The sequence below is a fragment of the Podarcis melisellensis genome, assembly GCF_964234715.1.
Source record: "Podarcis melisellensis genome assembly, chromosome: 11".
NCBI lineage: Eukaryota > Metazoa > Chordata > Lepidosauria > Squamata > Lacertidae > Podarcis > Podarcis melisellensis.
In genome coordinates, this window is record NC_138543.1 from 2,555,042 (window position 1) to 2,699,220 (window position 144,179).

At 42.8% G+C, this 144,179-nt stretch overlaps 3 protein-coding genes across 4 annotated transcripts; 2 read left to right on the forward strand and 1 right to left on the reverse strand.

Annotated features, from left to right (window-relative positions):
• The first annotated feature begins 1,744 nt into the window (after nt 1-1,744).
• LOC309380795 (cytochrome P450 1A1-like) lies at nt 1,745-31,200 on the forward strand. Its single transcript, XM_081930884.1, has 7 exons — nt 1,745-2,109; nt 21,361-22,197; nt 24,323-24,446; nt 25,481-25,570; nt 25,662-25,782; nt 27,403-27,489; nt 28,772-31,200. The coding sequence occupies exons 1-7, from the start codon at nt 2,062-2,064 to the stop codon at nt 29,052-29,054; spliced, it is 1,590 nt and encodes a 529-aa protein (XP_081787010.1). The 5' UTR covers nt 1,745-2,061; the 3' UTR covers nt 29,055-31,200.
• Nucleotides 31,201-34,916: 3,716 nt separating this feature from the next.
• LOC309380447 (uncharacterized protein) lies at nt 34,917-70,211 on the reverse strand. 2 transcript variants are annotated; one of them, XM_081930318.1, is made up of 12 exons: nt 70,167-70,211; nt 61,979-62,086; nt 56,831-57,031; nt 53,025-53,135; nt 51,617-51,723; nt 46,030-46,110; nt 40,784-40,906; nt 39,740-39,832; nt 38,693-38,753; nt 38,063-38,175; nt 37,524-37,631; nt 34,917-35,549 (listed from the first exon to the last, which is right to left on the reverse strand). In XM_081930318.1, exons 1-12 carry the CDS (start codon nt 70,174-70,176, stop codon nt 35,361-35,363), a joined length of 1,305 nt encoding a protein of 434 aa, XP_081786444.1. In that variant the 5' UTR covers nt 70,177-70,211; the 3' UTR covers nt 34,917-35,360. The 2 variants fall into 2 exon arrangements, with proteins under 2 accessions (XP_081786444.1, XP_081786445.1); XM_081930319.1 differs by lacking the exon at nt 70,167-70,211 and having other exon boundaries at nt 56,831-57,091; nt 61,979-62,067.
• An 8,946-nt stretch (nt 70,212-79,157) lies between these two features.
• On the forward strand, nt 79,158-93,519 carry ANXA1 (annexin A1). The gene is made up of 13 exons (XM_081930326.1): nt 79,158-79,317; nt 82,688-82,767; nt 83,852-83,945; nt 85,093-85,187; nt 85,823-85,936; nt 87,571-87,661; nt 88,681-88,760; nt 88,869-88,925; nt 89,970-90,063; nt 90,366-90,461; nt 90,878-90,936; nt 91,873-91,995; nt 93,129-93,519. Exons 2-13 carry the CDS (start codon nt 82,702-82,704, stop codon nt 93,186-93,188), a joined length of 1,029 nt encoding a protein of 342 aa, XP_081786452.1. The 5' UTR covers nt 79,158-79,317; nt 82,688-82,701; the 3' UTR covers nt 93,189-93,519.
• The last annotated feature ends 50,660 nt before the right edge of the window (nt 93,520-144,179 follow it).

Here is a 144,179-nt window from a genome sequence, read left to right on the forward strand (position 1 = left end):
ACTGTAGTCTGATGGATCTCTAACTGATTTCTTAGTGGCATTACCAAACAATTGCATGTCAAGGTCCCCAAGCCACCCCCTAAATAAATCACAATTCACACAGAATTTTTGTTTAAGGTTTCTGGCATAATTTTGGCCACAACTTTATTAAAATACATAAATGTGAGTGGTTGCTTAGGCATTGGTTCTGGCTATCCCTGTCTCTGTCCAGGGATAGAACTGACTTCCAGATTCCAACCAAAGCCAGTAAGGGAAAACAATATTGGGGAGAAAATGGAGCTGAGCCCCAGGCCCTCATCGCCCTGCATGCTCCCTGGGGCTTGCCGGCCCTAGCCCATTCCAGGCATTTGGACGAAATCATGGCAAGCCCCTGGGTTCCTTTAACAGAATTCCCTTGCAGCAGCAGCATTGGAGGGGCAGGCACTGCCAACCACATCCCATTTACCAACCAACAATTAACCTTACAATGCCTAACCGCAACCTTACAAGTTGCGACAATTTGCTACGCAGTAGGCAAAACCAAATGGCACCAGCCAATCTGCCAAATGGACAGAATTCCTACCAGGCCCCTGCTCCAAAAGCAGATAACCCCATGACAGGCATAGCAATGTCAAACGCAACAGACCTAAATTAGGGAGGGTGGGCGGGCGATCCGATGCACGCAGCGAAAGAGACTGAAAAAAGCTGCATGCCAAGAATATATAACCTTCGGGCCAACCCTCTAAAAGGTAACATCAAAATCTCCCCAACAACCCAAATTGGCCCAGTCACAGTTATGCCCAGTAACCAAGAGAGGGTGTCCTGTTAGACCCCACTGCAACACGTGCTCTCCATGAAGGAGAACACGCTTTCCCTGAATTCTTCAGGGGAAACCTGGGGCCTCCTCTCTGCTATCCCCTGTGCAAAACCTGCCCCAGAGGGTTGGGGAACCCTTTGGAGCAGATTTATGGGGTGGGGGTGGGGAATTGCAGAGAGAGGAAAGGGAAGTTCTTTGGGGCAAGTGGGATGCCATTAGTGTTGTGTTGAATACAACCCTACAACAGTTAAACTGGTATAATGAAGATACAAGTTTAAAAAACTGACAAGGACATAGAGCTTTCAGACATTTCTGTTTTCTGATCAATGTATATAACTTAATTATATTTATATTAATTGTAGCGGGTTTTTTGGTTCACTGGCTCATACCACCTTGAATCAATATAGCCCACTTTCAAATGTGAAACTTAAATTATGCCTCACATGACATTAAGATAAACCCACATAAATTTCTTGAAGCGAAGCACATTCTGTTTACATGGCAGCATGGCTGATCCTTGCTTTGAAAGAAAATGGCTGACTAACGCAGCCTATCATCTGTTCAGATGACCTGTATTCTAAAACAGATTGTGATTTTGTTCCTGCCAGCCCCCCGCTAAAGAAAATGAATGGTTGATTTAAAAAGCGGGTGAAGAGAGAGATGCAACTGAATTAACCATTACAAACTGTAGAAGATATTTGGGCTTTGTTTAGGAAACCAATTTATGGATCATTCAAGTACTTTAATAATTCCTGAATAAATTTAAGACTGTGTGACACAATATATTGTTGGCTGTTTCTGCTGTGCAAAGTGAATCTGTGGCTTTTCAGGAGAGATTTATTTAGGATAGGCTAAATGTGTTGCCAAGCAACCATCTCTGGTGCTAAGGCTTATAATCACCGGGGGGGGGGGGCTTTAAAAGTTTGCCTTCCCCAAACAAAAGGGAACTGGTGAGTCATTTTCAGATGCTGGTAAATAGGAATTTCCCAGAAAATTGTTCTCTCTGTTTCTGAACTCCCATTTAGGATGTTTGGCACATCCACATCATCTCCTAATGCTGGATTTAATCAGATTTGCAGTCAAGATCATGAATCCTGTCAGGCTAAAGGCATCCAGGGTGACGCTATGGGAAGCTACCCTCCTTCAAGGCAGCAAGATGAGTGGAGTGAAAGTGCTGACTTTGCAATGGTTTTCCCAACCGAAGATCCAGAAAACAGTGATGACGAGAGCCAGGACAAAGTCTTCATGTGCGCTTGTACTTGGAGATGTTCTATTTAATATTTAGAGCCTCGAGATCCAGCAATTTAAAGCAGGTAACAGAAGCAGGAAGCTGGAGGTTGGATAAGACTTTTGTGAATATTCAGCAAAATGTGGCTGAAATGAAATTGCTAGCTAGGCTTGGATTGTGAGTGGCCATTTCCCATTAAGATACATTCTCTAATCATGGGAATAATGCTGTTCTAGTTTTATTAAAAGTGGGTTTTGTGGAAGCTGAAATAGTACCTCAGCAAACAGATGTACTCTCTGCAGAGGGCCTTGCGTATTGCCTGAAAAAGACTTTTAACATTGAACATTTGCAAAACAATTGATTACTATTAATTGGTATTTATTTTATTTGGGGTCACTTTTGATTTAGGACTGTTCTTGAGACAGTTAGGCAATTGCTGTACTAAATTGGAATGCTGTGTTGAAGTCTAATCAGTCAGCAACTTTAAGCATGGAAAGGAATGCAGAACAGAAACCTTTTTCTTTTTCAGCCAGGGCATATTAATTGAATGCTTTGATATATTTGATTATTGAGTAGGTAGTGTGTAATACAGATGGGTGTTATTTTACCAATAATCTATAATTTGCTTCAGCTGTCTTATACATTCATTAAGTGGAATTCGTATTATATAGTACGCTATTTATTTTTATTTTTCTGCCAGATAGCACTTCTGTCTCAATCACATTGATCTCCGTGGAACCTTTCTTCTTGAGCTTGAAGTTGATTGCATCATGTACTGATTTTGTATAAATGGATAAAAATCTGGCTCTGACCTCCAGAAACTGGAATATTATTAAAAGAGTTTCAGGTTATTTATGCTATATAGATGAAATTTGTATGCTTCTTTCTGAGCTATTCAGCCTGTTATTTGTGCTGGACTTTCTTGGGCACAGTGGCATCAAAATAAGGGAAATGGATTGTGGGGGGGGGGCTATATATAAAAATATAAGTGGGCTGGTATTCAACCCCATAAAAATCCAGAGTGTTTCCACAGACTGCAAAATCTGTATGTATAAGAATGAGATTGGTCACTTGACTCTTCCAGCACTGGCAGAATCCCATGCAATGCAATTAAGTTTAGGGCAGAGCAGTGAAAAACAGTCTGAAAATGAAGTGATGTTTGTTCATAAAAGTTTTGCAGATTCAAAATGCTTCTTTGGTATTGTTTCAAAGCCGTTCTATTCTGGGTTTGCTTTCAAATGAGAACCTTGTAGTTGTCTCTCTTAAAAATGATAAAGCAGACACAAATCTCTTTTACTTAATCAAGCTGTGTACTAATGTCTGCTCACCAGTTGCAGTTTTGTGTCCTGTGGAGTCGTCTTTCTTCTTAGGTGCAGGACTTAACGCTGAAGAACACTTGTCATTGGGCATACAGTGACATGCATATGTGTGCACACCATCAAGATGCAAGAAAAAATTGATTCAGTTTGCATTTAAAGGCAAGAATATGTCATTCACATTTTCCAAAACAACACACGAACCAAAACACAGCCATCCTTCAAAATTCACACACCTCTCATTTTTTTAAGGCAGTTTGCCACCCAAGTAATGACTAAAAAATGTGTATACTATGGTGAAGTGTGCATATATTAGTGAAAATTACATACATGATGAATTTATATGGAGATTTTAGAAAAATCACAAACTGATGTGGAGAATGTTAGGCAAGCCCCAAACAGTTTGGGTTTAAGTGCACATAACTTAACCTTTGATTTTGGTACCCAAAAGCAGATAAATACAATTTAGGAACATGTTAAATCTCCCTCTCCCCTCAGACTAGAATAAAATGGCTTTTACACAAATGAAACTCCTCAACATTATCCTCAATCTTCCCAAGGGGTGGTTGATTTAAAAAGTTGTTATTCTCTCATAGTACTCAGAACTGCAAAATAATTTTATAGCGCTACATGATACTGATTTAGAATTGTAGAATCATAGAACTGTAGAGTTGGGAAGGACCATAGACATCATATAGATTTGTTTCTTTTAGGAAATGAAAATGCATGATAACTAGTAACGACAAGGAAAAAATGCTGTAACAACTTAGCAACCCATAAAACTAATTCTCATCGTGACTAAAAGGAAAAAGTGTCCTTAAGGAAAAATCCTTCTGGTTAACTCAAATTCATAACCATAATCATTTTCATTGACAGAGCAAGTAGGCCAATCTACTCAAAGTAAATGCCAGCGATTTTAATGTGTTTTGCTTACTCCTTGGTAAGTGAGTGTTTCCTAGATGCCGTGTGTTAGAAGTTATCAATGATAGCAAAATGACTATCCAATGTATATGTGACTAGGAATGTAGGCTTACAGCACAATTACGTATTTATGCCTTTTAGGAAAGAAGTCTCATTAACTTCCAGGAATGTACAGATTTGCAGCTTTAATCTGTGCTAACTGCCCATGTTAACCAATTCAGATTTGTGCACCAAATGCATGTATTAAATTCCTTGAATTATGAAACAATGGACCCCCCTCTCCCCGCCAAAAACACCAGTTCTTACATTTTAGTATTACATGCTGTAGGAATGTGGAAAAGGGGGAAATAAATGATTACAAGTGCCATGGCAAGCAATCAGCGTCAGATTTACACACAATTTATGTAAACTACAACTTAGGGTTTCAGATTATGAGTTGCCTCCTCATACAAAAAAGATGAAGTTTCAAGTTTTACATTATAGTTGTATAGTTGGAAGGGAACGCAAGGGTCATCTAGTCCAACCCCTGCAGGGCAGGAATCTTTTGCCAACATGCGGTTCGAACCCACAATCCTGAGATTAAAAGTCTCATGTTTTTCCTACTGAGCACACTAGTTTTTAGGTGCACCCTTGACTGTGTATGCAAATATTTCTATTTCTCTTTTTTGTCATTTCAGTAAGAATAATATACATTTTTGGTAATACTATGGGGCTTCTTAAACTTGGGATAGCTTAGGGCCACATCATGTCTTCATCCAGCTCTGAGAGCTGTGCGCTGTATCCTGAGCACTCCTCCGTATGCTGGGCTCTCCTTCCAAAATGTTGTATATGATGCTGGAGGAGAGATGCCAGTTATATTAGCAAACATTTGAGGAACATCAAAAGATTCACCACCTTGGTGTGTTCACTGTGCGATGTGAACTTTTGGGTTGATCAAAACTCCTGTTTTGATGCCCCTGAAAAAATATGAAATGAAAAGCTGTTTGATTATATTTTGAATCACTTCTCTCCCCCGCTCTACACGATAACAGCTGTTATTGGAAGTGAACAAACTAGAAGATACAAAGCAAAGTAATAATGTGATATTTACCGTACTCCTACAGAGACCAACATTTTATATTTACAAGGGAATGATTTGTTAACTACGAAAAATGGCTGCTAGGCTCATGTGAGGGAGATTTCCATGGGAAGCCAGAACCTTCCCTTGACACAATAACTCACAACACCCAAGAAACAAGCTGCTGTTTAAATGCAAGATCAGCCTGTTTTTTCTGCAGTGGAAACAGGTGTGACAGAAATAGCAAACATAGGGTTGCCAAATGTCTGGGAAATCCCAGACATATCCTCTTTTGGGGGGCCTACATGCCCTTCCAGGGGGATTTTACAATTGTAAGCAATTGTCGAGGTTTTTTGGGGGGGGGGTGTTAAAAAGTGTGTGTACGTGGGCAGCTCAGGCTCTGGTGCGGACGGCTCTTGGTGGTAACAGCAGCCAGTTGGGGGGGGGGGCAAGTGGGTGATCACTGAAAAAAGCTCAACAACTTTGTTTGTCCAGATCCCCCCCCCCAAAAAAAAAAATAGGTAAAAAGGGTAAAGGACCCTGGACAGTTAAGTCCAGTCAAAGGTGACACTGGGGTTGCGGCGCTCATCTCTTCTTTCAGGCCGAAGGAGCCGGCGTTTGTCCACAGACAGCTTTCCGAGTCATGCGGCCACCTTCTGGATATGGAGCCCTAAGCAAACACCTATCACTTCTTTGGCTGTGGTCTAAATTTACCAGGTCATAAATTTGATTCATTACCTGTTATACATTGATGATAAAAATGCTTTTATAGTCCTTGGTTCATCCAAATAAGAGCTACATTTTGCGGATGCGGGTGGTGCTGTAGTTTAAACCACTGAGCCTCTTGGGCTTGCTGAACAGTAGGTCGGCAGTTCAAATCCACACACCAGGGTGAATTTTCGTTGCTCGGTTCCTGCTCCTGCCAACCTAGCAGTTCAAAAGCACGCCAGTGCAAGTAGATAAACAGGTACCGCTGTGACAGGAAGGTAAACAGTGTTTCTGTGCATTCTCGCTTCCGTCATCATGTTCAGTTGCACCAGAAGCGGTGTAGTCCTGCTGGCCACATGACCCAGAAAGCTGTCTGTGGACAAGTGCTGCTCCCTCGGCCTGAAAGTGAGATGAGCGCTGCAACCCCATAGTTGCCTTTGACTGGACTTAACTGTCCAGGGGTCCTTTACATTTTACCTTTACCTTACATTTATATTAACAGTGAGAATATGATTACATGCATTTTTAAAAAATTTAACCAGAGTCCCGGTCTAGTGATATACAACTGTTCCATTGCACATGTGAAGAGCTTCATTCATTCCAATATACCATGGCTGTCCATAAATGGCGAAGCTCTTTTTGGGGAACATGCTTCTAAAAATTACTGGACCACAGTCTAGATTTTAATGATCTTGTTATTTGGGTTTGGATAATCAGTAAAATATATTTAAGCGACTATGTACTGCATTTCCCCCCTTTATCTTTGGTACAAGCACAATATCTGCAGTTTATTTAACTTTTTGGAGATCATTCACTGCAGCATTTTCTTGAAGGAAACCTCATTGTATTTTGTAAATAATGAAAATCTATGTCTGAAACTCCTGAGAATTTTATTCCATTTCTTTTGAGTAAACCAAATTATGTTTTTCAAATTAATCTCATTCCTCTGTGTTTTGACTCCCTTGCTTTAATATTGCTGTATTTATATTTTGAATTTTTTTTTACTATAACTTCCTTCTGTTTGCATCAGTCTTCTATTTAATTACATTTCTAAATGCAGAAGTGTTATAGAATGGTTTGCAGTTAAGAAGCATTTTCTTTTCTACCATAGATGCCGAAGTTACTTAATCTGATAAATCTCCTAAATTTTTCTCACTTTTGTTACAAATTGGGGGTCTTTCTTCCTTCTTGTTGACCATTGGGTGGCATGTCTTTGATACTGCGCACCAGAAGCGGATTGTGGGGTGAAACTGGTATGCTTGCTTTCTGGCCAGCGCGTTGCTGTTGCTTAGAAGGAGTTCAGCATGGCTCAAACTGGCTCTACTAGTGACTTTTCACCATCCTGACCTCCTCACCACCTTTCCCTTTCTGTCTCACAGTAAACAATAGCCATCCACTTGCTGGGAAGGCAAATGAGAAGCTCTGACCCACCTTCAACCGAACACAATTTATCAATCAATCAATCAATCAATCACCTTTATTGGCATACAGAAGATACAAAAGTATATAAATCAAAACATTAAATTGGCATCTGTTCCTAAAAGGAGTTACTTTAAGATAAAGCTAATACAGACATAATAATGTTTAAAAATGCCTCTCAAGTCATATTGGCGACATAGTTTCATGGCATCTCTCATAAATTTTGCTTCATTCTCCGACTGTTGAGTAGAAAGGAAACCCTGCAGAGGTCAGGACAATTTAACCTTTTTTCAGCATGGAGTTTAAATGTTTATCATGGATTTTTGTGTAAAATGGGCAGCTAAATAGAACATGTGCAATAGTTTTGACCTGTTTTATGCATTTCTAAGTATGAATTTTTTTGAGAATCTTCCTTGCAGAATTGCTGATGGCAAGATGTTAGGATTTATCTAGATGGCAGGACTTTACAAGCAGTTCTGCAAGGTAAAATATAATTTACTGAGTTCAATGATGTGCCAAAGAGAGTGATCTGCTTTGCGTGCAGAGAATCCCAGCTTCAATCCTCAATATCTGCAGGTAGAGTTGGGAATGTTCATCAGAAACCCTGGAGAGGGATTGTCAGCCAGTGTAGCTAATAGTGACCTGAATGGGCTGTTGTTTGATTCAGTGTAAGGCTGTCCTCAACTATTTACTCATTCAATTTTCTTTTTCAGAAATTTGATCTGATTTGTGTGTGTGTCTTTCAGAGATTATGAGCAGTGGTAGATGGCGCTGAGTGCATCCTTTTTAAAAATGTGCTTACTTTACTTTTGAGGTGCAAGAGGGGTTTTTGTGAATATCCATTATTATATACTACAAACCATCTCATTAGTGGTCTGCAATTTTCAGCCTCCCTAGCTTCAACCAAAACTCATGACGCATTTCCAGATCAGTAAGTGTGGGCAACCAGGGAGGCTGCTGAGTGCTGGACAATTGTTAACTGGAAAGAAAAACACCTTTTGCCCTTGACCACTTTGCAATGACAGGCAAGACAGACAGGTGGAATGTATCAAGGAATGCACTGTGCAGTTCCTTATCTTGGATAACCAAGGTAATGTGTGCAGGTAGCACATATTAGCAATATTGGTCAAATGTAATATATCACCTTAACCTGGAACAAATATATAATGCCAGTACTTTTTCGGGGGGTGGGGTACAGAGGTACGCATACCCCTAAACATTTTGTGAATCTAAGTTTGGCCTCATTGAGGGACAGTATTTCAATAAGAGTAGGAAAATGAGAGTACCTCTAAACATTTTTTTTTTATAGAAAAAAAGCACTGTATAATGCCATATTACATTGGACATTGGTGTGTGTGTGTGTGTGTGTGTGTGTGTGTGTGTGTAATTGATGAACGCTTAACTGGAATATGTTTTTCTATAATGGCTACAGATTTTCTAGTTGAAGCTTCAAATGCAGGGCCATCTTTACCTGGGGGTGCAAGGGGTTGCCGAATTCAGGGGGGTGCCAAATGCATTCCTACTGTATACTGTTCCCTCTCAATTGGCAGCAGTGAAAAGCAATGGAGCAAAAGTCCCGACCCCCGCCATCATTCTGTTACTCCATAGCGTCAATATTCCCGACGAGTCAGGAAACAAAAGCAGGGTTTTTTCTGCTGCGTTGTTGTTACAGGTTTTAAACCTTGCATTTTTTCCCTTTCCTTTTCCTTTCCTCATTGCTAATATGACCGTAGTTTAATCTCATTTCCTCTGAAGTGTCATGACGGACACCATTTATTTGCAGGTGGCCTTGTGTTGTGTGATTTGTATACTGTATTAAAAAGTGGGGGGATTGAAGTGCTGAGAAACCTGAGGGGAAAAAGAGCTGCCGAAAGGAGGACCACTCAGACTGAGCAACAAGGCCACCAATGCCACTTCGATCCCTGGGTCTGGGTGAGCGAGAGGTGGGTCCTCCTTCACCGCCCCCAAAGGGGCCGCAGGGCGGGTGGGTTAATAACTACCAGGACCCGGCGGTGCTTGGGCACAGGAGAAGGGCCAGCCGAGCCGTTTCTGTGAGGTGGTGCTGAGGCAAAAGCGGGCGCTGGGGCTGCCTCCTCCCTGGCCTGTTCCTGCCACGTGAGGATGGAGGAGGCGAGGCCCATCCGCCTGCCAAGCCCAACTATGGGATGGGACTTCAGCACCCAGCAGGTACCTGTGGCAAAAAAGGAGCCTCGCCCTCCGCCCTCCCTCCTGTCTCTGCCGTGGCTTCCCCCCTCCTCCAAAAAGCTCAAAAAAAAGTTAATTGGGGGGCAGCTAAACTAAATTTGGGGGCGCTGGGTGAATCTTTGCACCCCGGTGCCACATATGCTAAAGACAGCCCTGTTCAAATGCATCTCTTTTTAGAATATATGTAATTCCCATTCTTTGGACTTAGGAGTCCGAGCTTTCCTCTCATCTTCCCTCTCCTCTCTGCCTGCTTCCTATCAGAATGCTGGAAGAATATGATGAGAAAGTTATTTAATTGTTGCGTCCAAATTCTACCCCTGATTTCAAAGTAACATATTTCCTGATATGATTTTTGGAACACAGCTATAATTGTCCTAAATCCAAAGGAATTATATTTTTCTATACTTTCTAGAATATAAATCACATTTCTATATTTTTGCAGGGAAGTATTTGTAGAAAGGAACCAAGCTAAATGCTTTAAAATATTTCAATTGCACAGATTGACACTTTTAATTTATATTTTACTTCATGAAATTACAAATATACCATTCTAATAATAATAATAATAACAATAACAATAATAATAATAATAATAATTTTTTTTAAAAAAAAAACATGGCTTGAATCCCAGATGCATTCTAAGTGTAGAGGGATACCTTTGGATCCAAACCTACATATTTCTATAAGTTTTAAAAAGTAGGAAGGTGGTGTATTTTTCAAAAAGATTTATTGTTTTCCTCCCACTGTTAAACATATACTTAAAATTTAAAAAATTATACAAATGCCATGACTAACAATCCAAAATGAAGATTTCTTACTATTCATCCCAGGCTACTTTAAGCTGTCACTCAATCTTTAAATAAAATAAAATAATCTGAATTGGCAATTGGGATGAGCAGACTTGTGTTTCAGTGCCTGTGGGCTCTGCTGTGCCCCTGATCTAGTGGGACGAGGTCTGCAATTTCCAAACCATCCCAGACTTGGGAGGGAGAAACGCCAGGAAAATGTGGCAGGATGGGTAAGTAATAATCATCATCATAATTTTATTATTTGTAGTCCGCCCATCTGACTAGGTTGCCCCAGCCACTCTGGGCGACTTCCAACATATATAAAAACATAATAAAACATTGAACATAAAAAAGTTCCCTATACAAAGCTGCCTTCAGATGCATTCTAAAAGCTGTATAGTTCTTTATCTGCTTGTCATCTGATGGGAGGGCGTTCCACATGGAGGGAGCCATCACTGAGAAGGCCCTCTGCCTGGTTCCCTGGTTCACTTCTCACAGTGAGAGAAGCTCCATAAGGTCCTTAGAGCTGGACCAGAACGATGGGGGTGGAGACGTTATTTCAGGTAGAAGTCGCACTAGAGTCAATGGTGGTGGTGGTGCAGTACTTGTGCCAGCTCCTGCCTTGGTGTATATTTCTGTTGTTTGCAGGCATGTTTGCACAACAAGAGGGGGTTAGGAACCAGCATAGGTGTGTTTCTCCCCTGTGCACCACACCAGACTCTGCCTGTGAATCCAACCCATTTTTAGGTGGAGCATGACCAGCAGAGAGGCTGAGCTGTTTGAGCCATCCTGCAGCGCTCACAGACATTTTCTTGGGTATGTTGCTGGTGGCTCTTCACTTCTGCTGATGCCAAGAGCCTCCCACCTCATTCTAATGCCCCTCAGCTGATGACCTGGTGTAATATAGGACTGCACCTATACTCCAGGAAAATAGTTCTAAGGGGGTTGGAACCATATGTTGCTTTTTCATTATCATGCATATAATGGAGAAGGTACTGTATATACCTCCCTTGTATACCACATTGATTCCTGTGCTGTGCAGTTGAGGACCTCCCATAGACAACGTCCTTTCAGGAGGTTTGTTCTGTATAATATAGGAATCGGGCCTTTAGTGTTATGGCAACAACCTTTTGGTATACTCTCTCATGACATAGCAGGTACCGTTTTTGTTGTCTTTTTGACAAATACAGAAGATCATCCTCCTTCAACAAGCCTCTTAAAGGAAGATCTTTATCCCATTTTGATTCTGTAGTGGAACTATTTTGAACTGTTTTTATATATTGAATTGTTTTTAATTTTTGTATTATTTTATATATGGAACTGTTTTTAATTTGTCTTGTTTTATGGTGGCAACTGCTTCATTTGTTTTATAATCTCATATAGATGATAGATAGATAGATATGGTGTAACCTACCGGTAAAGGGCAGAAATCTCATAAATAAACGACACCCCTCTTATTTATTTATTTCATAAACTTTATACACTGCTTGATTGTAAAAAAAAACTACAAAAAGATGAAACAAGAAAATCTAGAAAAAAATTCCAAATATATCTTGAGGATATAGAAGTTAAAATACTAAAGCATATTAAAATTACCTCAACTTTCTAAGCATTTGGGTAGACATTCTTCAGTCTGAGAAATACCTTGGAAATACCCTGTCTATGCAAATTTAGAAACAAACACTTGCATTTTTTGTTTTTGAAAAATCATTAACTCCTAAGTACTACTGCATTACTCAAGTCTTTTGACAGATTAGTCTTTGAAAGGAGAAAATAAATAAGAAACTTCAGATACAGCAGCACACTTGGAAGACAACAGAAACTGAAGTCCCTGAAACAGAAACCTTTTAATAAGGAGTGGTGTAGAGTTCAGAGTTATCCATTTCAAAAAAAATATTTGAGCATTCACTCTGTTTAAACTTCTGTTGTACAAACTTGGGCTTTTTTCTGAATTATTTGAAGAAGTTAATTGGGGGAAGTAGATATCGTGCCTTTAAAAAACAATCTACCATCCCAATGTGAATGCAATACTGCTCCCCACAATGCAAAACTTTTGTCTGATCTTCTAGAATTACAGTGACTATTTCTTTGATTTCTTCATTGAATTACTACCAGCTAAAAAAAATTAAGAAAATAGGCTCACTCAGTCTTTCCCAACCTGGTACCCTGTAGCTGTTGTTAGACTGGAACTCCCATTAGCCCCCACTAGCATGGCTGGTCATCAAGGATGCTGGAGCTCCCAGGATTGTGAGCACCAGATTGTTGTACTTCTACTTCTCTTAGGCCTCCTTTCTGCACTGGCGGGAGATGCTTGCTTTGTTCTGCAGTCCCTCCTCATCTTGGTTTTGCTTTTCATGTTCACAAAAGACAGAAACATTGAATGCTTCATTATGGCACATTCCTTAGTGGGTGGTGCATAGTGGTGTGTAATGGTGCTCTTCTGATAGTGGTACCTCTGTCTCCTCAATGGGCTGCTGGCTAGCTTGGTACCCACACACAGTCACTCCAAGTCACTTATGTCTACTTTGTATTTTTGTAGAATACAAAAGTGGCTTGTGGTGAGAGGGTGGGGAGGAGGGGCTCTAGTCTGAGTTAGTGTACAGTCATACCTCATGTTGTGTCCGCTTCAGGTTACGTGTTTTTGTGTTGCATCCCGTGGCAACCCGGAAGTACCAGAACAGGTTACTTTCGGGTTTCGCTGTGGCACTTCGGCTTGCATCAGTTCCGTGTTATGGACAGGCCTCCGGAATGGATCCCGTCCGTAACACAAGGTTCTACTGTATACTGATCCTGGAGATACTGCGACGGGTTGACATCTTTCCTGCAAGCAGGTTTTGGTGGCGGCGGCTGATGATCAGTAGTTCTTGACAGTGGTGGCCTTCACAGCATTGGCACCTGTCCCTATAATGTGATTCCCTGAGTGGGAAAAGGAGTGTATCAGAGAAAGGCATCATCCTGCATTCTATTTCCAAGCATTTGTTGTGGTCGAAGATCTCCGGCGGGCTAGGGGCAGAGGTGAAAGCTGTTTCCTGCTCCTGTTGGATCTCTCAGTGGCTTTTGATACTATTGACCCTTCTGGACAGTCTAGAGCTGGGGGCACTGTTATGCTGTTTATGTTTCTACCACCCAGTTGCTGTACTGGGATGTGGGTGGCGCTGTGGTCTAAACCACTGAGCCTCTTGGGCTTGCTGATCGGAAGGCCGGCAGTTCGAATTCCTGTGATGGGGTGAGCTCCCGTTGCTCGGTCCCTGCTCCTGCCAACCTAGCAGTTCGAAAGCATGTAAAAGTGCAAGTAGATAAATAGGTACCCATCCGGCGGGAAGGTAAACGGTGTTTCCATGTGCTGCTCTGGTTTCACCAGAAGCGGCTTAGTCACGCTGGCCACTTGACCTGGAAGCTATCTGCAGACAAATGCCGGCTCCCTTGGCCAGTAAAGCGATATTTGCGCCACAACCCCAGTTGTTCGTGACTGGACTTAACGGTCAGGGTTCCCTTTACCTTTACCTTTAAGTTGTTCTAATGAGTTACATCATAGTAATTTTGAGAATCACTGTCTCCTGATCATTTTACATTGCTGCGGTAACATTCATCCTTTTATATATGTTAGCTGCGTGGACTGGTCTGTGATCTCTTGACATTTTCTTCTACTCACAGTGCAGCAGCTGCAAAGCAAGACTTGCAGTGGGATGTAAAATGGTCAGGAGACAGTGATTCTCAAAAGGTAAAAAGGGACCCCTCCTATGGACATTCTACAGTGTGCCCCCCAAAAAACAATATGCATAACTAAATTACATGTCTGAGAAGGCTTGTTGAAATAAAGGTGTTTTCAGCAGGCACCTAAAACAGGAAGAAAATGCCTGCCTAATGCTAAGAGGCAGGGAGTTGCCAAGTGCAGGGACTGTGTAAGATGGCTCTGTGAACAAGGAACGCTCCCTTCCCCAGGCACAAAGTGATAAAGCTTCCCTGGCTTTACTCTCATTATATCAGATCACCACAGGGACTGCTGAGACACAAGCTTTTCTTCATGTAGTGCAATGACTACAGGAGGGAAGATTGATTTGAGACGGGGATATTTGGGCCTCCCCACTGTGGCAGAGGACCCTCTGGTCCTATCCATGGTGGAAGAGGGCCTTGTCAGGCCTCACAGCCTCCTTCCGACACACATGACATCATGCACATTTGACGAGCCCTCCTAATTCTGTGTGGAACTCGGCACCTCTGCTCAGCACCAATCAATTGGCCCTCAAGGAGTGGGAGAGGTAAGGATCAGTCTCACCAGCTCCAGTTCCCCAGCCCTGCTCCATAAATGGTATGCCCATTTAGCCCCTGGATATGGATACAGACTGTGAGGCAGGAAAAGGAGTTTGGCAAAATTAGAGGCTGGAAAGAGGAAAATGAGGAAAATGAGGGGAAACTGTGTCTCCCTCAAAACAGGCAATACTGTTAACTTACAGAAGATGCAAAGAAGGACTGATTTAAAACTAGTTTCTTTTTTAAAAAAAGAAAACACGTGGAGCAAGTGCGTCTGAGCAAATGAGGTAAAATGGCTATTCTAAGCAAGGATGTGTTGCAGGAAAAAAGTATCAATTGCACCTCCTGGTGGCAACCCAAAAAGTTTTCTTTAAGAGAAGTCAGGATCTTTTCTGCACAGGGAGGGTGTGTTTGTGCATATATATGTTGAAAATAAGCTTTCAAAAACACTATTGAAATCTCAAATTTGGCAAGGTGTATTTTCTTTTAAAATATTTTATTTAAACAAGAACATACACTTCAATAACACACAAGAACAAAAAGAAAAACCAGAGAGTTCACGTAGGGAAGGGTGCCCTCTCTTGCAGCTGGGTTTCTCTTCCGCAGGCCGTCCTGGGCCCGGGGGGCTGAGAGGGGAGGACCAGAATTGCACAGGGTTCCCGATCGTGTGGACATGGAGCACATGAAGGTTAAGAGCGGAGGGCTCGGGGAAGGCACGTTCACACCCACAACCTCTACTCACATTATTTCAAAGTCCCAAGAGGGATATTTTAACAATATGTTGACACACTGCAGAGTGTCCATAGGAGGGCAACCTAGAAAAGGAGTCCTTTGAGGAATGGTTGAAAGAGTTGGGAATGTTGCCTCACAGGGCAGACCTAGAAGGAGTGGGTAGAAATGCCTCCTGTGCAGAGCGGGGGGGGGGGGGACTTGGTGGCCTTTAAGATGCCGCTCTGTGAATGAATACAATGAGTTCCCCACTTCCAGCTGCCTTCAGCTCCTGCTTTTTCTTATTATTCCAAACCATGTAAAGCAACTGGTAAAGCACATTGTGCCCAGGTCACATCAGTCAAGAAATTAAGATGTATATGACAGCTATAAAATAATAATAAAAGATTAATGTTCAACTTTTGTGCCTACTGCACCTGGGATATTGCCATTCAATATTTTAAAATGCTAAATATGTGTTACTATCATACCAACTCTAACCTGCATAATTAGGAGATAAGGGTCCTTATCTGATCTCTATGGGTAAAGTTCTTTTCCAAGTTCTCCAGCTCCCATGCTGGGGCATGTTTGCTGGATATGTGCCAAGGCAAATCTCTTTCCTGAAAAGTATTTGGTGGGTTATATAACCTGCGGAGAGAAGAATACACAGAATCAAGACAGTATACCAGTGGTGACGGTGGCAACCTTTGTAACTCAGGCAATGTGTTATGTAATTGCCAGTCCCTTACTGTTTGAAGAGTAAATATCAGGAGGCACCACGGATGTTCCAAGCAACGTTAGTGCAGTCAGAGGAATGAAAAACGCAGTCATATAACCAAAGTTTATAGGCAAAGTCTCATCTGCAAAGGAAAAAGAGCCAGCAGGAGAAGTGCATTTTTCAAAAAGCCCCCAAAGTGGAGCCTAGCTGAAATCAGTGGGCCTAGACCATGCGTAGGCAAACTAAGGCCTGGGGGCCGGATCCGGCCCAGTCGCCTTCTAAATCCGGCCCACGGACAGTCTGGGAATCAGCGTGTTTTTCCATGAGTAGAATGTGTCCTTTTATTTAAAATGCATCTCTGGGTTATTTGTGGGGCATAGGAATTCATTCATCCCCCCCTAAATACAGTCTGGCCCCCCACAAGGTCTGAGGGACAGTGGACCGGCCCCTGCTGACAAGGTTTGCTGACCTTTGGCCTAGACATACAGCACAATAAGAAATCCTCCTGAACTGAGTGGGTCTTACTCCCAGGTGCGTTGAGTCAGGATTGCAGCCTAAATCTAGATCTAGCCCAACATGTTCAAAATTATGTGACTACATACAGACTGCCATAAGGTTACCAAATGCCCTCTTTCCCGGGGACAGTCCCTGGAGTTACAGCTTCCTCAGCATTCACATGTATGTAGCGAACAATAAGTGTCCCCAGTCACTGACATTTTTTTGGTAACCTTAGACTACCCCCAGCCTGGTAAATATTTCTTGTAGGTAAAGGGTGGAGAACTTCTGGCTCCCGTTTTCCTGGACTCCAGGTCCCCTCAGCCCAGCCAGGCTGGCCAGTGGGGGGAGAGGAGCCCTTCCTTCCTTTCTGCACCAGTTAAATTTAGAAACTTGGATTGCCGGACTTTGAGGCACTGTGCTTTCTTTTTTCAGAAACAGATTTAATTCTGTCCGCGTCGAATGGGTCTTTCTATGTTTCCAGCAGCTCTTCTCTTGATATGTAGGTCGCCTTGAGTCCCGTCAGAGGGAAAGGCGGGGTAGAAATGTATGATAAGGAGGGGAATGGGAAGGATGGGCCAGAGGTTCCCGCGGCACACAGCGCCCTCTCGTGGCCCACGGGCAGCAGCGCCCCCCGTTTCAAACGCGGCGGGGCCAGAGGCTGGCGGGCGGCGCTGGCGCCCTCTGCTGGAAGCAGCTGGCCTTGCTGGGCGCGCGCCGAGGCGGCTCCGCCGAGCGGGAGAGAGGGAGGCGCGCGAAGGGCCGGTGAGCCGCGGTAAAGGGGTCGGGGGGGGGGCGGAGCAAAAGGGAAATGAAGAAGAAGAAAAGCCTCGGTTGGCTGTTGAGAAATAGGAAGGCGAAGGGCCGTGCCTTGGAGCATGTGCAGAGTCGCTCGCTCTCCCCTTTGAGCCGCGTCTTGCAGGGCGAAGGGAGTCGAGGCCAAGGGACCCGGCGAGTCCGGCGCGGCTTCTCGTCCCTTGGGGCTCCCCTTGCGGGGTTGGGAAGGCGGCCTGGAGGGAGCGGGGTGGACTCGGCGTGGCTCGGGGCTGGGGGCGGGCGGGGGCTGTCCTGGATCTATGTGCCAAATGCCTTTCCTCAACACGGAGAGGCCGCGATGAGTCTTTGTAGCCTCCATTTGTAGCCCCGTTGGAGTGTCAGACAAAGCCAAAAGAAAGAGCTCAGAGGACAAATGTCTTCACAAGTCATCTCCAGAAAAGCTACCTTTGACACGATCTCCCGTTTTCTCTTTTACTGAGGTGTCTGTGGAGGGGGTATATTGAATGAAAATGCATTGTATTGTAACTTTTGAATAAATGGGGGGGGGGGATGTGGAAATGGTCAAATACATTTCTGTCTCTTTCAACCCTGATATTTCTCTATTGGAAAACGTTGTGATAGATGCAAAACCCCAACATGTCTTGCTTTAGCTCTTTAGAGGAAAGCTTATGTGTAGCTAGGAGAGGGGAGATTTAAACTACTTGTTTATATTTTGAAAAGCAATGAGTTATCCAGAAATACTGTCCTTAAATTAACTTTAGTTTCTTCACACGCCTCTTCATGATTCAGTTTATGGGAGAGAAGCTGAGACTGATTCCAGGAATTCTACATTGGAGAAGGGACAGTTTGCAGTAAACAATCCTTGCTTTAGAGGCTTACAAGTGGGGGAGCCAGAACTTGGTTCAAAGCGCACACTGTTGCAACACTACCATAAATATTTATAGAGTTGCAATTCAGCTGAACCATTGCCAAAGTGCAGACTTCTCCATCCATAAATTAAATAACGACATGTTCTGGTTTTTGGATTTTTAAAAAAGAAAATAGTTTGGGATGAATTTGCCACTTACTATGTTTTCCCCAAAACAATTACATCTCATTCCATTTATTAAATAGCCAGCCTTCTGTTTTGCCTGCACACATTCTTTTTTTAATAAATATTTATTAAAGATTTTCTTAATACAATAAAAAAACAAACAAAATAACATATACTTTTACAATGACCATATTTTCTTCGCTTCTTTGCACTTCCTCACATCTCTCGTTCCTGCGTTCCAAATTTTCAAGCTTTACCCAGCAATTTATCACCTTGTTTCAATTCTTATATTATAATTTTCCAATATTGTATCCCTAATTTTTGATAATTTAACCCAAACCTTAAAGGCTTAGTTTTAACATAATATTTATCCAAAATTTATCTTTTCTTGTCTTTTCATTTATCTTCATATTCCTTTTAACTAGCTTGTTGGTGCCACATTGTTAATAATCTTACATCTTTCTTAACATTCATACAATTTACAATATTTTTGTAAATAGTCCTTAAATTTCTTCCAGTCCTCCTCCACAGCCTCGTCTCCCAGGTCTCGGATTCTGCCAGTCATTTCTGCTAGCTCCATATAGTCTATCAGTTGCATCTGCCATTCTTCCAGTGTGGGCAAATCTTGGGTTTTCCAGTGCTTGGCGACAAGTATCCTTGCTGCTGTTGTTGCATACATAAAAAATGTTCGGTCCTTCTTTAACACCGTCTGGCCGACGATGCCCAGAAGAAAGGCCTCTGGTTTCTTAGGGAAGGTATACTTAAATACCTTTTCAACTCGTTATATATCATTTCCCAGAAAGCCTTAACTCTAGGGCAGGTCCACCAGAGGTGAAAGAATGTTCCTTCAGTTTCCTTACATTTCCAACATTTATTATCAGACAAATGGTATATTTTTGCAAGCTTGATTGGGGTCATGTACCACCTATATATCATTTTCATAATATTTTCCTTCAAGGCATTACATGCCGTGAATTTCAAACCGGTGGTCCATAACCTTTCCCAGTCAGCAAACATGATATTATACCCAATGTCCTGTGCCCATTTTATCATAGCTGATTTGACCGTTTCATCTTGTGTATTCCATTTTAGCAGCAAATTATACATTCTTGAAAGTACCTTAGTCTTAGGTTCTAATAATTCCGTTTCTAACTTTGATTTTTCCAACTGGAATCCTATCTTTTTATCCAACTTGAAAACTTCTTTGATCTGAGCATAATGTAACCCATCTCGCACTTTATCTTTTAATTTCTCCAAACTCTGCAACCTCCAATTATCTCCATCTTTTTCTATTATTTCCCAATATTTCGGCCATTTGGCCTCCATATTGAGTCTTTTCCGGGCCTTAGCTTCCATTGGTGATAACCACCTTGGGGTCTTATTTTCCAATAAGTCTTTATATTTTATCCAAACATTGAACACTGCTTTCCTAACAATATGGTTCTTAAAGGCCTTATGACTTTTAACCTTGTCGTACCACAAATATGCATGCCATCCATAAGCATTGTTAAAACCTTCCAGATCCAAAACATCAGTGTTTTCAAGAAGCAGCCAGTCTTTTAACCAGCAGAAAGCTGCTGATTCATAGTACAACTTTAAGTCTGGCAGGGCAAAGCCCCCTCTTTCTTTAGCATCAGTTAGTATTTTAAACTTAATTCTGGGCTTTTTGCCCTGCCAGACAAATTTGGAAATATCTCTTTGCCACCTCCCAAAACACTCCATTTTATCCACAATCTGTAAAGTCTGGAACAAAAACAGCATTTTTGGCAATACATTCATCTTTGTAGCAGCAATTCGTCCTGACAAGGAAAGTTTCAATCTTGACCAAACTTCTAAATCCCTTTTAATTTCAGACCAGCATTTTTCATAATTATCCTTAAATAGACTCATGTTCTTCGCTGTTATGTTTACCCCTAGGTATTTTACTTTTTTAACCATTGCCTGCACACATTCTCAAAGGAATCATCCCATGGTGATCCCATGTTGTTTGTTCTGATCATCTCATTTACAAGATAGCCGCTTTCAGGAGGTGAGGGATGGTCCTCATCTCCCCCACTGGAATCCAAGCAAGTCTTATTCCACCACCATTGCATCTCCTAATATCCCCATTGCTTCTAAGTTGGCACTGAAAGGCCAACTTACATTCTTTAGAGCCAGGGCTAAATCCAGCCTACCACTTGCAGATCCCTAGTCATGGTTTGTGGAACAAGGAGGAGGCCACGTTTAGATGACCAAATCCTGTCTAACCAGGATGTGCACACACTTCGGGCAGATTAACAGTGCACAAATATGGGTTGGTATTTTGATGCTGACAACGTCATTTGGATGCTGTGAAAAGCTTGTTTGCTTGAGCAAGACTGATCCCGCAATAAGCAGCCATCTGGAGGTACCGCAGGGTTGCTGGCCATATATTATGAACAACTTGACTTTGGTGAAACATTGCTGTGTTCCCCAAGAGATATTTAGACACATTTAATTATTTGGCTCTTCTATAAGTATTAGGGAGCTCTACCCAATAAAAGGTGCTTTTGGTTGTAATTTAAGAGTCAGGGTTGTATACGGATTGTTATCTAAAATGTAATGAGTTGGGAGTGTGCTTTGCCACTATATAGACACATAGATACGGTAGATAGATAGATAGATAGATAGATAGATAGATAGATGATAGAGGTTTTACAATATGATATCACTAGATACAAAAGTGTGGGAGAAAGATCCTAGAATCACTTGTAGATGGAGAGATTGTGACAACCAGAGAAATCCTCTGAATTGCATTGGGGGGGGCATGGACATAATGCGCCACGAAGCAAACGGGTTCTACTGTGTGGAAGGGTCTGGAGCTGCAAAATGTCTTGCCAGAAATCTATGTATCTACCCATGACTTTAAGTTTTATTTTATTTTATTTTAAAGGAGTTTCAGTCTGCCATTTTTATTCTCAGGTATTTTCTTATTTGAAAATGAATTTTACAGCTGAAGAAGTTTCCTTTTCAAAGGTGACCATTGCCTTCTTTACGGTGGCTTCCATTTTAATTTCTATACGAATTTTTATGAAGAGCAGGCAACCTCGGCCACCAGGACCTTGGTCTCTGCCAATTGTGGGGAATCTTCTCCAGCTGGGAGAGTATCCCTACATTTCATTTGAGCGCATGCGGAAGAAATACGGAGATGTGTTTCAGATAAAGCTGGGAATGGTACCAGTCGTGGTAGTTAATGGACTGGATGCTGTGAAACAGGTGCTGCTTAGAGATGGGGAGAGTTTTGCTGCCCGACCTGACATGCACACCTTTTCTTTTTTTGCTGATGGAGAGAGCCTGTCATTTTCTGTGAAGTACGGAGAGAGCTGGAAGCTTCAGAAGCAAATTGCCAGCAAAGCTTTAAGGTCACTCACCAAATCAGAAGCCACGTCTTCCACTTGCTCTTGTCTGCTCGAAGAGCATGTTTGTGCTGAAGCTTTGGAACTGGTGAAAACCTTCGTGGAGCTCTCCAAACAGGCTGGTAGCTTTGACCCTGCTGCCTCCACTACCTGCGCAATTGCGAATGTTGTCTGTGCCCTCTGCTTCAACAAAAGGTATGACCATGATGACGAGGAGTTTCAAGGCATGCTTAAGGTAAACGATGATTTCATAAAAGCATCAGGTGTCTTCAATCCAGCTGATTTTATACCATCCCTTCGTTACCTCCCGCTTCCTGCTGCAAAGGCTGCTCGAGAGTTTTATAGGAAGTTCAACAACTTTGTTGCAAAACGTGTAGAAGACAACTACACCACATACGATAAGGTAAGCTTTCAGCCATGGAGGCGGAGAACCCGGGGGGTGGGGGTGGTTCTTCAGGTAGCATGACACTTATCAAACCAAAGCATGGCAGGAGATCATGCCTGCCAAAAACATTGAAAGGGTGAATACAGGAATGCAGTATCTTTCTGTTCAACCACTGCATTTCTACAGTTTGTGGCAGAGTAGAATGGCAACTTAGATCACATTTCTCATATTAACATTCCTAACATTCCAGACATGTGGAAGGTTGACATGTGTTTTAATCTAGTTTTCTGCTTATCATTGATTTTAATCACTTTTGAATGTTGTAAATAGCTGTTTTAAAAATAATTACATTTTTTTTGTAAACCACTTTGAGGATTTATTACAGCCAAGTGGTATATAAATCTTTTATTTCCTGGACATGCAAATATTCTATCTAGTTTCTCTAACAGCTAAAGCATACTAGTTTTCAATGAAATATTTTTAAAATTATTTTTAAAATTCTGATCTTCTTAAAAAAAATGAAATGCATTGTAATGAAGCAGCTCCCCAAATGAAAACAACTTAGTTAAAGAAAACTGAAATTAAAATTAAAAACGCATTACAAATGGAGCAGAGCAATCAAAAGAAAAAATAGAATCAACAGGGCAGAGAAAAACAAGAGGCAGCAAATCAATTGGGCTTAAAAACCTCAAAGAGCCAGGTGTAAACTAGACACTCAAAGAGCAAAACACTGGAGCCCCACAACCAAAATGGTTGCACTTCATATGGGGAAGGATTCCCTGCCCCACTACTTGGGTTCCTAAACCATGTAGGGCTGTAAAAGGAAGAACCAGCATCTTGATTTGAGCCTAGAAAGTAATAGACTATGCAGATGATGGGAAGTTGGAGTAGTATGCTGTGTATGACTGTTGGTAGATGCTGCATTTTGCAGCAGTTGATGCAAAATTGTACCTCCAAAAACTGCTATTAGCTCTGGAGGGGAGACTGCACAGGCACAATGCTGGTGTCTGTATCCCTGGCCACCCCCACCCCCCATCTCCACCCCCTGGAGTTCTGGGATACTGATTTTGTATCAGGAAATCTGAGGAGGGGGAATGTTGCATATCAGTTCTTGGCTCAAAAAACATACCAAAGTACTGTGTCCACTTCTGGGCAACACAATTTAAGGAGGATATTGACAAGCTGGAATGTGTTCAGAGGAGGGCACGCAAGATGATCCAGGGTCTAGTAGCTCTACGATTCTATGATACCTGCTCCAGAGACTAGGACCTGAACCAATGGCTTCAAGTTACAAGAAAGGAGATTCCTACTAAACATCGGGACGAAATATCTGATGGTAAGAGGTTGTCAAGCAGAGGTTGGATGGCCATCTGTCATGGATGAATTAATTGAGATCCCTGTGTTGCAGAGGGCTGGTCAAGATGACCTTCAGGATCCTTTCCAACTCTACAATTCTGTTTCTGTGTGCATTGTAAGGGGAAACATTTTGAAATGCACATTTTTATGTACGATGGATATGTACACCTCCGGTTGCGTATCCTTCAGGATGCAAATGCAGCAAACCCGGAAGTATTTTTCCAGGTTTCACTACACGTGCATGCGCAGAAGCGCTCTACCATGCTGCACGCATGCACAGAAGCGGCACCTCTGGTTGCGAATTCCTCGGGATCCGACCAGAGCTCTGGAATGGATCCCATGCACAACTGGAGGTACCACTGTAGTTTAAAACAGAAGTCACAGATTAATGTGACCTTTGTCCAGCCTTATGTGAGATTGGGAGAAGATAACACTCTTGTACTGTCAAGAGAAATACCATTAGCAGCATTCTTTTGTGTGTATTGACTTGGCAGTAAATTCCTGTGACTTTAATGTTACTTAGGCCAATAGCTTCCTATGAAGTCAGGCTGGGATTGTTGCCTAAGCCCTAAGGAATTTATCACTATGCTTGACATTATTAACAGCTGATACTTGCTGCTTTCTTTTCCAAAATAAATTTTGTCCTAAGATTCTGAAGCCCTTGATTTGGCTGGGAGGGGAAAAAACAAGATAGACTCGTTATATGTAGGATTAAACAAATTGTAGGTTGCCAAGTAAAAAGTGATTGGTTGAAAATAGCATCAAGGGTTTTGTTTGTTTCCTTTAGAACCATCTCAGAGACATCACAGATGCCCTCATTAGTGTTAGCAATGAAAAAAGAGAGGATGGGAAAGCTGCAGCTTTATCTCATCAGAAAATAATAGTTACAGTCAATGACATTTTTGGGGCTGGTAAGTATGGAACATTTTTGCCACTCTGAGTTTTTAAACATGACCCTTAAAACACAGCTGCCTGCTGTTGACAGCTGATCTTTTAGGTGAATAGCAGGTGAATTTTTTGTTGGGACCATATAAAGGCTCCTATCTTTGTTGGTGGATAGACTTAGTGCGGCTTAAAATTCATGAGATTTTTAAAAAGTATACATTAATTAATTGTAGACCTCTTGCCCAGTGTCTTCTGTGTAGATGGATTTTGTGTCATTGTCAACATAGACAAACTTTAGCAAAGTGTGTTAATTTTTTCCAACACCTAAAATATGGAATTGGTTTCACCCCCTAAAATGGAACTCAACATAATCCATTTTAACGTTTGATAGGAAAGTACTGTTTGTCTGAACATTTTCTTGGACCATTGCAAGGGGTAGAATTGCAAAATTGACTGTCAAACTGGGACTGGTTGTAAATTTCAGCAAAAAATGGATCTGTGACTGAATTAGGCATTTGGCTAAATAAAATTATGGCCAGAAATTGAGGACCTGATGACAAAAACTCCATCCTACAAAGCGTTGCAACTGTGGGGAACAGAAGCGTTGAGTTGTGCCCAACATTAGGGGAGTCCGTCACGCATGCGTGATGTCACATGCACGCCATGCCTCCCATGTCACAGCCCTGGCAGAAGATGCGCGTGGTTGTGGGATTTTGAGGGTGCCCAGACCCCTCCTTTAACATTTTGTGGAGCCTCGGCCCCCGTTACAGGGCACACCTGGTGGGGAAAATGCTCATGCAGGCATGGAAATATCCAGGACCTGGATTTAAGTGAACCATTAGCAATTACCAGTAGTACCAAAACATGTCAAATCATAACGATCTAGTCAATTTTATATGGAAATGTATGGATGTATGTATTCCATACATTCGTGATGGAATATCTCTTGGGATTTGTGCATTATGCCTACAACGGATTTCAGCATATAGAAATACCAAATTGTTGTTTGCAGAATAATAATTTAACCACAACATATCCTGACACTTCTTTTATTTTGTAGGCTTTGCTACACTGTCAGTATGTTTGCAGTGGATATTTCTGTACCTGATAAGCAATCCGGAAATTCAAACGAAAATTCAAGAAGAAATTGGTAATGTTCTTGATTAAATTGATTAAATGGAAAATTGAAACAATCCTGTGAAGCACATTGCTTGAAACATGTTCCATTTTGTTCTGTGCAGATGCAAAGATTGGAGAAAGACCATCAAGGTTTAAAGATCGAAAGGTTCTGCATTACACAGAAGCTTTCCTTCATGAAATATTTAGGCACGCCTCCTTCCTGCCCTTCACTATTCCTCACTGGTAAGAAGCAGAGTTGGAGAGTGGTTTTGTTTCAGAGTTCTGCTCATATGACTACTTCATGTTTTGCATGGTGCTGCCAACACAGACAGAACTGCCAAGTTACCGTACCTTAACTGACTGCATGGAATAGTTAGCACTCTGCCCCACCCCTTTCCCTAACTTCCCATCACTGGAGTCTGCCTTAACACTGGGGCTTGACCACAGAAGTAATATTCCAGATAATTTTTGCCGTCATCGATTGAATTCTGTGTCCAGTAGAGTACTGAAGAAAGAAGTGTCTTATTTTATGAGGAGTTTCCCTAGCTTATAGGTAAAAGATGTGGCTTAGGATATTTGTCCACCCTGTTACAGTTCCCTTAGATCCCCATGCCATCCCCCAATACTATAATGCTCTTAGCCCTAAAGTGACCAATTGCAAGAAAGCCACTCAGGCAGAACTGTTTAAAATTCACCACCAGCACCACCAAAAAAAAATTATTTGTTTAAATGGCCTATATTTATTTGTAAATAAAACACATCAATTAACAAATAATAATGCAGGGGCTGGACATCTTTAATCAAACAATTTGAAGAAAAAATGAGTGCCACCCAAATTCAAAATCCACCAGGATTTTGAGAGTGGGTCTTGTGCTTTCCCAGCTGAGCTGGGACTCAGCCAGAGATATGCTAGCAAAGTCCATTACCTCAGCTCAGCTGACAGTATTTAAGCCACCCAAAATGGGGTGGGGGAGGGAAAAGAGACTTGCACCAATTCAAAATCAATTTTGTCATGTGACTTAGCAACCTTTAGGAACTTAGCAAATTTATAAACAAGATTAAGTGGGAGAGTGAAAGTGAAATTTGAGGATGAAAGCAAGAACGTGGGGGAATCAGCCAGTCTTCTTCTCTGGGAGCCTCACCAAGAACCAAGCTACATTCTGGACCTCCTGATGTTTTCAACTTTTTACTTTAAAGTAGAGTTTGGGAGGAGGCAGTGCTGAATCCCCCTCCCCACCCAGATCTCTGCTGTTAGCCCTCTCAGGCAAAAACTCCACAGGTGCAAGACTGAAGCTTTGAGGGCAGTTTAGATGGAGAAAATGTTCATGTTCAGAATTCAGAAAAGCTGTGTTAAGGTGAAACCCAAAATGCTTCAGGAGATGTAAGCATGGAATGCTTGTACTACAAACAGGGCAAAATAAGAAACCATTGCTCAGCTCAAATGAAAAACGGGTTGTGGGATTTATTTCTTCTTTCGTTCATCTTGTTTTATTTTAACAATGAATAAGGAAAACAGTATTTCATTCACATGAAACGTTCCATGACATTTGGAAAGCTCTTAAATTCCCAACTAGAGAAGCCAAGATCTGTAATGCTGGTACATAACAACATAAAATCTAAGTGACCCTTTATGTCCGCAGTGATGGACCCAGGCCATTCTTGGTGGTTCCTTTTGTTTGTACCATGACAATCGTAGCAGGAAGTGTACATCAGTGTGGAGCAATCCTAAATTATATTTCTGATGGTGGGGGCCACGGGTTGATCTCTCACCACTATCTATAGATTGCTGTGAAGCTGTTGTGCAGCTCCGCATATCAGTGTTGAACAAAAGTGATGTGTATGCGCTTGTGTGTTTGTTTCCAGTACCACCAAAGATGCCACTCTGAATGGGTACCATATTCCCGCAAAGACTTGTATCTTCGTTAATATGTATCAAGTGAATCATGATGAGTAAGTAACAATACTATTTTTAAGAAAAGGCATTATAGTCAGGGCTTGTTTTTTTCTTGTGTCTGCTGTGCATAAGCTTAGAACGTAGGGTGGATAGGGCATGATGGAGAGGGACTTGTCTGGGGGCATGATGCATTTCTGAGCATGGCAGGTAGAAGCTCCTATTGGACCATTGGGCAGTAACACACACCTGGTCTCTGAGCTTTCCAGGCAGAGAGTGGAAGAGGAGAGGCGGCAGGGAAGTCAGTGCTGTGTGGTCAGACTGGCAGGAGTGCCACGTTGGCTGTGCTAGTGCACTGGCAAGCCCATCCAACCATCTTAGCAGCTGGCAACTGTGCCACTACCAGGAGGCAAGGTGCACAGTGACGTCCCTCCATGCTGGCTGCTCTTGACTCCCACCTTGTGGCCTCTTGTCAGTGGAAGCCATGCATCTTCCCTGTTTGGTTGCTATCAGGGATATTGCCTGTGTCCTCTCTGGTTGCAGCACTGCAAGACCTCCTCTCCCAGCAACACAAGGGGCATTTCAAGCTTCTCCCAACCATTTTTCTCTTGGGGGCAGTCTGTTAGAGGACATCAGTGGGTCAGAGGGAGTGGTGAGCAGGACTAAAACCGAATGCTTTCTCTCTTTCTGAGCCCATCTCTCTGTGCCCCACTCATAGGAACATTGGAAGGTGCTTTATACCCAACTGCTCCATCGACTTCAGTATTGTCTACAGAAGGGCAACCATTGGTTGTCCAGATGTTGTTGAACTACAACTCCTGTGAGCCCAAACAAGCAGTGGCCTCGGATGACGGGCGTTGTAGTTCATCAACATCTGGAGGGCCAGAGTTTCCCAACACCTGCTCTGCACTGACTGGGAGCAGCTCTCCAAGCACATTCCCAGCACTACCTGTTGGGGATTGAATTTGGGACCATCTGCACACAAGAAGTGCTCTGCCACTCTCCTATGACACCTGCCTTTATGGGTGGGTGGCCTAATCTCTACTTCCTGTTTGCTTTTGAGTCTTTTCATCAAATAAAGCTTAGGACTTTTATCAATCCATTTCAAACTCATCTCTGCCTCCACAAGGGACATTGTTTTTTTTCCATTTTAAAGTGGGCTTCCAAAAATTTGAATTAAAAATCTCAGTGGAATGTTGCTTTCTTCATTGATTAGGTGAGGCTAAATTATGTGAAGCATAACTTAAATTAAGTGTCCTACATTGACTATAGCAGCCAGCTTTGCTTCTTGTAGGAGTTGGGACCTCTAAAATATGGTGTGTTCCCCCCTTTTCACAACAGATCTTTATGGGAAGACCCTTACTTGTTTAAACCAGAAAGATTTCTGAATGTAAATGGAGAGCTCAACAAGAGCTTGGCTGAGAAGGTATTGATCTTTGGAATGGGAATACGAAAATGTTTGGGAGAAGAAGTCGCTCGCAATGAAGTCTTTGTCATCCTCACCACCATCTTGCAGCAGCTGAGGCTGGAGAAACCTCCTGAAGATCATCTAGATCTGAATCCAATTTATGGGCTGTCCATGTCACCTAAACCATACCGAATTAAAGTATTATTGCGCACTTGATTGTGATGAGGGCAACAGCTTTGCTTTCAAAACTCAATGATAATGCAGTATGAACTAATGCAGTGAGAACTAATCCATGAACCTTCTGTGACTATATTGCATCTGTCGGGAGAACCATGCTGGGTTTTTTGCTTATTATGATTTTTTAAAATCACTCTGATGACAGGTATGAGATTAGCTAGAGAGTGAATTTAATCCAGGCTGTTCATGAGCAAGTTGCCCATATATCTTTTATGTTTTGTCTTACAGGGCATAGAACTATGGGAGGAGGGGACATGCAGATGAGTGAAAGGGTGAAAGGCTGTTCTGCAGTACCAAGACCCTGAGCGGGTGGAGGGAATTGCTGCTCTTAACTGGGTCTCCCGACAGGGGTGCCAACTTGAATAAAATACTGTGGGGGCCCAGGTAAGCCCCACACTGCGTAATCAATCACACGGTGCAGTGCACACACACCATTTGAATGGGAAGGCCCATCAACTTTGTGGAGGCCCCCTCAAATATTTTATTGTGGGGGCCGAAGCCACCACAGCCCCTAGGCAATGGCTCCTATGTCTCCTGGTGTTACATCTAATGGCTTCTGTAAGAAGGTGACCCAGAGGTTTTTGAGCCCACAGCTTGATGAACCACATTCTTTCTGTGGCTCCCCTGTTGAAGCCACTTACACCGGGATTCCAGTACAGGAAGTGGGGATTTCCCCATAAGAGAGAGAATGAAGCTAAGAAATAAGCATAGGGGTATGTTTATCTAAGCAAAGAGTTGAAAGCGAGAGACTGTTCCCTAGCATGTGAAAGAGGGCAGAGAAAGAGACTGAGAGATCTTACTCTGGAAGGTATTGGCACCATTCCAAAACCTGGTGCCTGTGCTGAGCTGATGTCAGCTGCAGTTGAAACCATCCGGGCAGCAGCAGCTGGGGGAAGAGGTTGCAAGGTGTTTGGCTTCAGGACTCTTCTCCCCCCATGCCTTCTTCCTACCTTGCAGTTTTTCTCTGGAGAAATAGCATTAGCAAATGGATATACTTCCCCACATAAAAAATTCATTGCTCTTGTAACGGAACAAGGTAGCTATAAACTGTTACCTAAACAACTTTCCATGGTTTCGTTATTGTTGCCAGAATCGGTTATGGCTGATGCAAGTCTGTTGCTTCTTGCATGCATCTGACAACGTGCGCTTGGGTCCTCTATAGGCCCAGAGCTTTCCCCCCCAGGGGGTACTCAAAGATACACAGTACTAGCACCTCTTTTGTTGCTCCTGTTAAGAAGTGTGACACTTAGTGTTAACAACTTCATGGTGACTACCGGCACCTATTTTTCTAGAGAAAAAAAAGCACTGGTTGGGCCAAATAAAATTTTTAGATTTTTAAGATGCCACCAGTCTTGTCATTATTTTAAACTATGTTTGCCTTATTGTTTTACATTAGTTCACTGAACAATTGAGAGACACCAGGGCCAGCTATATCTATAATGTAAGCCTAGGGTATTCCACTATTCTTATGCGGGGATTCTTATGAGGCAAAAGCCATTCACCTGGCCTGAACAAAAAGTTCATTTAAAAAGCAAGTAGGTGGCAGAGGCAGTCACAAAACACAATCTTTGACTTCAACCAGAATGAATGAGGAAAGAATTTTCAAGATTGCTTCTAAAATAAAATGTGTTGGCAGTTCTTTATCCTCCTGAGGCTTGTTGAATGCTTGAACCAGTCTTCCTCAACCTGCAGATGTTTTGGACAACGGCTCTAATCATTCTTAAATAATCTCTAACAAGCACTGTCTGTTTCCTTATGCTCTGGTTTGGATCACTGAGATCGTCTGATGGGGCACTTCTGGTGGTTCCCGATGCCCATGGAGTTTGATTGGCCTTTACTAGGGACTGAGACTTTAGTGTGTCAGCCCTGCTCTGTGGAACTCCTTGCTAGTAGAGACTTGGCAATTTTCATTCCTGCTGCCTTTTGGATGTCTTCTAAAAATGATTTTAGTCAGACCTTTGCCATGGGAATTTCTTTTCACTAACCAGTATTGATGTTTTACCTGATGTTTTTATTGACATTTTTATTCCCCTTATTGTAATTCTGTATGCTGTATTCCACCTTCTGTCCTGCTGTGGAAGTGTAGTCTATAAATATTTTAATAAATACACAATTGACAATGCTGGCTGTGGCTGATGCGCGAATTCTAATTCAAAACACCTGCAAGGCACCAGATTGGGGGAAACTTGCCTAAGTTTAGGAAGGGGGTAGCAATTGGGGCGGGGAGGAAAGTTTGAGAATAACTTGCTCTCCAACTCCAAGAACAATCCTTTTCAGATCAGAGATTTATATTCATTCTCAGCAGACAGGGACTAATATCAAGAACTACTTCACATTAATTTTGAAAGGAATGAGCTGAGAGCTTCAAAGTTCTAACTCCTGTTCCATTTGTGTGAGCCTAGTTGGTGGGCAGGCTTCTTTCAGTCCACACTTGAAGCAGTAATGCAGAAAAAGGAAAATTATGTAGCAATTTTCTTGAAACAACATATTGAAACAACTTGAACATCTCTTATAGCAACTCAGCTGAACTCTTCTGCTTTTAAATGCTTTTCTATATATTTTTAGCTTAATCTCCACTCCTGAGTTTCCTGCTTTGTTGAACTCCTGGCACTTATCTTAACTGTCCCTGGAACTGTTGCATTCGCTGTTTTGAAAAATGTGGGGAAAATAATGTTTATTACTTTGTACATTAGAAACATGCATATTTCAGTGGATTTCTTTTCTTTTGGTGTTGTGTGGTTTGCAATTTCACATGAAGGCTCTCGTCTCTGCTATACTTTCTGTGCTTAGAACAAATTCTGTCCTTTTCGCAAAATGGGTACAGTGCATATTTTCCTAACAAGCTTCATTAATTCATCAGCCAAAAGCATATTCCATGTACAATAACAAGCACAATGTAATTCTGAGAGAAAAATGGCAAAACTGGTAATGAAATAGACAGGACAGCAAGAAAGGTCATTGATAGCATTGGGAGGTAATGAATGTTGATGGCAAGGACCTGTTCTTCGTTTACCTTGCTTGAAATAATATATCAAATTCTCTGTTAGACAGCCAAAGGCGTTTGACTGTTACGCCCTTGGAGGGATGGGGAGTGGACAGATCAGTCTCTATCACTTTTGCACATCTTCATCAATCCTATCTGCCCTCTCCTGTTTTTCATCAAAAAATTAAGAATGGAAATTAGCATATTTTCTCACAAAATATGCAGTTCTAATTTTACCACTGCCCCCCTTCTCACAAAAGACACAGTTCTAAATCCTCCTGGCTCTAAAGTAAGCATTTTAAATGTATATTTGCTGCTTTATTGAACCAAGAACTGAAACACAAACTTTGGAGAAGTGCAAAATGCAAAGCATAACTATGTTCAGATCTGCACTTTAGTGTGGGATGTGGTGGCATCAGTTAGTTCTCGCTGGAATTCAGAAAGATTTGTTACAGGATCAGAGTTTTAGGTGGTAGGTAAGAGGGCAGGCACTGTTGCCTGGATGCATCTCGCCAGAGGAGAGGGCTTGGTCACGATGGTTAGTTGAGGGAAAAGACCAGTCCATGAAGACTGGCTCTTTTTCTCTCATCTTAATTCCAGCCTGGGAGAACTCTGGCCAGCTGCTTCTCATCTCACTTTCTGGAGGCCTGATAGGTGGCACAGCACCATCACAGGAGGGAACAAGACAGTTGTAGTCTAAGCCGAGGCCAGATCCATGAAAGGATCCCAAGTATGCAGAGTGGACAGTGTAGGAGGGAGGACTGGGTAAAACTAGTACAGCTGGGCAAAGGGCAACAAGTTAGAATGAAAACAAGGCACGGAGCCAAGGAGCTCTGTCCTTTTACTGCACAAACTGCCACCAGGAAGAGGAAGTGTGTGTAGAAGGTGGAAAGAGCAGATTTTACATGTTCAAAGTAAATAAATAACTTTAGCTAACTATATTTGTTTTTAAACATTTATTTATCAGTGCTTGAATCATCATTTTATGTATATTTGCTTTTTAATTGGTTTGTGGATTTTAGCTATATGTTATCTACAGTTTTATTTGAACTCTGCAGAGTTCTTTGATGAAGCAGCTTATCAATCTTATGAATAAATCTTAAAAATGGACCTTCTTAGTAAGTGATCATACAGAGAATATGTCAGCAACATGCTTTGTGGTGGGAAGTAGGATTTTTTAAAAATGTTACAACCAGTATCTTCAGCTTCTTTCTATTCAGACAACAATCATATGTAGATAGAATGTGCCATGTACTTATGAGAAAAAGATATCACTTAAAAGTGGTCAGTTTTGAATCCCTGTGGTATGTTTTGACTATCATTTCATTTACTTTTAGTTCTAGCCAATAATGGCATTCATAAGTTATTTTCACATCATTCTTCCTGTTTAGCAGAATGAGCTGCAGCTCTCATTCCTCACAGGAGAAAGGGGTTCAAAAACTCTCATTTCTGCTTTTGATTAGCCACAGCTTGCTATGTTATTTGGCCCTGGAACAGTGGTTAATATTGATTATTATAAGTTCATACAAACTCAGTCAGTAGAGCAAGAGACTCTTAATCTTTGTGTCATGTGTTCAAGCCCCATATGGGGCAAACTACTCCTGCATTGCAGGGGCTGGCCCTCAGTCCCTCCCATCTCAACAATTCTATGATTCTAAGCTGGATTCAGTAACAGTGGTTTGAAGCTGCCTAGTTTGGAACAAACCACAGTTGGCAGGCCGTGACAACTGATGGCTAAGGAAAGTAGGGCAGGAGAGGTGAATATGTGAACCTTTTTCCTTTTTGGTCCTTTTTGGACCAAGGGCTGCACTGAACCGTACCCAACTCTCAGGGCGGCACATGTCAAAGGGGTCCTGGCCCCAGAGCAAACATGGCTGCAGCCAAAGGAGGTTTTAAAAATGGACACATGTGAGGGGGCTTTGGGGGTCGCAAAAAAACTTTTGGAATCACAACCTCACTGTGGGGTACCTGTGGAACTAGTCGGCTTTTTTTAAATGGACAAATGTGGGGTTGGGGTTGGAGGACAACAAATATATTTTGGCACCACAGTGTCACAGCAGGGGACCTTTGAGTGCTGTCAGTAAAACTAAACATGTTTTATTTTTATCTTTGAAAGGAAAAAGATGAGGTAAATGTTCTGTAAATGTTTGTACTACACTAGGATATTTCATATTGTTATCAGCGACTAACCTGCTCAAAACTTAGTAAGTCAAGGTACCTAGATATCTGTAGGCTGACATGGCCTATTCTGTTTCCTTACTATGAACAGATGCATATATGATTGTACGAACAGCAGCAAATTGCAGCAGTCAGATAAGACTGGTTAGAGATTTCAACAACCTGGGGACAAATCAAAAACCTTCCCCCTCCTCTCTGAGAAAACATAAATCAAAAAGGCATATCAAAAAGAAATATAAATAGCATTTAATCTAAGTCTTTATGTCTCTCTGTTTAGAGCATTGAAGCAGGTTTTCTGAGAAATTTTGAACAGGATAATTTTCCTGTGCAAATTAGGCTAATTTGCATAGGGTACTTTGCATTGCAAAATTTTCAGTTGTTAAAGTGCTCTGGGGATTGTAGTTCTGTAAAGGGAATAGGCACTTCTTCACAATTCTCAGCACCTTAACAAACTACAGCGCCCAAGATTCTCTAGGAGAAGCCTTGATCGTTAAAGTGATAAAGTAGTGCTTTAAATGCATGGGAAGAGTAAACTCACTGAATCTAACTTAGTCATGCTTAGTAATTTCATTGGGTCCACGCTCACAGAGCTGGCCCACCGATGGGGGGGGGAGCACCTGCTTCAGGCAGTAGAAGCGCAAGAGGTGGCGCCCGCCTGCCCCACTGCTGCCACTGCAAGAGGGAGGCGTTCCAGCACGTGACATTGCTGCTCACCTTCCCACCCCCAGGGCAGAGAAGACAAACGGCAATGCTTTGAGGAATGCTTGGCTCTCACCCAGTTCATGGAGATGGTGAGGGAGCAGAACATTCCTTTTTCGTTTTAGGGCAGATCCACACCAAACATGTAAAACTTTAAACCTTCCCTCCAAAGAATCCTAGGATCTGTAGGGTGTTGTTGAGGGTGTTTGGAATTGGAGCTCTATGAGGGTAAACTATATTTCATGATATTATTTGGAGAAGTCATGTGCTTTAAATGTATGGTGTGGATCTGTGTTCAGAGACCAGTTTTGCTCGCTGTTAGAGACAGACAGTGTAAACTAAATCCTAGTCCAAAGAGCATTTAGGATAGAAGCATCAGCCCATATCTAGTCTGTGTCTTAACTAAGCAAATGTATCTTCACTAGCTAATATACAGTAGACTCTGTCAACAACATATCTGTAATTTGAGAGTTACACCAATGTCCATTTTGCAGAAGTTCACTGATCTCTGTCTCCCGTTTCTGTAAAGACCCTTTGACCAGCTCCAAGGTGGCTTTCACTTCCAACAGAAGTTTCTTTTGTGGCAAACCATTATGTGCTTCCTCCATCTCCACCTGAGGGAGAGGAACAAATCTTGATCACCATCTCAGACAATTGAAGTACTGTACCTAGCATAATGTGCGACAATGTATCTAAATTACCAAGACAGGCTGAAACTACACTGAACCTTCTAAACCTTCTAAACCTTGTTTACAAGGAAATGGAATAAACCACACACCATTGTAATCTGAAGTAGCTCTTTCTTTGGCTGCACTCTCTCAGGACTTTCCCAGATTTTCAGGTGTACAGTGCAATAAATAAAGAGTTGGAGCTTATTATTTGTGTGAAATCTAATATGGAAGAAAGTACTTCTGCTTTAAGGGTGCCACATTTTCCTTGTATTCACACCTAAATCTGAGTCCTGGCTCCTGCCACCAGTGCAATATGACGGGCAGTCTGGAGTGTGGCTGCCTGAGTGCAGTCAAGATCTCTGCATAGTGCCAGCAACATCACTGATTAGGCACAGCACAGATCCCCAGCCAAAATCCATGATGGGACCCAAATATCCATTTCTTGGCCTGAAAAGAGGAGACTCGTATCAATACGCTGAGCCTATTTGTCTAAAGAGAAAGTCTGGTGAAGCCGCCCTCCTGTCCTCCCAAATCTGTTTCATTACTGGTTTTAAAAAAAGGTAAAGTACCTCTGGACAGTTAAGTCCAGTCCAAGGCAACTATGGGGTTGCCGCGCTCATCTCGCTTTCAAGCTGAGGGAGCAGCATTTGTTCACAGACAGCTTTCCGGGTCATGCGGCCAGCATGACTAAACCACTTCTGGCACAACTGAACACTGTGACAGAAGCCCGAGTGCACAGAAACACTGTTTACCTTCCTATTTATCTACTTGCACTGGCATGCTTTTGAACTGCTAGGTTGGCAGGAGCTGGGACAGAGCAAAGGGAGCTTACCCCGTCGCAGGGAATCAAACCATCGACTTTCTGATCAGCAAGCCCAAGAGGCTCAGTGGTTTAGACCACAGCGCCACCCGCTCTCGGGCAGATATGATCTGCAGCAACAGGTGGGAAAATGGGTCCCGGCTACTAGAACCAGTGCACTGACACCAACTTGAGGGGGCTGTGGGGGCCCAGGCAGCCACAAAAACATAATTGTGTATGCTCAGCACACATTTTGTGGGGTCTTGGATGTGACTTCCAGCTCCCATCCGAGGCCCTTGGAAGTGGTGTCCTAGGCCTTGCACATCCTCCAGTGCCACTTCTGGTTCCTCATGCAGAACTGGAAGTTACATCAGAGTCCGCATGAGACCTACACTTTCCACTTTCAAGGCCCTACAAGGCCTCGGATGGGACCTCCGATTCCTCATGAGGTCCTGGACGTCCCACCTGAGGTCTTGCGGGGCCTTGAAAGTGGCGTCCTAGGCCTTGCAGGACCTCTGATGCCACTTCCAGGAGCGATGTAATCTGACACCATGACAACATGTTACATCAGCACTGCTGGACACCCATGATCTGTGGCCCAAGTCGCCGCCTCTGAACCAGTGCTTCCAGAAGTGGCTGAATGAGCAGTGTCAGGATTTCTGGATCTCTCACAGCAATAGGCTTCATGGAGTGGTGGCCCTGCACCACTGCTCTTCCGTGAATCTAAAGTAAGATGACTCAGAAACCCTGCGGGCTGCCCTGTTCATGGGAGAAGGCCCCCACGACACTCCTCCACCCTGCAGAGCTTATCACTGGGACCAGAATCTCTTTGGTTAATGAGACCAGAATCTTTTTGCTGTGATGCTTGAGCTGGACTTGCTTTTTTCAGATTTTACCCATGACACTGCAGTTTTAACTCCCGTATGAATCCCATTTTTGAAGGTTGAGCACTCCAATGTGCTGTACTTCACCTAGCAGATATGAGGTCCAGGCTCTTGAAGCAACAAGAGCAACAGAAGTGACAAGCAGCAAGTTTATTACTCCTGCACCAACCATATTGCCATGCATATCTGTGATTTAATATGTTCTGGCAAAAGGAAAGTGGATGGAAGGCTTACCACAACAGATGTAGACCTCTGAGCAAGCTCTGTAGTCTCTGACTCCTGTGTTGTGACATTAGACTTTTCCACCCCCGCATTATGGTCTGTGATTCCTTTTTCTGTTATCTGAAAGAAATTTGCTTTTTTATACATTCCAGTTTAATCACACCCGTTTTGCAACCAAAAGAACATTTCCATTTACTGCTAGTATAACTGTTGGCACTGCAGAATGGAATTTTGCCTCCAAAGGAATATTTGACATAACATCTGCTGTTTTTCTCCCCTGATTTCAATCAGATTTGGGTGAACAAAACAGAAAGTGAGCTTGGTGAAGTTTGCAAACTGAATCCATAATCAGCCCACATTAAACTCATATATTTTAGAACACTCCCAAATCATCTGCAATTGAGTTCTGCTACTACAGAAAACACTCTAACCCATCTCTCTCCCAGTTAAGTGATTTATAAATGGATCAAATATGTAAAAGGAACTTATTTTCAAAACAGAAAAACTGACCATTTATTCTATTTCATCATCTGCAACACAAAGAAGTTTACCTCATCCGATATAATTAATGCCCTTCGGTGATCACAGGGTAAGTCCATTTGAAAATCTACAATTTTCTCCACTTTTTCAAGGTTTACTCTACTCCTCTGAAGTTCTTCAATAGCTGGGAGGGGGGGTGAATAGGAGAATGTAACAACAACAAAGATAACTTCTAAAGGGGGAAAAACAGTTCTAACAAAAGAATTGTAATAATAATTTTGAATAATTCTCCAGAGTTGTACACTTACTTGCCTGTAGCTTCTATCATAGCAAATAGAACTATGATCCAACACCATTCACACAAAGAGCAAGTGGTATATTGTCTGGTTTGGGCTTTGCGATGCACACAAGCATGTGAAAGACAGCATTTTTTTGGGGGGGGGGCTGCAGCATAGTTTGCATGCTCAGTTATCAACCAGGGCTTCTAAAATGTGATAAATGAAACCTTGTGCTTTGTACATTGTAGGAGTCCTTTTGTCAACTCTATTTTTCAATTATGACATGATTAAAAGTCCACTGAGAGACTTCCCACTGAGCAAGAGACATTAGTTTGGAGCTACAAATGAAATGCAAGGAAGAAATAAAGGGCACGTTGTCTATAATTCATTCAAGCAGTCATTCTTTTGAAGGGAAACACTTACTTAAGGTGTGCTGGTTATGCAGGCAGTCTAGCTTTTGAGTGGTGCTCTTGAGCAGCCAAGCCTGCAAAAGATCGTAACTGTTCAGTTTTCAATTCTTTTGCAGATCAATAGAAGAATGTCTCATATATATTGTGGTTTTTTAATTTATTATTAAAAATCCTGGAAGTTCTAGTTCTGATGTAACCTGCTCTGAAGCTGCAGGGCAGGTTAGGCTTTAATATAAATCACTTATAATACTGCTTTGCAAATAATACACATTTTAAGTGAGGAGAAGAGGAATGCTATGTGCTCCTCCTGCAGAGCACCAGAGAATGATGGCGGCTTCTAGGCTGAAGGTCAAACATTGGCCCTAGAGGTGCAGGGCCTATTTACAGTACGTGTCACTTTCACAGGTATTTATTCATTACTTTGTTCTGACTGAATTCCAAATTAAACTCTGTTTGCTTGTTTTTTAAAATAACCTCCATGGAAATTCACATATTTGAACATATTTTTCAAATGAACATATTTTTCACATTTTTTGGTAAGCATTTAATCAACTTGCCCAGACACCCCCTCCTGCTATTGGCATCAGCTGCTGCATTCCTGTTAAGCTTCTATGGCCAGCTCAAGACATTTTTTTTTATTCACCTGAGCTTATGGTGGACCTCGTTAGCCTGCTCTGATGTTGTAGGATTGTGTTTTAGCATGATCCATCTGTTATCTATTGCTTCAGTGCAACTGGTATATTGTGCAGGCATCTCAGATTAACTAGGTGCATTTAGGCAGGCATGCTTCCCACGGGTCAGCTCCACTGTGACCAGGAAAGTGCTAGATTTGGCTGGGATCAATGTATTTATGCAGAGAGAACATGACTTTGGTTGAAATCAGAAAATGCAATGCCAGTGGACTAATCTAAGGACCATTAATTTAATTTACAGGTCCTAATTACATAATCTATGTGTGCAGACATCTGTTTAAATTTGCTAGTCAAAAAATGAGAAAACTTTATACAATTTCAGTTGGGTTTTTTTAAAGTCAAATTACTCCAAACTACTTCTGAGTTACCTTTTCATCACCCCATTTTTCCTTCTGCAGTGTGATCTGATTTGCCAGCTCTTCTTTCTCTTGTCTCAGTATTCTATTTTCTTCCTTCAGTTTCTGGGTGTATAATTATACAGAAATGAGACTATTATCTTAAGCAGACGGGCAAAGAGAGAAACCTGCTTGCTTGCTCTAATTGCCACAGTAACCATACTGTAGAAATGGAACCTATAACAAAAGGTTGCAGTATGCCTGGAGGAGCGTCTCCGCTCATTCAGCCTGAGGTCCAAGTCCAAGGGCCTTCTGCTGGTTCCCTCACTGTGAAAAGTGAAGTTACAGGGACCCAGGCAGAGGGGCTTCTTGGCAATAGCACCCACCCTGTGGAACACCCTCCCATCAGGTGTCAAGGAGAAAAAGATCTACACAATTTTTAGAAGACACCTGAAGGCAGCCCCGTATTGGGAAGGTTTTAGCATCTGATGTTTTATTATATTTTTGTATTCTGCTGGAAGCCATCCAGAATTATTATTATTATTATTATTATTATTATTATTATTATTATTATTACAGATCAAATAATAGCTTCTCCACAGGACTCCAGCCACCCCCCCCATTCAGTTTCCCCTCCTCTCCCAATGTTTTCTGTCTCCCCCTCCCAGCAAAAGCCAGTCAACATTCCATGACCACAGAGCACACTCTGGCTTCATTGGGCTGCCCCCCCGACCACCATGGTTTCTTTCAAATGATTTTTTGCACATCTGCAAATATTGGATCACAAATTCATGCCTGTGAAAGTTGTGATGGTGGCAAACCTCACAGGATCTTCACGGCTCATAAGAAATGAAAATATTTTTGTGCAAAGTAGTTATCTTTTACTTCCTTAATAAAGAGACTAGTAGATCAGCAATCTGCAATTGCACATTTGCCCTTTATTTATAAACTTAAAGGGCAAATGTGAAATTGCAGATTGCTGATCTACTAGTCCTAAATATTGTTCATATAGCCTCATGAACTTTAGGGGGAAAGTTGTATCCCATCCATTCAAGGTGACAGTATTTTCCTTTTTACCTTTGTTGTGTCTTGCCAGTATTGGTTTTTCTTGTCTACTGTCTCTTGATAGGCCTCCAGCTGAGCTCGCAAGTTCTTCATTTTGTTGCTATACTGATTTTTCAGAGCCATCATAGCTTGTTCCTATCCAAAATATTATGATTAAGAAAATAAGCTAGCTTTAAAGGCAACTAAAAAAGGAGTAGCAGGTATAAGCCAAAACCTTTGAATCATGGTTCTTGATACCTCTCCACCTTTCTATGTTAGTTTTCTTTACTTGGTTAAAGCTCTAGGGCATTGACCTCAGCTTTGAGCAAATGCTGACAGGAGTTCATTGATTTCTGGATTTTTCTGTACCCAGCATAAAGACACTTGATAGCCTCTAATTGCTAATTGTTTGGATATAATGCTAAAGTTTAGCAGCCAAGCCATGGTTGAACATTACAACAATGAGCCTCAGAGAGCTCTGGGCTTCCTGCTGCTCAATCCACTCTTCTAGTGGCCATGAGGAGGAGATCAGAAGGCTCTGTTTCTATTATAGACTAACTAAAATTGAGAGTGCCACCTGAATCCTAAACTATTGCTGGTCTTAACTATGGCTGATTCGAACAAGCAAACTTCATTAAACCCTAGTCTGAAGTTGGTTTGTTTCCACCAACCATAGATAAGATTAACCATAGTTTGCCAGGTTTAGTCACTCTAATGGTCATCATGGAGGAGCAGGGAAGGAGAGATGCACAAGCTGCTCTGTGGGTTGTTCTCATAACAGCATTACCTTTAAATAAGCCAATGAATTGGACAAGAGGGCAAAACAATGATCACTATTTTACAACATTTTCATAATCAATCATTTCAAGAAAAATTACAACAAAGAGTTGAACCGTCAATGAAAAAATGACAGGAATAAAGCTAGCCTACATCTTAGAATGAGGGTGTGATATAGAGGACCAATGATGAAACAGTTATATGTCAGGACAAGGAGTCAACACAGAGCAATTGTGTGAAGGAAGAATTGTGTTTGGCTGTGGGTTAAAGCCTCAGCGCCTAGGGCTTGCCGATCGAAAGGTCGGCGGTTCGAATCCCCGCGGTGGGGTGCGCTCCCGTCTTTCGGTCCCAGCGCCTGCCAACCTAGCAGTTCGAAAGCACCTCCGGGTGCAAGTAGATAAATAGGGACCGCTTTCTAGCGGGAAGGTAAACGGCGTTTCCGTGTGCAGCTCTGGCTCGCCAGAGCAGCGATGTCACGCTGGCCACGTGACCCGGAAGTGTCTCCGGACAGCGCTGGCCCCTGGCCTCTAGAGTGAGATGGGCGCACAACCCCAGAGTCTGGCAAGACTGGCCCGTACGGGCAGGGGTACCTTTACCTTTACCTTTACCTTTACAAGAGCTGATAAGATTTCTATGGCATCAATTTCAAATGGCAACCATGAACAAGTGCATGTAAAAGATAAAAAAGGGGTAAAGGACCTCTGGATGGTTAAGTCTAGTCAAAGATGACTATGGGGTTGTGGTGCTCATCTTGCTTTTCAGGCCAAGGGAGCTGGCATTTGTCTGCAGCCAGCTTTCCGGGTCATGTGGTCAACATGACTGTAGATCAGAAGGAGATCAGAAGGCTCTGTTTCTATTATAGACTAACTAAGCGATTGCTCCTGGTGCATGGAGGACCATGACAAGTGCCAGAGTACATGGAAACGCTGTTTACTTTCCTGCCACAGCAGTAAGTCAAACTATGGCTTGGTGTGATCACACAAATATGTGGGCTCCCACTTTGCCCCTCCCATCTCAAGCTGAGCTAAGCTACCGTTTCGTTGGGAATTTGAGGTGAGAGATACCCACATGGTGGAAGTTGTCCTAATTCCAATCAACACAAAGAAGCAGAGTAAGGTCCAAAATACTTTAGCGCTGCAGAAGGTAAGGCTCAGTAAAACAGTTCTGGGTGTAGAAACATATATACAGTTTGTAGGCTTTTGCAAAGATAGATAGATAGATAGATGATAGATGATAGATAGATAGATGATAGATGATAGATGATAGATAGATAGATGATGATAGATAGATAGATATAGATAGATAGATGATAGATAGATAGATAGATAGATAGATAGATAGATAGATAGATATAGATGATAGATAGATAGATGATAGATAGATAGATAGATAGATAGATAGATAGATAGATAGATAGATAGATAGATGATAGATAGATGATAGATACACACAAGTACAAAGTATCTCTGTTGCTCCAGCAATTCAATGCGTAACACAGACTCTGATTCACAGACAGACTCATTCACTCACTGACCTCAGACAGACCAACAAGACTGACTAATGAGCTGGCATGCCTTAATCACATATATAATTGGCACTGGACCATTGCTGTAGCAACTGGCGTGGCTGAACAGGCACTTGTATTATCTCATCCATGCTCTTTTTAATGCTTATGAAAGAAATCAATCCCTCCCCTAATTTTAGTTTCTCCAACAGGTTTAGTTTAGCATGTTGAATGTCTCTCCTCATCAACCAGGAGCTATGATGAAGAGTAGACCTTGGCTACAGTCTGTGGTCAGTGAGGAGAGAACTGAAGCATGGCTTGGGGTTCAATAGGGCTGTAAGAAGGCACTGGTTTCCATTCTAACCCATGCAAGCCACACTATTTCCATTCTGCTGCAGTTTGTCTTCTGACAAAAACAAAGTTATTAGTGATGTGCTAGAATTTATGCAGCTAATTACACTATTATTATTATTATTATTATTATTATTATTATTATTATTATTATTTCAACACCATTCATCATCTTCATCATCATCATCATCATCATCATCATCATTATCAACACCATTCATTTAAATGCACATGCCATTTGTTTCAATCCAAAGGAAAGACAGTGGAAATAGAAGTGAGTGGGTGTCACTGTTGACATAAAATTTGTGGGAAGAAAAAAGCAGCAGCAAATGCTGGATTAATTTCTGTTCTAGACATGAGACAAATAAGGAAACCCTGGCAATTTCTGCTCCCATGCCTGTTTTCATAGAAATTGTCTGACATCCCTATGGTTCTCCAACTTACGTTGCTCCTCAAAAGACTCTCTCTCTCTCCTTCTGGTTATTTGCTTGGGCCAGGACCTCTGTACTCCACTGATACCACACAGCTAAGTGACAGAACATCTAAATTTGCTTTGCACTTAACAGAAGGCAGCTACCTGTTGCAAATTTAATCCTTGCAACTGCTCTGATTTACACACCTAAAACACCACCAGAGGGAGCTACCATCTAATACAAAAACTGTTCTAAACACTGCCGTGTAAATTGCACTTAGCATTCAGCCAGGTGTTGGAAGATAGCAAATATAGCATTTTATATAGAATAAATGCAGATTAATATAGTGGGGACTGGTCCACTAGGGGGAATGGGGCACTGACCCACCAGCCTAATCAAGTATTGGTCAGACCACACCTGGAATACTGGGTCCAATTCTGGTCACCACAATTTAAGAAGGATATTGACAAGTTGGAACATGTGCAGAGGAGGACAGCCAAGATGATCAAGGATCTGGAAATCAAGCCTTATGAGTAGTGCTTGAAGGAGCTGGGTATGTTTATCCTGGAAAAGAGGAGACTGAGAGGAGATATGATGGCCATCTTCAAATATCTTAAGGGCTGTCACATGGAGGAGGGAGCAAGCTTGTTTTCTCCTGCTATGGAGGGTAGGACTCGAACCAATGGCTTCAAGTGACAGGAAAAAAGATTCTGACTAAACATCAGGAAAACTTTCTGACAGTAAGAGCTGTTTGGCAGTGGAACAGACTCCCATGGGAGGTGGTGGACTCTCCTTCCTTGGAGGTTTTAAAGCAGAGATTGGATGGCCATTTGTCATGGATGCTTTAACTGAGATTCCTGCATTGCAGGGGGCTGGACTAGATGACCCCTGGATCCCTTCCAGCTCTAAGATTCTATAATTCTATGATTAGAGGAGAAAGCAAAGAATTCCATCTGCTCATCCAACATATATTTAAACCACGAGTTCCCTCAAAGAATCCTAAGAACTGTAGTTTCTCCATTACAGAACCAGAACTTTCAGCACCTTCAACAAACTAAGGTTCCCAGGAAGTTTTGAGGGAAACCATGTGCTTCAGCATGTGCCGGGTGTGCTTTAAATGTATGGAGCTGCCCAAGTTCAACTGAACGTATTCTTTTACCTTCCCCACTGCATGAAACATAAATAGCAAATACACCCAGAAACCAGGCTGTCTGTTGTTCTTTGTGGACTGAAAAATGACTCTGCTTTCGAAGCATGACATTTCATTGTGCATAAATTCCTTCTGTTTCTGGGAAATCTACTCAGGTGTGGATCAACTGTGTGCGCATCATCAGGTATGAAGTGAGCACAGGTGATGAAAGAGGTGTGGTGTCATGAATAGACAGAGAATAGGGCAGTATACGTTGTGATTATTCCTTTCTTTCCTATTCTGCATGATTGTTTACTTCCTAGAATATTTATGAAGAACAGACAAATACATCTGTAAATCTAGTGTTCATCTTCACACTTTCGTAATAAATCAGACTTTGCACACATTTAAAAAAGGAAGCAAGACCATTGTAGAAAGTTAGCTACACCTATGCCAAATTCAACAAGCTAAAACCCATTTTTCAACAGGCTAAGGGATGTCCATCTCTGCATATAATGTAGTTTTAAATCTCCTTAATCTTATGGTGGCCATCTTGCATCATAAAAAATAAAATTAAAATTAAAAATGAGAGAAGGAAAGGGAAAGAAAACTCAAACCTAGATTTGCATAAAAATTACAAATTCTAGTTTATATGTAAAGATGTGCACTATATTACTATAATTTGCATAGCAATACAAAACATCTCTCCAATGTGGGGGTCTGTATGCCTGCTCAGTCTGTCCAGGCACTAAGTGTTGATGGGCAACTTCAAGACTCCTCCTTGCCCTTCTTATGGTTCTTGATCTTTCATCTGGTCTTGGATCTGACAGCCCGTCCAACAGAGGACTGTCCTCTGTAAAGCAGGATAGAAGCTACCCTTGCTATCATAAACATGTCTACTCAGAAGTAAGTCCTATTGAGGTAATTGTGTATAGGATTTCTACCTGAACAAATAAATTATCTCTACCTCCCCTGCACTACCCACTTTGATGCATCATGTGTTAGTGCAACAAAAGTAGAATGTGGTTTGCTGAGCCTTGTTTGTTCTCAAAGTAAATGGAAGAACTGGACCCCTGGAGTTTATTTGCAACTTTAGAAAAATCACCTGGTTTTCTTTTCCTACATGCTCCAGCTCTTTGATTGCCTTCATGTACCCAATTTTCATCTGATGCATGTCTTTAGCAATCTAAAAAAAAAAAAAAAAAAAGCAACAGCAGATTGGAACATTTTATTCATGCCTCCCAACAATAACCAGCACTTACTGCAAACTAATAAACAAAGTGCCGTAGACAGATGCAAAGAAGGCAGACTCTGGCACCTTTAACAGTTGTGTACTCAAGGAAATTTCAGCAGGAATAGTAGTTTGCATGACAAGCATGTACCTAAGAACCCCCCCCTAACTAACAAGTGATAAAGGTGGACGAACCCTGCCCTCTTTTTCATCTGTCAGTGCGAAGAACGAGTGTGTTGTGGACAAACATCCATTTAAATGTTGACAGTAGTATAAGAGAAGCAATGAATGAATAAAGCTAAAGCACTAAAACCAATCTGTAACATCAGAATAATGAGTCTGTTTTACCATGCCATATAATTTAGTGCATTTTATAATACTGTCCTTTTCTGGGTCAGTGTCTGATTTTTAAGATTTTGAAATATGCATTTCATTCTTTGATGTTAAAAAACAGTAATGGTTTTAACAAGTAGCTGTTGTAAGCAAAAGCTGATCATATGTCTGTTTATTCAGAAATCAGATCCCACCCAATTAACTGAGAATGATTATTATATATATGTGCAGGAATGCAACCTTATTACAACCTGTCCAGACCTTGGACAGGTAATTGCAGTCACTTTGGCATGCTGGGCCATCCCTTTAATCCCATAGGATGGTGAGGCTCTGTATGGGCTTTGTTGTTTGTTTCTGAAACTGGCAGGAAGATGTGAAGTGAGGCCTGATAAAGAGTGTGAGTGAACTTGAACAAGACTTTTATTAGAGTTTGGGAGGTCACTGCCCCTCTGGCAGAATGCGATGCCTGCTGCCAAATTCTGGTTTAAGCAGACACTGGTGTGCTGTGGGAAGATATTTACATGATGTCAGGCTTCGGGGAATCCGATCCCTCCCATGGTAGCATTCAAGAAGCAGAGAAACAATTAAACGTTCTTACCACGTAATTCATTAATATTCACAGAGAGAGTCGAAGGATGCAGTCTTCTTTAAATAATGGCACTGCTCCAAGTAAAGTCCCACCCCTTATGTCTCTCCTCTTCTATGTCACCCTGCATCGGCTGATCTGGGCTTTCTGCCTCTGAGCTCCCTGTTCTACTACCCTCAATGCACGCCTGGTCCTGGGAGAGGGGGTGGGGTCAGGAATGCTTTCCAAAGACACTGTCTCTGTCTCTCCCCTGGTGTTTCTTCTTCTTGCTGTTCCTCTTCCAATATTTCCCAGCTTCTCCCCTCTGCCGCCTCTGAATTATGCCCTTCTGCAAATCACTGTTCTAAATCTATACTGTCCTCCTGTTCTTGGGAAGGTTCAGGAGAAAAAGGGGGGGGGTCCCCACCATTTTTCCTCAGTCCAGTCCCTGGCACATGATAGCAGACTACAGACATATGCACAGACACAGAGAGAAGGTACTCTGATCTCAATGGAAGGAAAAACTGCAATATTTACACCTCCATCCTAAATAGATTAATGGCAATAAAGATTCCACCGATTTAAATGAGAACTTACTTCCAAGTTAAGTGTTCATACGTTGCAGCCTCAGCAAGGCAGTGGCAATTACCTACAACTTGCAACCAGCATCCCTGTGGCTTATGGGGGTGCATGTTGAGGTGGCAGTGAGGTCAGTATAGAACAAATGCATTGGTGGTAACACTGGGTCGGTTCCCCTGGTGCGCTCTCCCAGCATTGCCCTCGATGTTGCCTTGCCCCCCTCTCCTGGTATAATGCAGTGATGCTGGTGATAGGAGGTGAGGTACATGCCACTGCCACACCAACTGTTGCCACCAGCTGCTGCACAGATGTCAGAGTGAACTGATGCATAAATATTTATCACAGAAAAGATGGCTGGAGACTGGCGCTATTGAAAATAATGGAGGCGTAAGTTGGGGAAGGGCCATAGCTCAGTTTTGGAACATATTGAAGGTCCCCATTTCAATTCCTGGCATCTCCAGGTAGGCCTAAGAGAGACTCCTGCCTGAAACCCTGAGGGACCACTGCCAGCGTGTATCTTCTTTGGTGGTCACTCATAGCAAAGTAAGATTGTCGTAGCCAAGTAAGACCAGGAATATGGTTTTAATGGTGTGTCCGTAAGTGACTGTGGAGGCCAATTCTGGATCCACATGTGCTTCCAAAATTGAGACATAGGTTTCCAAGCAGGAGTTAATCACAGTGAGGGTTTGCCAAATGTGCCTTCCTCTTAGCTTGTTTCTCCCTTTTGTCCTGAGTTTGTGCTTCTTCAAAGTTCACGATGTCTTTGGTGAAGGCTGTTGTCAGAGACATAGCTTCCCAGAGCGACGTTGGGGACAGCAAACTAGAGATTGTCAGGGACAGAGAGCTGCAAAGAGACAGCGCGGGAGAAAAAGAGGAAGAGGTAGTTCTCCTTCCTTTACAGCAGTTTGAATCCAGCTCCCCTTAATCCCCCTCGTCTTCTGTCATAGCAGAGGAGAGCGAACTAGAGCTGGCAGAGAGCCCAGACACTGATAAGCAGTCTCGGGTAACAACTGAAAAGGGGGGGCGGCATTCGTCAGAGGAAGGGGTTGGAAGCCAGCACGAATCTCCCCACGCTCATAGGTTAACAAGGATTAAAGAACACCATCAATCAAAGAGGCAAAAGGGGGGCTCTTGGAGCATATCCTTTTGGAGGAGGGGTCGGAGTCCAAACACCTCAATGTCTTGAAAGATGCTGATTGCTGCAGCAACAGCTCTGATGGTAAATTAATGTATATAATAAAACTACCTGAAAACAGAAGGAGTCTGCTTGGTGCCTAATGAAGTTGAGGAATCAACCAGATAGTGACAGCTGTTCTCCAGCTGGAGCACACTCAGGCCAGTGTTTCCGTTACCCATGCTTATACTGATTTGCACTGAGAGCGTTTTTAAACCTCTTGTGTTGTCCACCAGCATTAGGCTTACCATTCTGAAGTCGGGAATAGAGTAGCTGCTTTGGAAGACAATAAACAGGCATCCGAACAACATGAGCAGTCCAACGAAGCTGATGTTGAAGAATCCAGTAAGTGTAGATCTACTCAGCCAGATGGGCCTCAGTGGTCTGATTCAGTATGAGGCAGCTTCTTATGTTCTTCCAGGAGATGCTGCCATTCTGTGGCAGCTGGGACAACAGTCAGCAGTTCCCAACAGCAGCCCTGTCACTACACACTGAGTTTGAACACAAAGGCAGTTGTGGAGGATTGCCACCACCATCTCTATTCACATTCATCGTCTATGCAAAGAAAGAGGCCTAACATTTGAAGAGGGCTGAAGTGAAAAAGTGATCAAAGTACAATGTTTATGTCAGGGGTTTTCAACCCGTGTGCCGTGGCCCCCTGGAGTGCCTTGAACGGTGGTCAGGGGTGCCATGGGCAACAGTGGCCTCTGTCCCCCTTTCCTTTCCTCCCTCCTCTCATGTCTTCTTGTGTCTCTGCCTCCCAAGGATTGTGCAGCTGTTGTAGCAGCCCTGGCTACAAGTTCCCCAGGCGAATGGTGCCTCTGGGACTAGCCAGGGCATGCTGGTTGCCAGGAGCTGAGGTGGCCTTGGGGGGGGGGGAGCAAGCAAGAGAGCGAGGGAGCCCAGCCAGCCAGTCCACCAGCCCTTGCTGTTGGGAATGGACAGACAAGTGGGAGACTATGCAGAGTTGAAAACCTCTGGTTTATGTGAATGCCAGGGTTTTATGTCTAGTCTTTAAAACAAATACTTTATATTTGTGTTCTGCATGTCATTGGTTTGTGTGGCCTTTGAATGCTAAAAGGCTGTTGTGACCTTTCTCTAGCCAGCGGCAGAGCATATGCCTGTGCTGCCCAGGGCGGGCATGCTCCCGAGGGGGGCGGGGTGTGGAGGGTGACCTCCCATGCACCACAGTTCAGGGCAGGAGAGGGGCAGGGAACCCCACGGCTAAGGAGGGCTGCTTTCTGCCTCCGGGTCAGAAGAGCTGCCATGTGCGAGGTGTGCCGCCCACTCACCTGCCATTTTGTCACCCCCCCTCAGTCATGACACCCGAGGCAAACAGCACCCCCGCACCCCCCTTCCTACGCCTCTGTCTCTAGCAGGCTCCTTCCTGGACTATGATGACTTGCAGAGCAAAGCAGGCATCTTGCCAGGTGGTGGGAAAGAAGTGCTTACTTTGATCCTAACCTGGGACATATTCTGATAAAAACTTGCTTTGAGAATATCCTAGGCCACACTACAATGAAAATGTGGTCTGTTCCCAACTAGATGTAAACACTAAGCACACTTCAAGCATTTCCCACAAGCAGACCAAAGCAGGTGCACAGGCAGGCAGATATTTGATTTTGATTCTCACAAGCCTGTTACCGTATCAGTTCAACAGAAGCAGACACACAATGAAATTTATTTGCACAGCCCTACAATGGAGAATTGTTTGCTTTCTTTTGAGTTTTAGCTTCAAGACCTGGGGAGCAGTCCCAACCCCTGGCCAGGATCAGCAGGGCTGACCAAGGTGGTGGAGCCATTTCACACCCAAAGCCCTGCTGCTCACACTGACCAGGGCAGAATGTGCGGGAGACCATTTTGTCCCCCTTTTTTGGCTGCACTAGCTCTAAATTGGGCCCAGCACCAGGAGCTGGATCAACTGGGAAGAGAGGGGGGCTGGATTGCTCTCCTTTCCCCCTTTTGGGCATAGTTTTATATATACCTTTCTTTGGATGAAGTATAGCAACTGGGGTTGCTATACTCTACTGAGCTTTCAGTTATTATAATATAAAAACTATGAGAAGTTTGCATTATGGTATTATGAACTTTGCTGAGAAAAAAGAAAGCTTATTCATACAGATAACTTCAATCCATCCTCAATTCTTATGCAAACCAGAATGCATGATGCTATATGGTGGGTGCCCAGTCTGCTCCTTCTCTGCCTTGTTTAGCTTGGAACAATGTTATGACAGAAGATGTCTTTTAGGGGATGAGCACACAAAGCCACCCTTCTCATCTGACCTCAGATGCCCTGATCCCAGGACAAATGTATTAGTTTGGATAAGCACTGTGTATTGGATGCAAGCCAGGCTTCCACCAGAGTAAACATTAAAAATGAAACAAAATATGCCTTGCCAAAGGATCAGGACCTGAACATATTATCATGTTTAAACAATTTCAGCAGTTAAAACTATTACTATTACTATTGGTTTTTTTTTTTACTGTATTATTATTCCTGAGGAAATTGAAATAAACTTATATTTTCTATGTTTTCTAGGGACATCACTTACAAAGCACAAAAACTGGTAAACATCTGTCATGGCTAACAGTGCAACAGACAATTTTTCATGTTGGCCTTCCCTTAAATGGAGAAAATGATTTAACAATAAATTAATTACCTGCCCTAAGAGAAGTACCCTCCAGTAGAAAAAGTAGAAGAAAGACTCTTTTCTCTACATTAGTGTGTTTATAAAAGGAAGTAATGCATTAGCAGCTAATTATCTACTGAAGTCAATTCATATCAGAAATTACTTTGTTTGTTTGTTTACCTTGGTAATATATAATTTTGCTAGTCTGTATGGAATGTAAAGCTGTTCTTCTTTGGACAGGCATCCATCCAGTTGATTGTCATGAGCTCTAGGAGCACTGGGGTGACCTGTGATATGTATATATAAATATAATTCTTGACTATGTAAGACATGAAGCAAAATGAACCAGAAATGCTCATAGCTGAAAACTTCCTCTACCATTATCCAATCGCACTCAATATTAACCACTAAACACAAAGAATGCATTATTATGCACTCACCAGCAGAGAGAGGACAAAAGCACTTTAAGTAAGGTGAAGTCAGTCAGACCATGCAAAATATGTTAGAAATCCTGACATAGCACAGGAATTACCCAAATTTGGCTAATTCGGGGATGGGGAAGCTAGAGGTGCAGCAGATGTTGCTTGCTTACAACTCCCATGGTGTCTGATCATTAGCCATGCTGGATGGGCTGATGGTTGCTGGATTCCACAACATCTGGAAGGCCACATGGTGACTTATGAAGGCCACAGGTTCACCAGTCCTGACCTAATGTGTAAAGTTAATGTTGGTGGTGAATTCTGACTTAGAGAAGCTTGATACACAAACTCCCCCACTTATGAGACAAGCATAGATACTCCAATATTTGCCCCTGGGCTTGGTTTGGACCATATTGTATTTATTATTATTTCATAAAATGTATATACCACTTACCATACAAACAAAAGACCTCTACTAAGCATATAGAAAAGACATTATAAAATGTTCAAATAAAAAATCTTTTAAAATGCTAGTAAAAACAAACATTTAAAGCAAGTTGCCTGTTCTTTTAACAGTTCTTTAAAACAATTGTACTTATTAAAATCATATGTTAAAACTGCACACTAAAGTTACAAACCTGGGTAGGTTTGCTGAACCAAAAAGGGTTTTTAGCAGATTATGAAAATAATACAGTGAAGGTACCCATGTAATGTTAATGGACAGTGGGTTCCAAAGGTTAGTTGTTGTCACACTTTAGGATTTTCAAATGTTTGAATGAACATTATGTGGACTTGTAAATGTGCTAGTTCCACAGATCTAAGCAGGTGGCATTGCTGCCTGCCAATCAGCCTCTGTTCTTCCTTCAGCGTCTCGTTCCCTGCTGGCAACCGCATCCCTTCTTCCCAATTTGCAGCAGGCAAGTCATAGCAGTGGCAGCAAGCTCTTTCCCTGAACTCAGGAGCCCATGGCTTCCTAGGAAATTTAGTTCTCCAGAACTCCTGAATGACTACTGGGGTCACAGACACAAAAATGAGGTGAGTCAAGAGGAGTTTACACTTACCACAAATAGGATATATTTCTAAGGAAACACCCATGTATCACCGTGGGAATGGTACAAAGGAATGTATGTCAGGCAGAATATATGCTTCAGCCTATGCTGTCGAAATACCTTTTTGTGCGGTTTTGTTTCCTTTCCTTTCATTCAGGCATCTTACAAATGAGAGCTTGTTCTTGTTGAAGCTTAGTTTGTTCAACCAAGATTGGTCCTGCCCAATTTCACCTGTAAAAACAAGCCTTGTGTAAGAAGCCGGAAACATTCCTTTTAGGAATTATAACAAATGATAACCCAAAAGACATGAAATTAATCTTTTTATATGCAACAGCTGCCGCAAGGTTACTGATTGCAAAAAATTGGAAATCAGAAGAAGTACCAACATTGAAAGATGGGCAAAATATTTGTTTTTAAATGATTGAATTAGCAAAAATGATGGCAACAATTAGAATGCAATCTAATCAAAATCTCAAACAGGAATGGAAATGTGTGGAAGAATACATGACCAAAAGATGCTCCATCAAGAATTTATTGATGTGTATAGACTGATTTCACAAAGTTAAGTTAAGCTAAGGTAAACTAAGCAGATATATAAGATTAAATGTTTAATTATTAAGATACAAAATTACAATCTCAATAATAAAGTTACAAAAATAATAACAAGGAAGTCACGCACGGGTGGAGGGAAGACACAGGGCAAGAAATAAGAAATGGATAAATGTTGGTACATAATGAAATGTGAAAATGTGAATTTACGAATATAATGTATATGTATCAATATGTAAAGATTTCATATATGTATTGCAACATTAATAAGAAATAAATTAAGTGCAACCCCCCCCCCCAAGCCTTGTGTGATTCTGTAGTGAATTGTCACATTATTATTGAATGGAAAGATCCCTTTGGTTTTCAAATCTCCGTTCTTTGGGTTGGAGTGTGTTTTGTCTTTGGCTTAAACAGAAAAGGGGGGAAATGCACTCAGACATTTTTGTTTGCAATTACATTTGAGAATAAGCGTTCCTCTGAAGTTTGAAATGCTCATGATGCATAAACTCTAGTGCTGATGAAGCCAGCGAGGTCACCTGCAGAAGTTGCAGGGCCCCAGCTCCACCAGCCCCACACAGCCGGGCCCATGGTCAGGGATAATGAGAGTTGCACAGCAGCAACACCTGGAGCTCCCCACACTGGCTTCTCCGGCTCGAGGACTTGCAACTTTGGAAAGAGTTTAAGGCTGATATACTTGCCAGTGACATTGAGTAGCCATGATAGTTGGGGTCCAGACTGATTGATTGACCCATTGCAACGTTCTCAAAACAAGAGAGACCATTGCTGTCAATATGAAGTGCTTCCCACTTGGGCTGCTGCTGATGACAGTCAAAGTCCTGCGCACTGGTGGAGGAAGAGGAGTGCAGGGGGAGCGCACCGCCCCAGGCAGCGCGATCCCGGTGGGGTGCCATTGCAGCTGTCCCCCCCCCCCGCGCTGGGCGCCATGCCCCCGCAGGCACCACACTACACCCCTGTGGGCAGCGTGCCACGCCCTCAGGACACCCGTCAGCCCCACCCCCGTCTGCTCTCTGCCCCCCCCCGGTGCCAGAGCATTAAGCTCTGCCACTGGTCCTGTAACACCATCTCAAAACCACATTAAGGACAGAAGAAAAGCTCAGCTGAATTGGAGCAAGATCCACCTAGTGCACCATCCTGTTTTCACAGCAGCCAAATAATAGGCAGGGATCTGTTCTGTAGGGCCGCCGTAACCCGAAAATGACACAACCCAAAGCGTTGCATCTGCACACGCGTGCAGCATGATTTAGCACATGCACCCTCGTGATTTAACGCTTCTGCACGTGCGCAAACGGCGCAAACCCAGAAGTAACCCGTTCTGGTACTTCCAGGTTTGTGCCAGTCGCAGTTGAGGATGACGTCAGCCGGAGGCAACGCAACTCAAGGCTCCACTGTACCTGTCCTTTCCTTCTTTGAAACCAGAGAATATTACTGTTCTGTAGACCTCAGTTGTGTATGTTCCAATACAGAAAAACTTTCCTTCCAAGTGCTGTGTTAAGACAATGCAACATTACTCACAGCGAGAAATTTGATCATAGATCATTCCAAGCAAAATGACCTGAACTGCTCCTTTTAGGAGTTGCATTGTGTTGACTGAAATTTAGCTGTGCATAGGGCTTTTTTCAGCTGGAACTTGCCGGAACTCAGTTCTGGCACCTCTCCGTTGGGTGCCATTGCTATTATAAGAGAACAAGGGAGACGTTCATGGTGAATCTGGCTATGTACCAGATTTTACAGTTCTCCAGATGTTGCAACACATCTCTGAGCAGTTTAATTTCTTTAAAAAGAAATTAGCAGATTAATGCGGAAATGGAATGGAACAGAATTATGGATTCAAACACAGAAATAGACAGATATGCTAACTCAGTTTTGTAATCTAAGATGGAAGCTTTAGCTGTAACCTCTTCCTTGTACATGAGAAAAATTTATAGCCTCACATTCTGCTGAGTAATAATGCCACCTGCCAGTTAAGGGTAGAGGAAGCTTGTTCATTTCTCCTTGGTTTTTCATTTTCTCTTGGTTTTTCATTTCTTCCACTCTTAACTTTAGTTCCCCACATTACACACACACACACAAACACACACACACCTCATGAAAATTCATTGCCACTTTAGTGCAAATTCATCCTAATATGCAATTTTGCTCAATGTACAGGTTTTTGCAAGCAATTTTCCCTTAGTAAAACACATATTATAGGTTATCTTAACCAGTATACACATTTTTTCCAAGCAATTTCCCCTAACATAATATATCTTATATTATTTTCACTAATATATTCATTTTTATGCACATTCACCTATTACACACATTTTTGTACTCATTATTTGCTTGGAGAACTGCATCACAAAATTGAGAGAAGTGTGCAACAAGGATTGAACATATTCTTCACAGGAGGCCGGGAGGAGGCTAAGCGGAAAAACAAGTACAGTGGTACCTTGGGTTACAAATGCTTCGGGTTACGTGTTTTCAGGTTGCGGACCGCGGGAAACCCAGAAGTACCGGAAAGGGTTACTTCCAGGTTTCACCACTCATGCATGCGCAGAAGCACCAAATCACGTCACGTGCGTGCACAGACGCAGCACTGCAGGTTACGAATGCTGCGGGTTGCGGACATGCCTCTGTCATGGATTACGCCCACAACCCGAGGTTCCACTGTAAAGGCCATGGCAAGAGGTACAGTCACTGCATAAATTAATTGTGTCTTACTGTACTAACATTCATATTAGGTTCTCCACATTGCAACCTGGCAACCTTATCGATATGAATGTATCTCCAAGTTCTTTCATTGCACACAAATGTATCAAATGATGGCATCAATGTACTGTATCTTATTCATTATGTGATACAGGGTAACAGCCTAATACTTCACCCTTCCCTGCTGATACTTCATTGGGTTCTGCAGAATGACTTTAATTATGGTCACAGAAGGTTCCCTGTGAGAATCTAAAATAGTTGCCATGACTAGGAAATCTCCACCTAAAGTATTATGCAGATCTGCATGAATAATGATGAAAAATATGGCTGGATCCAAAGGAACTTCAGCCAATGGAAGAACACTCTGGATCCAACCCATCCATCTGAAGGCAGCCCTGTTTAGGGAAGCTTTTAATGTTTAATGTATTACAGTATTTTAATATTTTTTTGGAAGCTGCCCAGAGTGGCTGGGGAAGCCCGGACAGATGGGCGGGGTATAAATAAATTATTATTATTATTATTATTATTATTATTATTATTATTATTATTATTCAATCCATGGACTTCAAACATTTCTTGCTCGTTTGTGTGAGATGTTAAGGTGCTTAATGTGTACAATATGGAAACAAATGATGTGATTTTGTTGGTGTCAGGGACAGAATGCTTACCACGTCCAGCTTCCTCAACAATGGCAGCGCTTTTTGCAGCACACGGAGGATGCATTTGCAGCTCATCCATGTAGTCCATAATACTGCCCGGCAGAGGGATAGATGAGCTGATGGTTGTTTGTGATTTGGGCTCAGCATCACTTCTCACTGACTCCTCTGTCACTTGAGAGCTTGATGGGATCACTGTTTGCACCCAGGCCTCTGGAACAGCATGACATGAGTCATTCATACAGAAACAGGAGCAGGGCTATAAGAGGAAGGCTACAACATAAAGAGAATTACAGTTTGCTAGCATATATAAACGAGCATGTTTCAGACTGTGGCCATAGTAAGCTGCAAAGATGGACCTGCCGAAGCTCCCACTTCTAATAATGAAGCCCTAAGGAAGTCAGATTAGCCTTAACCAGAGCCAGGGCCTTTTCAACACTGGCTCCGGGCTGGTGGAACGCTCTGTCTCATGAGACCAGGGCCCTGCAGGATCTGATTTCTTTCCGCAGGGCCTGTTGTTCCGCCTGGCCTTTGGCTTGGAGCCAATTTGATTCCCTTCCTCTCTTTCTTTTTTCTTTTTCCTTTCTCCTCCTGTGATGAGGCTGAATTTTAATATTTTAATGTTTCAATATTTTAATGTTGTATTTTAATCTTTTTTTTTTAAGTTGTAATCATTCAACTTGTTTTTATTATTGCTTGTTAGCCGCCCTGAGCCCAGCCTTGGCTGGGGAGGGCGGGGTATAAATAAAATATTATTATTGTTATTGTTATTGTTATTGTTATTGTTATTGTTATTGTTATTAAGTTCAAAGATTGGCTCCACTGGCTTAAGGCAGGGCTGTGACAGCCCACAGCCCCAGGGCTGGCCATGCCTGTTGCTGGATTTTAAAGTTGCAGGCTTTTCAATTTTCACTGTGGTGAACACAAAGAGAGCCTGCTGGATCAGCCCATGGCCCATCTTGCACCCTCTTTTCACAGTGGCTGACCAGATGCCCGTGGGAAGCCTGCAAGCAAAGCTCTGCCCCACTGCAATGCCCAGCCTTGGACGGGGCACTGACAGCCTCACCCTCCAGGAATTTGTCTGATCATCTTTGAAAGCCACGAGGTTGAAATTATTTGATTCACAGAGCTTAAAACAGATAATATCTTGCACAAATATTTTTTTTATATTGAAGCTCCCTTCCCCACATTATCTTTCAGTTTATAAACTGACATGTTCTTGCCTGGAACTTCCTCACCTCTTGTTCCACCACCTTCCAGACCCCCAGAAGTTTCCTTTTCCTCAAATCCCTTGCTTCTGCCTGAAACATCTCCCTGGGCATTCACTTGTTGCCTCCCTTTATTCCTTTATTACCCACATCAGAAACAAAATCTATATAAGTGCATCACACAAAATCAGGCTCTGCTAGCCTTCCCTCTTTTCCCCCTCCCTTCCTGTGTTGAAATTTGTATTTCCAGTTGTTCAAGGCTGGAACCTGTATTTTGTTATGTTAGGTAAATGTAAAGGGACCCCTGACCGTTAGGTCTAGTTGCGGACAACTCTGGGGTTGTGGCGCGCATCTCGCTTTACTGGCCGAGGGAGCTTCTGAGTCATGTGGCCAGCATGACTAAGTCACTTCTGGAGAACCAGAGCAGCGCCCGGAAATGCCGTTTACCTTCCCACTGGAGTGGTACCTATTTATCTATTTGCACTTTGACGGGCTTTCGAACTGCTAGGTTGGCAGGAGCAGGGACCGAACAATGGGAGCTCACCCCGCCACGGGGAATTGAACCGCCAACCCTCTGATCGGACGCAGGTGGCGCTGTGGTCTAAACCACTGAGCCTCTTGGGATTGCCCATCTGAAGGTAGGTGGTTGGAGTAAGCTCCTGTTGCTCTGTCCCAGCTCCTGCCAACCTAACAATTCGAAAGCACACCAGTGTGAGCAGATAAATAGGTCTCTGTGGTGAGAAGATAAATGGGGTTTCTGTGCACTCTGGCTTCTATCAAGGTGTCCTACTGTGCCAGAAGCAGTTTAGTTATGCTGGCCACAAGACCCAGAAGCTGTCTGTGGACAAACACTGGCTCCCTCGGCCTGAAAGCGAGATGAGTGTTGCAACCCCATAGTCGCCTTGGACTGGACTTAACTGTCCAGGAGTCCTTTACCTCCTTTACCTTTACATGAAGGTAGTGGCTAAGTGCTTTGTGAACCAGAGGTAAACAAAAGTGCCTTTCAGTATGCGCAGAGATCCTTTGTCCTCCCTCTGAGCTCAGTTTTGCAGTTTGCTATCATATTATAATAAAGAGCATGCAAATCCCTTGTGCATTCTTTATCCGGCCTCCTGGATTTGTGCAGAGGGAACACATATATGCTCCTGAAGCAAGTACCATTTGCTCATTCTATAATATACAACAGCTATAAGAACTGCAAGTTCCAAACCTGCCAGAACAATTTTATTATTTCAGGATTTGTACCCTACCTCCCCTTCCCCACAAAAAGAATTCTCAAGGCAGCTTCTCCTATTATTATATTATTTAGTATATTACATTTATCATATTATTTCTGCTTAGAGCACGGGTGGGCATCCTGGAGCCTGGGGCCTGATGTGTGCACTCGACCTCATGTATGTGGCCCCAATCCATCCTAATGTTCCCCCATTCTTCCATCCCCTCACAGTTTCTTTCTTCCTGTTCATTTTCTCCTCATTTCCCCCTGGCTTTTTGCTTTTTTCCTCCTTTGTAACTTCAGAACAATTGTAAATTCAGAACAGCTATTTTATCAGATAAAGATATATTTATGGTTAAGAATTGTATGGCTTTACAACACTAACAAAAGGCTCTGTTGTTCTAATCAAATGATCAAGTCATGAGGCCAGCCATGTCTCTTGCAGTTCATGTCACGGCAGGATTCTTAACTATATGACTTGGTAACATTATGATTATCTTGCTTCTTGAAGGAAATATTCAGGGTTTTACCCCTCTGCATGGATTTTCATATGTGGAATGCACGCATAAACCCAAATTAGTTCATAATCCAAATCATACTTCCCCTATTTTGGCTCGAATCCCTTTGGGAGAAACCCACTTGGGTTATCTAATAGAAAAACAGGCATTCCACACACAAAGCATCTATTATAATCAGAGTTGGATGACAGTAGAAAAAAATTCATAGGTTTGGAAGAAGAAATTTGGAATTTGATGTAGCTCATAAAGTAACCACATCCCTTTCTGCTTTACAAGTGAGACTGAACAATTTGTAGAAATTGATGTTCTCAGCTTGGGAATTAAAGATGTGTGATTTCTGACTTTCATATTACACACACACACCCTATTCCAATATCCCTATTCCAATATCCCCATTAAAAGCAGAAGCCTACCAAATATCCCTTACAAGAAACTATTAACTAAATTTTGAAAGATGTACCGGTACATTTTCAAATACTAAACTTACAAAATGAAAATGATATAATAATAATTGAAATCAATGGAACTAACATGATTGTGTTCATTAACTTCAATGGATCTGAGTAAAACTCAACGTAACATTGCCCTTCAAATGGTACTTGCAGTGGTAAAGTCTCATTGCAAACAGGAAAGAAATGGGAGAGTGAGAGACACATCCAGGACAGAAGGGGCCTGAGAGATGAAGAGGGAAGGGCAAGAAAGGAAGGGAGACAAGAAAGGAAGAGGCAAATGAGAGAGAAATTAGCCAAGAAGAAAAAGTGGGTAAAAAGTGGAGGGAGGAAGAGTTGAGTGAGGATGGGGTGGGGGGAGAGATGGGCCAGAGAGGATAAGAAGGTAATACATGTTGAGAGAAAGAAACAGAAGGTGGGGTGAAGAGAAGAAGGTGTGCATCAGTGCATATGAGAAAGAACTGTACTCTAAGTACAGATGAGAGAAAAAGAGAAACTCCCATGGCTCAGATGGTATGAAAGATTATTTAGGAGTTTATCAGCCAAAACACTGCCTGCAGATTATTCTTCAGTTAAATCCATAGTGAAGTTTTGGCAATGAGGGAGATATCACAGGATTGCACCACTGCCCCCAAATAGATTCAGGCATGCAGCAACTATACTCCCTTGTTATCTTTCTCACGAAGCTCTCAAAACACTTACTAGATTCACATGGGAGGACTTTAGACAGAGAGAATTTGCTGCCATGATTTATTGTTGATAGAAGCCAAAATAACTCTTAATACTGTCACAGCATAAAACTGTCTAACCTTTCAGTCACCAAATATACCATGGAAATAATGGCTTGCCTTGTTACTACAGGAATGCAAGAGATCTATAGCTTCCCTTCCCCATAAATCTAATCCTCATACCAGGCTCAGTACTAGTTTCTAGCTTCAAATTGTGAAGTTCATTCACAAATGTTGTGTAACCAGGAACCATTAAATTTCCTGGCCTGCTCCTCTCCCATCTCCTTGTTGCTGCTCATCTCCGGCAGTCTGGGGGCTGGAGCCTCCACAGATTGCCCTCCTCACAATCTTTTCATTCTGCTGCCTCCCAGGAATAGAGGCTCCCATCACTAACTCCTGAAAACAACCCTCATTCCAGGACCAAACCATACATAGAAAGTGTGCTGAAAGCACATTACTTTGTCCAAAGAATTCTGGGAACTGTAGTTCACCCCACACAGAACTTCAGTTCTCAGCATCCTTAACAAGCTAAATCAGAGGGCCTAGCTGGAGAAAGAAATTTCAATGTGCGAATCGCACAGGTGGCATGGTTAATTGGGCAGCATGTAAATGCTATAGATGAATGAATGTAATGAGCTCCCCCTGTATTGCTTCATGCCCTCAGTTTTTGAACTCTCTCTCTCTCTCTCTCTCTCTCTCTCTCTCTCTGTGTGTGTGTGTGTGTGTGTGTTATGTACAGTAAGGAGGGATCCCTAAATTCATCAAAGAGCCATATAACATAATTTATTTGCTTATTCTTTCCACACAATCACAAGCATTGTAAACGGTAACACTTATTTGCATTGAGGCAATTGGTTGTGATCCAATGCATGTTTGTTTAGTGGTAATTCTGTTGAACTCAATGTCTGTTGTTTTCCAAGAAGGTATGTTTATGACCATGATATAACAGTTTCTTGCTGTCTTTGGGTTTCACAATTTCCTAACAGTCATTTTGTAACTTTGCAACTATGAGGTTTGGAAAGACACTGGGTTAATTTGTACCTGTTTTGTTTTGGCTTTCTGCAGCAGGGAAGACAGAATTTCTTTTTTTCTTCGACAGCCAAGACCGTGAAGACATGGGGATATGTTCTTCAGATGTAAGGTACATCCCTGAACAGAAATAAAATACCCGTATCACTTTTACAACCATTCATTCATTTGAATCTCTGTTTATCATAATGACCATTTGAATGAGAAACAATAATCCAGACCTAGCTAGTTAGCTTGACTGATACATACATGTTACTTATAATCTGTTTTGCAGTTAATACAGAATAAACAGATTAATGAGCTGCACATCAGCTTGATGTCTGAAAGGTTAACCCAGATGTTAAATATCCAGAGTCTGTTAGACCCTGAGCAGTTTCTACGTTCTGACATAAAGCAACACCTTTCTGCCAAGAGAGCCAAGGCAGTTTACAATGTTAAAAATACTGACACAAACAAATAGTACAAAATATGTAACAGTGCATGTTGGACTTCTTGGGTTCCTCTGGTGGAAGAGACAGCCAAGAAAACTCAATGGATGCCACAGACACAAAGGGGGGGGCTCCACAGTCCTGCCCCCACCATACTGACCACTCCATTCAAGCCTCCTTTCAGGAGACAGACTCCCTGCCAGGTTCCTGCTGTGTGAAATGCCGGCCTTGGTCTTTGCTCTTGCTAAGGTGGCCTGTTTCTTGCTGTTGCTTTCCGGTCTCAGTTTTGCAGAGGAGGAGATGGAGCAAATGCCATCAACACAGATGGCTTGTGGAGGCAGGAAGAAGCTATCCCTCCATGCGGCATGTATGTATGAATGTATGTATATTCATGGCAATTATATACAGCTTGATTGTAATAACATCTCAAAGTGGATTATGAAAATATGCAAGTATGGTTTGGTTTTTTCAAAAATTTATATGAACTAAATCTAGAGGTTTAGAGTAGGGTTAAATTCAGGTGGAGGCAAAACAGGGTATGTTCCAGGCAGAGCAGAACAACCAACCAAGATGAGGCATGCCAACAACATGGCTGGGGAGCGGCAGAAAGTTCAGGGACATTCCCACAGAGGGAGCAAGCCACCGAGAGGCAAATGTTTGAGGCTGGTTTGAGGATAGGACTTGTGACAGGCTGAGCATGGCCTCTGCTTGTTTCCAACTGCATGGTCCCTGGCAGAGGGACCTGCTTGGATGCTGAAGGTCCCAGGTTCAATCCCTGGTGTCTCCAGGCAGGGCGGGGAATTGTCCCCTGTCTAAAACCCTGGAGAGCAGCTGCCAGTCAGTGCAGACTGAGCTAGATGAACCAGTGTCCTGACTTGGTATGAAGTCGGCTTCCTATGTTCCTGTGACCAGTGAAGTCAGGGGGAAACCAAATGAGCTTTCAGGTGTGCTCACTAGAGCAGGTGAGTGTGAGGGAGGAGAGGGGACCTCAGTTTGCAAAATGCACACAGTGTGCCCAATGTGCCTCTAGCAACCTGCCAGGACAGACAATGATGATATAACATAACTACTTAGTTTGCACAGCTCTCTATGCAGGTGCAATGTTATTTCTGTACTGCCTGCCCTAGACTTCTCCTCTAGCATCTTGTAAATCATTAGTCCTCCTTCCTTCCCCAGTTTTCAGCCACTCCTTGGCACTGAGCTTCATTTCCCTGTCCCACTGACTGTACAAACCTGTAACACAGGCTCACCACTGCCAGACCTTGATCTGTACATATGATCCCTTTTAAAAAATAAATAAAATATTATTAATAGTGGGGAAGGCACTTAACCGAATATTAAAAACACAATGCAGCATTAAACATTAAAAACTTCCCTAAACAGGGCTGCCTTTATATGTTTATTAAAAGTAAGACAGTTGCTTATTGCCTTGACATCTGATGGAAGGGTGTGTGTGCCTGCTCAGTCTGCTGATCAAATTGTTGAATTTCCCCCCTGTTTTGTATCCTCATTGTCTAACCAGCATCCTATGCATAAGACAAACCTCTTTACCTTGGCCTTTAACAGCAGAGGTATTTCTTTCAGACCTGCTTTTATTCTCCATTTAAAATGCATTTTTAAAATTTTATATTAAACATTCGTTTTACCTAATATTAATTAAATTGTACCACTGGTTTGCTGCAACCTGGACTGGGACCTTTTGATAAAGGGTGGAAACCAATTAAACAGGCTTTCGGGAGAGATTCAAACACACAAAACAGGGTCCAGTAAAAGCCTGGACAAAAAGAGATGTCTTGACAAGCCATCTGAATCAATGGATGGTGTGTCATGCATGGCAAAGGGAAGGGAATAATACAGGAGCTGTAGGAGAAAATGCTCATTTTTGAGTCACGTTATCCTGAAATAAAAATTCCTTAAAGATAAGTCCCTTATCTTCAAACCATATAAGTTTGCAACATTACCACACAAATATACATTAAGACTTTCTGTCTTCCTCCCCAGCTCAGTTGAAGCAATATTCTATTGCCGCCACATTATTTTACATATAATTTGTTTTCCACTCTTTTTTAACCACATAGCTTCTTGACTGTTCAGGTTCTTGGGCAATAAGGTTGCCTAAAAGCATCATCTAACTGTGCTCTTCATTATATCCCTCTGAACTGTTTCCAAACTCATAGCTGGCTTCTGGGTTTTGTAAAAAAAAACAAACCCACAGAGAAGACACCATATGCCTTTAGGGCTGACTGCCTTCTTATTCTTACTTTTATGATAGTAAAAACAATTGAAGTCAAATTTATATACAAGGAGTGATATATGAATACAATTAACAGATAAAGCAGAACAAGAGCATAGCAATTAATACCCCCCATTATTACTTTCTGTAATTTATTATGCTTATGTTATTTCTGAGCCCTTTGGCAGCACTGCGCTGTGTTCCAGCTGATCACATTAAAATTAAACATGTTGAGGGAATAAATTTCAGAACCGTTCTAGCTGTCCAATTTACCCTAACAATTATCCATGGTATATTGAGTGGGGGGGGGGAGGTACTTGTTTTGCTAATTAGAATATTGCTTAAATTATGTTAAGGATTCTTAACATTTCAATACAGGTGTCATGTGTTTAAAATGATGCACGGATAATTGACCTCCCACAAATCTGAGTGACAATGAGACTGCAGTGTTATGGTCCCAGGGCTCAAAGGATAATATGGACCTCCCAGTCTATGGTTGGAGAAGGAAGTCCACAGGCAGAAAAGGAGGTCTGTCCCTGTAGGTCTCGTCCTTTAGCACATGGAGTCCTCTGCAGCTGCCCTTACTCCTGTGCTGTCAATGCTCCAAAAGCAGTAAGAGTGGAAAGAGTTGAAGAGGCATCAGGGGAGGGTCAGGAGAGGCACTGCGCAGCAGCAGAGGAATCCCATAGGGACAGGATGCACCATGGGGCCCCTGGAGTCTGCCTGCCTGCCTCCTCCCACTCAGCCGCCCTACAGCTGGGGGGAGAGCAGACCGTTTGGGCAGCGAGGAGCCTGCAAGAGCCCAAGCCACCACATCACTCCCAGGAGAGACACATGGCTTGGGTGCGCTGCAGGCCCTGCTGTGAGTGCCGCCCAGCATTTTGTCACCCCCCCCACTGCACCCCCTTCCTCCACCCCTGGCACTGAGTCCATTGGATCCAAAGCCTCTCCTTTGCTGGAGTCCTGAGCCATAGTCACACTATACTTTAAAGCACCATGGAACCTCTTTGAACTGTCATGGCTTCCCCCCAGAGAATTTTGGGAATTGCAGTTCGTTAAGGGTGTTGTGGATTGTTCCCCTTACATTCCCTCTTTCCAGGGAACTCCAGGCTTATATATAGCAGATTTGCTCTTTATTTCTTCAGCAAATCCTACAGATGCCTGAGGAATAGGATCTTTGTGAACTGGGCTCTAAACTGACCTGATTTTGCCCTCCCATACAAAGTATTGATTGCCTAGTAAGTAAAGTCATGGCCCGTTTAATTCAAAATACCCCAATATTCTTTTCATTCTTTTTTCTTTGATTACTGTTTTGATTCCTTTCTTTCAGTTTTGCACCATATTTGCAAATACCTGCTTAGAGACCCACACAAATTAAGAAAAAATCCTACTTATATGGGTTTAAAAAGAGTTTTCAGCACTACTTTAAATTGTACAACCCTATTAAAGTGTATTATTTCTCACCCACAGAACTTAAATTGATGACTTCTGTTCATTGAGTACTGTTGAACAAGACTGAGCACATTAATGGAAATATCAGTCTGATACACACCAGTGACCAATCAGGATGACAAATGTTGTTTTCTAATTGGAATGTAATTTGAGTTTTGTTCTCTGTTAATGTGTGCCCAGTGCTGAGGCCATTAAGGGATATTCTCTTTGATCTCCAGTTCTGTACACAGGGACTACCACTGATCTATGTGCAGCTTTTAATTTGATAATGATAATACAGCTAATATAATTTTTGGAACAAATTATATTTCATTGATATTTACTAGAAATATTTGTTATATTCACTAAATATCATACAGGTATGATAAGTTATTTGCAGTTACTTTGCCTGATTCCACACGATGGTCCTTTAGTTCTTTTGATACATTAGTTTTCTTCTGTCATCTGGAAATGGCAATAAAACAGGGGCTCCACACAGCTCTTGAAATAGTGCTATATCCTCATCCTGCAATGCCAGTCTATAATGTTTATTCAGAAGAAAGAGCAAAAATCTCCTGCGCTTTTTATTAGAAGCTTTCTCCTTCCAGAATCTGCCCTGAATGTCCCTTAATGAGACGGCTCATGTTTCCTGCCACTGTGTTTTAAATGAAATATATTAAATCTAGGAATCAAGAAATGGCCAATTAAGATGCAGTTGAGGCTATTAGTAACACTACTGCTCCACTGAACAAGAAGAAATTATAGGGGCAGAAAGGAAAAAGAAAACTACTAATTAATGCTGCAGATTCTTTTGCTGAGCAGGACTTCCTGTTGAGTAAACATTATAGAAATATGGTGACCATTGGGATGGGAATTCCTTGATAAGACAGTGCTATATTAAGTGTCATGTGGAATCACTATATTACTACTACTACTACTACTGAACAAGAATGAATTTCAGGGGCAGAAACTGTAAAGAGTAAAAGCAACCTTAGACTACCTATCTGCTCCCCATCAAGAATAGATAAATTGCCTACTTCCTGGGCTAAGGAGCCACCTACCTACAATGCCTCCATCTTAATCTTTTTGGCCCTCATCCAACCCACCGGTGCATCCAGGCACCTGATCAGGACTTGTGTGGCCACACCTCAGATGCGACAAACATAAAGTGCTGGGTGATTTCACTGTGCTCCAGATCTCCTAATGACTGCTCCCAACAGCTTATTGTTGGGAGGAGCATAAACACTGCAAAACAGTGCCTGCAACTCCCACTCACTAAAATGGTTCAGTAAGATATGAAGATTCTGTCCCTCTCCCAATCCATCAGGGAAGTCTAATGGAGTCCCTTATTCAGGCCTGAATCCATACTGAAATGGGTTCAGATAAATTGTTTTCTCCAAGGGTGTCTGCAGCTGATCTGCCACCACTCTTTTTAGCACCTCATCCCACAAAATCTGGTGTTGGTGACCATACAGGAGGGAACTGCATGGAAAAGTGCATCAGGCACTTCACAGTCAAACCTGTAACAACAACAGTATTCAAGTTACCACTATTGATGCCTCTTCAAACTGCTCATGGAAGAGCAGTACCTCAAGTTCTGATGCTGGCTCTGCAATTCTGTGTATGTTTTAAATGTCCTCCAAAGAGGAAAAGAAGATGCAGAAAATACCAAAATGCAATGGATTGGCAATAATATGATCTGGCCTTGCTTGAAAAAATGACTGAGTGGAGAATCAGATTACATTTATTCAGTCTATGATTTGGTTCACACAAAAGAAGTCCTGGAGCAATTATGGAGCAGTTATTGTATGGTACTGGGTGATTTTTGTGGATGAGCATTTTTAGTATATTACTTTTGTTTTAATTTTTATTGTGTATTGTTATTTTATCCTTCTAAAAATTAAAACAAAAATAATATACTAAAAATGCTCATCCACAAAAATCACCCAGTACCATACAATAACTGCTCCATCCACACAAAGTTGAATACTAAAAACAAACGACAAAAAACTGGATTGCTAGCACTGTCCAAATACCTGGAATTGCAATTTCAGATAAAATTGTTAGCATGGAAACAATTTGTCCAAATCAAATGTTGTAGTCAACTGAGTTCTACTTAAAGTAGACCCAGGAAAACAAATGAACCAAAGTTAGACATGTCCATTAACTTTAATTGGTCTACTCTGAGATGGCTAGCACTGAATACCACTCCAAGACAGGTAATTAAAAAGATACTAGTCCTCTTCAGACATTCTGGCAATGTTCTACCTGTGTGGTGTAGTGGTTAGTGTTGGTTGAGGACCTTGGGATACAAGGGCTGAAACCGCCCCTTGCCCATGAAGCTCACTGGGTGATCTTGGGCCAGTCACTGCCTCTCAGCCTAACCTACCTCATAGGGTTGTTGTGAGGGTAAATTGGAGTTGATGAGAACTATGCATGTCACCTTGAGCCCCTTTGGGAAGAAGAAGGTGGTATATAAAGGCAATAAACAAATAAATGTCCCAATTATGTGGAAAAGGTGCCTATACACATACAAATCTATGAGAACAAATATTTCTACACTGAGTACATTTTTGAATGTGTGGAATACCACTGGAATGTGGGGAGAGGGCTTTAGTTGCTGCCAGCTTTGTAAATAGAAGGAAGGGTGAAAAAATTGCACACCTTTGTGCTGCAGTGTGAGAAGGATGGGAAGCTTCTCCCATCTTTGATCTTGCCGTGTCGGCAGCAGGACATCACCACACAAACACCTCCCTGGGCTTGAACCCCCAGCGGAGGCTAGTTTCGCCATCCCCTCAGTACACCTCTGCCCATGTTGTGTCTCACCTTTCCTTTAAAGGCCAAGAGAAATGCTTTAGCTTTATAGACACCCTGTGAGGAAAGGGTGTGCTTGTGTGTGGTGTTCTCCTTTCCCTTCCTCCCTCTGTGAGGTGAGTGAGGCTGAGAGACTTCAAAGAAGTGTGACTGGCCCAAGCAGCTGCATGTGGAGGAGCGGAGACGCAAACCCGGTTCCCCAGATTACGAGACTACCGCTCTTAACCACTACACCACACTGGCTCTCAACATCTGGCTGTCTGAGACAGTGTCTTTGAAATTAAGGCTACCACTCTAGGCATTAGTTTTGACCTTTGAATGCTTACTTCACTGAGGTTTAGTTCTACCAAGTGCCTTTTGTTAACACTTTGGACAACTCTGCAGTTAACTTAAAGCTAGTTTGATTTTGTTGTGCCAGTATTTCAATAAACATTTAAAGCTGAAAGGTCTCCAGTCTGCACTGCTCTCGCATTATTTTACTAAAATACTTTTGTTGTTGCTTACTTATAAATCAGATGAAATACCTCACTGAACTTTTACCAGCATTTTTTGCAAACAGAAAATTTTGCTTGGTTTCTTGCCAAGTGGGCAAACCACTATTTCTGTAGATGTTCATATTTCATCATTATTGTTAAGCCATAGTGCAAATGCAACTCGCTTGTCTCTGACCGAAGAGACATGGAGGAATGGATTGCAGCATTGCTTGTTGGGGGGAGGAGATGGGAGGGGGAAAGCACAGTGCAAACAGTGACCTTTTGAAATAGTTTAAGCATATTTCAGATTAAGGAGCAGCTTTGTCTTGGAAACAATCCAGTAGATGATAAGGGCTGGATGTTCTCCCACTAAATCAATCTGAAATTAACGCCTTTCCGAATACTAAAATTATAAAGTCCTTGCAAAGTTTAAACAAAAGTTTAAACAAAACTTGTACTTTTGTTTAAACATTCTAACTTCCCAGTTTTGGTGCTAGAAAGGGCAAAGTTCCTGTATTTTTCTCTCTTTTTCTCACATCTATGCAGTTGGGAAGTGTGGCTCAGTCTCCCCCCACCCCAGCAGCAAATTAATGTTAATTTAAAATATAGGTAATTGTATCTCTCTTTTTGCTCCTCTGAGTATGAAAGCAAAATCTACATTGTTTTATGAGCCAGTTTGAAGCATTTTATAAACAAACAATCACATTTAAGCCACTGAACAAATATTGATCATGCAAGTCACATTTGCCACTCCCAGGAAGCCTTAACCCAGCTGAACAAAAGGTTTACTTAAAAGAAAATAAAAACTTGAGCAAATTTACCTTCTTCCATGGTGAACAAACAGTAGAGTCAGGATAATGAATTCACTCAAGAGCTTTTTTTGTTTTGTTTCTTTAAGAACAAGCTGCTTCATGTGGAAGAATCTGACACAGAGCATGTTTAAAAATGCAGGAGCCTTTTGACATGGACTAGGATATGGTTTCCTGTGGAAATGAAGCCATGCTTCTGATAGGGAATCGGGTTTCTTCTTTGGCCAGGAGTCAGGCCATTAATTAAACGGGCATCACTGCAGCCCCGTGTTTCTTCTGGGGGCTCATTCAATTCAAAGTTCACAAAAATCGCATGTGGGACTTAGGGTGTCTCAGAAGACTATCCCCAATGCTGAAATAAACATGGCCAATCCCTGCTTGAGTGATGCTCCAGAAGGACAACAGAGCCAGATGGAGCAGTGTCTGGACTAATGCCTGCCAGTAGGTGACTCCTGTGCTCTTGCCCTGGCATATATGTCAGGAGCAGAGTGTGACATGTCGTGCCAGTAAAAGGAGCGCATAATGCAGAAGGGGAGACCCACTGGCAATGTCGTTCCTGCCAGGATGGTGACTGTGTCTGACTGCAGTTGACCATGCCTGCAATGAAGAATGTTATCAGATGAACAGCACAAGGTTATGCTGGTCTCAGTGTGCCCCCAGAAGCACATAGAAGCATATATTTTTTAAAATAATATTTTATTAAAGTTTTCTTGGTTTACAAAGGTATGCTCAATGTCTCTTTTTTCAAGTTACATTTTCCATAGGTTAGTTTCATTTGTTGAGACATTAGGGTTACATTATGAAGAAAAAAGGGGAGAAGAGGTGGAGGGGGCCATGGTGGGTGGGGGTGGGGTCAGGAGGCGATATTTCTATTTTGCTTAATGCATGTGCGGTTTTTTGTGTCAGCGTCGTTTGTGCAGGTTCTCTTTGCTATTCGCTTGTGTTCCATTGATGGTGGTGAGAGAGGTTGGGATTGGCCTAGGGTGCGGTTGCTTGTTTGTGATTGGCTGTGTTGAACTTTGTTTTCGTGTGTGAGGGGGGTGGGTGGGTGTTTTTGAATCAGGTTAGCCATGTTGATTCATATGCTGTTGGTGGATTCTTCTTGGTGTCTTGTACATAGAAGCATATATTGATACAGTATATGGGCCATTTGTCTAACAGTGCATTTACATATGCAAAACTTTCCAGGAATAAATATTCAGAAAGTTCAGCTTGTCACATGCTAAGTAAGAAAAAGGCAAGAGAAAATGTACTTTCAAATATACTACCTTTGACATAACAGTCAAAGTTGCAAGTTTCCTGGCACTGTTGATTGCCCCTGTTTGGGAGGCTTTTCAGGCATCCATTTATGGACTATCTCCCTATAAAGCCAGCAATTCTGGCAGTGCTGCAGGGCAGATCATTTGACCACAAGGAGCTTCATGTTTTCCTTCCTTAGGGGCCTATGACGCCATCCAAGTCAGCTTTCACTGGAAATTCTTTCATAACTGCAACTAGGGAAGAGCACATCCCACACAAAGAGCTATTTTGCAACCAGCCAGAAAAACTTGTAAGGTTTCTGTAGGCACTCTGAGATGCTATCATGTCATGCCTAAACCTCTAGTCTATAGCAACCTGTGATTATTATTCATTGTTCATAATGCATAGTATTTCAAAACTTTTTTTTTTAACCTGGAGGGCAATGTTGCTGGTTTTGGCCATAAAAATGGCCAGATGTCATGAACAATTCAGCTGAAGTGGTAATTCATATAAACCTGTTAATTATTAGCTGCTTGCCCAATATCTGAAACACTTTTTCTGTCACCTTGAATGAAATGGTAGATGACTTAGGCAGACATGTGATGTCTGCCAATAACTTCAAATTAAGCAGTTCTAATAATTTACTTTCTTCTTATGCTCTTGCTAGTACAGTAGTTCCTACGCTCAGAGGAGCCAACTCCATGGAGCCGAGGGGTCTTCACCCCCCAATAAAACATTTGAGGAGGCTAGGGGCCCACAAAGGTGATGGGCATTGCCTTTCAAATGGTAGGTATGCACCACATCATGTGATCAATTATGTGGGGCGGGGCTTACCTGCTCCCCCAATATTTTATTCAGGTTGGCACCCTGGCTATGCTGCAGCTACACCAGAGTTGCACAGGCATAACATGGGTGTGATCTTATGACCTCCCAGCTGCAAAGTAGAAAGCAAAACAACGCAAGTAGAAACAAGACAGAGCGTAACAGCATTGAAAGACATCCTTGCAGCTCCCTCAATCAACTCTCCAACAGCAACCAATCACGGTGCTGCATGCTGATGCCTTCCACCCCAGCACCCATTTATATAAGGCATCAATCAGCATGTGGTGATGACATCAATGCCATCATGATATCCAGGTATTCTCCCAGGCAAAATCTTTAAGCAGACTTGATTCCACTGCACTTCCCCTACCGGGGTCTTTCCTCAGACAGGGGTTTGACTGCAGTGGCAGAGGAAACACAGCAGCCAGCAGCCTTGACACTGAAAATGACTACAGGATTCCACTGCAGTCTCTCTTCTGGTTGCTAGATAATGGGAAGGTTTTCATTTGCAGAAGTAGCACAGGGAATGATCCATCTAGTTTGTTGCTTTTCCCTCTCTAGTTTCACAGGACACAATGCATGCCATCCACACACTCACAATAGACTGGACTCCTAGATCTCAGAATAAGAAATGAGCTACGTAGACACTAAGCCTGGCAATAGCAAGAGTCTGATGGGCTGCAAAGATGAGCTGGCAAAAGGAATGCTGGAATGTGTAGCAGACCAAAGAAAGCAGTTTCTTATTCCCCCAGAAGGAAGGAGAGGCCGCGGAGGAGTGCCTCTGAGTCACAGATGCTGCTCCTTGTCAGGCCCAGGCTAAAGATATGCAGATTGTTCTAAGCTCTGATTTCTCTGATTTCTCTGATTTCTTATTCTTATTCTTAATTTGTTGTCCGTCCTTCACAGAAACAATACAACAACAACAACAACAACAACAACAACATAATAATAATAATAATAATACAATCATATCTACATTCTGAAAGCATTAAACAACAATCCAAGTAAAATAGTACAGAACCAGTGAAAATTCATATTCAGCCAACCCTATGCCGCCACATCTCAAATCTACAAGTGGGGACAGAATTTCTAACAGAGCCTCCCCAATGAATGCAGCTACCAGTTTGGTTGGTATGGGTGGAACTGATCTTCCAGGTAGGTTTTCTTCAGGATCACCTGCAGCACAAATCTATGCTAATTTAATTGTAAGCTCCACTGTGCTCAATAGCACTTACTTCCCCAGTTAAGTGTGTATAGGATTGTGGTCTTTAGCAGATAAGATATGGATGTTTAAAAACCCTCCCAGGAGCAGGGTTGGGCAGATAGACAGCACCTGGAGACTTAACTCTTTTGAGGGGTGCAGTTGTGATCAATTTTTTAAAAATCAACCACCACCAAGCTCTTCTTAACTAGAAGCTGATATGTCACAAACCAAAAGTCTTTTTTTTTATTTATAAATATTTATTAAGAATTTTTCAATAGATTATAAAAAACAAACAAAATAACATATACTTTTGCAATAACACATTTTCTTCACTTCTTTGGACTTCCTCACATCTCTCGTTTCTGCGTTCCAAATTTCTCATGCTTTACCCAGCAAATTGTTACCTTGTATCCACTCTTATATTAAAGTTTCCCAATGTTATGTCCCTAATTTCAGATAATTTTACCCAAACCTTAAAAACTTTAACTTTAACTTCATGTTTATCCAAAATTTATCTTATCCAATTTTTCCATTTATCTTCATATTCCCTTTAACTAGTTTAATGGAACCATATTGTTATTAATCTTACATCTTTCTTAACATTCATACAATTTACAATACTTTTGTAAATATTCATTTAATTTTTCCCAGTCCTCCTCCACGGCCTCTTCTCCCAGGTCTCGGATTCTGCCAGTCATTTCTGCCAGTTCCATATAGTCTATCAGTTGCATCTGCCATTCTTCCAGTGTGGGCAAATCTTGAGTTTTCCAGTGCTTGGCGACAAGTATCCTTGCTGCTGTTGTTGCATACATGAAAAATATTCGGTCCTTCTTTAGCACCCTCTGGCCAACAATGCCCAGAAGAAAGGCCTCTGGTTTCTTAGGGAAGGTATACTTAAATACCTTTTTCAACTCATTATATATCATTTCCCAGAAAGCCTTGACCCTAGGGCAAGTCCACCAGAGGTGAAAGAATGTACCTTCAGTCTCTTTACATTTCCAGCATTTGTTGTCAGACAAATGGTATATTTTTGCCAGCTTGACTGGGGTCATGTACCACCTATATATCATTTTCATAACATTTTCTTTCAAGGCATTACATGCCGTAAATTTCAACCCAGTGGTCCATAACCTTTCCCAGTCAACAAGCATGATATTGTACCCAATGTCTTGTGCCCGTTTTATCATAGCTGATTTGACCGTTTCATCCTGTGTATTCCATTTTAGCAGCAAATTATACATTCTTGAAAGTACCTTAGTTTTAGGTTCTAACAATTCCGTTTCTAACTTTGATTTTTCCACCTGGAATCCTATCTTCTTGTCCAACTTAAAAACTTCTTTAATCTGAGCATAATGTAGCCAATCTCGCACTTTGTCTTTTATTTTCTCCATACTCTGCAACCTCCAGTTATCTCCATCTTTTTCTATTATTTCCCAATATTTCGGCCATTCGGCCTCCATATTGAGTCTTTTCCGAGCCTTAGCTTCCATTGGTGATAGCCACCTTGGGGTCTTATTTTCCAATAAGTCTTTATATTTTGTCCAGACATTAAACACTGCTTTCCTGACAATATGATTTCTGAAAGCCTTATGAATTTTAACCTTGCCATACCATAAATATGCATTCCATCCAAAAGCATTGTTAAATCCTTCCAAATCTAAAACATCAGTGTTTTCAAGAAGCAGCCAATCTTTCAGCCAGCAGAAGGCTGCTGATTCGTAGTACAGCTTTAAGTCTGGCAGGGCAAAGCCCCCTCTTTCTTTCGCATCAGTTAATATCTTAAACTTATTTCTGGGCTTTTTGCCCTGCCAGACAAATTTAGAAATATCTCTTTGCCACCTCCCAAAACACTCCATTTTATCCACAATCTGTAGAGTCTGAAACAAAAACAGCATCCTTGGCAAAACATTCATCTTTATAGCAGCAATTCGTCCTGACAAGGAAAGTTTCAATCTTGACCAAATTTCTAAATCCCTTTTAATTTCAGACCAGCACTTTTCATAGTTATCTTTAAATAAGCTCATATTCTTCGCTGTTATGTTTACCCCTAGGTATCTTACTTTTTTAACCACATTTAGCTCTGTCTCTTTCTGAAACCCTTCTGATTCTGAAGATGTCAGATTTTTTCCTAACACCTTAGTTTTCTGCTTATTAAGTTTAAATCCCGCCACCCGACCAAACTCCTGAATCAATTGTAATGCCCTTTTCGTACTAGATTCTGGCTCCTGTAATGTCAAAACTAGGTCACTGCAAATGCTTTGAGTTTATACTGTTTCGCTCCAACCTGAATTCCTTCCACCAACCGGTCTCCTCTAATCATATTCAAGAGCACCTCCAAGACCCACAAACCAAAAGTCTTGTCCCCCTCCATTTTGAGTGAGGTGAGTTAGTTCTCGTGTGTGTGTGTGCATCAACTGCCCCCTTCCAGGCTGCGGCCCTGCAAACAGGAGCATGGGGCAACTGGGAGCATAGTGGTTGTCTTAAAGCCTTTTGCAAGTTTTTCTCCTCCCTCTTTAAGTCTCTAGTGTCCAAGACATAAAAGGGAAGTGGAAGGAGACTTGAAAAGGGCATTGCAGGTCTCTTCCCACTTCCCCTTAAGCCTTTGACATTGGAGCACAAGGGATTTTGACAGTTGGGCAGCCCCACCCAGCTGTCAAATTAGGCCTGAGAAGCAGCTCCTGACAAGGATCTGGCCCATGGAGCCTAAAAGGTTCCCCAGCCCTGAATTAAAGGGAGACTCTGATGCATACCCTCAATAGCTTGGTCACCCTCAATAGCTTAAACCGAGTCAAGGTGGATATGTTGATTGGTATGGCAGATTGGTATGGCAGAGAGTGACTGCAGGACTGAATATAACATTTCACTAGCAGGTGTTGATCTGAGGCAACACCTGAGGAGAAATAACAGCCCCCAAGAGGAGAGATGCTGTCAAGAGAGCATTATTGCTTGCATACCCCTTAAAATTGCTACATTAAGCCCAGCAATTTCAACACCTGTGAATAGGGTGGAGAAACTAGAAGTGGGTGTTGGCTCAACTTGGGCTAGAGTGCATAGCAAACTGATCCTGGATTCTACCTGGGTGTGGGCAGAAAACAGCGGATGGGGAGACTGCAGCTGTTCAGTGTGTGGAAACGATACTCTGTACATACTCCTGTATTTTGGGACCCAGCCCTTCTACTGAAATGGGCTACCCTAGCACATCACATCAAGTGGAGAGGTAGGGGACTAGGTAAACTGTTGAGCCCAAATGTCCCTCCGAATTGTGTTGCCCTATTCACAGGAGGTGAAATAGTAGCAGAGGGATATCACTAGAGCAGTCTTGGCCCACCTGGTACCCTCCAGATGTTTTGAACAAGCTGTGCTGGCTGGGGCTGATGAGAAATGTTCCAAAACTTCTGGAAGGCACCAAGGTTGGCAAAGGCACACTTATCCAGAACATGCTTGCTTCCAGATGGCAGCTCCTTCCACCACCATAAGAAGTCCCGCTACATCAGACGGGGATCAGATGGTATCATTGTGTACACCCATAGCATGCAACAATTATTGAGTACAGTGGTACCTCGGGTTAAGTACTTAATTCGTTCTGGAGGTCCGTTCTTAACCTGAAACTGTTCTTAACCTGAAGCACCACTTTAGCTAATGGGGCCTCCCACTGCCGCTGCACCGCCGGAGCATGATTTCTGTTCTCATCCTGAAGCAAAGTTCTTAACCTGAAGCACTATTTCTGGGTTAGTGGAGTCTGTAACCTGAAGCGTATGTAACCTGAAGCGTATGTTACCTGAGGTACCACTGTACATGGATTCACCACAGCCTGAAATGTGTAAACACCTGAAAGTACTTTTATATATCCAGTACAGAAAGCTGAAGAAAGACTTCAAATAATTCAGGTAATATACACAGCAAAAGCTATTCCATTGCCAATGATGTAATTGCGTGACCAGGCATAGCCCCCCCCCCCCGGGAGCCATACTTCAGGATCAAGGAGTAGACATGACAACATATTTGGGATTAAAATGACCACAACTTTATTACCCCTTTATTGGCCCTCCAGCTGTTTTGATTCCTATCATCCCTAGCTATTAGGACAAGTGGTCAGGGATGGCGGGAATTGTCCCAAAATAGCTGGAGGGCCAGGTTTGTCCATGCCTGGCTTAGGCATTGAGCGTGTATCCCTCTCAGCCCCTTACTGGGGCTCTGAGGCAAGACAGGGTCAATTGGGAATATGGGGACATTGCAAAACATGCATTTACACAGCTGGCCCCCTTCCACATTGCTGAGGGGAGTTCTATAGCCCACTGCTGTGTGCTTGTGGTCAGAGACTCCCCTCAGAACCCCTCTAATGGGGAACCCCGATATCGCCACCACAAAAGGGGTGAGTCACCACATCACCCCTTCTTTGATTGTTAGACTAAAGGATTCCACCCAAGGCCTTAAATTGCCAAAGTTGTGACAAATGCTACAGGAAAGGCAAAACCTGCAGAGCAGGGGAAATTCCTTCCTGGCTCTGAGAAAAACAGCAACCATCGTCCGACTGTAGTAACGCCCATGGACCTGGAAAGGAGAAAGGTTAGCCTGTAAAGAAGGATAAAATTAGAGGGAGGGCTGGGTGGGCTCTTCTGGCATCAGCTCTGGCCCTCTTTCCCACTTTAGGAGCGGACCGGAGTGAAGCCTGCTCCAACACAGTCCACTCCTCTTGCCCCGCCCCTGAAACCGCCGCGGATAGGTCAAATTTGAATTTTGGGCTTGGCAGGAACCCCAGCAAGCATCGCTGTGACCAAGGGAGCGGAGCAACAGCCAGTGGAGTGGTGTGCCTTCAAGAGGATGGCAGGGCTGACCCTAGGTTGCGAACCTTGCCCATCAATGAGTGGCCATTGTTGACCAGTTTAAGCAAGTGAGCAAACTGCTTCAAAGGGTGCTTTAGCACAGGGCTTTAATCCTGCTCAGCTGATAAATAAGGATTAAATTCCTGCTGTGCCACCTTGTTCCCTGCCCTCCTGTCCATCAGCTGATTTCCTCAGTAACATCAAACATATGGATCATTTTTGTTGATGATCTAGAGAGGGGATTATTTAAAGAAAAGTCATTCTAGTAAAAATGTTTCTCCCCTACCCATTAATCTGTCCAGTCTATTCATTCAGGTGTCTAGCATCTCACTTGTTTGCATTTGACTCTATGCCTGTGCTCACAACCCACACTGGCTGGATCTTTTCCAGAGGAAGGGCTGAATGAAGCACTTGGTGGCGGCTTACCAATCATCAATATCCTTCTTCATGTATGAAAATCATAATGGGTGGATGCCTTGAGCCAGCCATGCATGTAGCAGCCACTTATGTACAGTGCAGGTCCATCCTGGAACAGGATGGTGTGAACCAGCCTATGGCAGAGTGTGCCTCCATATGGCATATTTCTGTGCTCATTTGGGTATATGAACCATGACAATAATGGCAGTCTACAAAGAAACTGCTTTTAACAGTACAAAAAAGAAACTGACTTTGACATGGGAATCCTAAACGGGTTACCAGTTTGAGTAATCTGTTAATTTTTGAACAGTTAAGAGTGTCTAATTTGCAGCTTAATTGTTAATACCATTGACTTCAATGTCTCAGGATTCAGCCATCTCAGTTATTCATCTGGTTCTAGCAGTTTCAGCATTAGCTCACTGATCTGTTTCTTCACTGCAGTGGACAGTTTGTTTCCAAAATGTTTGGGTGTGAGTTTTGCCTAGATTCTTAGCCTTCCCCCACCAAGCAACCAATCATTTGAGTTGTAGAAGTAAGCATTGGTTGCTAGGTGTGGCTTCCTGGTAGCTTTATAAAAACCACAAGTCGGCAGCCTGATTCTTCCAGTCTGTAGTTTTCCAGAGCAAAAAAGAGTCTTTCTGAGTTTGGAAATCAAAAGGTATGGCTTCTTCATTCCTTGCTCTTTACTGCTTGTTAGTTGTAGAAATGTGTAACTTATGGGCTGACATCCTGTGCAAATTTACTTCCAGCTATTACGTACTTATTTTCAACCAAATGTGCTTAGGAACAAGGCTGTAGTCCATTTAAAAAAGTTGTTTGCTTGCTGTATTTTTTTCGGGGGGGGTATGTGTGAAAAAGCAGCAATACTTCTAAAGCTGCCAGTGCAGGTTTATTTTTTTAGTTTGTCTAAAACTAGCTCTTTTGGGACTGGCTTTTGTGTGGATGTGTGTGACCATGGAAAACTGAATTATTTTTAACCACCAAAGAGTGAGTTAAGAGGGGGGAAATGTGACTTCCTTGTATGGAAACTTTTTTTGAAAAACATGCACCCTGTGGTTATGACGTTGCTTAACTGTTTTAATAACAGCCAAGTTGTCTCTTCTTGCAAACATTAACTAGGTATGAAATTAAAATGTGAGCTCTCCTTCAAGAAAGAAGGCAGGGGAGCCAGTAATTAGTCTCCTTCCTTTTTTAAAATTGCAGACGGCTCCTCCTGAGGGTGTATGTATGAGTAAGAGCTGCAGAATCTCACCCCTAGTCTATTCATACTTTCCACAACTCCTTTCAAAAGAGGGTGGGGCTGTTTCTTTCTGCTTGGTAGTTCTTTTGAGTCAAGGGACAAGTTTTTCAAGATTTTGATGCATTCTGGACACGAGGGGCGATTGCCTATGGGACATGAAATGCCCAAAATAGCTGTGTCCTTTGATATACTTGATCTGGTGTATGCCTACTTTTGATAAAGTGGCATTAAACATCATATGATTTATTTCTTAGTAAACATGTTGGAATGTTGCAAAAGAAGCTCTTTGAAATATACTTAAGCCTTTGTATCAGGTTACATTTTTGTAGACACAGGATTATTCCTCTTGTTATGCAAGTATTGCATGTGAACTCTGGTTTTTTGCAATGATCCCCAAAACATGGCTTTGGAACTCTTGTTTTATACATCTAACTAGCTGGATTTGTGTGTTCGCCAGCCCTGCATTGAAGGCAGCTGTCTTGTATAAACTGCAAAGCATTAGTTTTCCTGATTGCTAGCACTTCAGTTCCATTTTCTAACACTTCTTTCACATGGCAGTACTATGGAGCCATGGCTTTTTGACTGATATACCAGCAGCAGGTTGAGCTAAATTTCACCAGTGATTCCTCTCTGATTCACTCATGAAAATAGCAGGAAAGACCTATATACTGGTGGTACATTGTCTAGCTCCACTTTATTCTCTCAGTTTTCTGGGTTAATGGGCTTGCAAATGGATTAACATGGAAATGGATTAACATGGAAATAAGTGCTGAGCTTCCACCATATTCCACTAGATTTCCAGAAGTGGCCTTTACTGTATGTGTTCTGCAGGGGTGGCAACTTGAATAAAATATTGGGAGTGCCTAGCAAGATGTGACACATGCACACCATTTGAATGGCAATGCTCATTAACTTTTAACATATGTTTTTATTTTCAGTTTTCAAAAGTTTACAAGTACACACCTTGCAAACACATACATCCAGTACAATTATATATATGACTTCCCTCTCCCACTTTTGTGGTTTCTTTTCTAATAAAATTTTAACACTGCATTTTCCACTTTACTCCATTTTTAAGTTATTCTTCCTTTTCTCTTAATGATAATTTTAACTACTTGATTTAAGTTAACCCTACTAATGAACTTGCTTGTGTGTCAGAATTTTTCAGATGTTCCCCACTTTTTAATATTTTGTTTTCCTCTTGGTTTCTTGTTACACCCACCCATTTTGCCATTTTGGCATAGTCCATCAATTTAGTTAGTCCCTCTTCTTTGTTTGGTACAGGGCAATGCCCATTAACCTTGTGGGGGGGGGGGAGGCCTCCTCGGCCCCAAGGAGTTGACTCCTGTGGAACATAACATGGAGATTAACACTTAGGGGACTGGGGAAATGGAATAAACTGTCGTGTGAAAACCACCACAGAGATGAGATATAAAAGGTTATTTGGTGGTACCTTTGTGGCCAATCCCTGGATACATCCTACTTACTTCCGGCAAACGTTGCATCACTGGAATGCCCTCCAAGGAGGCCACTGGTGACAAACTTTCTAGCTGTCCTATTTTTGGAATTCAGTGGGAAATTAGTCTTTCACAAAGTACCAAAATAAATAAGTAACACTAAAAGAAGGACTTGGCTGAAATAATATCTGAATGGAATTGTGATTGAACCAAGAAGATTAAAAGTATTGAATCTTGAATTCTTAACCTCTCAAATCTTATCTCAGCCCAACTTGGTGGTTTTGAGTAAGTGCTTCTGAGCCTGAGTTCCTCCTCTCTTGCATGAAGCTGAGGATTGTTTTACTACCCTATTACTGCCTCCCCAAACTCTAGTGATATGATGTATATGTGTAAGAAATAAGAATATACTATGGGTTGTATCTGATTAAATCATGCCAGGACTATACCTAATTAAACCAATGAACTAGCGGTGGTTATAACTAACATTTGCCCATTGATTTCAATGGGCCTTCTCTGAATATGCCTTGTTTGTGTCCCTAATGAAGGTCCAGCTTGGGGATGGCCTTCTGGCGGCCCATGGGTCTCTTTTAGTGAACCCCTGGTTTCCTTCTGCCTCTCTCACTTCATCTTAGAAGTGCTGTGTGACTCATATGCTGTGTTTGGGCTGGGCACTTCCTCTATGGAAGTAGCACTGCCAAGAAGGGATGGGGGAGAAATTCAATTCAGTTTGTATTTAAAGGCAATCATACAAAATTCAGTGAACTAAAACACAGCCATCCTTCCAAACTCGCATCACTCTGAATTTTGCAATGTAGTTCTTAGCTGCGTGATGTGTACAAAATTGTATGTACTGGAGTAAACTGTGCATATAAATGTATACATTAGTAAAAATAAAATACATAACATGCACCATACTACAAAAAATTGTTTTGCAAAAATGTGTATATTGGGCAAAATATCATGCCCAAAAATGTAACATTAGGAGAAATTCTCACCCAAATGCTGATGAATTTTCTAAACTGAGAACTGAATTTAAGATTGGAAAAATGAGAAATTGAGAGAAACAGAATTTGACCCCTCCACCTATCCCTTTGTGTCAATGCTAAAATCAGCACGTGAGACGCATATGTGATCTTTTTGACCTAGTCACCCTCCTCCCAGTATAGACTGAGAATGTCATAGTCTCATTTGCTTCAGAGGGCTGGTGGGAAACATTAATCTCTTTTCGTGGCTTTCAGAAAGCCCTGACAATATAGATGATTATTGACCTTAGAAAACATGAAAAGAGACTGCTGTAACATTTCATTATAATCCTTGCTTTCTCCCTGCAGAACCTTGAAACAACATGGCTTTTGTGCAAGAGTTTCTGAAACAGGCCTGGTTTATTGAAAATGATGAACCACAATACGTGGTAAGATTTTTCAAACAATATGTGCATAAAAAAGAAAAGTAGAAGACAGAGTTAATCACACAGGGTCTGCAACAAAATGTTCCAATGTGGAATATGCTGCTGTTCAGGATTCCTGCCAGCCAGCCACCTGTACCATTTTCCAGAATGCATTATCCCCACTCCCACTGCCAGCATCAGGCAGCCATTGGTCTATACCCACTAAACAATGCTCAGTCTTCATTGGGGTGTTTTTCCTTAAATATATTTTATACTTTTGCAAACCTTGGGGTTTCCCTAAGTTTGCAAATACATCCCTCTTTGTGTGGGTGATACCTTTTGGCCTGTGGGAGGATTTTCTTTCATAGTCAGAGAATGACTTCGTATTAGGGTGTCAACACAAATAGATTTCAGAAGATGGGTGTGGCATGTCAAAGTGTCTTCCTATAAGAGCCCCAGTGTTATTAACAAGCACTATTGCTGCTTAAGCAAGAGCCCTTTCATGCGCTGTCCATCACTTGTTGGCCACAACCCCTTTGTCATGTCCCTATTTGCCACCTTCTAAGCATGGGAAGAGAGAAGACATCTGAAGGGAAAAGGTTGTTCTGTGCATGTAGGTTCTTTGTACATGATCATGTTTCTACATTATACAGGGAGCCTTCCGTTGTAGAGCAGGGTCTAAGTTTCAGGTCGCTTTCCCCAGGACATTTTTGAACTTTTTAATGGAAAATTAAAAAGCAACAGGCAACATGGGCTGCCATACACCTGGATTTTCCCGGACATTTCACCGATTTTCGCCCAGATACTGCTAGAGACAGCAGTATTCAGTATATGTCCAGACATGTGGCAACTCTAGTTAATATGGAATTAATGCTATCCTTGGTACTCATAATTGTCCCTTAGATCCAAGCCTTAATTGTCATTGAAAATGTAGGGGCAATATGTCAATGGAATAACTGTAGCATGCTATATATATATATATTATTTTGCATCTTTTGGTAATTTATACTTCAATTACCTGGTTCTAAATGCAATTCATCCTGAATCTCAGAGGATAGAAAATTAAAGCAAATGTAAGTTTCTCATTCAGTCCTTTTGCTTCATTTAGAAAAACACTAAAAGCGGCTCTGCAGTTCATGCTTATCCTAGCTTCAATCCATCTGCTGATGCTGCTGCCCTGGATAAGGCCATAACAGCTAAAGGTAAGATGGGCCTGTTCATCAATCATGTGGAAGCAGTTTGGAACTGTCCTCCATTGACATGTCCCTAATATAGTGAGGACTACTATTTTGAAGACCAGATTAGATCACCAGTCCTTTTTCCAAGTTTGTCAATGGAAACTGATTTTTCATCCAATTTGTTACCCCAGTCTTCTAAATTGTTCTGGTATGTCCATCATGGTTCATGGGATTCAATGATCCTCCTTTATCTGGCTGGTATGTGTGAGGTTTTTCCTACAAACTTCAGCCTCAAGCTGGATAGTCTCCAGTTCCAAAGTTTAGTCAAAATTAGAAATCTTAGTTGGGTGGAAAATTAGGGCTGAGTTGATTTCTTTCTTGCAGTTAAAAACCCCCAAATTTTCCTAATCCCAATCTGAGTTGTTGGATAATTTCAGTCTTCACCTGGAGAATATTCAGCAAAATGGCCTACCCAATTTTGGCAAAAGTGTGCATTAAGTTTAAATATTGTTTCATCTTACACCAAAATTGCTGAATAAATCAATGGGTTTGACTTCCTATTTTTTCCAGTCTCCTCCTTTCTCTGCTGATTGTTGTTAGGATGAAGAAAGTAACAGCTGATCAAGCCAACATTTCTCAGGAGAGGTTTCTGTGAAAAAAACTTTTTAAAAATCATTTTTATTTGGTTTTACAAATACAAAGTTATAAAAATCCAAATATATATCCATTCTGCCTCCTCCCTATTCCAATAATTTTCAGTGGAACCCCCTTCCACAAATGGCTTCCCTACACTCAAATATCATTTTTTACTAACCTTAATGAAGAATTCTCCCCTTTAAATAGTCTGTAAACATTCTTTTAAAAATTTGTCATTATTTTCTCCTGGCTGCTGTTTCTTCCTCTTTTGCTTGACGCCACCCAATGAAGTGTTGTGAAGGGATTGATTTCACAGCTCTGCATAGGACATAAGATATAGCAGCATGATTATAAAATGCAGGGCAAGTAAGGACAAAACATAAGTGAATGGATTAAGAATGAGTAGTGAAAATGTTCATGAAAAAAGTGACATGGGCCAGTTATGGCTGAAACTTTATTTGTATCTAAGTATTATAATTAGGAAAAATGATCTGCACACAGTGATATGGCTTACAAATACTTCTTTGCATTTCAGGAGTTGATGAAGCAACCATCATTGATATTTTGACCAAGCGAAACAATGCCCAACGCCAGCAGATCAAAGCTGCCTACCAGCAGTTAAAGGGAAAGGTACAGCTGCTAATAAAGGATCACCCTGAAGAACTATCTTGTATATACATGTTTGCATTTTGAAGATCATGATGCATCATTTCAGAAAAAGGAAGCGACATTTTAAAATCCTCATGATTTTTGGTTGTTAGAATATAGGTTTGAAGAGGTGGATGTCAATGTGTCCCAGATTTGGCATGGGGGAGGGATATTGCCCCCCCCCCCCGCACCATGGTTCTGATTTGAACGGAGGGCCTTTCCTTGGCTTCTTTAAATTGTGTTTTTTAAAAATAAAAAAATCTGAAAGGGATAACGCCATGCCATTTTTTACCATAAATGAATGATTAATGAATCAGGAACAACTGAAGGCAGATTCCATCAGCACCCATGAGAATGGGGTATAGAGAGGAAGCTATGGCCAAATTCAAGTGGAAAAAAAGGCTTTTCCTGAATGTGTGTACATGGCAATGAGCCTGTTTAAGATGGCATTACAAGTTTAATAGACACAAGTATATGGAGTGTTTGAAGCCTGAACAATATTCTTCTTGGCAGAGAGGGAATTGTTCTCAAAGGGAGGAAATAGATTAGATATTTATTTTATAATCCCAATAACTCTTTAAATGGGTAGTTTACACTGATGTTGCTTCCGGTTACAGCCCTTGGAAGATGCTTTGAAAAAAGCACTTAAAAGCCAACTAGAAGATGTTGTCCTGGGTTTGCTGAAGACTCCAGCCCAGTTTGATGCTGATGAGCTCAGGTACGCCATGAAGGTAGGTCTCTCTGCTGACTGGGATAAGCTGGGTCTTGTACCCAAGCAAGAGCTGGTCTTCAGCATTCTTGAGTCAAAAACAAATCTAATAAATATGTATAACCTCAAGTGTGAGAGTGGAGCAGGGCCAAGAAGCTCATTGGCTCCACTCATGTACAGGTCAGTAACAGGCAGAAATATTGTTGTGTAAACTGCATAGGTAGATTGTGGCTGACCATTTCTTCTTTCTGGTCTCTGTGGTTGTTGCCCAACCCTTCACCATGAGATTCCAGGGTAATTTACAATAGTTTATAAATACAATAGTAAAATCAGTTAGAACAAATTAGAGTCAAGAGAACAGGATGGGTCCTAAATATATACCTTTTACCTTTACCTTACATACAGTGATTTTTCTGGGGGACGCAGGAGCAGTTGCAAAGCTGAATGCTCCACTACTGGGGGCGGAGAGCAGGAGGGGGCGTTGTGCGCATCCCAGGGGCATGGCACGCTGCCCATCCCGGAGTGTGGTACACCGCCCACGCGGGCGTGAAGCGCGTTCTGTGGGCATGATGCACTGCCTGTGAGGGTGTGATGCCTGGGGTGTGGAAGGGTGCACAGTGCATGTCCGGGGGCCCGTCACGATGGCACCCTAGCGGAATAGTGGTGCCGGGGGCAGTCCGCTCCCTACGCATTCCCGTTCCTCCGCCAGTGCGCATACCCCTAAACACTTTGTGAATCTAAGTTTGGCTTCATTGAGGATCAGTATTTCAATATGAGTAGGAAAATGAGAGTACCCCTAAACATTTTTTTTCAAGAAAAAAAAGCACAGCTTATATAATATATATATATATATATATATATATATATATATATATATATATATATATATATATATATAGTCATAGCTTGGTTGCTTGCTGAACACATTGGAACTCGTATGTTTCAGCTCCCAAACATCAAAAACCAGAAGTGAGTGTTCTGGTTTTTGAATGATTTTGGGAAGCTGAACATCCGGTGCGGCTTCCAGTTGGCTGCAGGACACTCCTGCAGCCAATCGGAAGCCGTGCCTTGGTTTTTGAATGGTTCCGGGAGTCAAATGGATTCCCAGAATGCCTTCTTTTTGAGAAAGGTACAACTGTATACATGTACATATACATGGCCATGTGTATGCATCTCCAGTGCCAAAGTTCAGGGTATGGAAACTACAGAATGAAGGAGCCAGACTGATGTCTGGGGTGGTGGATTAAATAGCTTAGGGTCTACCACAGAGAATGTTCTATTTTGGGCCAGCCCCACAAACTTCAGAGAGGCCCCCTCTCTGCCGATCCTACTGCCTGAGAGGGATTATAGGAAAGGCAGCAGTCTTTCAGATATTATATATTAGGTCCCATGGACTTTGGGTCACCAGATGACATTGAACTCAAATTTCCATCATCCCTGACCATTGGCTAAGCTGGCTGGGGATCACGAGAGATGTAGCCCAACAACATATGGGCCCCCAAGGTTGAAGATAAACTCTTATTTTGTGAATGCATGACATGGCTGTGATTTTGACTGGATATACCACCTGTTCCTTTATTGTTCTGGGTCCTTTATGCACTTTTTAGATTAAAGTCATTTTAGAGGAATACATATTATTGACTTACTTCCATACAGGGTCTTGGAACTGATGAAGACATTTTAATCGAGATTATGGCATCAAGGAACAACAGAGAAATCAAGGAAGACACCAGAGCATATAATGAAGGTAACTTAGTGTTTGGGTTTGTCTGTTTAATATAAAATGCTATGCAAGGGGGAGAATAAAATGCTTGGAGCTGCTTTCTTTGTTAATGTATCTTAAGATAGAAAAATCAACTTCTTGCATTTTGTTCAGGGTATAGAACTAAGAGCAATGCATGTATCTGGCCTTGTGCCATTCTTGGAACACAGACAGCAATCTCACAATCCAGTGTTTCATCCACTGTGATTATGGCTTGTAGGGAACTAGACTATATGCTGAACTCTCTCTCCCCACTTAACCCTTCAGTTTTAAACTGTGAGGCAAAGCCGTTGAACAGCTACTAAGCTGCAAATGTTTGTCTACATGGATAACGTTCCACTAACTCTATAAAAATATGTGTGAAAATTATGCCACATCAACAAGAAAATAATGTCTGGGTATGCATCTACTTCTGTAATTGGTGATATTACCTTTCAAATGCCTTGTTAGAAGAATCATGTAGGCAAATCACACCTATTCCCCCCCCCCCCGTCCCTCTCTTCTTCTTGCCCCCCCTCCCCAGTCTCTCAAATGAAGGAAGCACTGGGACTCTTCACACACCATTTGCAGGTCCTCTTCGCAAAAAGACAGAAATAAAAACACATTGAGGCTGCGATTCTATGCAGTAGCAGCTCATGTGGTGGAGGGGGCTGTGGGGCTGCCCTCCTGACTTACTGGCTACGCAGGTGTTGTGCTCGTGGGAGTTTTGAATTGGCTCATTCAAAAATGACCTCACTGCCGTGCCACCCCAGCCTTTTCTGGTAAGTTTAGCACTGCCAGGGGTGGGGGCTCCTAGGCTCTGCTCCACCACTGGACAAAGTGAGACATGTGTCTAAGCAAGCATGCATAGGATTGTGCTATAGGATTTCCAATGGAAATCTGTCATTGGGTGTAAAATGTCAGTCAGTAAACTATGGAATGAGAAAGTTCTCACCACAATGAATATTTTATTGTTAAAAAATGGATTTCAAAGGTTTATTTTAATTGCTTTGTACTTTTTGCAGCTTATAAGAGGGATCTTACCAAAGACATTGTCTCAGATACATCTGGAGCCTTCCAGAAGGCTTTGGTTGCCCTAGCAAAGGTATGCACAATTTGATTTTTTGAGAACTAGAAGTTAATGTTTGTTTGCTGGTAGTAAGCCAGGACTATAGTCTGCAAAGTGGTAACAGGTGAACTCGATCTTTTGCAGGGTGACCGTGATGAAAACCCTCATGTGAATGAAGAGCTGGCCGATAATGATGCCCGGGTAAGAGCAGGCTTGTGTCTATTCTGAATGTCCTCCCCTCCATGCCCACAGAAGCACAAGCTTTTCCCTCTTGCAAGGACTAATAAGAGCGCCAGATCTATTTCATATTGCCAGAGCTCTGTTATCTATCCAGCTACTCCCCTCAAAGCCCCAAATAATTTATTAATTTTTCATTAATAAAATCTCAGGACTCACAAAGAGATGGTTCTAACGTATTTCAAAAGGTGAAAATCTGGACACAAAAGTTGTTGAATTTTTTAGTTTTGCAAGATCTCAAAAATAAAAAATAAAAATGTTTTTGAGCTATTCTTAAGAGAGTTCACCAAAATCTACACTTCCAACATGGGTTGCGCTATGTCTGGATTTTCCTGGACATTAAAGCAATTTCCACCCGGACACTGTTTCTGACAGCCGAATCCTGGCAATATCCAGGAAATTCTGGATGTATGGCAACCCTAGAATGTAATGCAAAGAACTAGGTTCCACATGACACCCCCCATTAAACAGCCCTCCCCAAAGTCTTGGAGGAAAGGCAGGGCTGGGCCTGACTGAGGCATGGGCCTGTGGTGATCTCATGTGAGGCAGGCCTGGGTCTCTTCCCTTCTGTGTAGCCTTTGTGCCCCAGGAGTTCATTCATGGGGGGGGGGGGAGAAGATTGTTCTAGGCCACATGCCATAAGTTTATACCTGGGCACAGCATGGCTTAGTATTAGGTGCAAGCATGTGTGTGTGTGTGTGTGTGTGTGTGAGAGAGAGAGAGAGAGAGAGAGAGAGAGAGAGAGAGAGAGAGTTATACGAGTGGGGAAATGGTCAGCAAGGAAATAAGCAACTCCTTCCATTCCACCAGCTCTCAGCCATAGTGTATATGTGATTCTGTGGTTCACTTAACTGCAGGAATTCTAAGGTACTGTCAATTTACAGAATGGACAGAAAATCATTTGACCTGCAGGTTGAATTCTGCTGTGCAGTTGTTTGCTTTTGACTGAATCGGATTATACACAATATTTTGGACTCCCACACTACATAGTCTAATTTATTCCCACAGGCCTTGTATGAGGCTGGAGAAAGAAGAAAGGGGACTGATATTGATGCTTTCATTAAGATCCTCACTACAAGAAGCATGCCACACCTCCGAAGAGGTAGGTAGAAAGCCATTTAATCCTGTATTCAGTCAAGAATTGCTTCAGCCACTTTGGTGTTCTGCGAGGACAAAGCATAACAGCAAAGTGCAAAATAGTGACCGCTTAAGGATAAACAGAGGAGCCCCCACAGCTTTGTTAATAAGTCTGCATTTCCACACTACAGTTGGCTGCTTCTAAAGTAACAAAAGCTGTTTTGAAAGAGTAACATATGTGCTGTCAGCATCCACAGAACTTGCATGAAAATTGCATATCTCATGGCAAGCACAGCCTTACATTTCCCCTCACACCTTTGTTTTCAGTTTTCCAGAAATACACCAAGTACAGCAAGCATGACATGAACAAGGCTTTGGACCTGGAGCTGAAGGGAGACATTGAGAATTGCCTGACCGCAATTGGTATGTGACCCTGTTCCATAGTTAAAACTCTGTTTCTTAGTTCTGTCCCCCCTTATATAAAAAGTATTATTAGGCGAACAATGGTGTGATCCTGTCTACTCAGAAGTAAGTCCAACTGAGCTCAGCCTGACTGTATATAGTAATTTGTGAAATTCACATTACTTGCCTAAAAAATTTCATGGAGGATGCAGTGGGTGTAGGTGTGCAGAGACTATTATTTTTATTTATTTATTTGCATTTACATATCACCTTTCTGTCAAGGCACCCAAGGTTTGCAATTTGTGTTTAATTAACTCCCAATGGTGACTAAAGCCCAATGAGTTTGAAGTCTTCACAATCTGTGTCTGTTCTTTCCCTCATATCTTGTTTCTGTTATTTTGCTGTCATAAATAATCACAGTTCTGTTTGATTTCCAGTGAAATGTGCCACAAGCAAGCCAGCTTTCTTTGCGGAAAAGCTCCACTTGGCAATGAAGGTAAAATATACTTTAGTGGCAGAACTCTTGTTCTAAAGGGGTAGGCTAAAATCAGAGTCCCTAGGCAAGGAAGCCCAAGGTCTGGCCCTCTTTATGATGAAGGGGGTAATTTAATCAGTGGAGCATTCCCAATAGGACCGGCCCAATGTAATATAATATATTACTTAGGCAAGTAATGTGTGTGTGTGTGTGTGTACACACACACACACACACATATACACACAAAATACATTTGTGATGTATCCCCGCACCCTGAGAATATTAATCAAAATAGTCCCCCTCCCAGCTTCTGACATGTGAATCAAGTTGACAATGTCTGGAACAGCTGTGGCTCCAGTCCTAGTTGAGCTGAAATTTATCAAAGAGAACGATAAATTATTGGTGATCCTGGGCCTGTTGTGGAATTCTACTACTTCCAGAGAACATTTGGTGAATCCCTCCCACCCCAATTTTAGCGCTAGCATGTGGGGAGCTCTGAAATGGGGCTTTTGGGGATGCGGGTGGGGTGCCAGTAGTTTATTCAAAGAATATGGCCAAAGGACATTATTCACTGCAGAGAAGCAAATGTTATCGCACCTTCACTTTAAAAACTGATGTTACAATGTGTTCATAACACCATTTTGAAAAATAAATATGCAGGAACATTTGTTTGCCTGCAGTGAATGCCCATGAAATATCCTTTATCCTTTTAAGAGCTGCGGTGATAGAACCAGGAAAGTCTGGCGAGCAGTGCTAAGCCAACTACAATCAAAATGCCTATATTAAAGTTTTATTTATTTAATTACATTTATATTCCTCTTTTCACCCTGTCATGGACCACTGGGAGGTATACATGTGACTCCCAGGCAGCAACCCATCCAGGCACTGACCAGCTTTAGCCTCCTCTGCCAACAGACTACAATATATAGTGAATTTACTTTCATTTATTTTTAACAGGGTTCTGGAACACGCCACAGAACTCTGAATAGGATCATGGTGTCACGTTCTGAGATTGACATGAATGAGATCAAAGGATTTTACAAGTCAATGTATGGCAAATCCCTCTGCCAGGCCATCTTGGTATGTAACTTTTAAAAAAGTGCAGTAAACTTAAATTGCACTAAACTTGATTGAGTGGCTAAAGAGTTAGGTCTGGAGCTCTGACAGGTTGGCTTGCAAATGTAGATCCTGACTTGTTTATGTATATATATTTATCTATTCCTGTTGACAAACTACTTTCAGGGCTTCCAAACAATTATGTAGCATCAAGGCTGCAATCTAAGCACATTTATCTAGAAGTCCCATTGAACTCAGTGGGACTTGCTTCTGGATAGACGCACACAGGGTTTTGCTGCAAGACTCCCTTCAATGTCACACAACTGCATCTTGTAGGTATGCACTGCATTCTGAGTAGCCCTGTTTAAGAAACCTAGCAGTCCTTCCTTCTTAGCTGTTACTGGCTGGGCTACAATAGGATTTTCACAGCTTGGGTACAGTCTCTCAACATACCGTATTTTCCGCTCTATAAGACACACCAGACCACAAGACGCACCTAGTTTTTGGAGGAGGAAAACAAGAAAAAAAATATTCTGAATCTCAGAAGCCAGAACAGCAAGAGGGATTGCTGCGCAGTGAAAGCAGCAATCCCTCTTGCTGTTCTGGCTTCTGGGATAGCTGCGCAGCCTGCATTCGCTCCATAAGACGCACACACATTTCCCCTTACTTTTTAGGAGGGAAAAAGTGAGTCTTAAAGAACAAAAGATACGGTAGCTCCAGAATCTCCACCACCCCCCCAAACTTGGGAGAATACTCCATTGCTTTCAGTGGAGCAGCATTAGCAATGATGTATGTTCAGTGCCATGAACTCTGGGATGAGCCAGGACACTTTCCTCTTTGTGAAACTGCCATCAGGCCCATGGAAACAAGCCCTCTTCAGCCATTTGTTTGTTCCCATTATTGAAGTCAGCCCTTCATCAGCATCCCTGCTGTCCTCCATGAGTTGCAGAGGGGCCACTTGGGGCTCTTCCTCTACTCATGTAGCCTCCTTGTGATGTTCTGGATCTAAAACATCACATGAAGAGCTCAGAGGGGGGAGGTCTTGTGTGAGCATAGCAGGAAAGGTCTTATTACTGTACTTCATTATATTATGTCTAGCAGTAGCAGACTGTTTCTTGGTCACATAACATGATTCTTCTTTGTTCTTCCACATGTAGGATGAAACAAAAGGCGATTATGAAAGTATTCTGGTGGCTTTGTGTGGTGGTGACAACTGAGCTCCATCTCTTTTGGATACTCTCCAGCCTCTGCCTTGAGGATATCATTCCTTTTAAACTCCAACTGTTAAATATATGTGTACGTAATGAAGGCGCTTAGAGTAATAGCCAAGTTAGACTATTGTTCAGTCTTGATACCTTGAAAAACTGTAGCCTGGAAAAATACTCTTTGTTGCTCTTAATTTCTGAGGCATTATCATCTTTTTTAATATTTATCCTAAGCCAAAGAACAGCTATGTTTGCTTTTACATACCTAGTCAATGTAAAAGGTAAAGAAAGTGCCTGAACAGGCCTAAGTAACATTCCAAATAAAATTAACCTGTGACATACATTGTTGGGCTTTGGTCTGTTGTGTTTTCTTTAAGCATCCTTCTAGCATTTAGTCCAAGGGAGAGGGCTCCACATAAGGGCTGTTGAGTGGAGCTGTGATGCTGGCCCTGCCCCCGGAACATCCATCCATTGATGCAGGTGCTGGCAAGATGCTTAAGCATGCGGAGTTGCTTATGCCTTAGGCTTTTACTAAGCAAAGACTCCCAAGGCAGGAATGGAGCCCTCAGCGTTGCCCCATTGCAACAGTCACTGAGTGGAGCCCATTCATACAGTGAACACACAAGGGTGGGGGACTTACAATTTAAAATATTAATGCTAGGATGAAGCTTTTACAATTCTCATTTCACACATGCACACATACATCCACAAATGCATCCCTTATCCCAACTTAGCTGTTCCACTTGAGTTACATCCTCTTCTTCCAAGCTAAATTGCTATATTTCATCAACAAACACAGAAAGCAGTATTTTGGCTTGAGCAATGGCTGTTAAGGGTAGCCCAGTAACCCATGCCAACTCAGCTAGGAAGCAACAATACCGATTTACTCTCCTCTTTCCTTACAGAGGAAATTAAAAACATATTTGGTTGCAGAAAATGATATTTTCACCTAGAAAAACATTCCAACAGCTAGATAATTCCTGAAGCCATGCATAAGCAACAAATGTTTTAACTTTGCTTAAACTCTGCCCTACCATCTTTATGGAGTAAATAATCTCTCTTAGATAAAATAAAGTCTCTCTTAGAGTATTGTGGTGGATGATCTTTGCTCCCAAAAATATGGTCAAAAGTAAAGGGTTCAGACCAAATTCCATAAAATCATACACAGACTTTACTAAAACAAAACTCTACAAGAGAGAAAAACTCCAAATAATTACACAGATTAAAATAGCTCAGAAGGCAAGAAAACAACAAATAGTAACTTATCCAGCTAATTAACATAAAGGCTTACACTTAAATCTCAGTAAGCTGAGCAATGGAACAAGATGCTGTCAAAAGCCCAAATAGATGCTGACCTCAGCTTGGCTAGATGCTGAGAGCTCCCACCAACCCAGCTTTTATGGGGGACTTAGACCATGGGCGTTCACCTCTTCCACCCATTACCTGTGACACCAGCCCTGAAGCCTTAATGGGAGACAGCTGCATGTAAGCTAATTGTTTCTGAGGTTCAGTCTAACCCATTCCCATAAACCAGTCTTAAAGGGGCGATATCACCTCAACTATGTATTGCTACCTGTTTACCATGTTCATATTTATTACTCAAACTATTGGAATTCCATTGCTAGAAAGATTTGCCTACACTGTTGATGCAGAAAGATACTTCAGCTTCATTGTCTAAGGTGTGGTTGGGATCTCTGGCATTTTGGAAGACGTAAAGCAATTAATGCTGTGAATCCCCTGTCAGCCTTTCCCTTTCTCATATGGCCATGTCTGCCAATGGTAGCAAACTGCACCCCTTCCCTTCTTGGAAGCTTGCGACTGGCCCCCCTCATGCAGGAAGGAGATTCCTGCTGCTTTCTGCTGCTTAGGGCGCATTGTCTTAGAATGTGTTTTCAGTGCGAGAGTTTAGCCCTGGGATGTTTGGAAAACAAGAGTACCTCTGAGCATGTCCAGAGATTCATTCCCATCAGAAAATAAATAATCATTAGTCAGTTAGGACTAAAAATCAGAGCTCTGTACCCTAAAAAAGTTTAAATGATGTGCAAAGGCCATCCAGGTTCTTCACCAAGAACAGATGACTCCTGTGCATCGTGTCTCTTATTCTGCCTAAGTTGATTGTGGCTTTGCTAGTCATTGGGAGGGTTGAGGAGCAGTAAAAGGCACAGCTGCCCTGCCCCTCAACTTCAAGGGAGCAGCTGCTGTTCATAGAAGAGGCCTTGAGTGCATTAGAGAAAGGTGGAACACACATTCTATTCTAATCATAATTCTCCTGGGTTGAATCCACAAGCTCCCTTCCTTTAACATATAGTCTTTCTACAGATGGAAGGAATCCTTCCAATAGAAAAAACTCCTGTTGAAAGAAAACAACCTTTGGATCCAACAAGATTATCAATTTACAGCTTCTGAGATTTCAGTCAGCATTGCCTACAGACCAGTGGTGTAGCATGGAGGGCCAGGGGGACCACTGCCCCGGGTGCACGATTGCGGGGTGCGAACCTGGTGCCCCCACCCCTGAGATCCTGTTGTTCCCTGAAGAGCACAGAGGGTGAAGATCACCTTGCGTGCCCCGCCCCCACCCGGCGAGCCAGCGCCTGCCTGGCAGCATCCGCAGCGAGGGCTGGATGAGTGTGCTTTGCACCCGCCAGGGTCACGTGCCCTCACACCCGCCCTGGGTGCTGACAAGCAGTACTGCGCCCCTGCTACAGATTGTCAAGCATATCTACACAGCAACAGGAGCTCGACACTTGCTTTCAAAGAAAATCACCTGCAATTCTTAGGCAGTTTTCTGTGCCTGATGCAAAATTCTGCCCCCCATTGGGATCTGTCTGTCTTGGGAAACAATAGAGGAGTGTGCCTTTGAGTGTGAAGTCAAACTGTTGGAAGGTTACTGTGCCTGTAGAGACCAGTGTGGGAGTGATGTGTTTTGTTGCAGCTGGGACATTGCTTTCTCTGTGCTCCTCCCAGCAATCTTTCCTCCTCTGCTCACTGCTATGGATGAACAACCTGATCTCTCTGTCTCCAGGCTCTGTGATGATCTGCAAGGGATTCCCACACAGTGGGGGTGATGCTGCCAGCCTTCATGTGACATTTGCAGACATCTTTGCAATGCAGAGCTGGTCTGCCAACAGGCCTGGTGCCTGAAGACAGCTCCACATAGAGCACATCCTTGGGAATCCTGCCATCTTCCATTCTGTGGATATGGCCAAGCCATAGACGTCACTGAGACAGGAGTGTGAACACGCTGGAAATATGGGCTTGGGGGAGCACATCTTTGTTAGAGCTTCTGTCCTGCCATGTGCTACCTAAAATCTTCCCAACACAGCACATGTGCAAGACTCCTGGTGGTTGTAAGTTGCCCACATCTCATTTCCATAAAGCAGCAGGCTCAACATGCAAGCCTGGTAGACCTTCATCTTGGTATTGGTTGTTAGTGTCACATTCTCCCATACCCTTTTGGACTCCCCTGTGGTCCTATAGAAATGTAGATTATACACAGCCCTCCTAAATGCTTGCAGGGTCACAGGATGGGAAAACCATGTCATACCTGTGTTCCAGGACTTCTCATTTCTAGGGTACCTGATTTCCTGGAACATTTGAGTTCTACAGTATATCCTCATTCTCCCTGCACACACCTAGTTTAATGTAATCTGTTTCCTAGTTATGAATGATTAATAAACCCATAAGATATATTTTCAGCTTCAGGTCTGTGCTTGCCAGTGGGAACAAACTAAGATCTCAGACTTTTGATTTGTCATCACGATGAATGTTCTTTGCCAAGTTTTCTTTGTGCAGTCAGGTGTGGGAATATAAACTTTGCTGCCATTGTGAGGTTTCTGGCACATATTAGTGATGTAGAATGGGTGCTTCCCTCTAATGCATTGGAAACCTATGAGTAATAGAGCAAATACAAATGTCTCAACTGACTGTCCTTTGTAGAGGAGGAAGGTAAACGGAGAGTTTCTGTGCGCTGTAATTAAAAGCTTAAGGGAATTATGGGACAGCCACAGCAGTCAAGAGAATGAGCTCTGATGTGGGTGGTGGCTGGTTCAAATCTTACCTTGCCACAGAGTCACTGCAAGGTCTTAAGCAAGGCACTTTCACTCAACTTGGTTTGTTAAACAAAAATCAATAAAATCCAGGGTCAGACCACAAGGACTTAAGCAGCAGGTATGTGACCCGGAAGTGTCTCCGGACAGCGCTGGCCCCTGGCCTCTTAAGTGAGATGGGCGCACAACCCCAGAGTCTGTCAAGACTGGCCCGTACGGGCAGGGGTACCTTTACCTTTACCTTACAGGAGAGTTCAGTACCTGGACAAACCATGAGCCCTAAAACATAGGCTAAACTATGGTTACAGCTCATGGTTGGTCTGGAGGCAGCTAAACCACAAGCCCAGGATGACATGCTAAGCCAAGGTATTGCTTAGCTTGAGAAAGCATGGCAGCAAAATGATGGGTGGATGGGCCAAGCGGCTGTGATCTACGCTAGAGAGTGTACCCTGGAGGATGTGGGCCAAGCCACTATTTGCTTTTTATTCTATTTACGGACAACCAGGTGCTAAGTGCAACTTGTTTGGCAATAGTCATGAGGCAAGGTGAGGTGGTGGCCTTAGATGGCAGGATCCACAGAGTTAGCAGATCCCAATGTAGTTCCTGCTTGTTCCTGATGTAGATCTTCACTCATCCCTGGTGCCATTTTGTGGTTTGCCTCAGGCGACAAAATGTATTGGGCCTGAGGATAGTGATGGGTTTCAAGGAGGCTTTGGAGCTGGGAGTGTCGCTAACTCTAGTGGAAGCAAGCAAAGAGTGCGCTTTGGACACATCAAGGCCAACATGTATCCTGCTTAGATAACAGCTCTCCCATTCGGAGTTGGAAAGGCCACTTTCTGCTTGGAACCCTAATCTGCCCACTGTGCTTAAGAGCTGAGCTACATATTGGCAGCTGCTTGCCAAGTAAGGCCTTGTTTTGCGTTCTGAATGCTAAGGGCTTCTTCCAGAAGCTGCCTTATAGCTCTAGGATTTTCTGGGCAGACTCAGAGGAGCACTTTCTCAGCCCTCCCCATCACCCTGCAGTCTCTGGAAGAATGGCAGAAGGCATTGTCAGATTCAGTCTAATTTTTTAAAATACAGCTACGAAAGATGTTTTGCTGAGGAGGGATTTAATTGTGGCTCCTTTCTGAAAGTGCTGGGAGAGGTCAACAATTCACTCTTACTCATCTTAACTTCCTTGCAGGGAAGAACAGTTTGTGCAGGGGATCTTCAGAGTTCCCAATGAGCAGAACGCAGATGCTCATCAGGAGAGCAGCATAAAGTGAGGTGTGTCTCCAGATTCCCACCATCAATTTAATCTTACTGAGGCTTCCTGAACCATGCTATTTATGACATCGGTTGATGAAAGAAAACTGCTTTGCAGGACAGCTTCTTTCACTCCTAGAAAGCTTTGCTAAACCCAAGCCACTTACAGATCAAACCAGCCATTCCTACTTGATATGGGAATTGAGAGGAAGATCACTTTGTTGGCTGAGTTCCACCCAGCACAGTGTGTGTCATAGGGTGGAGTAGATTGTCTGCATATATGAATAGGCATGTGCCTGAAAAAAAGACTCAAAGACCAATGCTAGGCATCGCTTTCAGTGGGATGGATTTTTCAGCGTATATTGCTATCCTCCTTGCAGTGCAACAAGTCCCATGTAAATAAATATCCATTATAAACATGACTACAGCTGGATCTCACAGAATGTGAATTAGGAGATTTTAAGAGGGGAAGAGGAGATTATTAAATGATATCTTGAGATCAGCCAAAGAAACTGCAGATGTTTCATATTCTTCCTATGGATGCAAATGCCTGTCACATGAGGGTTAAAGTCTACATGTTCAGAATGTTTCAGACCAGCGAAAGCATCTGGTTTTGTTCAGCTTGGTCTTGGCTAGCAGGATGGAAAGAACTCTTCAGCTCTTTCTTATGAAAGTGAGAATAAACTCCATTTTACATAAACTTAACTCTCAGCAGACTGGAAAAGCGAATGGAAAAGGAATGCTGGCATTATGAGTAAATAATTTGGGCAGATATTATCTATGTTAAAATCTTAAGATTTAGGGTGTTCTCAATTGTAAATGGGGAATCAAAAATACAAGATTAGAACTGTCTGAGGTGTTCCGTCTTGCTATTTAATCTCCTGAAAAGAATACCTGGGAAGCTCAGAGAACCGCAGCTCTGGACCCAGACATTTTGCTGCCTGCCCTGGGCAAAGAAGAAGAGAGCCTCCCCCCACTGCATATACATAAGTCAACTGGTCTGGCAGTTGAAACTTACTTTAAAATTGGTGATGGGACACTGCACCTCAGAACAGAAGGCAATATGGGCACAGAGTAAGATGCAGGACACACCCAGCTCTGGCTCCAACAGAGGACAGAGCCTACATGTAGTTCAGCCTTACCATCAGCCTGAGGAAAATCAACATCCTGGGTCAGAATGCCACCAGCACTGCACACATCAGCATTAGTGACCACACACTTGAGGTGGTAGAAGATTTTGTCTACCTGGGCTCCATCATAACCAGCAACCTCTCCATCAACGATAAGCTGGACAAGCATATTGGCAAGGCAGCTAGAGCAATGGGTTGCTTCTGCAAAAGGGCTGCCATACATCCAGGGTTTCCCAGACCTATCTGGGATTTGGACGTCAAAAATGGCATCCAGGGGGATTTTCCACAAGTCAGCAAAATGTCTGGGAAAACATGGACATATGGCAACCCATATTTTTCTGTCCAGATTTTCACTTTTTGAAATACCCTAGATAAAAGAATGTGATACTAGCAATCAATACCAAGATGAAGGTCTACCGGGCTTGCATGCTGAGCATGCTCCTTTATGGCAGTAAGACATGGGCAACTAACAACCGCCAGGAGTGATGCCTCAATGCCTTCTGCATGTGCTGGGTCAGAAAGATTTTGGGCCTCACATGGTAGGACAGAGTCTCAAACAAAGATGTGCTCTCCCAAGCCCACATTTCCAGCGTGTTCATACTCCTGTCTCAGTGACATCTATGCTGACTTGGTCATGTCCACAGACCTGAAGATGGCAGGACCCTCATCAGCAGAACTTTACGCCTTCATCTGCCCCAGCTGCAACAAAACATGTCTCTCCTGTATCGGTCTCTACAGCCACAGCAAGTGCTGTAACTCTCCAGAAGTTTGTCTTCATCCCTGAAGGTGCACTCTTCCATTGTCTCCCGAGACAGATGGAAGCCAACCATTCTTAATCATAACTGACTTCTATTTTATTTCATTCCTTCATTAATTTATATTTATATCCTTTATTTATATAAATTTATATTCATTTATATATTTATATTCTTTTATATATTTATATTCATTTATATATTTATATTCATTTATATTTATATCATTTATTTATATTTATATCATTTATATCCTGCCTTTCCTCAAACAAGCTCAAGGCAGCATACATGGTTCTGCTTCACTGTAACCTCACAACTACCAAGAGGGCCTCCTCTGCTTGCCTTGAGGGTTTGTAGGGGAGGAGATGCTTTATTTTTATGCAAGTTGTTTTGAGGGGGCTTTGCCCTAAATCATGACTGATAAATTCTCATAACAAGGAAATATAGAGTCTAGACAATATCAACACAGAATGCTTTCCAATCACTTGAGAGGGGATCATGTGCCTTACCAGAAGCATATGTTGCTGTCATGTGACTCTTCATTGAAGATAATTATTTGGTAAAGTATTCTCTCTCTTTGCACAGTCATTTCTACTAAAAGTGACTCTAAAATTCTAACACATTGAAATAAAGACCTTTATCTCTTGACCAGCAGCATTTGGCAAAAGTACAGTAAATACAACTTACTGAAACCAGCCCCCATTTTCTAGGCTGCACTGCCACCTTGTGGGTACATTTCCATTTAGAAAAATTGGAACTAAAAAAAAAAATCAATTTTCACTGCTGCCAAAAGGTCCAAACCAGTAGTGGGGAGGAGAGAAACCCCAAACAACCTCTTCAATAAACATTTTTTAAAACAAGAAATGTAGTTTAGTGTGTCTTGAACTCCTATGACGATGGAAGAATGTGCTCTGTGGTTTTGATCTAAGTAACATTGGAGATTATAGTGACAGCACATTTCTGAACAGAAAAGAAAACAGTGTGTGTGTGTGTGTGTGTGTGTGTGTGTGTGTGTGTGTAATGACCGAGGACAGTCCTCTGTTTGAGTGCTAGTGAGGCCAAGTCTGGTTTAAAGATAAAAAGAAAAAAGCAGATGATCTCTAGCAACATTTAGAAGGGTAATATGCATTATAGTCCTGCTTAAATTATAGTGATTAATTCTAAAACTGTGCTTATACACATAAATTACTGTACTCAACTTGGTGTCCTCTCTTTTTTTGGCAATGCCTACCCGGCCACCCAGCCATCCTAGCAGTTCAAAAGCACATTGAAGTGCAAGTAGATAAATAGGTACTGCTCCGGTGGGAAGGTAAACAGCGTTTTCGTGCGCTGCTCTGATTTCGCCAGAGGCGGCTTAGTCATGCTGGCCACATGACCCGGAAGCTGTACGCCGGCTCCCTCGGCCTATAGAGCAAGATGCGCGCCGCAACCCCAGAGTCGGCCACGACTGGACCTAATGGTCAGGGGTCCCTTTACCTTTACCTTACCCTATACCTTCTGCATCAGACAAAATTAAGTAGATAAGAACATGTGGCCTATCTTTGCAGCTGAACCTCCTGGTGTGAGTGACCTGCCCTCTTGAGGACTTGAGTCCAGGGTTCCTGCTGGTGTTTTCTGTGCACAGGCAGCAGAAGCCAGCAGGCATCACTTTAGGTGGGACAAGCTGTACATCATAACCCAGAAAGTTGAGATCCCAGGGACAGTGGAGGCCACCCAGGACTGCTGATAGGATTTAGTGGCCCCACAACAGATGTGAACGAGGGACTTGGGCTTTACTGAAGACGTGCCAGTAGGTTCCAGGGACAGAGAGCAGCGTATACAACGAGTATGCATACATGCTATAATACCATGCCTGACGATAGATGGTAGATAGATAGATAGATGATAGATAGAAAGATAGATAGATGATAGGATAGATAGATGATAGATAGATCAGGTGGCCTAAAATGTAAGGGGTTTAAACAAAAGGAACATAAATAAGCTAAAGGCTATTAACTCTTCAGTTTTTGAAAACATACAAGGCCTTCCTCCAAGGTATCCAGATGAAAAAGAGGCAGAGCTCCTGTACCTGTAAGTTGTGTAGAGGATGGAATTTGCATGACAAACTACACTTGCTGAAATCCTAGTTTCTACACTACTATTAAAGGTTCAGGAGCTCTGTCCTTTTTTAATTTTTTGCCTAAACAGGGAGGGAGAGCGCAGATCATTCCCGTCCTAAATACAGGCTGTTTTTGCGTCTGGGCTGCTTACTTTGGCTGAGATTTATTTGAAGTTTAACAAAATATATGAAGTCTGGAGCTCAGCTTTTTGACCCAAGGGGTTTGTTACCCATCAGCAGGTAACTGACTTACAGTGCAATTTTTACTCAGAAGCAAGTACTGCTGTAATCAGTGGGCTTACTCCCAGGTAAGTGTGCATAGGATTACAGCCTTAGACACACACCCTCCAAGTGTCCTGATTTTCCAGGGAATTATGAAAGCCATCCTGGCTTCTGATTTGATCCAGGAATGTCCCTATTTCCCCCACCAGTGCTGCCGCCGCCGAGCTCAGGAAGGAGGAGGAGGAGGCAGCGCTTGTCCTGAGTGGGGGGGGGGGAGGGGGCTGAGACTGCAAGGGAGCATCTGCTGGCCTCCTCCCTCGGGCAGCTTGTAGCGGCTGCTGGAGAGAGGAGGAGCAGGAGAGGCTGCCACCACCAAGGCCCAGCCCTGTGGGATGCACTGGCTCTGAGGGGCAGGCAGAGGGAACAAATTGTCTATGCCTAATCTTGGCCCTTTCCAAAATTTATTTATTGGTGTGTGCTTTTCTTTCTGTAAATCTGCCAAAGAATAAAATAAAATTGGGATTAGGGTGGTGGAGAGTGTGTGTGCTGTGTCCCATTGTGGTGGTGGTGGCACTTGCCCCTCTTCTGATAGGAAGTGGGGGACTCTGCAGGTGTGGGGGACAAGGAGGGTCAGTTGGGGGAGAGTGAGGAATGCCCCTATTTTCACCTGAGGAGTGTTGGAGGGTATGTAGATGTGGCTCACAAAGACAAATCCACTTCTGAAACATCAGATGATGACATGTGTGTGAAGAAGCCATCAGGTACAACTTCGGCTTTATAATGGAACTTTAAAAAATGTTCAAAAACCTTTACCAAAAACTCAGAATCCTTTTGGTTGGGGATAATCACAACAGAAGTTTCATAAAAAAGGAGAAAAAGCACAAAAATGGATAACGTACCAACAAAAGAAGAGTGACATCTCAAACTGAATATGTGGAGTTAGCAGGCATGACCACCAGAATAAGAAACCAAAATGATAAAAATTATTATTGTTATTATTATTATTATTGAATTTATATACCACCCTATACCTGGGGGTCTCAGGGAGGTTCACAGAATAAAATCAAGATATAAAACCACAAAATACCTAATAAAAATAAAAACAACAACCCAATAGCCTCCCCTCCTAAACAACAACAACAGCACATTTTAAAAGGGCATAGGATGTAAATTGGATCAACCAAAGGCCTGGTTAAAAAGGAACGTTTTTGCCTGGCAGCTAAAGGTGTATAATGAAGGTGCCAGGTGAGCTTCTCCAGGGAGAGCATTCCACAGAGGGGGAGCCACTGCAGAAAAGCTCTGTTCTTGTGTTGCCACCCTCTGGACCTCTCAAGATATAAGGACTGGGTATTATTTATTATGTGAAAAATTATTATAAGCAGCAGATTAGCCTAGCAAGGTTGAAATATTTTCAGCAGAGTTAACGGGAGGAGCAGAGAAAGATTGGGGAAACTAAGAAAATGCGAGGGGAAGTGGAAGATAAAAGGAATCAGAGAAGGAAAGGAAGGGAAGTCTGTCAATGACTGTATGGGGTGTTTTTTTAATGTAATAGAATATGTAATACAGTGGTACCTTGGTTTACTAACTTAAATCAGTACTGATGTCTGTTCTTAAACGAAAGCGTTTCAAAACCAAGGCCTGCTTTCCCATAGAAAGTAAGGGAAAACGGATTCATCCATTCCAGGCGATGAAAAACAACCCCTAAAGCAGCAATTTAACATGAATTTTACTATCTAACGAGACCATTGATCCATAAAATGAAAGCAATAGACCAGGCTGCAATCCACTACCCAGTCTAAGAACCCCTACGCTGCCCGCGCCGGCCTGCGCCCTGAGAGGGAATTGCGCAGCAGTCACTTCTGGGGCCAAGCTGGGCAGCGCAGAGGGACCCAGAAGCGGAGCAGGGGGTCCTCGATGCTGCACTTCTGTGTGGGACAAAGGCAGTGGAGTAGCGTGGGGGGTGCAGGGGGGGCCGGCCGCACCGGGCGCAACATCTGGGGGTTAGGGTTAGGGGGCGCAAATCCACGGGTTAGGGGGCGCAAATCCACGGGTTAGGGGGCGCAAATTACTTGCCTTGCCCCGGGTGCTGACAACCCACGCTACGCCACTGGACAAAGGAAACCCGCGTTGCTGGAGCGGGAATAAGCGCTGGGCTGGAAGTGTGAAAGCGCGCCTGGTTTCTGGGGAAGACCGAGAGAGGCTCTTCTTGTTGCGCTTCCCCGGCAGAGCGGGAGAGAAGCGTCTTGGCGCTCGGGTACCTGCGGCGAGCGGGCAAAGGGCAGCGGGGCTAGTTGCCCAGCACCTCGCCAATGGGTGGCTGGCGGCGCCATTCATATTGCTGGGCCGGTGTTATATTCAGCTCAGTTCGTAACAGCCGGGAAGGCGCCTCGCCTCGCCCCGCTCCCCTTCGCCTTCAGTTCCCTGCGACTCCGCCCGACTCCCGGTGCGCCCTCCCCGTGCCAGGAGAGCCGCGAGGCTTCCCCATCCTCTCCCAGCCTCGCGGGGGTCGGGAGGAAGGGGGCGGCCCTGGGGGCAAGGCGCGGAGAAGGGGCCGGGGTCCCTGATGCCGCGGGGCTGGGGGCTCTCCTGCCCTCCAAGCCCCAGGTGCCTTGCAGAGTCCCCAGAAGACACTTCCAGCCCAGCGCTTATTCCCGCTCCAGCAATGCGGGTTTCCCACACAGATGTGCGGCATCAAGGACCCCCGGCTCCGCTTCTGGGCGGCGCTGAGCGAGGGAAGGCCGTCCCGACAAAACAGAAGTCTACCCCTGAATGGATTATGTTCGCAATCCCCCCAAAAATACGCAAACCGGAACACTCATTTTGAAGTGTTCCTAATCCAAAAAGTTACTTGGCTAGGCTGTGCATAACCCGAGGTACCACTGTATGTAATTTTCCTTATCCTATTTTCTATTACCTTCGGGGTGGGGTTTTTTGTGTTGAAATCAGAAGTGCATTTATTTTTTAAAAAAGAAAAACCCCAGATACAACTTTGGCCATCACCAATAAAACACTAAAGAGAGTGCTTTTCGCTTTTCTCCCATCACCATAAACACAATGTTTGCCAGCAGAATTGATACCCACATTCAGCTGCCAATCATCAAGAACAAAATAATCACACCTAGAGAAGGCCCATGTGTGCAAGACCCAGCTGTCAATCAACTTAGCTGCCTGCAAACAAATTATTGCGTGAATAGTTCAGGCACCAACTGACCCCAAGATTTGCACCCGCTGCCACTGGCACCACCAAGCCACAGAAATCTTTCTTCTTTCGTTGCTTCTGCTAGTATTAATGTTCAATCTGTTTGTGAACTTTACATGGACATTGGCCACTATGAGAAGAGAATGTTGGTTTAAGTCATGGGTAGGCAGACTAAGGCCCGGGGGCCGGATCCGGCCCAATCGCCTTCTAAATCCGGCCCGCGGACAGTCCAGGAATCAGCGTATTTTTACATGAGTAGAATGTGTGCTTTTTAAAAAAATAACACCTGCCTGGTGTTTTTACATCAGCAGAAATGTGTGCATTTATTTAAAATGCATATCTGGGTTATTTGTGGGGCATAGGAATTATTTCATTATTATTATTTTTTCAAAATATAGTCCAGACCCCCACAAGGTCTGAGGGATAGTGGACCGGCCCCCTGCAGAAAAAGTTTGCTGACCCCTGGCTTAAGTGGACCTTTGCCCTAACCCAGCAGGGCTTTTCTCCTGTGTACTAGCCTTCCAGCAGTTTAGGAATGGCCAAAGCAATATTTAGGAGGGATCAGGTTTTATATTGTGGAGTGACATAATTATTTATAGCGTCAGACACCAATAGTAATAAGTACAATTAAAAGGATAACTGTTTTGGCCACCTCATGAGAAGAGAAGACTCCCTGGAAAAGACCCTGATGCTGGGAAAGATGGAGGGCACAAGGAGAAGGGGACTACAGAGGATGAGATGGTGGGACAGTGTTCTCGAAGCTACAAACATGAGTTTTTCCAAGCTGTGGGAGGCAGTGGAAGACAGGAGTGCCTGGCGAGCTCTGGTCCATGGGGTCACGAAGAGTTGGACATGACTAAATGACTAAACAACAACAACAAAACAGAGAGTCTTAAGCAATCTTAAATAAGTGAGTTTGTGTATTTGCCTGTATTGTTTGTTTGTGTATTTGTCTATATTGGATTGTGGGCCAGAGCTTGAAAAAAAACCCTGCTATTGTGTATGTGGAATAGAAAATGTTATAGATTCAGGTAGGTAGCTGTGTTGGTCTGACGCAGTCGAAATAAATTAAAAAATTAAAAAAATGTCCAGTAGCACCTTAGAGACCAACTAAGTTTATGGGTCTGGTGACTTCTGTTTCAGTGTGTATGAAGAAGTGTGCATGCACATGAAAGCTTATACCCAGAACAAACTTAGTTGGTCTCTAAGGTGCTACTGGACAATTTTTTTTATTTACTGTATTTAGAAAATGTTATAGGCAGTGCTTTTTTCTGGGGGTACACAGGGGTACGTATACCCCTAAAAATTTTGTGAATCTAAGTTGGGCCTCATTGAGGGGCAGTATTTCAATATGAGTAGGAAAATGGGAGTACCCCTAAACATTTTTTATTTTTTTTAGAAAATAGCACTGTTGATAGGACTGCATCACTCTCTTTAATAGGTATCTCAAGTGCTGAGTGTGAATAGGATTGGAGTCAAAACAACCATTGAGGAATAAGAGAGAGAGAGATCAGCATGCTTGGGAATATTCTAAGTTTTGCAGAAGTATAAATAAAATTTTAAAACAAAAACTAAGGGCTGGAAAAAGGCCTATGACAACTAAGCATGCTTTGCAGTCATGACCGTCAATTGGGGAAAAGTTTCTGTAAGATGTACAATCACTTCCTCAGTTGAAAATATTTTACTGACGCATCAAAATGCTTAATCTATTAATTCATATGCATAAAATAAAAGGTGTATTCTTGCTCTTAAGAAACTGCATGACATAATACCACTAGATGGAGCTGTAGATATTTGAGCAAGGCTCTTCTTGTGCACAGTGGCACATTTCCCCCTTCAGAAAAGCTCCTGGGTGATATGTCAGGGGCCTTCAAATGTGCTTGTGTCAGCCACCCAAACTCCGCTTACCAACCGCATCCAAAATAAACTACAGAAAACCCTTGTAGTCCCCAGTGTGCAGAGAAGGAGAGTGCCAAGTTTGAATAGGTAATAGGGGTTCTCATAAATTAGTAATCAGCCCTGGTACAAGGGTGTTTCAAAATAAATTAGGTTATAGATTTCCAGCTCTCAGACTGACACTGTAACTACAGTGCGGCTGGGAGAGTGCAGGTTTCTGTTGCAGCATCAATGCATTTTACATGTGGAGGATATAGCAGTAATCCGATCAACGGCAATTGCCACAATACCAGACGGATCCCTAAAAATAGAAGCCCCATGGTAATCTGTCTGGATTACTGAATTCAATGAGTACTTGGTGACAAATCAGGAAAATACTCAGTGAACAGGATTTGGATACATACATAATGTTGTATTTGCATTCAAGGAGATGTGCAACTTCTCCTGTCTTCAGTGCCACGGAATGTGTATGTATGTGTGTACACTGTGTGTGTGTATTAGATTATACAACTATTTGACGTTTAGAAGACATCTGAAGGCAGCCCTGTTTAGGGAAGTTTTTAATGACTGATGTTTTAATGTATTTTTAATCTTTGTTGGAAGCAGCCCAGAGTGGCTGGGGAAACCCAGCCAGATGGGCGGGGTATAAAAATAAGTTGTTGTTGTTGTTGTTGTTGTTGTTGTTGTTGTTGTTGTATATTACAATATTTCTTTCTGGCTTTTCTCTAAAGCAAAAAACAGAAAGGCTTTTAAGTTGTGGTCTTGTATCTTAATTGTTCACTAACCCATTTTCCTGGTATTATTATCTATCCTGCTCAGCCCCACCTCGTGAATTATATGGGTTTATGCTATTTTGGCACTCCAGTGCATGGCTGGGCCATGGACAATATGGGCTATTAAACTGCTTTTGGTGATGGGAATGAATTTGGAGGGGAAATGATTTTTTAAAATGTATAGACTGCTTCAAGGGACGCGGGTGGCGCTGTGGGTAAAACCTCAGCGCCTAGGACTTGCCGATCGCATGGTCGGCGGTTCGAATCCCCACGGTGGGGTGAGCTCCCGCCGTTCGGTCCCAGCTCCTGCCCACCTAGCAGTTCGAAAGCACCCTTAAGTGCAAGTAGATAAATAGGTACCGCTTTCTAGTGGGAAGGTAAACGGCATTCTGTGTGCTGCTCTGGTGCCGGTTCGCCGGAGCAGCTTCGTCACGCTGGCCACGTGACTCGGAAGTGTCTGCAGACAGCGCTGGCTCCCGGTCTCTAGAGTGAGATGGGCGCACAACCCTAGAGTCGGACACGACTGGCCCGTACGGGCAGGGGTACCTTTACCTTTTACCTTTATAGACTGTTTCACAACTTAAAGCCATTGATGTGGTGTACAAGATAAAACACATTGAAACACAAGTTCTAAAAACAATAAAATCAGTTCAACAAACTTAAATAATAAGAGGAGCTGGAGATATCTTGACAAGTAGTCTTTATTTACTTACTGCATTTATCTCCCACCTTTCCTCCAAGGATCCTAAGGTGGCCCACATGGCTGAGCAGCGTGTTCATCCCTGGCCTCCCAGGTCCTGGCCGGGCCCTCTAAACCCTGCGGCCCAGGGAGTCCTGCTATGGAAGTCCAGGCAGCTGCCTTCACTGGCCTTGCCCAGAATGTGGCTATTGGTGCTGCAGGGCAAGCAGAGAATTGAATGGCAGTAGTTACAACAAAAGATAAGCCATGGAGCCGCTGTTGCCACTAGTATTAAAGTGAATTTTAACTTGTTTCCAAATCCTATAATTCTTTATGAAGAGAGAAAGTGTTTACCAATCTCACTATGGAAATCTCATGTATTTGACGGGTGAACTGCTTGTGCTTTTCAGCGTTGTTCTTTCCATGATGAAAATCACAGATGTCATCTACTCCCCACTCCAGCACATTCCTCCCGCCCCTTTGAAAATCAAATTATAGTTCTGGCAGCAATAGGAAGTGGTCAAATCAGTAATGGGAGGAAAGTATGTGGATTACTTCAGTGAATGATGAGTTGGCTGTAAGGATCTTTCCCTCATGCTCTTGATTGAAAGATGGTTGATTGTAATGATTGTTTGAGAGATTTTGTATTGGGAGAACTGCCCACATCTGTATTGTCTGAGGTCTCAAAGGTTTATCAGAAACACTGATTAGGAGCCACAGCTCAGGCCATCCATAATTGGGGGATCCCCATGCCCCAACATTGGAATGATTATTTTGTGTTCACACCCACCACCCCATCTTGATTCAATGTGTTCTGTACTGTCGTATCAATCCTGTTCTTTGTCTGAGTTTACTTCACAGAGAACACTACAGCTTCTTGAATTGCTCTGGATGGGTGAGCCAATTGTGTCTCGTGTCCTGTGTGGCTTCTGGGGAGAACAAACATGACTCTAGAGCAACAATTCTGTTTAATTCTGAAACAGAATTAAAATACAGTCCTTAGCACAGATGGAGTCTAGGGCCGGGTAAATCTAATTATTTTGCTTCCTCTCATTTTCTAGTCTTAAGTCTGGTTCTCTACATTTTCACATCGGAGGTGCCAGCCTCTCTGGAGGATTGAGGGGGCCCAACACAACATCAGGATGTTGGGCGTGGGGCTCTCTGAACATTGAGGAGGCTCGGCCCCCTCAAAGAAAGATTGGGGGACCCACAGTGCCTTGGCGCTGGCGCCCTTGCTTTGGATTTTTTTTTTAGTGCTCATGGAAATTCATCAGCATTTAGCTGTGAATTTCTTTTAATAAACACATTTGTATGAAATTTTGCCTCACAATCACATTTTTGCAAAGCAGTGTTTCCCTTTTTTTGCATGTTACTGTCACTGTATTTTATATACACTTTACCTGGAGTACGGTATATGCATTTTTGCAGATGTCCCTTGTCTGGAGAACTACATTGTAAAGTTTGGAGAAGTATGGCTTTCAAAGGATGGCGGTATTTAAGGTCACATGCTGTTTGGGAAAATGCAAACTGGATTGATTCACATTTAAATATGAACTGAATTGAATATCTCTACCATCCTTAATGGAGCTGAGGGCAGGGGAAGGAAACTGCAGATAGATTTTTGTAGAGTGACATGGGTTTCTGAATCCTGATTGTTTTAACAATAGCAACAACTGTGGAAATGAATAAATCTAACCAGAAGTTAACTCTTGCTTGTGAACACAAGTTTAATTTTGGTAGAGAAAATGATTTGTTAGACTCAGAGGCACCCTGTGCTTTAAGTCTGTCTTTTAACACAAGGCTTTCTGGTTGGTACTGTAGATCTTGTGGTTCTAGAAAAAAGAAGGAAGGAAGGAAGGAAGGAAGGAAGGAAGGAAGGAAGGAAGGAAGGAAGGAAGGTACCCACTCTGGCCTGGAGTCATATCTGAGGCAATCCAAGACCTTTCTTTCCTTAATAATATGGGAGAATATGCAGCAGTGCCACAGGAAGCATCAGCATCAGGTGCCAGCGGAAGCTCATTGGAGTTTTTATAATTAGTAACAACATATATATGTCACCCAGTCACAGTGTTCTACACTGTATACAAACAATACTGTAAAACATTAAAATATACTAAAAATGAGCAAATCCCAGGACTAAAGCTCAGCAGCAAATAGTAAAGCAGTACAAAAAATTGTGGGATCGGTAAAAGTATACAACACATGCAAAATGCAAGGGATTCGAAAGTTCACATTACAGTGGTGCCCCGCAAGACGAACGCCTCGCAAGACGAAAAACCCGCTAGACGAAAGGGTTTTCCGTTTTGGAGGCGCTTCGTAAAACGAATTCCCCTATGGGGTTGCTTCACAAGACGAAAAAAATCTTGCATCCCCCCGTGGTTTTTTTCCGCTTTTTTCTCCCTTTTCCTAAGCCGCTAAGCCGCTTATCAGCTGTTCCGCTGATAAGCCGCTTAACAGCTGATCGCTGGAAGCCGCTTGACAGCTGTAGCGCTAATCCGCTAAGCTGTCAATGGGCTTGCTTCGCAAGACGAAAAAACCGCTATACGAAGAGCCTCACGGAACGGATTAATTTCGTCTTGCGAGGCACCACTGTATTGAAAATCTGGGGAAATGGACATGTCTTCTGTAGTTGTCATCTGTCGCACCCTGCCTGGTGGAGAACCCCATCAAGGAGGGCCTCTGGAGGTCATCTCAGGGTCTCCAAAAATCATTCAGATCATCTGGTCCCAAACATTTTAGGCTTTCAATTGGACCTGGAAATGGCCTGGACACTCGTGCAGAGGATAAATCACTGGCAGAATATGATCAAATTTTGGAGACGCCATTAACAGTTTTACCACACTATTCTGGGCCACTCAAAGTTTCTGAGCCGTTTTATAGGACAGTCTTGTGTATGATGAATTGCAGTAGTCAAAGCAGGAGGTTAGCAGAGCCCACGTAACTGAGGCAAGACTGGCTGCATCAGCGCGAAGGAGAGGCCGTCCAGTCAAAGGTTTCTGCAAAGGAAATCATAGAATCATAGAGTTGGAAGAGACCACAAGGGCCATCGAGTCCAAGCCCCTGCCAAGCAGGAAACACCATCAGAGCACTCCTGACATATGGTTGTCAAGCCTCTGCTTAAAGACCTCCAAAGAAGGAGACTCCACCACACTCCTTGGCAGCAAATTCCACTGTCGAACAGTTCTTACTGTCAGGAAGTTCTTCCTAATGTTTAGGTGGAATCTTCTTTCTTGTAGTTTGGATCCATTGCTCCGTGTCCGCTTCTCTGGAGCAGCAGAAAACAACCTTTCTCCCTCCTCTATGTGACATCCTTTTATATTTTTGAAAATGGCTATCATATCACCCCTTAACCTCCTCTTCTCCATGCTAAACATGCCCAGCTCCCTTAGCTGTTCCTCATAAGGCATCGTTTCCAGGCCTTTGACCATTTTGGTTGCCCTCCTCTGGACAAGTTCCAGTTTGTCAGTGTCCTTCTTGAACTGTGGTGCCCAGAACTGGACACAGTACTCCAGGTGAGGTCTGACCAGAGCAGAATACAGTGGCACTATTACTTCCCTTGATCTAGATGCTATACTCCTATTGATGCAGCCCAGAATTGCATTGGCTTTTTTAGCTGCCGCGTCACACTGTTGGCTCATGTCAAGTTTGTGGTCAACCAAGACTCCTAGATCCTTTTCACATGTACTGTTCTCAAGCCAGGTGTCACCCATCTTGTATTTGTGCCTCTCATTTTTTTTTGCCCAAGTGCAATACTTTACATTTCTCCCTGTTAAAATTCATCTTGTTTGTTTTGGCCCAGTTCTCTAATCTGCCAAGGTCGTTTTGAAGTGTGATCCTGTCCTCTGGGGTGTTAGCCACCCCTCCAGTTTGGTGTCATCTGCAAATTTGATCAGGATGCCCTTGAGTCCATCATCCAAGTTGTTGATAAAGATGTTGAATAAGACCGGGCCCAAGACAGAACCCTGTGGCATCCTGAAATGGGAGAGTATCAGGGTGGTGGTGACAGAAGTATTGCCCCCGCCCCCCAATTTGTGTTCCGTGCTAGGGTCTCATGTTCAAATATATGATATAAGAAGAAATTGTCCTTCTCTTAGCAACTGTCCTTGATCAGGCTGTATGAGGAAAAGGGTTTCCAGGTGAGTTCCTTCAATTTTTAATCTGCTGCTGAGGGTATATCTTTGGCTGTCATCCTTTGTTTTCAGATCTACCACTAGCATAAAGAATTTAGATAAAATAGCTTATATGTAACTGGGGGTGTGTGTGTGTGATAATCTACAGCAGGAGCCGCCAGACACTGAGCTTTCCTTTTCCTTTTCCTTTTCCTTTTCCTTTTCCTTCCCCTTCCCTTCCCTTCTTTTTTGAAGCAAGTCTGTAGACCTCCAAAAAGAAAGTTATGGGACAAAATGTGTAGGCTGTGTCTTTTCCCTGGTACTGAGGAATGCTCCCTGTTACTTTCAAACACCAACAGCATCAGTGTTTTTGTAAAATTGATATCATGTGATTTCTCCAGTCAGGACCAGCAGGACATAGCTGACTTCCCATGATAAGCATAAGGTTGGGGGGTGGGGAGGAGAAGAGAGCTGTCTCTTTTGTGTTATGCTGTGCTCCCATGGCGGCCATTTTATGTTATGCCAAATGCCCCAGCACTTTCTCAAAATTCAGAATGTATCCACTAGTCCAAAAAGGTTGGTGATACAGGGAAGGGCTGTAGCTCAGTGGAAGCACATCTGCCTTGCATGCAAAAGGTCCCATGTTCAACCCCTGGCATCTCCCGGCAGGCTACCTGCATGCTTTTTGCTGCTGCTTCTTTTTGCCGCATCCACATGATATCATTGGCATTAAAAGGCTTCATCTTTTCCAGGCAAAATTCAATAAGTAAAAAACAAACCCTGTTGCCTCTGACCCATTTGCAGTAACTCCACAACTTGTTTGCAAATTAAGCCCCCAGCTGGAAGCACCCTTAGTTACCATACAATCACAGAATTGTAGGGTTGAAAGGGATCCTGAGGATCATCTAGTCCCGCAATGCAGGAATCTCAACCACATCATACATGACAGGTGGCCATGCAACTTCTGCTAAAAAAACTCTCCAAGGAATGGGAGTCTTCCACATCTTGTGGGAGTCAGCTCTTCCTAATGTTTCCAAGCACAAGTCAAAGTGTTGCTACTGACCTTTAAAGCCCTAAACGGCTTTGGCCTGAAGTAGTGTCTCCACCCCCATTGTGCAGCCCAGACACTGAGGTCCTCCTTCTGCTGATTCCCTTACTGTGAGAAGCAAGGTTACAGGGAACCAGGCAGAGAGCCTTCTCAGTAGTGGCACCCTTCCTGTGGAACACCCTCCTTTCAGATGTCAAGGAAATAAACAACTATCTGACTTTTAGAATACATCCGAAGGCAACCCTGTATCAGGAAGTTTTAAATGTTTGATGTTTTAGTATGTTCTGATTTATGCTGTGAGCCATGCAGAGTAGCTGTGGTAACCCAGTCAGATGGGCGGAGTATAAATAATAGATGATGATGATGATTCAGAATCTCCTTTCTTGTAACTTGAATTCATTGGTTTGGGTCCTAAGCTCCAGAGAAGCAGAAAACAAGCTTGCTCCATCCATCATGTGACAGCCCTTGAGATATTCGATGATGGGAATCATATCTCTGGGATGTGGGTGGCGCTGTGGGTTAAACCACAGAGCCTAGGACTTGCCAATCAGAAGGTCGGTGGTTCGAATCCCCACGACGGGGTGACCTCCCGTTGCTCGGTCCCTGCTCCTGCCAGCCTAGCAGTTCAAAAGCACGTCAAAGTGCAAGTAGATCAATAGGTACCACTCCGGCGGGAAGGTAAACAGTGTTTCCGTGCACTGCTCTGGTTCATCAGAAGTGGCTTAGTCATTCTGGCCACATGGCCCGGAAGCTGTACGCCGGCTCCCTCGGCCAATAAAGTGAGTTGAGCGCCACAACCCCAGAGTTGGTCACAACTGGACCTAATGGTCAGGGGTCCCTTTACCTATCATATCTCCTTTCAGTCTCCACTTTATCTGCTTCCCTCAACCGTTCCTCATAAGGCTTGGTTTTCAGACCCTTGGTTGTCCTCATCTGCACACGTTCCAGCTTGTCAGTATCCTTCTTAAATTGTAGCACCCAGAATAAGACACAGTATTCCAGTTGTGGCCCAACCAAGTCAGAGTAGAGTGGTACTATTACTTCCCATGATCTGGACACTAGGCTTCTGTTGATGCAGCTTTTTTTGCAGGTGCATCACAATGTTGATTCATGTTAAGCTTGTAGGCTACTAAGTCCCCTAGATCCTTTTCACATGTACTACTGGCAATCTAGGTGTCCCTCATTTGTGCATCTGGTTCTTCGAAGTCACGAGGGGATTGAAGTGAGAGACTGATGCATGAATATCTGAAGACTGATTGAAGAAGCTACTGGTCCTCCAGACACATACTCCCCCCCTCACCCTCAAAAGATAATTAAATGTGCTATTTCCTCATAAAAAAGTTTTTACTTCCTTTCCTGTCTTTCTTTTTAAAGTCTCTCAAAGAAGATTTGTCTCTCTCCTTTTTGCGGTAGAAAAATATATCTAGATCTTAGATGGGCTGAGGGTAAGAACGGAAGGAAAAGACTTTTGATCCCATGTCTGCACCCAAGATCTGAGATGTTACTAAAAGAACCACGCAATATGCCTGAAGAAAATCTCAATATCTCTCTCTCTCTCTCTCTCTCTCTCTCTCTCTCTTGAAAACTTGAAGGAAGGATTGCATCCCGTGTGCCATAGACCATCATTTCTGGCCTAAACAGTTTTGCAAGGTTTGGAAACAGTACAGCAACCTGCACACCTTTGCAAGAGAAGAGAAAGTGTAATGAGTGTGGATGCCACCAAGAGCCCAATGGATGCTTGGAACTGAGGAGCAGAAGGGACTCAATTTGACAATTGAATGAGTGGTTTATATTCAAGGAGGACAAAGCTAGCAGAGGAGCAGAGAGAGTGAGAAGGGGTGTGTGGGCAATGGAGAAAAACAGATAAACAAGTAGAGGAAAGAAAATGGCACAGAGAGCTCTTCTAACAGGGGTGAGTCCAGATTAGTTTTGGGGAATAAGGAGATTGCCAAGACCATTATTAGGGGAGCAAGGATTTAATCTGCTATATAAAATGTATATAAAATATAGGATGTATATGTCACATTGTGACTGAAAGCCAGGGGAGTGAATGGAGTTGCATGAAAGACTGTGCTGGAATGCCCACTAACTGTCTATGCACTAGAATCAAACGGACATAGGATGCTGCCTTAGGTTCCTCTAGCAATTGGTCTATTTAGCTTGGTACTGTCTACTCTGACTGACAGCAGCTCTCCAGGGTTTTGGACAGGGACTATTCCCAGCCCTGGAGATGCCGGCAAGTGACTCTTGGGCTTTTCTGCATGTGAAGCAGATGCTCTGTCCCTTCCCTTCCTGCAGGGGAGCAAGAAGAGCTCTCTGCTTCTGATTTCTCCTCTCTTTGCTTACCCTTGAAAAAGTCCTGGGCTAGTGTTTGGGGGGCCTTCCTTACATGCAGAGTGAATCTAGCAAACTAGTGTATTTCAGCTGACTGATTTCAGAATGTCCAGTCCTGTGCAACATGGATAATTATATATTGGCTGTTTAAACTTGCTTATGCTGGTGTGAGCTCTTCATGATATATTTCTGTTGTGTCTGGGTCAACACAGCACACGCTCATTTGCTTCCATAGCATTAAATCTGGTACTTCTAATTTGTCTAATTAGTAGTTTATCACAGCTAAAGTAACAACCATTGAAGTCTCAAAGAGTTCCCCTTCCCCACCCAAATACTCGGAATTACAGATTCAGCACCATTTGTGATGCCTTGAGCATCACCTCTTCACATGCATGGTCCATAATACATAATAACACCATCTGGTATGTTGCCAGGTTAGGTGACTACTCATTTTTCCTTCCCACTTTGACCTCTCCTTTTAATTATTAGCTCTTTATTAGAGGGAATCCAGTCCCTGTTCCTTGTTCTAGAAAGCAGTTATCAAAGAGAGACTGCATCAAGCCTTTTGGTCATGTTCAGAAATGTTTGCATATGCATTAAGGGAACTGTGAAAACATCTTTTAAAAGCAGTTTGCCTCTTTGGCACCAGTATTTATGGGAGAGGGGAGAGGGGAAGGGGGTTATTGTTTTGTTTTTGCCCTTGTTTTCATTCTGCATTTTGTATTTATTTGTATTTTAATGCTGTGAACCAACCTGAGCTCTATGGGTGAAGACTGTATAAATAATAATAATAATAATAATAATAATAATAATAATAATAATAATAATAATAGTGTACAGAGCACAATTTCCTTCCATGTAAATTACTTTTTTTCTTATTGTGACCATAACTTGCAAACACAAGCTTGCAGGCAACAAAACATGTGGGCTGGTTTCCCTTCTCTGTGTTTCATGTGGGCCTTTCTTACCTTGTATTGAATATCTAGTTATGAGACCTCTCTTGCTTTCTCCCATGCTTCTTTATTGGTATAAATATCTTCTTCCATAGAACTAGAAAGTTTCATTCTCTACCATAAAGATTAACTGCTTCTTTTTGTCACTAGGTGTTGATATTGTGTTGTGCAAATAGCACTATAGTGACACCTAGTAGGCATTACAAGTATTACAACATGACAAGTAACACAGAAGCCAAAGGGAGCAGGGGGAGGAAAGAGAATGCACCTGTGCATCTCATTCCTATATGTATGTCTATCCAGAATCTGGTACCCTTAACCCAACAACAACAACAACAACAACAACATGCACCCATTCACACATCTTTTACATGGAATGACCCTGACTTCCATAACATTCAGAGAATAAACAGATCAATAGATAACTACTTCATTTTTCCTGAAGTGGTGAAACTCAAAGGCTGAATTCAGAGATCCATAATATAGAACATTATATAACCTCCAGGCAGACAGCATAGTAAGCTGTTTACTGGATGCCAGCCTTTGTGACACCTCATTTTGAGTAACAGCTCTTTAGCACACTGACCCTAAACATTTTCTATGGCTTACAATCCCAGCTGTTTTTTTTTTAAAAAAAAACTTTTGCTGATACACAGCACATGTCTAAACACTTGCATATTCATGCCGTAAATATTGGTTTGAATTGTTAAGATGGAACATCTTCCATTTAACAAATTGGGAAAGATAGTAATAGCTATGCTTCTAACTACTGACAACATATGCTGTTGATAATTGAAAGCATAATTGTCAATAGTTATGAGCACATCACAAAATGTGTGGATGTGTTCAGCTAAAAATAAACACATAATAAGTGATAGGGGTCATTTCCCTAGAATTTAAATGTTGCAGGCCACTGAAAAAGATCTAACCTGTGGCAATGCTGCACATTTAAGTGATCATAGTGAAAACACCATACTTCTGACAGTGTGCATCAAAAATAACACATAAACACTAACAGTATCACTCTATTGTTGGCTGTGTGGTGGGAATACTTTGAACATAATTAATATTTGGCTAATGCAAATAAAGATTCTTCTTCTTCTGGATAACGTAATTAATTTTGGGCAAACTTTTCCTAGCTCATCTTGTAATGCATGAACGAGGGATTTTTTTCAGTCCAAGGGTTGCCTTCCCTTCTGGGTCATTTTTTGAGGGCCACTTGCCTGCGTTGGGTTGGGGCAGTGAGTGTACATGCAGTGGCGTAGCATGGGTTGTCAGCACCCGGGGCAAGGCAAGTAATTTGCGCCCCCTAACCCGTGGATTTGCACCCCCTAACCCTAACCCCCTGCACCCCCCACACTACGCCACTGTGTACATGTTAGCTTTGTACAGCAGGCTAGTGTCTTTCTACACATGCTCAAATGCCCCTCTCTATGCTTTATCAAGACAAGCAAGAGTCATTATTACAGGCCAAGGATATATTCCAGTTAGGCAAAAGCACTCAGAATGCAAAGCTTGCTGGAGAAGCCTTGTAGATCTTTCCTTAACAGTAACAAGCTGTTTGGTTGCCTAATGTAATGAATGAATATAAATGGTAACTTACAATGTCATGGTAACATAAGATGTTTCCTGCACCCATGTTGATTAAAAACAAAACAAAACAAAACAAAACACTCCAGCTTCCTTTGATTTAAGATACTTTGTGGATATGTGGAATAGTGTGGAAAGGAAGAATCGTATTTGCCCTGCTTTTGTGGTATATCCATGTAGACTAGGCCTGCACAATTTGTGACCCACCAAGCAGTGGCAGAGCTTCATGCTCCAGCACCAGGGGGCGGAGAGCAGGTGGGGACGGGGCTGGCGCGCATCCTAGGGGTGGGACGCGCCACCTGTGGGGGCTTGGCGCCCAGTGCGGGTGGGGGGGCAGCCGCGATGGCACCCTGCTGGGATCGCGCTGCTGGGGACAGTGCGCTCCCTCCACACTCCTCTTCCTCCGCCAGGGCCACCAAGCCAAACACAGACCATCGGCCAGATGGTGAGACCAGACAGGGGCTTGGCAGCCTCCCCTGCTGCTGGAGTTCTAATCAGGCACAAAACAAAACATTTAGCCAAACCTTGGTGGTTGGTGGGCCGTGATGGTGAGTTACAGAATTTTCAGGTCTCATCTAGTGGAAGGGCACCGTCCAAGTGGCTCGTATGCTGCTATGGACATGTAAGGATGTGCTCCCAAGGTCTAAAATAGCCCTGGAACAGTTGCATATGAGCAAGAACCATTTGGCCCTGTATAATGGCACCGAGGTGCCAAAGACCTGGTCTGCGTATACTTTGTTCCGCCCTGTAGTGCCAAACCCACTGCTAGTTTACCCCCTAAACAAGGACCAGGAAAAGTGACATGCTAATGACAATTTAATCTTCCAGAGGGCTGGGAGGCTTCCTGTTGTCCAGCCTTGTATATGTGAAACTGCACTTGAAACTCTGTCCCATTCAGCTTAACTGCTCCCAATCAGAAGATAGAGTTTCCTATTCAGTTATTACGTTGCTTGAGTTTCATGCTGATAAAAGTCAACTTCAGATATCCTTGGCGAGGCAACAACTGAAACGGTTCCCTCCTCCTCCTCAGTCCAACTGAGCTGCACCAGGCAAAATGGAATAATTTAAATGGTGAATAGCTTGCCGGTGAGTGGGCTGCTCTGTGAGTCTGCTCCCTGTCTGCTTTTGCCTCCTGCGTCTCACAGTGGCTCCAGCATTGTCATTAGGAAGCACAGAGGCAGAGACCCAGGCAGCCAATATGAAAACATTTTTTGCTTTGAAAGTGCAAGTTTGTTATGAAGAACTATTTCCGTGGTCTTTAGAATAAAAGGGTCCTATTGCTTTTTGTGCAAATCTCGCTGCAAATGGAACTGGGGAAACTACTTGCTTCAGACAGCCTCCATAAAGCATCCCCCTGGCAGATGGGGCAATCAGCGTCACAAGAAATTGTTATTTCCTTGGTTGGGTTAAAAGGTCGCTGCCTCCTTTGAGCTGTTATTCATTTCAGCATTTTATCCTCTTGATTGGGGAGCTTTGAGGATTTGATTTGAGAAGAGGAATATTGATTGTAATATTGTTTATTTGTGCTCTAGTCTAAACATCTCTCCCTTTCTCTCTCTCTCTCCAGGGTCAAAATATGTGGATATAAAGTTGTTATCTCTAAGCCATTCTTTGGTAACCCTTTAAATTTAGGAGAAATAATTGCATGGCTTAATTAAGGAAGCTCAAGCAAAATTGCTTTTGAACCATTGAAAAGAATGGATTCTAATGGAGATATCTGTTACTTTTTAGCAGCAGTTGCAGCTAATTAAGGAGCCCCAGTTGTAGATGTTAATTGCTTAATTTGGAGGCACTGCAATATCAAGCTATATAAACATGCCTGTGTCGTGCCTCACCCTTTCCCTCAGAACATTTCGGAAGGAGGTCATACAAAGTTGTGGCAACTCTGCCTTTGTGCCAGAATTAATCATGGCACAAAGGTGAACATTATTCCGGAAGAAAGATGCCTTGCCAACCTGTAAGACCAAGGACCAAACCTTTAGCAGTGGGCTTCAGATACTTGTGTGCCAGTGACATCTGGGGAGCACATTATTGTCCAGAGCTCTCTACAAAAGTCTGCCAAGGCCTCTACACGGCATAAAAATGTGGATTCCATTAACCATCTAGTTAGAGAGCCTTTCAGAAGTTATATGCGGAATGCCTACACTGAAATTCGGTGGTGATGGGATTTCAAGTAGGGTTTCTCTTTCCCAGGTGAACCTATGGCTCTCCTGAAGTTGCTTGACTACAACTTCCATCATCCTTGAGAACTGGCCATGTTGTTTGGGACTGGTTGGAGCTGGAGTCAGCCATACCTGGAGAGCCACAAATTATTCACCCTCCTTTATACTTTACATAGCCCTCATTGCCAAGGCACATTGCTGGCCTTGCCCTGCAGCTGGTTGAGGGACCCTGTGTAGCTGGATTGCTAAATGCAGGAATTGGTGCTGAATTGTCTAGCAAGACATTTTTAAATGCTTGGCTGCAGCAGGGCACCACTGGGGCTCCATCTTGGGCCGAACCTGGCAATGAAACTGTTGACATTCTGAAATATATCAAAAAATCCAAAATAAAAATACTCCTGTCCAATGGTTAAGTATTTTCACTTTAATGCTGAAATGGTCCTTGTGTCTCATATTAGGAAGCACTTGATCTTAACGTGTGTAATTTTAACTTGCTTTAGTATTTATCTTTTGTATATACATATTAAGTATAGTTGCATTTTTTAATTTTATTGTTTTACATTTTTGCCTTGAGGTTTTTTATGTTTTCTTTTTTACAATCAAATGTGTGTGTGATTTTTCCACTGATTAGAGCTACTTGTGAGACACAATAGACCTGAGATACATTGTTTCTTGTCAGACAAATTAGCAATGTAAATATTTGGTATGTGTTTTTATTTTAAAAAATAAGTAAGGAAGGACACTCATCTGACTTCTCTCTGCCTTGGAGGGTGAAGAGACCTGAGAGCCAGGTAGACTGCCCTTAAGGGCCACGTTTGGTCCTGGGCCTGAGGTTCTCCACCAGTTGCACTCATACATCTGGCACCCAGCTACTGAGATGTGCAAAATAATAACAACAATAATTTTATTATTTGTACCCCAGCCGCCTGACTGGGTTGCTTCAGCCACTCTGTACCTTAATGCCATTTCCCTCTTGGTTTCTCTTGAAACATGCTTCACCTGTGACACTAAATTCCCTTTGTCACCAGTTTTGTTTAAAGAGAAGTTCAATCTAGGGATGTGCCAATCATCCTACAACATTTTGCTGTCCCCTTGAAGTTCCAGAGAGGTGTCTACTGAGAATTGTCTTTTTTCTGAGGCGAAATCTTTGTTGTATTTCCTGTTTCGGCAGGGGCTGACAGAAATGCTGCCCCGGTCCCAGGAATGTCACAGCTTGCTGCCATGTTCCTTGATTCTTTGCTTTGCCCATGAAGTTTATCTATGGGAGCAGATGCCCGAGGAACAGTCAGTACTGCTTGCTCAGTGGTTAAATATTATTTAACCTGGTCTTGTGTACCATGTACCTACTAAGTGGGCTTTTAGCAGTGAATACTGACCCCCTCTTTCATGCAAGTCTAGAGATGCCCTCACTAGTTATCTTATTATGCCATCCCATACAGTCTCAGAGCAATGCCATGCCTGGAAATGGGACAAGCCTTTGAAGAATTTACCAGCTGCGTCTTTCTGCTTGTTATAGCGCACAACCTGCCTTTATTGCTTCCATCACAACTTTATTTACAGTACAGAGGGACTTTTGAGTGAAGGAATGGCAAACAGTTAATAAAACATTTGATGGGTATTAATTACTTTCCACTTAATTACCTGCCATGTGGATCTTGTTGAGCTATTGATTACTGGCAAACATACATCCCACTGGGGATAGTGTGATTTAACTTTATCCAAGGAGTCAATTAGCCCAAGTAACACTGGGAGAGCTAGTGCTTTGCCTCACTAGCTGGGGGTGCTTGCCAAGAATGGTAGATAAGCCATTTATTTGTTCATTAAAACACAGTACTACTGTCAACAGGAGGCACTTATTAGGTGTAATTGAGATTGGTGAAATGTCACTTCATTTTGTCATAGATTAGCTGCATCTGAGAGCCACAGAACTGGCAAAGGGGACCTTTCTCATCCGAGAACGTAAATTACAGTGATGAGGTCAGGATGTTAACCCTTACTCATATAGCTGGTCATCTGGGGGAGCTTGAGGGAAAGGGCTGCAGCTGAGTGTAGAGGGCATGATCTGCACTCAGAAAATCCGTGGGTCAATTCCGGACTTCTGCAAGTAGGGCTTGGAAAGACTCATTCCAAAGCCCTGAAGATCAGCCACTGGTAGAGGTTGCCCCCAAGACTGAGGGGGCCTGGCGTGTGTCTGTGTGATGGCATGCGTGCATCATGCGCCACAATGTTGTGTTGCCTGGAGGATGCCAAGCGCTCTGAAGTAGCCAGCTGCTGAAGCTACAGTACATGATGTTCAATGCACGTGGTGTCATGAATGTGCACCACATTCCAGGTCCCCTTCTAACACATATTGAGGGTGCTCCTGGTCAGTAAGCAGATCAACAGTCTGATGCTGTAATGCAGCTTTTTATGTTTCTTAGTTGGAAAAAAAGAATCAAACTGGGATCCTGGGATGCTGTTTTCACCCTCATTTCTCTGTGCAGTTGGTATAGAAAGGGGTCCAAATTCTAAAGGTTTTGTTGCTGGGAGTCAAGATAGAAATGGTTGAGCCTCCCCAAGTATGGGTAAAAGTAAGTAAACTGATAGATGTACAAATACAATTAAGTGGAGAGAGGGAGCCTCCTTGGTGAGAATGTGGTTGTTCCTTTTCAATTCCCAACTCCTAACAACTGCTTCTATATATCAAACAATATAGAATTATTCTTTATTATTTTTTAAAGAGGTGTCATCACTTGTCCATACTTGTCTGGTTCTAAGCAACTGAAGGTTCTTAGTTTACAGAATTAGAATAATAAAGTGCATCTGAATTTTTTAAAAAGGAAAATTGTAGTTCTGCAGGTTGCATTATAAATAAAGTGCCTAATATATTTAGGCAGTCTACAATGAGTCATAAAGCAGAATGCTATCAAAGACTATCATGAAAAAGCTAGATGTAAATTCTAATAAAAGTGTCAGAACATGGAATGGCAGGCAGTTACCCTTATTAACTTAGTGAATGGAGGAATTTGAAACTTTCATTGAGATTAATTTTCTTGAGAAAATATTCTTCCAACATTTAGGAAGCTGTATTATCACAACCCATTGTGCAGGCTTTAACCCTCACACCTTGATAGGCCATGCATTGGTTTAAAAGGTTATATTTATTAAGATAACAACTAGAACCTAATTAGCCAAATTCAGAAAGTATGGACAGGTGGGGTTGTGTATTAGTCTGGTCGGGGTGTATCTCTCTAAGCCCCTGGGCATATTCATAGCCACAGTCTGCCTTTCTCCAGCCAAGGATTAGGAGCAAATTACTCCCTACTTGCTAAACGAGCTTTGGACATACTGTACAAACCCAACATGCACATGGGAAGTGCTGATCCAAAATGCACATGTCAGGCATAGAGAAGCCACCATGCCAAAGGCAATGACAGGTGCCTAAGGGCGCCCTTAACCCTGCAGTGCCTCAGTGTCACATCCTTTGTGTTCTTAACTTCCTCACTTGCCTGCACTGACTGCCAAACCACAACCATCAAATTAGTGCCACTCCCAGAAAGTCAATTAAAATTCCCAGAACTGTGGAGTAGGTTTAAAAGGGAGTCCTAAAAGCCAGTCAAGGAACCCCCCCCCCCAATTTCTTCTCAGCCCCTAGAAGACACAAATGGTGAGCCCACACTGTTTTAGAGGGGGCAGGGAGGGTGATGGAGGAGGAGAAGGCTGTGTCTGCAGCAGATTCAACTAGCATAGCTTGATTCCAACCCCTTGGCAGCCAATGCAGCTCCCCACTCCAAGCCCATCCCTTTGGGAGTGAATTTCTTAAATGCCTTAGTAAGAAGTGAGGCAGGCAGGGAAACATGCCCCAGACCTACAAATGGGGAGGAAATTCCCCCGATGTCTCTGATTTACAACAATATATTGGTTCTCACCCTGAAGACATTTCTGATATAGATAAATTAAAATCAATGGTGTTATGTACTGAAGTTCTCACCCTGGACCAGCAGGGGGATACTGTAGATAGTTTTCACTCAGGTCCACATATGCAAATAAGGGATCGAAAGTGACGTTCAGTGATTGGATAGTTACAGAAAATGGTTACTGTTGCGTTCTAGTGGAGCTCTTTATAAGCAGGCTTGCTGAAGCCTCCAGTTCAGTTCTGGCCTGTGAATAAACAAGAGCTGTTTGAAGAATCGCTGTGTCATCTGATATGTTCACCCACAATTTAACAAATAGGATTAAACTTTAGGAGTATTTAGGATAGATTGACTACTGTAATGGACTGTTGGGGGGGGGGAGTTGCCCATGAATACATTCTGGAGGTGGCAGCTAGGGCACAATGTGACTGTTAGGCTGGTAAGTGGTGCAGCTTAGTGAGCTATCGGGTCAAATTAAAGGTGTTACTACTAGCATAGAGTGCCTGGAGTGGCTTGAGATCCAAGTACTTAAAAACACTCCCTTAATATCAACCACCTCAGACCCTACAATCAACAGGTGAGGCCTTGATGCAAGATAGGGCATTTTCAGGGACAGTTCCTCATATGTGGAATGCCCTCTATAGAGAAATGCATCTGTCTCCCTCAATACTGCCTTTCAGGACAAATATAAAAACATTTCTGTGTACCCAGGCATTTGATTACTTAAAGATTATTTTTCAAGCAACCGTGAAAACAGTGCTGGAGACAATGTTTTAAAACTGTTTTTAGAATGTTTAAAAGTGGTTTTGGATTATTTTTTGTTCTAACATTTATATGTGTGTCACCCTGGGCTCCTTCAGGAAAAAGGGAAAGATACTGCACACTCCAAATTATGCAATAAATACAACCTTAATGCTTAGATAATGATTTCAAAATCTTGTTTTCAGGTGTCCTTACCTGCCTTTTGCTCCATCCCATTGTCCAAGTTTGTAATGCACTTGTATTGGACAACCAATTGCAGAATAGAAATGAATCTGTGTCTCACAGGAAGAATGACAGTATGGCAGTGTCTTGAAGACCAGATGGCTTAACTATTGTATGAACAAAACAATGGGCTACATCATCCAGGCTTAGTAGAACTACAAACCAACAGGCTGTCTCCAATGATGGCTTTGCACTAATGAAAAGAACTTTCATCTACACATGGCACAACCCCCAATTTTTTCACATACCCCCTAAGTATTGCAGGCCTCCATTTCCCTCACCCACAAAAAGGCTACTCTTGAGGGTTGGAGGATCCCATGGAGAAGTGTAGGATGTGGTGTGGAAGGCTGCAGGAGGTCATGGCCACCTTACCCAAGTAGGGGTGCTTCCTACTACTGCAGAGTTTGGGTGGTAAATGCAGCCCTCACCAGCCTCTCCATATGGCCTTTGGGGCTCCCTCCAAGCTACACCCACCCCTGAACCACTTTCACCAGGCGCCACCCCGCACTATCCCATTTTGCAACATCTTTGAGAGTTTTGGCCAGGCTAAAAATTGTCCTTGAACTATGAGAATTCTCTGGCCTCATCCACTGTGGCACCCAGAAGCTTACATGGCCCTAAGTCTAGTGCCCAGCCATGGTTGCTCACAACCCTCTGCATCTGATCTCAATTGCCAACTCGCAGGGTGCATTTATTGCAGAATTGGGAGTGCACAAAGTCACAACCCAAACACTCTTTTTAAGATGTAAGCCCAGTTGGCACAAAGTCATCTTTCTTGGAAATGCCTTCAGGGTTACAACAAAAGCCTCCTTCTGCATGGTAATTTAGGAGGGTAAATCCTGTCACCAATTCTGCGGCAAAGTGTGAAAGTACAGCAATGAGTAGCAGGGGGTCAGGGCAGAGAGTACTGTCAAAATACCTCCGTTTCTCTCTTTTCTGGGTTTCTATTTGGTAACACGAAATTAACATGCTAAAATAAAAGCGGTTGACCCATTTTAGCTGTCGGTGGTATAGCTATGTAAGTTAGGGAGGAATTTTTTAGCAGAGTGCTGTGCTTTAATGTGGTTTTAATAGTTGTACAAAAGGGGACTGGGACCTTGTTTTTTCTGCTTCTGCTGTAAACAAGGTTTCAGGGGGAATCCTTTGAAGTGCAGAGATCTAAGCTGGCCGATTTCGAATTCCCCTGTGGTACTACAGAAGAACAGTAGGTATCTGATAATGTTTGCACTTCGAATAAATCTTTCCGAGCATCAAACACTGTGTTGACAAACAAGATAAGAAGTGGATTATTTAAAACCCGCACTTATGATAAATAGAACTATTCACATCAGGTGCGTCCCTGAACCTGACAGCATTAGCTACGATTGGGATTTTTATTCTTTGTTTCCCTAAAATAGGCACAATGCTTCCAATCATTAAAATTTCAGAGCTGGCCACTTCTAGATGGCTTCCTCATTCTTTCTTTCATGATAAAAAAGGTCAAGGATGGGCTGCTATTTCAGAAGTGTGGCTACTGTAGGACCACTGGGACATTGTATGTGAAACAGCAGCTCAGGATAAATGGAGAAGAGGTCACAGTTGTGGCTTGAGTCTTTTAAACATCATTGGCAAACATCCAACATCCAAGGCAAAAAGTGCAGAGCAGGTTATATATTTTAATTCTAACTAAACAGTTCTGCCCTTCATTTTTGCCAGAAAAAATATATGAGGTTTCTGTGATAGCTTTCTTTACACTCACCACGAGTATGGAAGTGCTGTTTAGGGAAATGCTTCAGAGTCTTGCATCGTGTGTGTCTCCACCATAGTCTTATGAGGGAGACCACCTTTATTTTTAGCAGGTATGAAAACTGGGAGGAGATGGCGGGGAGAGAGGGAAGAGATTGGCTGAAGGTCACTAAATCCAAAGGTAAGTAAGGAAAATTATAGGAAGCAGCTGCCTTATACCATGGCTAACCATGCCTCCATCTACCTTAGCATTGTCTAAAATGCCTGGTGGTGGCTTTCCAGGTTTTCAGACAAAGGTTTTCCCCCCTTGCAGACCTACCTGGAGATACCAAGGACTGAACTTTAGACTTTCCATGCGGCCCAATTGCTTTCTCAATCTGGCCTGCGGACGGTCCGGGAATCAGCGTGTTTTTACATGAGTAGAATGTGTCCTTTTATTTAGAATGCATCTCTGGGTTATTTGTGGGGCATAGGAATTCGTTCATCCCCCCCCAAAAAATAGTCCGCCCCCCACTAGATCTGAGGGTCAGTGGACTGGCCCCCCTGCTGAAAAAGTTTGCTGACCCCTAGACTAGCCTCTCTGCACCTCTCAAGTTAACCTCAGGTATGGTGTAAGATGTCCCATTGTCAGCCTTTATCCTGCCTAACTATCTGCCCATTAAATTGTTAAATTCTCTCTTTGCCATCCTCATGCTCTCCTGTCAGCCATTTATCCATCTTGCCATGACTGGCTAAGGGTCTCCAGGATGACGGCCTAAGGGTCTGTCTGTCACAGGGCATCCCCTCCAACATTTCTCCAATGAAAACAGGGACAGCTCATTCCATAATGATAATTTTACTTACTCTACATCTTACTGGGTTGCCCCAGCCACTCTGAAGGGCTTCTGACACATATAAAAACATAATAAAACATTAAACATTTAAAAAACCCTTTCCTGTACAGGGCTGCCTTCAGACGGCTCAGGGGTCAGATAACTCCATAACCTCCAACATTTCTCCAATGAAAATAGGGACGTCCTAAGGAAAAGTGGGACATTCTGGGATCAAATCAGAAACCTGGATGGCTTCTCTAAATCAGGGACATCCCTAGTGATGGGTCTTTCTTGAAAACTTTTGTAAAATAACAAATGAGGCCTGGATCCAAAGAGGCCTGTCTGTACACACCACAAATGCTCCTGTGGAGCTTGCTGGGTTCCCTGTTGTTACTGCAGCTCCAGACTTTGGAAACCAGGCAAGAGGATCCCTTTAAAGAGCAGCATTTCTGAAGGAATCAAGGGTAGCGGTGTGAAGAGCTGAGTATAGAAATTCTATACTCAGCCCTTTAGTCAAAATAGCATTATGAGCCATGAGACACTATACTAGCTGGCTCCTAAAGTGTAACAGGACTTTTTTCTTTCTTTCTGCTGCCACAGCAGGCTATTACAGTTATTATTCTGGAAATGTATGCAGAACAATTTTTATCTGGACTCCAGTTCTGGCACTGAAAACCAGTTCTCAAACTGGGCTTATGCTTGGACACACATTATTCCATAATTCTGTGCCCACCTTCCTGTTTTGCACTTGACTCCAGTTGATTCTAGTGGATCCTGCAAGCTTAAAAACCGCCTGCCACTGATATATATTGCGGCAAAATTGTCAACACCCTTAATGACTATTATTGTTTTATTAAGGATTGGCCACAAGTACAGTGGTACTTCAGGTTAAGAGCTTAATTTGTTCTGGAGGTCCGTTCTTAACCTGAAACTGTTCTTAACCTGAAGCACCACTTTAGCTAATGGGGCCTTCTGCTGCCACCGCACTGCCACCGCATGATTTCTGTTCTCATCCTGAAGCAAAGTTCTTAACCTGAAGCACCACTTTAGCTAATGGGGCATCCTGCTGCTGCTGTGCCGCCGCTGCATGATTTCTATTCTCATCCTGAAGCAAAGTTCTTAACCTGAGGTACTATTTCTGGGTTAGTGGAGTCTGTAACCTGAAGCGTATGTAACCCGAAGTACTACTGTAATGAATATGTAGCCCGTGCATCTTCTAGTTTTGTTTGTAAGGAACGTAATTGTCTTTTCAGATTATTACCTTTTGATTCAAGGGATCGAGATGATAATGAGAAATCTAGCCAGGGGCCACAGGTGAATAAAGATCCACCTGGTAACTGAGTAATGTTGAGTGTTCTGGGCACCTATGATTCTGAGAATTCTACCATACTCACCCTAGAAAATAAATTATACCCCTTACATATTGGCTGCACTGGGCAAAGCTGTTCTGTTGATCTGGCCCTAAGCTCTTCATTCCTCAAACAAATCAAAGCACATGACAGCTTCAAAGCACATAATGAGACCCAAATGACTAGCTTCAAAGGGGACTTCAAAAGTTAAGGAAGAGATGGAAAGCATTGAGGTTGCCTACTGGAACCTATCTGACGCTACCATCCTCTTCTCAGTTTCCTCTAAAATTATCAGTCAATTTAAAGCTCTTGAGGTTGCTAAGAAGTTTTTGGTGAAGGGAATGATGTTTATAGAGAGTTTGAATTCAGTCATTTCATAAATTATAGTTAGCTAAGCTAAGCTTTAGCACCACCATATTCAGAATTCTCCTCTTCTCAACACCCACCTTGTAAGATTTCATCAGTGTGATAAATAGTTTTTGTGACAATGGTATATGCAGACACAGCTAGTCTCAAGTCTTTGTTGGTACTTGGACACCATGTGCTTCCTAAACTAGAGCTAAACAACATAGGGCATACTTGCATTTCTTACCTTTGTTTTTTCATCAAAACAGTGTCCCCCTACTGCTGGTTGAGGGTTGCTCTGCAACACCCTCTGGTGTCATTTTAATAGCTCATTATGAATGTTAGAAGAAGGATGTGTCCATATACGTTATCTTTTTTTTTTAAAAAAAATATTTTTATTAAAGTTTCAACAATTTTTTATCAAACAACACAAACAACACAATAACAGACAAAATACAATACAAAACATACAAAAACAAAGAAAAGTATATACGTTTAAATCTTAATTTCTTGTAGCTTACTTTCCCGACTTCCTCTCACCTCCCCTTTCCGTATTCCAGTTTCTAATTTGTTTCCAGCAAATCCTTCCTGTATTTTGACTAATTTTAATATTGCTTATTTTCTTTTAAATTAACCATTCCGCTACTGACCACTTATCTTCTAATCCCCCATCATTTTAACATTGATTAATTTTGCTATATTTCTTTACTTATTGCTCATAAAACATCTTCGCATATTCCTTTCAACTATGTCACTAATGCCGCACTATCTTTATATCCTGCATCACTTTAACATTCAAACAATTTGCAATGTTTTTGCAGATAGTCTTTAAATTTCTTCCAATATTCTTCCGTTTGTTCTTCTCCCATATCTCGGATTCTGCCAGTCATTTCTGCCAATTCCATGTAGTCAATCAATTGCATCTGCCATTCTTCCAGGGTGGGCAAATCTTGTGTCTTCCAGTACTTTGTGATGAGTATTCTTGCTGCTGTTGTTGCATACATAAAAAGAGTTCTGTCCTTCTTTAGCACCAACTGGCCGACAATGCCCAGAAGAAAGGCCTTAAATACCTTTTTCAGTTCATTATAGATCATTTCCCAGAAAGCCTTAACCTTTGGGCACGTCCACCAGAGGTGAAAGAGGTGAAAGAATGTACCTTCAGTCTCCTTACATTTCCAACATTTATTGTCAGGCAAATGGTATATTTTTGCAAGCTTGACTGGTGTCATGTACCACCTATCATATACGTTATTAAAACCATTCCTCAACCCTTCCTTAACATTAAAAACCATGAGTGTAGATCCACCCTAGGTTTACACCAGGCTTAAAATTTTTTTAAAGAAACAAATACTCTCCAAATGTTCAAATACTCAGAGTCACATAAGAATATCCATAGGACTTTCTAGACTATCAACTAGGGTTGCCACCCATCCTATATAATATAGGATCATCCCATATTTCAATGTAAATCCTGACACATTATGAAAATGTTATCATTAATGTTAAAATGTTATCCTTAATATTTAATTAAGTTGTTAAATAAATAACAATATTTATTCTACTTGTATATTTGTTCTTTACTGTTTCATGTTAACTTGCCCTGGTTCTCTTAACATAACTCTAGCCTTACTTCCCTCCACCAGCCATAATTTCTGGTGAAAGGCCTGCAGAGTACATTCTGATATAACTTATACAATATAGACTTTATCCAGGAGGTAAGATAGAAATTGATGCACCTCTAGGTGTGCAAAACACACAGCTCTGTTGAAAGTAAAGAAAAGTTATCTTTTGGGGAGCAATATGGGGTTGATAGTACACTTTGCATTTTCTGTAGAGTGGGTCAACATAAAAAACAGCACAATATACACAATTCCCCCTTGTCAATACAAACAGTGTGAGGTCTCTAACAAACTTTGTTAGCATACAGATGTGTGATACCTTTTAAACTCCCTGCAGTGTCTTCCTACCTGCTGTGCTTAATTTCAGATTCTAGTACAGCCATTAAGAAAAACCTGCTTGCTCCTTTATCTGTGCCCTACTTTGCATCAGCTTCCGTCTGATATTTGCCTGGGATGGATCCACGCCCGAAACCCTATTGAAAAAGTTTTTTTAAGCTCTGTCCATGTCTTTATTTAACAACGAGTAACAGACTTCAAGCAACAGACTTCCATTAATTTCTCTCTCTCTAACAAACAGACTTTTGTATATACTCTGTAAAAATCTTTCCCATAAAGTCTAGCATTTACATTGTATTTTTTAAGCAACTTTTTCTGAAGGTGCGCTCCTCTTAGCCTCATTCTCGTTTTGATTTACTTGACTTTAGTTATATCACTATTAAATTAGCAAAGGCATGCAATGAACAAAACCCTGGAGATGAATTAGCCATTCTATCTGGTCCATTAATCTCATCTTCAATTCTAAAGAATTGTGGCTCACCCAGACCCTAAGATCAAATAAAATGCCTAATTGGGAAAATCCTAAACAAGAGTATCCTGGGGAGCTTGAATTTATTTGTCAACTCTTCAAACAATGATGTTGTTTATATGTCTTTAAACCCCTGATAGAGTGGCGGAAAAAGTATCTTAATCCTGGCGTCTTTAAACACAGGAGGGTGATTGAGAATTGTTTTCAATTAACTGGAAGAAAGAAGGACACTTATACTAAAACCAAATAGATGTGCCATGAGTTTTCTGCCAAAGAGAATTGAGCCTTTTCAATCGAAAGTAGGAATCTTTTTGACCTACCAAACAAAGGGTTGTATGCAATGGTGGCTTTGCACTAGCAGAAAACACTTACGCTCAGGCAACATGGGTCACCTCATTTTTGCTGATCTCTCTGTGCCATATCCCATGCTGTTCTAGAAGCACCCGAACCACAAGAACCCACGGGAGCAGCATTGTAGGCAGTATCCACCCTTTTGTTTGTTTGTCCTGCTGGAATAAGTGTGACTTCCAATTCCTATGCTTTTGTGAGTAGGAAATTATTCACTTTAACAAAGAGGCCCATTTTAGGTACCCCCAAAGAAGTGACAGAAGGAGGGCATGACCGCCCTAGGATGATGTTGACTCTGTTAAGTTGCCAACCTTGTATAGCAGACTTTGTATCTAGTTTTTGCTGCTGGCCAGGGACTTCAAAATTTAGTATCTGATCACAATGTAAACCTTGAAGATATTGCTTACTTCTTTTCTCCTCTAATCCCTGCCCATTTGTGACCAAAGAAGCATTTTAATTAAACTAGATTTAAAATAACAGAGAGGTATTTTAACATACACTAGATTTACACCAGATTCTCTGCTTTTGCTATTTGCCTTGAAATTAATACATTTGTTACAGGTGAAGAAACCACTTGAAAAATATTAATCTTTCATTTAGAGACCCCCTTTTCAAGTCCTGGGGATCCTTAGAGTCTCCGGTTGACTCTTAGCTTCAGAAAACATGTACCACTAGGGCTTTAAGTCCCTCTAAATCAGAGGACCCCTTTTCTACTTTTATTTCCATAATGTAGGCCTTTCTTAACTTACACCCATATCTATTTTTCTGTAGTGTAGCGGTTCCTTTCACTTGTTCTGCTGTTGATTGTGGGAATGTTCAGGGAGGCAGGAGAGGATATATTGTTTAATTATATCCTTCCCAACTTGTAACAAGTTCTACAATTTAGCAGAGTAACATTCCCATTTTAAACTTTCACAGCGGATAGGTTTGCCAGGCTTGCATAAGCCTCTAAAATAAGTTTCCAGGTAATTTCCCTTTATTTCCTCTTAAAAAGAATAGACACGGCACAGTCTTGTATAAAAGCATAAAATAGTTTACTCACACATCCTGTTCATAGTTGGATCCCAGAAGGCAGACTTAAGTTTAAAAAAATATACTTGTGTAATCTATCCCATAAGGAGATAGTTCCTTTGTCCTCTCTTGGCTGGAAGCCAAGAGAGCATCTCAGGCTAAGGAGATGTTGCTTCTTCAAGGAATGGAGTCAGAGAGAGAGATGGCTGCCTCCCCTGTGCTATTTTGTTACCTGCATAGGTGAGTTCAAGCCCACCTTTGGTCACATGTAGAGGAAGTTTGTCCCAGCCCAGGAGGAAGCAGGAAATTCTGGCTGGCTGGTCCAGACATCTCCTTTTTATGTCCACTCCAGGAATGTTGTATTTGACTGCTCTGTGTTTCACACCCCACATTCATAATATTCCATGGTTGTCTTCTTAGCCCATTACTGGGCAACCCATAATTCCTCTTCCCTCTGGCTCTACTTGCAGAATAACTCCCTTCCCTCCTACCTTCACTGTCTCTCTTCCTTCCTCCTGCAATTCCCCATCTTGTACTTTTATCTATTTCAGCCTTTGTTTCCTTTCACTTGAAACTTTCCTGAGAGACTTCCACCAGCACTCCAGAATCCTGGAATGCTCCGCAGTTGCTGCCATCCTGCCGTGCCTCAGCTGGCTCACCTATATTTTCATTTGAGTAAAGTTAGAGGAATAACATCTAAGGCAGCTGGAGCAGCAGCTCCTGTGTCTTCCTGACAGTTGCCAAATATTGCATTGTTTGGATTGTGTTGATCATTTACCAGCTCCATTAGCCTTCTTAGATGAGGTGGCACATGAAGGAAGGCCTCAGAAGATGATCTCAGGGTCTGGGTAGGTTCATATGAAAAGAGGCGGTCTTTGGGGTATTGCGGTCCTGGGTCATTTAAACCTTTATAGGTCAAAACCAGCAGTTTGAATTGGGGCCAGAAGCTAATCGGTAGCCATTGCTGTCAGACCAGGATTGGTGTAATATGCTCAGACCATCTTACTCCAGTGAGCAACCTGGCCGCTGAATTCTGCACCAGCTGAAGTTTCCAAACCATCTACAGAGGCAGCCCTACTTATAATGCATTGCAGTAATTTAACATTGAAGTTACCAGAGCATAGACAACAGTAGTTAGGCTATCCATGTCCAGATAGGGGCGTAGCTGGGCCACCAGCCGAAGCTGATGGAAGGCACTCAGGGCCACTGAGGCCATCTGAGCCTCGAGAGACAGCAAAGGATCCAGGAAGACCCCCCAAGCTACGAACCTGCTCTTTTAGAGGAAGTGTAACCCCATCAATAGCAGGCGACCTCCCACCCATCTGGCCTAGGGTACCACCCACTAACAGTGCCACAGTCTTATCTGGATTGAGCTTCAGTTTTGGCTCTTATCCAGTCCATTACCAAGGCAAGATACTGGTCCAGCACTTCCACTGCCTCAGCTGCAGATGTAAAGGAGAGGTAGAGTAGAGTGTCATCAGCATACTGCTGAAAATGTACTCTGAATCTCCGGATAACCACACTCAGCGGTTTCATGTAGATGTTAAACAACATGGGGGATAGGATTGAGCCCTCCAGGATAGAAGGTTCCACAGGGCTGAAAAGCATTCCCCAAGTAACACCCTCTGGGAATGACCATCCACGTAGGACTGGAACCACTGCAAAGCGGTGCCACCCACCCCTAGTTCGGAGAGTCGCACCAGAAGGATACCATGGTCGATGGTATCAAAAGCTGCTGAGAGGTCAAGAAGAATTAACAGGGACATGCTTCCCTTGTCTCTCGCTCGACAGAGGTCATCATACAGGGCGACCAAAGTAGTTTCTGTGCCAAAACCAGGCCAAAACCCCAATTGAAATGGATCCAGAAAATCAGTTACTTCCAAAAGTGCCTGGATCTGATCTGCGACCACTTGCTCTAGAACTGTGATGGCCTGGGTGTGATGGCCTGGGAATCCGATTCAGAGACTGAACCAGAGGAATCCCAGCTTGCACAGGAGTCCCCGCCTCCAGGGCCAGCTGAGCTGGGGCAGGGCCTTGATTCTGAAGCGCCTGCACCTGTGCCGGATCCTCAGGAGCAGGCACCAGGTGAATCCACTCTGGCTCCGGAGGTGATTGAGGACACATTGCCTACAGGTGTGCCTCTCCCAGCCCTGTCAGGGGAAGGTGAGTCTCTCCCTGGGTCCAGTAACCCTCCAGCCTCAGAGCTGCAGAGGCTCAGGGCAGAGAGGCGGAGGGAACTAAGTTCTAACAGGAGGAGTGCTCGCCTTAAGGCCAGGAGAGGCGGGTCACCTGTAAGCCGGGACCGCCCCTGGCCTCAGAGAAGATAAAGGCCAGTCAGCCCAGTCTCAGGTTGCGGGAGCAACGTCGTTGAAGACCTGTTTCGGCCAGCACCCAGACCTGTTCCTCCAGAGTTTCCGTCCTTGCCCGGGTCCTCGCTTTGGACCCCGCTTCGCCCATGGAGGACAGTCTACAGACCCTCAACCCAGGTCCCTGACCATGCCTCACGGTAATCTCCCCCCGGGACCAGCACACTGGGATTCGGACTTGGAGGCTGAACCTGAGGAATCCCAGCCTGCACAGGATTCCCCGCCTCCAGAACCAGCTGAGCTGGGGCTGGGGCTGGGGCTTGAGACTGAAGGGTCCTCACCTGTGCTGGATCCTCAGGTGCAGGCACCAGCTGAGTCTGCTCTGGCTCCTGAGGTGATGGAGGACCCATTGCCTGCAGGTGCTCCACTCTCAGCCCTGTCAGGGGAAGCTGAGGTTGCCTCTGGGTCCAGTAACCCTCCAGCCTCTCCTGAGCTGCAGAGGCTCAGGGCAGAGAGGCGGAGGGAACTAAGTTCCCGCAGGAGGAGTGCTCGCCTCCAGGCCAGGAGAGGTGAGCCACCTGTGGACCGGGGCCGCCCTATGCCTCGGAGCAGATAAAAGCCAGCCAGCCCCAGTCCCAAGTTGCGGGAGCAACGTTGTTGGTAGCCTGTTCCTGCCTGCACTCTGCCCTGCCTCTCTGCCGGAGCTCCTGACCTCACCCGACTCCCTGCCTTGGACCCAGCTTCAGCTTTGACGGACTGCCTCCCTACTGCACCCTCGACCTCATACTGAACTCGGACCTCGTCTCACGGTTAACTCTTGGGACCAGCACAAGAACCTTGCCCAGGAATGGAAGATTAGGAACTGGCCAGTAGTTTGTTAGGTCTTCTGAATCAAGGGAAGGTTTCTTAAGGGGTGGTTTTACCACTGCCTCCTTCAAACAGGCAGGGGCCACCCCCTCTTGTAAAGAGGCATTGATTGCCTCCCTGGCCCAGCCAGCTGTTCCCTCAATGCTGGTTTTTATCAAGAAGGGCAAGGGTCTAGAGTGCAACTGGTCGCCCTGACTAATCCCAGCACCTTGTCCACATCCTTGAGCCTTACCAACTGAAACTCGTCCAACACAACAGAACTAGACTGCTCCAGACACCCCATGAGATTCATCTGTTATAACAGCAGAGTCAAGATCTCGGTGGATGCAAACGATTTTATTTTCAAAATGCTTTGCAAACAAGTCACAGCAAGCTACCATTTTTACTATCACCTCCTTTGGGCCAACCTGTAAAAGGTCCCCTACAACCCGGAAAAGCTCTGCCAGATGACATGATGAGGATGCAATGGAGGCAGCAAAGTGTACCACTAGGTAGGCTCGATAATGAGCCCTTGCCAATGTTCAGTTGCATTCATTCAGATCTTTCCTCCACTTGCCTTCAAGCCGTCTCCCAACTTGTTTCCTTGCCCTAAACTCTGGAGTGTACCAGGTGGCCAATCGGGTTCCACGAAGTGGGAGAGGGCACTCAGAGGCAATTGTGTCAATAGCCTGAACCATTTGGGTGTTTAAGGAGGGGCCGTCTTAACCGTTGGCACTAGGGGTGCATGGCACCTGGGCACCAGGCTCTCAGGGGCACCAGGCCGAGAGTCCAGGACCGAGCGTTGGAGTCTGGGGAAGAGCCACTGCCGAGCAGAGCCTGTCGGAGAGCCATGGGCTCTTCTGCTGCAGGTGGCTCTTCCCCAGACTCCAACACTCACCCCCGAACTCGCGCCAAGCCGCCCGCAGCAGAAGAGCCTGCGGCGTTCCAATGGGCTCTGCTCCACTCAGCTGTTGGCTCTTGCCCCGGCTGCATGGCAGCTGTTTCAGTAACGCACCTGGAGTGCTGAGTAACATTGTGGGCACTGCATGACACATCCTGTTGCATGCGCCGAACTGCGGGTTCCTTTGGTGGCTTTCCCCTTGTCGGCACACACTCCCAGCACTGCCCAATGTGAGGTGCTAGTGCAGAACAATGGAGAATGCAAGTGGCAGCAGAGGAAACATCTCCAGATGGGATCTGCCGTGCGCCAACAGTGCCAATGGCAGCAACAAAACCCAACAAATAGGAGTGTGCGGATCCCGTCCGGCGATATTTTCTCCGCTGCCACTTGCGTTCCCCATTGTTCTGCTTAAGCACCCCACACTGGGTGGCGCTGGGAGTGTGTGCCAACAGTGGAAAAGCCAGCAGACTTCCGGGTTGGCGCCTCCGGCAATGGCGGAGCTCCTCCGATCGGGAGGAACTTGCTCCGTGAAAAGCAGGGTCTGACCGCCACAGCGAAGGCGGAGACCCATTGAAATCACAGGCGGGAGAAGCCTGTGAACTTGGGATTTGGCTGGCACCCTTTGCGCCTCCCCTACTCGCGGGGAAACCCTGTTTTGGGGATCCGGAGTGACGTGGGGTGAGCGGCGCGGTGCTTTGTATCGACTGCTTCTTTCATGGAGTGAAGCTGCATTGCTGCTGCCGGAGAGAGCTGACTTTTTCCTGTGGACAATTGGATTTTAAACAACTACCCGTGAGTAGAACGGAAAATTGGATCTTTAAACACTCTAATTTGGCACCGAAGCGGGAAGGTTCTAAACAGGAAGTCTGTCTTCCGCTTTTGTAAATAGACTGAAGCAAAGACGTCACAAGCTAAAGTCTCTGAAAGCTTTTGACAAAGGATTACATTTTCATCGGTCAAAAATACAAAACCCCCCTTGGAAGCAGGAGAAGAGGGGGGGAGTTTTTTTTTTTTATAATGATTTTTTTATTATTTTTACAAAACAGAAAAAACAGGGAACAAGGGTAAAGGAAAAAGGAAAAACAAACACATCACAAACGAGTACATAAAACATGACTTCCCCATACCTCCCCTTCTCTGCATTGTTATTTTATAATGTGTCAGCAACCCTTCAGTCCATTTCTTTATATATTCTCATTAAGTTTTCCCCTTTAATTTACGATTTACAGCTGTAATTCTTTGTTTCTAGCCTCTCAACATCTTAACCGTCCAATATTTTACAGTAGTTCTTAAGATATACTTTAAATTTTCTCCAATCTTCCTCCACCGCCTCTTTCCTCTGGTCACGGATTCTGCCGGTCATCTCTGCCAGTCCCATATATTCGATCACCTTCGTCTGCCATTCCTCCAGAGTGGGTAGTTCTTGCATCTTCCAATACTTTGCTAAAAGAATTCTTGCTGCCGTAGTTGCATACATAAAGAAAGTCTTATCCTTCTTCGGTACCAGTTGGCCCACCATGCCCAAAAGAAAAGCCTCTGGTTTCTTTAAAAACGTCCATTTAAGGACTTTCTTAATTTCATTATAGATCATTTCCCAGTAGGCCTTAATTTTTGGGCAGGTCCACCAAAGATGGTAGAAGGTTCCTTCAGCTTCCTTACATTTCCAACACTTATTGTCAGGCAAATGATAAATCTTAGCAAGCTTGACTGGGGTCATGTACCACCTGTAAATCATTTTCATAATGTTTTCTTTCAAAGCAGTACATGCCGTAAATTTCATACCGGTGGTCCATAACTGTTCCCAGTCAGCAAACATAATGTCATGACCAACATCTTGTGCCCATTTGATCATTGCTGATTTTACCGTTTCATCCTGTACATTCCATTTCAGCAGCAGATTATACATTCTAGATAAATTTTTTGTGTTGGGTTCTAACAGTTCCGTTTCTAGCTTAGACTTTTCACTCTGGAATCCTACTTTCTTGTCCAACTTAAACACTTCATTTATTTGATGGTAATGTAGCCAATCCCTAACTCTGTGTTTTAATTTTTCATAGCTCTTTAATTTAAACTTTTCTCCATCATTTTCTAAAATTTCATCATATTTTAACCAGTTTGAGTCCATGTTAAGTTTTTTAACTGCTTTTGCTTCCATTGGTGATAACCATCTAGGGGTTTTGTTTTCCATTAAATCTTTGTACCTAATCCAAACATTATACAAAGCCTTCCTTACTATATGGTTTTTAAAACTTTTATGCACTTTCACCTTGTCATACCAAAGATACGCATGCCAGCCGAAGTTATTATCATAACCTTCTAGATCTAAGATGTCTGTGTCCTCAAGCAGTAGCCATTGTTTTAGCCAGCAGAAAGCTGCTGCCTCATAGTAAAGCCTCAGGTCCGGCAGGGCAAACCCCCCTCTGTCTTTTGCATCTGTTAAGATCTTAAACTTAATTCTGGGCTTTTTGCCCTGCCAGACAAATTTAGATATATCTTTTTGCCACCTCTTGAAACACTCCATCTTGTCTAGAATTTGTAAAGTCTGAAACAGGAATAGCACTCTCGGCAATACATTCATTTTGATAACAGCTATACGGCCTAACAAGGAAAGTTTCAGTCTAGACCATATATCTAGATCTCTTTTCACTTCTGTCCAACATTTCTCATAGTTATCCTTAAATAAGTTAGCATTTTTTGATGTTAAGTTTACCCCCAGATATTTAACTTTTTTAACAATTTCCAAACCCGTGACATTTTGAAATCTATCTTTTTCTTCTGATGTCAAGTTTTTCCCCAACACTTTAGTTTTTTGTCTGTTCAATTTGAATCCTGCCACTTGACCAAATATTTCAATTAGGTCCAACACTCTTTTCGTGCTCTCCTCTGGCTGTTGTAGTGTTAAAACTAAGTCGTCTGCAAATGCCCTTAATTTATAATGTTTCGCTCCGACCTGAATACCTTTAACCAGCGGGTCCATTCTAATCATGTTTAACAAAACCTCCAGGACAGATATAAACAGGAGGGGAGACATAGGGCATCCCTGTCGTGTTCCCTTTTCTATTAATATTTCATCCATCACCATACCATTCACGATTAATTTTGCTTTTTGTTCTGCATATATCGCACCTATACCATTTTGAAATCTTTGGCCTACCCCCATTCCCTGGAGATTCTTTTTCATAAAATTCCAATTTATATTGTCAAAGGCTTTCTCCGCGTCCACAAAGATCAAAACTGCCTTTCTGTTAATGTCTGTTTCCAGCAGCTCCAAGATATCTAAGATATTTCTTACATTACTTGACATATATCTCCCTGGGAGAAAGCCTGTTTGGTCCTTATGAATCTCCCCTACTAACACTCTTTTAAATCTTTTTGCCAAAATGTCTGCAAAAATTTTGTAATCCACATTCAACAGTGATATAGGCCTATAGTTTTTTACTTGGCTTTTGCCAGTCTCTGTCTTTGGTATAAGTGAGATGAATGCCTCTTTCCACGATTCGGGAGCCTTTTTCCCCTCCAAAATTTGGTTGCAAACTTCTTTCAATGGTTGAATCAACCATTCTTTTAACATTTTGTAATATCCTGCGGTTAAACCCCCCCTCCTCCCCCCCCTCTAACCGCAAGAGGGGGGGAGTTTGGACCTAGTGAGCCTGCAGGAGAGAGTGAAAATCAAATTACCACTGCTTTGAACCTGGGAACGGGTTGCCAGATGACGTTTGGGGAATGTTCATTGACAGAACGGATTTGACAGCTAGCTAAAATAAGAAAGATACTGTTTACATTGTCCTCTTCTGCGTTCAAAAAAGGAGGAAAAAAGTAACTGAAAATCGAAACTATTTTTATTTGCTCGAGTTGTGCTTGAAAGAATTGATACAAGTGGAGACTGTGTCCCTCTAGAGGGAGCATGTGAAACTGTTACAGGAGTGTAACAGGGAGATCTCCAGCTGCAAGATAAGGATTCTGAGAACCAGAGATTGACCTTGGACCATTCAAAATGTTGATAGGAGAAGCTATTGTGACTGTATTATATAAAATAAACTACTTGCTGGAACAGCTTCATAAAAAGACGGATGACACGATCTTTAAAATTGATAACTTGGAACAGAAAGTGACTAATTTGAGTCAAAAAGTGAGTACCAACACAGAAACAATTCAGGACTTGGCACAGGAATATACCTTGGCAGGACAAATGGCGGAGGAAAAGTTGTGAAACCTAAAGAAGTACAAGCGGGATCCTTAGTTTTACAGAAGCAAACTGAGGATTATAGATTGAGGTCTTCCATGATTGAATCTAGCAAAAGTCAGATTTTGAGGATTGGATCCCGGCTTGGACCGAAGAAGGAAAGTTGGAAAGATCCATCTATCCAGGGATTGACTGACTTTTGGGACATGGGCTTGGGCTTGGAGGAGCCTGAAGTTTTGGGGGCCTTTAGACTTGGAGGAATTCCGAAATACGTCCTGAAACACTTTATGCACTTTAGTTTTAACCATGGAAATTTGGCTGAACTGTTCAGAAGGAATAAAAGTACTGTTAGGTTGGAGTTTTCCCGAGATTTGCTCCTGAGCATTAAAGAATATGAAGAAGATCTGCAGAAGGGACCTGGAAAAGAGTTAAGAGCCTCAGACATAAGATCTCCAGGTTGATGGACTATATGGAACTGGCGGAAAGGACTGGCAGAATCCGAAACCAGGGAGAGGAGATGGTGGAAGAAGATTGGAAAATTTAAAGTTTATATTTAGAAATATTGTAAAAGTAATGACTTAGAAAAATGGTGGAATGATATTTTATGGATTTAGCAGAAATGCTATAAGAAGTTAAGTATATATAAGTAATTTAGTCTTAATGGGAAATAATGTTAAAAATATGTTATTTATAATATGATAGAAAATAGAGAAAGATGGAAAGGATTTGCTGAAACAATCAGTAGAAGTGGGATACAAAAAGGGAGGTGTGAGGAGGTCGAGGAAACAAGGGAATGAAGAATAGAGCATGGAAAAGGAGGGATGTTTTTAAATTGTTTTTGTTTTGCTTTATTTATGTGTCTAGTTTAATGGGTTCAGATTGGGTTTTGTATTGTTTATATATTGTATTGTATTGTTTTTGCTTTTTTCTCTTTTGTTTTTTTGTTTTTTGTCTTTCTTTTTCTTCTTCTTTTTTGTAACCTTTAAAAGCAATAAATATTATTTTTTTTTTAAAAAAAAAAAACAGTGGAAAAGCCAGCAAAGGAACAAATACTTTGGGTTACAAACACTTCAGGTTACAAACTCCGCTAACCTGGAAGCAGTACCTTGAGTTGTGAACTTTGCCCCAGGATGAGAACGGAAATCACACACCGGCGGCGGGGCGGCGGCAGAAGGCTCCATTAGCGAAAGTGTGTCTTAAGAACAGTTTTGGGTTAATAACGGACCTCTGGAATGAATTAAGTTCGTAACCCAAGATACCACTGTAATTGGGCTTTCCTGCTCTCCTCTGCTCCTCTCCTCCCAACATTTTGGTGTGATGGGATTTATAGTCTAGCAACATCTGGAGTGCCATGGGTTCCTCATCCCTGCGTTGGAGCTAGCAGCAGGTCAGCAGAAGCCTCATATAGCGTGTTGTATGCAACTAAATTATACTGTTAGCCCAAGCACTTCTGTCTGCATGATGGGACTTCCACTTCCTCTCTTCTTCCTGTGTGCCCCCTGCACCCCAAAAATCTTCACCTCCAGAGAAAATTTGGGAGGGTCACATGGGGAGAGGAAAGTGAGAGGAAGTTCCATTGCACAGGAGTAAGTCCTTGCATTAGTGGGACAACTTTATTGGATACAACAATGTTGCTC

Excerpts from the sequence above, each read along its gene's own strand:
- ANXA1 (XM_081930326.1), top strand. The coding sequence starts at position 82,702 with ATGGCTTTTGTGCAAGAGTTTCTGAAACAGGCCTGGTTTATTGAAAAT. Across the intron at positions 85,188-85,822 it reads ACCAGCAGTTAAAGGGAAAG|CCCTTGGAAGATGCTTTGAA; the intron begins GTACAGCTGCTA and ends TTCCGGTTACAG. Across the intron at positions 91,996-93,128 it reads CCCTCTGCCAGGCCATCTTG|GATGAAACAAAAGGCGATTA; the intron begins GTATGTAACTTT and ends TTCCACATGTAG.
- LOC309380795 (XM_081930884.1), top strand. The coding sequence starts at position 2,062 with ATGTTCTATTTAATATTTAGAGCCTCGAGATCCAGCAATTTAAAGCAG. Across the intron at positions 2,110-21,360 it reads GATCCAGCAATTTAAAGCAG|GTATTTTCTTATTTGAAAAT; the intron begins GTAACAGAAGCA and ends TTTTATTCTCAG. Across the intron at positions 25,571-25,661 it reads GAAAATTCAAGAAGAAATTG|ATGCAAAGATTGGAGAAAGA; the intron begins GTAATGTTCTTG and ends TGTTCTGTGCAG.
- LOC309380447 (XM_081930318.1), bottom strand. Across the intron at positions 39,833-40,783 it reads ACTGGCAAGACACAACAAAG|AAACTGAAGGAAGAAAATAG; the intron begins GTAAAAAGGAAA and ends TTATACACCCAG. Across the intron at positions 35,550-37,523 it reads AGAGGTCTACATCTGTTGTG|GTGGAGATGGAGGAAGCACA; the intron begins GTAAGCCTTCCA and ends CCTCTCCCTCAG.